This window comes from Maylandia zebra, linkage group LG23 (genome assembly GCF_041146795.1).
Source record: "Maylandia zebra isolate NMK-2024a linkage group LG23, Mzebra_GT3a, whole genome shotgun sequence".
In the NCBI taxonomy this organism is placed as follows: Eukaryota; Metazoa; Chordata; class Actinopteri; order Cichliformes; family Cichlidae; genus Maylandia; species Maylandia zebra.
Window position 1 is genome coordinate 11,908,140 of NC_135188.1, and position 129,459 is coordinate 12,037,598.

At 43.4% G+C, this 129,459-nt stretch overlaps 6 protein-coding genes across 7 annotated transcripts; 4 read left to right on the top strand and 2 right to left on the bottom strand.

Annotated features, from left to right (window-relative positions):
• Window positions 1–6,023: 6,023 nt before the first annotated feature.
• On the top strand, window positions 6,024–46,999 carry notch2 (notch receptor 2). The gene is made up of 35 exons (XM_023155553.3): window positions 6,024–6,575; window positions 17,425–17,506; window positions 29,600–29,874; window positions 30,546–30,753; window positions 30,893–31,026; window positions 31,391–31,513; window positions 31,956–32,189; window positions 32,665–32,820; window positions 32,906–33,091; window positions 33,331–33,444; window positions 33,570–33,683; window positions 33,769–34,002; window positions 35,404–35,514; window positions 35,635–35,827; window positions 36,069–36,214; window positions 36,441–36,554; window positions 36,674–36,793; window positions 36,909–37,061; window positions 37,292–37,520; window positions 37,660–37,861; window positions 38,223–38,376; window positions 38,561–38,745; window positions 38,854–38,986; window positions 39,219–39,470; window positions 39,568–39,680; window positions 40,623–41,143; window positions 41,232–41,564; window positions 41,670–41,812; window positions 41,913–42,120; window positions 42,321–42,405; window positions 42,491–42,644; window positions 42,719–43,032; window positions 43,113–43,260; window positions 43,480–43,577; window positions 43,876–46,999. The coding sequence occupies exons 1-35, from the start codon at window positions 6,503–6,505 to the stop codon at window positions 45,325–45,327; spliced, it is 7,494 nt and encodes a 2,497-aa protein (XP_023011321.2). The 5' UTR covers window positions 6,024–6,502; the 3' UTR covers window positions 45,328–46,999.
• A 1,835-nt stretch (window positions 47,000–48,834) lies between these two features.
• Window positions 48,835–56,781, top strand: slc35a3a (solute carrier family 35 member A3a). 2 transcript variants are annotated; one of them, XM_004552721.6, is made up of 8 exons: window positions 48,835–49,182; window positions 49,279–49,495; window positions 52,361–52,515; window positions 52,602–52,724; window positions 54,563–54,731; window positions 55,243–55,361; window positions 55,504–55,637; window positions 55,728–56,781. In XM_004552721.6, exons 2-8 carry the CDS (start codon window positions 49,306–49,308, stop codon window positions 55,816–55,818), a joined length of 981 nt encoding a protein of 326 aa, XP_004552778.1. In that variant the 5' UTR covers window positions 48,835–49,182; window positions 49,279–49,305; the 3' UTR covers window positions 55,819–56,781. The 2 variants fall into 2 exon arrangements, with proteins under 2 accessions (XP_004552778.1, XP_004552779.1); XM_004552722.5 differs by having other exon boundaries at window positions 48,835–49,166.
• A 3,954-nt stretch (window positions 56,782–60,735) lies between these two features.
• fam78bb (family with sequence similarity 78 member Bb) lies at window positions 60,736–68,776 on the bottom strand. The gene is made up of 2 exons (XM_004552723.3): window positions 67,472–68,776; window positions 60,736–63,867 (listed from the first exon to the last, which is right to left on the bottom strand). Exons 1-2 carry the CDS (start codon window positions 67,735–67,737, stop codon window positions 63,345–63,347), a joined length of 789 nt encoding a protein of 262 aa, XP_004552780.1. The 5' UTR covers window positions 67,738–68,776; the 3' UTR covers window positions 60,736–63,344.
• Window positions 68,777–70,244: 1,468 nt separating this feature from the next.
• rex1bd (required for excision 1-B domain containing) lies at window positions 70,245–74,266 on the top strand. Its single transcript, XM_004552725.4, has 5 exons — window positions 70,245–70,397; window positions 71,220–71,302; window positions 71,453–71,657; window positions 73,622–73,710; window positions 73,888–74,266. Exons 1-5 carry the CDS (start codon window positions 70,395–70,397, stop codon window positions 73,958–73,960), a joined length of 453 nt encoding a protein of 150 aa, XP_004552782.1. The 5' UTR covers window positions 70,245–70,394; the 3' UTR covers window positions 73,961–74,266.
• Window positions 74,267–74,273: 7 nt separating this feature from the next.
• On the bottom strand, window positions 74,274–84,107 carry crlf1b (cytokine receptor-like factor 1b). The gene is made up of 8 exons (XM_004552724.6): window positions 84,012–84,107; window positions 81,562–81,840; window positions 80,481–80,610; window positions 80,148–80,320; window positions 77,804–77,961; window positions 76,780–76,948; window positions 75,515–75,696; window positions 74,274–74,757 (listed from the first exon to the last, which is right to left on the bottom strand). The coding sequence occupies exons 1-8, from the start codon at window positions 84,067–84,069 to the stop codon at window positions 74,734–74,736; spliced, it is 1,173 nt and encodes a 390-aa protein (XP_004552781.2). The 5' UTR covers window positions 84,070–84,107; the 3' UTR covers window positions 74,274–74,733.
• A 1,606-nt stretch (window positions 84,108–85,713) lies between these two features.
• On the top strand, window positions 85,714–95,722 carry tmem59l (transmembrane protein 59-like). The gene is made up of 8 exons (XM_014414244.3): window positions 85,714–86,017; window positions 86,931–87,036; window positions 87,778–87,872; window positions 88,002–88,154; window positions 92,072–92,177; window positions 92,275–92,389; window positions 92,902–93,019; window positions 93,970–95,722. The coding sequence occupies exons 1-8, from the start codon at window positions 85,853–85,855 to the stop codon at window positions 94,126–94,128; spliced, it is 1,017 nt and encodes a 338-aa protein (XP_014269730.1). The 5' UTR covers window positions 85,714–85,852; the 3' UTR covers window positions 94,129–95,722.
• The last annotated feature ends 33,737 nt before the right edge of the window (window positions 95,723–129,459 follow it).

Genomic DNA, 129,459 nt, shown 5'->3' on the forward strand with positions numbered 1-129,459 from the left:
TACCGTATTTACATTGTAATTACACATGGTAGCGCAGTGCTTAGCACTCCTGCCTCACAGCGAGGGAGTCCCGAGCTTGAAGAAGTTTGTGCAGCTTCCTTCCACAATCCAAACACATTCAGTGATCCCACTTCAGATGTTATCCGTCCATACAACGGGCATTTGTTGGCAGAAATCAGCCCCATAGATATGGGCCAGTAGGGGCCTTCTCCACCTACTAATTTGTTCAGAAGGTTGTTATCTTCCATATAGATGGAGAATCACTAACAGGAGGATGGGAAGATTCCAGAATCAATCAGTGGGGTTAGATCAACTGGTGATTCTAAATTCCCCATAGTGAGTGTGAACGGTCGTCTGTGTCTCTGTTTTAGCCCAACGCCAGGCTGATGACCTGTCACGGTGTGTCCCACCTCTCAGCACTTAGTCACAGGCTATATTATGAAATGTTACTGTGACGCTACAGCCTTCATTATTTATTATAAATACATGCACAGAATTTCTCTGAGATCTGTTGAACATTTGTTCAGATATAGTCAGTACATTCAGAGTACACAGAAAGGCTCGTCCTTCACAATTAAAAAGAACTGGGAAATCTGATTTCTCCAGTCAATCAAATAGTAATAGTTTGTAATGAAGTGAAAGCAGAATTCACTCTCATAACGTGCCTGCTAGTCACCTCTAAAGGCCATAATATAAAACATATTCCATCAAACTTCCCACCTCATCCCAGTCTCTTCCCCATCATCCTCTTGCCTCACACTCCCGTCTTAACCAATCAGACCAGAGGGAAGCTGCAGAGAGAGCAGCTGTACAGCAGAGGAGCGGGTCATAAAACGCAGAGGGCCGAAAGAGGAAGTAAAGGGGCCTGATGAGTTATTGCCCTACAAACGTACACACCGGGTCCTGGGAACCGGGAACTTCTCACAGGGGGTCAGCGTGGATCTGCTGGGCCCACTCTCCACTCCGTGTATGCTTTACCACCTTATTGTAGACCAATGACGAGCTCTCACATCTTCCCAACGATAATACTCCACGTCCATTTAGAAAAAGAGCAAACCTGTAAATGAGTCGTAAATTCTCTTTTGAGAGCATAAAATATTTATCCTGAGTGTTAAAACTGCCTTTTAGGTTTATAAAAATGCGGCTTAAACAAAGACGGGAGCGGGGGGTTAAAAAAGAGGAAGCTCAGCCATGTTAAATTTAATGTCAATTAATTATTGTAGCGATTAAAAATGATTTATGATGATGTGCTGTGAGGTACACAGGTATCTCAGTCCCTTCTTGACTCTCATTCATCTCTCGGATATTATTGTCGCATGCATGCAGTCCTGAGCTGTGACTGTGAGAAAGCTTGCTTTTTAGTGGCTTGTGACTTTATGATGCACAGAACACTGGAAGATATTCCACACACACTCAGTTTTGCACTCACTATAACTTTCAGCATGCCACTTCAACTCAAAAATAATATGGTCTGTGCATATTTTGTACACTCAGAGTGGAGAAAATGCCCTACAAACAAAACCCATGTTTCTTGTGAACATATGCTGTCGCAGAGTATGAGTTGGTTACTTCAGCCCGTTAGTTGGATGTTAGATTAGTTTGACTCACACGCACCCCTGGGCCTGGATGACCGGGACATGACGGATGAGGTTTGAGATTTAGGTGCCTGTGTGTCTATGTGTTCCTTCTGACATTACTGTGTGTGTCTGCGTGTCCCTGTGTGCTACGTGTTAATGCATTAGGCGACCTTGGGTGGGAGTTGCTCGGACTCAGTTTGCCCTCCCTGAGACCTCTCTCAGATCAACATATCATCAGCAGCATAACGGGTGCAGTTGTTACAGAGTCTTGGTTGCAGAGGTCCAAACTTTAACTTTTATTTTTGGTTTGTTTCTGACGTTTAAAATACTTTTACATTTATAAAGATTTCACAGTTATGTTACATAAAAGTGATATGGTGATATCATTATTTTGGTTCAATCCCAGTGCTTCAGCGTGAGCTTAATGCAGTGTCACACAGCATTTTTATATTTTTTCCACAGCAGATTACATTCGTTTCAGTTGTACTTCCATCCGTCGCCTTTCTGAAGTGCAAACTGTAGGTGGTGTCAAAATTAACACCAACCTACACAAATACTAACGTTTCAAATATTATTCCAATCTGTGCTTCTTTGTGGCTAAGATGTTAGATCCTTGCAGTTGCTCCGTGATTGCCTGCTTTTGTTTAACTCTTACTGTCTGCAGCTGACAGTAAAACTATATTCATCCCAGAAGCCCCGTTTTAGAAGACTGAGGGCTGTTTGCTTTCCACAAGTGAGAATTCATGTGCATGTGCGGTGTGTCCGGGGATGTATTTAAAATCCTATCAAAGTGCTCTGAATATGTGTCCTACTAGTATTTCTCAAATGCATTGCAAACCCTCGTCTTTGTGAACTTGTTTCGCTGCATTAAAGAAACAGAAAAACTGTCCTTCGTGAGTTGAGTTAAATCAACTCAATAATGCTTACATATAGAGCTAATATGCCAGTTTGTCTCCGCTCTTTGTGACTCGGGGAGTTGGGAAGAATGTACTTCTGGGCAGGCAATATAAACCTTGCAGGGCCCAGATGACACTGCTGGGGCTGTTATTTTCCCACAGTGCAATATAAATAGCCTGCTAGTGTGGGGTGACGGTGGGCACGCTAGGACGCTCACGGGAGGATCCCATCCACACGCAACAGCACATTCCCGTCCACCTGATCCTGCCAGAGCCCCAGGTCAACTTACAAGATGTGTTCTCATACGCGTGCATGCATCCTTCCTCCTCACACCTTTCCTTCATCACCTGTTTCCTCACCTCTCTGCCAGCAAACCCTCTTCCTCTCGTCGGAAACTGAAGTTTCTGCCCACATCACGCTCGGCCACATCGTGACTTCGCACTCTCTGACTCTCCACCTTTGACCGCCGTGGAACGCTGTGACGCACACATTTGATCATACACACTATCTTAGTTTCTCACACAGAGCTGATCACAGAATAGCAGGTCAGCCACTGCCAAACGCTGCACTAGTATAACTTGTTCTTCGAAACCAAAGCTGAAGACTGCTAACAGCTAAGCTGCGTGTGCTCACTAACTGATTCATCAGCTCAATGAGAAAAAATATGAAGCCTCAGCTTTATCTTGATGAGTGGTTTAGTCAGAATAAATCGGTTTTGAGTGATTACGAGTGTTTGTGAAATTACACTTAGTATGTTGAGCTTGTCAAGATGTCCCCATCTTAAAATTTTACAACAAAATGAAGCCAGTAAAAAAACAAAAACAACTTCCACTGGTATGTTTACTTTCTCTAGGCAATCCCATGTCTCACCAAGTAAATGATTACACTGATTCCATGCTGATCTGAGACCCTTTTCGACTTACGTGGGCATTATCTGCCTCTTTGTTGACATTTCGATCATATAACCTCAAGTTCACACAGTAAAATTATTTACAATGTTTAAATATTTTGAAACCCTTCTAACAGATTTATATCTCTCTGTAAATAAGATACCATGTGGAGTCTTATCTTGTTGACCCGACGAGTGGCCAATCTCCATCAAGGAGATCTGAAATCTGAAGGATCGCTCTCATGGCTGACGATTTCATTGTAACCTTTAAGACAATATATCCACAGGTCTTTTATCGTCTGGAGGCACGCATGTCACACACGTAAAGCTGTCTGCAGGCTGTCTCTTTTATGGCAGTCAAAGTGGGTCAGTCAGGTGATAATCAACCTTAAATATACCCCCTCAGCTTCTTGTCCACTAGATCTGCTTATACTGTGAAGATGACATTAGATAAATGATGCTTCCTGTGCAAATGTGCATGTGTCTTAACAAAGACACAGAGGTCACGAGAGCTTCATACCTACGTTCAGGCTCATCTCATCAAAGCCTGCACAAAATGCCAGCTTGTCAACACTCTCAGCGGAGCTTACAGACTGCACTGAGGTTTAAGAGTGCTGTTCTCAATAATGTAATTACACAGTAAGTATGAAGCATATAGAAGCATCCAGAACTGACATGCAGGAACCACTTCAGCTATGCACAACTGTTGATGCAAGCAAATCAGCTGCCACAGCCGAGTAATGAAAAGCGTATCGATGCCTGCCTCTACTAATTATAGAAAGGCATCATATACACACTTCATACTATCTGCCACCATCAAACATAAAGGCAGTGTAACACTCTTCTTGAATAACAGGCACCGATTTGGTTTCACATGGCTGTCACGCTCGGGAAAGATGGCATGTTTATGGTTAAGGGGAGTGGACAAGATCACGCACAGGCTGTCCCTGGAATAATCAGTCATGACTATCTGTCCCCTGTGTGCAGCACAGCTTTACAAGCCGACAGCTGGAGTCACCCTTGACGGATGAGTTTCAAATCGGCGTGAAGAGCCCAAACACTGATGAAAGTGTCTCTCACCAATGTGGCAGGGCCTCGTGGCTCTGAGCCAGGCCAAGGGTAGTTAAAATTCAAAAGACTAATACTCACAAAGTTGGTCCGAAATGTGCTGCATGAAAGCTGAAGCGCTGGCGAAGTAACTACAGTCTTTTGTTGCCTGGTAAACTCTTGATAAACAAGCGACCTGAGGCTGGAGCTGCTGATTAGTTTCAGAAAATGTGGTTTAAAACATCAGGGTGGCTAAGCTTTCTTTCGCTTTTTACTGCTTTCTCTGAAATCATGCCAAACTTGTGTGTTAACGCATTCTTTTCTCAGAGTAATGGCAAGGAGGAACCAATCAGTGTTTTCTGCTTATGAGGCACAGCCCCACCCTTTCTCACTCCATCCTTCCTAAATTACAGAAGCCCACATCTGGGGTGACGTCATTAGGACAACAGAGCTGCAGACAAAGTGAACCTTTCATGTGATTTATATCACTGCTAGCTTTAATGTGACATATGATATTTATAAGAAATTCTGGATTTCACTAATGGCCTTTAGTGACATAATGAAAGAAATGTGAATGCAGAAGAACCAGCAAACGTGAGACGGGGTTTGTCAATAAAAACAGCTTCTGACCAAACGGCGTGTTGTCGTGCCAACACCTGACAGCCAACCACGCATGGAGAGCAAGAGCTTGACATTGGCCGCAGCAACAAAGGCATTGTCAGTACGGACCCCTGAGGAGATCAATTTGCTCTCCTCTGGTTCCAGGCCTTTCAGCAGAGTTGAATAGAGGACAAAGGGCCGCTGGTGGCAGCAGGAGGCTTGGCAATATTTCTCTAATGGGGTGTAAAGACAAACAAATCATTGGGATGAGACACTGCTTTGTTATTGTGATGAGCCTGTGATTTACACCTGGATCATTCCTCCTGATAGGGGATAATGAGTCTGGGATTTCTGTGATCACTAACAGGTTATAAAGCAAGTGTGATGGGCCTGTCTGAGCACGGAGGAGTGATGAAGCTTCCAAGAAAAACAAAGCAACAGTTTGAAATCCCCAAAGCATTTATTGGCTTTCAAATGTTTTCCTTGTGGTAGGTAAACATGTAGGCGCCTGGCTATCTGTGTACCTGTAAAACTTGTAGCTTCTTATGCAGCTCTTTCTGTCCAATGATATTGATTTTAAATGAGCTGTAAAATTAAAATCATTTTAAACAAGCTCGTATATTTCTTTTTAAAAGTCACCTCAAATGTTATGACACACATTATTAAAATGAGGGAGGGTGGCGTGCAACAAAAAGTGTTTTTGGAGCTCACTAGAAGCCACTGTTGATCCACATTCAGTCTTCGATGTTTTACCTTTTAAGTCGACATTTCTGTTCCCCAAAAACACCTGAAAAGCGCGGAGGTGCTAAGCCCGGGCAGAACCGCAACGGTAACGAAGAGCGCTGCTTAAGTGTGGGCGTTCACAGACGTACCTGGAAAAAACGTGCAGCACCCGGGGAGGAGAAAGAAAAGAGAAGAAATCATTGAACGGGTTAATTTTGAGTCATAGCAGACTTCGAGAGAAGTAGAAAAATGAGAAAAAAAAATTCCTCCGCCGCGGCGACGCTGAGAGCGAAAAACATCTAAACCCTCCTCCCGTCTCGTTCCCGAGATAAAACAAATATCAAGCGACACTGTTTTTCTCCCTGTGGTATAAGGAAGCTAAATTTGGATTTAAGCCCCGTGTTTTCAACGTATTTTAGTGTCTTTTTAAAGCTCCGCGATAGACCCTCGCGGCGTCCGGCGGAAGGATACGTGGTGCGCTTCTTCTGCGGTCGTGCCTCGAGTAAGCGCAGAGAGGTGGAGGAGCGAGTCGCTGCCGTGTGCGACAACAGAACTTTAACTTTATGTGAGTTTTAAACGGTTTTAATGAGACAGGTCGTTAAACACGTACAGGGGAAAAAACGTGACATGTTCAGAGTCCGCGGCTGATCTGGAAAGTCTGCTTTTTCCCGCCTGAGCCATCTCCTGCCAAACTTTCTGAGAAGCGACGAACCTCCGGGGAGACAGCTCAGCTTCGGGCTGGCGACCTTATGTGGATTTTACAGAGAAAATGGAGCAGATACCCGTGTTCTCCCCGGGGAAGTCGCTGGCCTTTGTCTTCTGCTTCATCCAGGTCTCTTTAGGTAAGTTTGGCGCTGTGGCGAAACCGTGGTGTGTTTTAGTCACCGGCCGCTTGCCATCACGTTTCGTTGCCTCTGCATCTGCGGACACACTTAGCATCTCTTTACACTAGCTAGTTAGGTGAGGTCAGTTTTAACCTGTTAACTCTTTAAAAAAATAAACAAACAAAAATAAAGTTTTCCTTTGGCTAGCTTTAGATCGGAGGTAAGCTATGGAAGAGGTTTTAATCGAAGTTTGAGGTGACTTGGTGGGGGTTTTCTGGGCTCCTTCGTGGCCTTCTGAGACACACGCTGGGTACCTTTTACTTTGAGTGGACTCTCCTGTGCTCATGGTCGCTGACTTTGTATTCGTTAGATTTAAAATAAAGAGAACGGCTTCACACCTCCATGTGGACCAACTTCTTCCCCTGTGCCTAATTCAGGGCGTTATGGTTTAGTTAATGCGGGTACTACGGCCTAACGCACGGCTGTGTCGCACCGCTGCCCAGATGTTGAGCACCGAGCGCTGGAGAAAGAATTCAAAATGGACACTTTATCTTGTTTAGACTGCTCAATTAACAGAGTTGTGTCAGCACACACTGACGGTAATACGCTTTTCAGCATTTGGGGGTTAAATGTCATGTGAGTGTACAGTGCGGTTGTGTGTAAGAACTGAAAATGTTAATGAAGTTCCCAGGAATGTACGTGCAAAATACATCGATGTACATTTTTCAGTATAAATGGTAATATCAGCATCCCCTACACCTGTCTTTTATTCAGTTTTTCCTAACCAGTAAATTCGTCTTGTTTTTTGGCCACTCGCTTATCTTTAAAAGCAGTTAAAGTCTCTCTTTATTTGGCTTAAAGCAGCAAAATGACTCTGGCTGGAGGTCTACCACAAAAACAGACAGTGATGCCATTTTGGTTGAAACGCAGTTACCGAACTTATTACCTGCTGGTTTGGTCAAAGTGATACCCAGGTAACAACAACATAACAGTATTGGCATCGCCCAGTTTTTTTCAGGTTATATTTAAATGTATTTTACTGTTGTTTTAGAAAACAGTAATGCTTTAAATATAACTGAAATAAGGTTTGTTGACAATGATTTGTGTATGTAAACACAGCTGCATCGTCTGGTTAAGATAAGATGCAGCTCATTGGTGAACATCACAGGGATGTGGCTGGGGTTAGATGGGTTTACCTTCATTCTGAGCTCTTCTGTGGTTATGTTTTGCATCTATAGATGACCCTGATCCTTGACCTTTGGTGTTTCTTTTTTTAATGAATGAAGTTTTGTGATTACTGGAGATTGTTTCTGGGCTTTTACTGTGATGTGTGTGTTCTTTTTTCTTTTTCTTTCTTTGCTTAGTTAGTTTCAGTGGTGGCTCCGAGAGCCATGAAAATACAAAATAACCTGCTGGCCTTTGTACTCTTTTTACATCCTTTACATAAAGAGAGTACAAAGGCGGGGGAATTGATTTCTGTCCCACATGTTTTTCTAACCTTTCAGCCCAGAGCTCCAACACTGCTCTTCTCTCTCACGGTTTTTTATGGATTATAGGTGACTTGTGAACAGTGAAGTTACACAAAAGGAAGACAGACAATGTAAAAGTGCTGCAGGCAGTGCAAGGAGAAGCACAGGAATGTTGTTGGTGTTTGACATTCCTCCCTCCCTCTCTGTTTCTCCCTCCCTCTCTCTCACACGCTGTTTGCACCACAGTCAATCGTCCTAGTTTTTTATCTCGTTTCTTGCTGGTAATGAAGCTGCATAATGTCTGGATGCTGTCTTTGCCGCATCCTTTGATGCGTGTAAGTCAGCTATTCATGTGACAGGATGACACGTTAAAAGATTTTGATCGTCTCGATAGCACGAAGGTGGTTTCAGGTTAGTTAATTCACAATGAAAGCCTGCCAAACGTTTGTGGGTTGAGAGCTTTTAATGAGAAGCGGGAGAGCACGAATCACAGCTCAGTCTGGGGAAAGGCGCAAAGGTTTGACCTTATTCTCGGTCGGGGCCAGAGAGTTCTCATTCTCGAGGAAGCGTAGGTGCCGTTGTTGTGGCACACGACACAGTGTTGCCCCTGTGCTGCGGGCATGTGGATGGTTGCAAATGCTTGCCCAGTGCAAACGGCAGACTGCTACTATGCGTGTGCGTATCTATTTGCGTGTGCGTTTGTATTGTATTGTACATACACGCTGACAAAGAGCAGCGATTGTACCACCCGCGGTTTACTTGCATCTGACCCAAGCTGCCGCCTGGTGTGAAATATGATTTATCTGCAGCAGCCTGTGCCCAGTGCAGGGAAGACAAAGATGTTTATTGACCAGCCCACAGCTTTTCATTATTTGCTAATCTCCTGCCCTACCTACTCACTGTAGTCGTGTTACTAATAAAGTGAATTGAAGCATCCTGTCGGTGACACAATCCAACTTTCTCACACAGTCTCAGTAAGCTAAATTTGCTATCGCTTTATTGTGGTCATATTTCAGATTGCATACAGTTAAGTTAGTCATGTAGCTACACAGCTCTTCCTCGTGTGTTTTGCCGCCACGTTATTTGTTTAATGTAGTAGTAAAAAAAAATTGGATAACCACACACATGTCGGTGGGAACTTCTGAGGGCACTGTCTTCCGCATATATTTGGTTTTGCATTTACATGCACGAATGCAGTGAATGTGGCCTCTCTCTCTAGTTATCTTTCCAAAGAATAGATGTAAATCTATAGACTTGGTGTGGTTATGGTCTTGAAGTTGGTTAGCAGTCAAGATGAAAGTCCTAGTAATGGGCTTGACACCATTGTTCTGCGCACTGCTCAAACCACCAATTCCTACTAAACCAGTTTTGTCTGAGTGACTTTGATCCACGCACATTAAATACACTTCAGGCAAAAACCAGAATGAAGCTTTGTGCACGCCCTACGTGAACCACATGCACCATTACTATAGCAGGCAGAGTTTGTGGCTCTGAAAGTCGAGGGGATTACAAAGCGTTGTGTCTGCACTGTTGAGCAGGTTAGCAAATTAACAGGGAATTATTGCGGCCTGCATTCCTTGGCCAATGTGGCCCCGTAATCCTGGAGACAGGCAGGCAGGGCGCATGGAGTAATGAACCAAGTGGTGCACATCAGACCGGAGGCAGACGGAAACTACACGGAAAAGCTCAGAAAGAAATGCTTTGCCGTAACGGGCCACAGTATTAGTTTCAGTCCTGTGTTTAATATTCAGTTAATCAGAAACTTGTTACTGTGATTGCTTCCAGTGTTCAGTTTGTGAATTCTCCACCAGCACGATTGATAGTCTAGCAGTGCTGTAGCGAGTCATCAACCGCAGGTAACTGTTATCTTTACTCCTATGCACTAATTACATGAAAAAAACAAAACAGTTTTACTTCTGAAATGGGAGACAGCGTTAACCAAAATTCACCTCGAGTTATTGAACACCAATGGAGTGTTTAGGTCACGGTCTGAGCTAAACATGCACTACAGTTTAAAAAAAAAAAACTGACATAAGGAACAGCACCAGCAGAACTGCTCATAACTAATTAAACAGAGCCAGCATCTTTACCACATTACTACACATGGCACGGGTAACTTGTGCGTTAGTGAAGGCACCATTAATGCTGATTGATGTACAGGTTCACCGCACAGCCTGCATCTATTTTCAGGAAAAGCTTTGCGTGTTTCAGCGAGACGGTGCCAAATCACATCCTTCGAGTTTTCCAGGAGCTTTACTCTGTAGTCCAGACCCATCACATATTGAAAACATCTGGTACATCAGGAAACCAAAAGTAACGAAGGATGTCTCAAACAGATGAGCGATTTAAGTATGGGAAACATTTGCTTTCAAACCTTCAGAAATCAGTCTGCTCACTATGCACTCTCTCAACCGGTTGCTGGAATCACATAGTAAGCAGCGTATTTTTAGAAAAATACCTAATTAAACAAAATGCAAATTTTTTCATTTAAAGATGAGCTTTAAAATAACTTATCATATAGTAAATGTATATTTTAAGTTTGCACACAGTGGTAGAAGTAGGGAAGCAAGGTCAGATTGTTTTCCATTAGATTCTGAACGATCGAGGGAAAGTCCCTAAATTTGTCTTGTCTGGATTACTCTCCTTGTTTCTTTCTTTCTCTTTTCCCTTCAAAACACACACACACACACACGCTGAGAAAGCGATCCAGCACTGTATCCTGCTGTCCAGCTGTACAAAAACACCTCGGCCCTGCTCCGTATGCTCAGTTGAGGCTCGTCCAACTTTTCCAGGCAGTAAAAAGCAGCGAGGCAGTTGGTTGGTCAGTGGGATAATTACTGAATCATTTTTTCCCCCTATATCTTGACCTCAGTCAGGATTTTTGTCCTCCATCTTAACCTAATTTTCATCAATTAAAGCAAATGACTACTTTAAATACTTTGTGCTAGTCGGTGGTTCACCCATGCGTTTCTAATGAATGGGTTCATGAAATCTTTTCAGTGATTTAACAGACTGCAGTGAAAGTTTTGGGACAGCTGGTGTGGTCAGAGTTGCATTAAACAATGCTCTGGATGTAGTCCTCAGTAGTTTATTACAGATAGCCTTGCGTTTAATCTCTCCTGATAAAATACTAAAGATCAGCTCCAGACATCCCAGTTAAGCATGTTACTGTGTCTTCCTGTATGACACCACCCTCAGTCTAAAGGGGACCTGGAAGACTTTAGCCTTGAAGGCCGTGCTTGGTCTGTGTGCTCGCTATCGCCACTGTTTGTGTGGGCCAGTAAAGCTTCCCTAAGGGTAACAGTGTTTAGTTTGTGCTTTGTCTCCCACCGCACATGCTGAGCTAAGGGTATTTTATTGCACGTTACCATGACAACTGCTTGGCCTGCTGGATATGGAGGCTTGTACAGCAATTCCAGGAAATGGGGTTACTTCCTCACTCAGCGCGAACAACTTCCTGCCCTCGGCTGTATGGGTATTTGCCCGTACTCTGGGACACTCGTTCGTGTGGTGTCTTTGTCTGCAGTTTCATAATTACTTCCCCATATCAATCCACAGCTATTAGCTCAAACTCCGTCTCGTCTCGTCTCCCTCCCTCTGTCTCACTACCTATTCGTCTTCTTTTTCTTCCTTCTTCTCGTACGAGCTCTTTAGGGACCTTTTATGGTGACTTATAAAGTGAGCACCACTAGCCAGACTCCACTTGGACTGTGGTTTCAGGCTTTTCTTTACATAGATTTTTATTACATTTAAGTCTCAACATTTTTAGCTTTTAGGGCTTTCACATGAAAATATAGGAAGCTTAAAAGAACACATCGGTTTGAGAATTTCCACAAGTGCATTCTGAACTCGACAGCCTGCTGGACATAACCACTGAGAAATGTCTTGTTTAACATGTTTTAGACGTGTGGTATAAGCTGTGCAGAGCATAAAGGTTGATTGTGATTGCTCAGTGTCCTGCTTGTACAGTCTGTCTTACTTTTCTGTCTTTTCCTTATCAGCAGCAGTGTGTCTACAAAGCTCCTCTGTTAGGTTGCCACATAGTGTGTGGTGTGATATGGGGAGAGTGTATCAACCGCACATCACACCAGTGCGAGTGTCACTTTCACCCCTGAACTACATGCTGTCACAGTAATAGACGGGCATTTTGATTTCGACTGCGACTGTCTGCTGTGGGAGTTGCTCAGCTCACTTAAAAAAAAATATCCAAAAGCAGTTGTTTTGGAGAATGTCCTGATGGCATTAATATCTGTATATTAATATATTATTATCTTACATTTCTACTTTTCTAATATATTTGAGACATTGTTCTGTGTTTCAAGCATTTTCACTATTTCCAAATCCAGAAGTGAGATTTCTCTCTTGGAGGCTGTGTTACACATTGTGTGACCACAGCTCGTAGTGGCATTCTCATGTTCAAAAAGTTTGTGACACTTCCACCAGAGTCAAGCCAGAGTCACCAATGCTGGTGATTGCTGCCACTGTAATAAGCGCCGATTGTATCACTGCTCCCTTGGCCACTGTTGTGTTTATGTCTGACTCTTCACCATCGTGACTGGTGTCACCGTGACAGAATGCTGCCAGTGCCTGAAAAAGGCTTCTAACAGACTAATTAGTGTCATCTGAAGGTGACAATAATACTAAAAGACGACTGTGTCAGCAATGATGAGCTTGCCTTTTCTCAGCACCCTAAGTACATTGAAAACTCTAAAAGTGCAGTTTTAAAGGCAAGAGTTTTCTTATTTTAGAACATAGCAGCACACAGATTTACTGGTACAGGGCCAACTTTAAAAAAACCTGACAGCTGACAGAGTTATATTACATCATGACATCAGGTAATTGTGAAATGGGGTTTTTTACATCCTGTTTACCACTATAATCACAGCTGGTTCAATTATGGATGAGCTCCTTTCATGGTTGATAAAAGCCTCTAAAATCCACAAACCTGGCTTTTATCTACCCCGTGAAAGGGCACAAGTAGCTGTTTTTCCCAGGTTAAGTGAATTTGTAGTGGTCCGTGTGTATTTATTAGCCTCTTTTTTGACTGTTACTGATGAAAACCGGATGCCTGGATCAACATGCAAATTTTTTTGCTGCAGCACTGCATGTGCTCAACTAGAGTGTGCACAAAATACCAAGAGATGATAATTGATTTGCAAAAGGCAACAGGTAAATTATGTTATCGTGTTTTTTGAACCAGTGGAAGAATTACTTAGATTTAGCAAAGCTAAACCAGACCAGAATCCATGTCTGTTCAAAGAATTCAATTGAATAAGTTTCAGTTCACAGTAACAACATCCAGAGTGCACGTTACCCTTTTTTGAGACAGCTGGCACTGCTGTTGAGAAATCAGCTTTGTTCTTTAAGCTGAAATGTTTGAAATGGCTAACACCAAAAACTAAATGTTCTCTATGCAACTTATTTCTGTGCAGCCTCCTACAGTTTTGAGTGTGCAATGATGTTAACATGCTAAAAGCATGAGGACAGTCTGAAGAATAATCTTCGCAAAGGCACCTGTACAGAGTCAGCTTCCATCACCAGGGATCACTCACAGCTCTGTTTCAGTCTTATCACACTGCACAGTCTATAAATCTGCTTTTGTACTCACTCATGCTTTGCCGTCTTCTTTAAACACTCACACACACACACACACACACACACACACACACACACACACACACACACACACACACACACACACACACACACACACACACACAAAATCACACAGTTTGAAGATAAGGTAGCAGCAAGTGAGAAAATGAACAAGGGCTTTTGTTCCAAGGATCCAAATAATCACGAGCATTCAGTCAGGTAACTTGTGTGTTCCTTCACAGCTCACCACATCTGGTGGTAGTTTCACTGTTGACTTTGTCGATCGAGTCTTATCAAGGCTCTCATTCCTGGGAAATGTTCCTGTCCATGGATCATTGATAGTAAAGTGTGAGAACGACTAGGTGGAAGGGATACAATGTTACCAGTCTGGATTACAATACACTCATCAGTCATATGAATGTGTGTGAACCAATTGTTTTTATTTTGGAAAAACAGATTGCTAAACTGTTTTCCAACCTTCCCGTCCGGGAATTGGTAACCTGTGTAGTGGGTAATTCAGCTGTGTGTGTGTGTGTGTGTGTGTGTGTGTGTGTGCGCGCTTTTTAAAATGGCGTAATAAGAGGCAGGCTGTCCCAAATCTGGTAAGATCATTGCATCTGGCATTACGACAGCTTGTATGGGAAGCTCGTCAAACCAGTCGGGGGATGAGAGCACAGTTTTCCGGTCTTTGCTCTCATACTTCCATTCTTTCATTCCATCTGCCTTCATACACCTGTCTTCTCAGCTCATCATCCTCTATTCACTCAACTAAAGAACTAACCAGCAAAACACAGTAAAGCTATCTGCTAGAGGACTAGTATCCGGTGTTAGCAAAGTGGAAATCTTTGTAATCATTTCTATAAAAGCAGATAAAACATGACTTAACATGTCTTAACCACATAAGTGTGGATTATTTTCATTGTGTTAATATGTATGCATGATTTTTAACCAGGGCAAGCGCAGACGCTGTGTGTCAACAGAAGTGGTCCCAAAATAGCACGATATAGTCTGTGGTCTGTCATACAGCAACAGCAGTCTGATATCAACTCATACTGAAGTGCAGTGGATGCCTGTGCAAGTGTGCATATCGTGGGTAGCATGTGTGTGTGCATGCCTGCTGGGATTATAAATTTCACTGTGGTTTATGTACGATATCCCCGTGTCTAATGTGCTATGTCCATCAGCCTCACTCTGAAGCATAAGTCTCCTGGACCAGACAGTGAATGCACAACACTTTTCAAATAAGCTGTGTGCAAATTTATCAATAAAATAATCATAGTAAACAGGATTAGCTGTCATTATTGCCCTCGTGGCTTTTTAACTTGAGTGACACTGTGATTAATCTAGACTCAGGAAATAACACCACTGCTGAGCGCACTTCCTGTAATGCAATGACTGTTTTGTGAAGACATTGTTGGCGTTTCTTCTAAATCAGCTGACCTACCCTCAGTTTTGTAAAAAGAGCTCTGTTCTGCAGAGTGGGGATGCATCGTATAACCACCAAACATGTGAGACTATAAATGAAGCAAAGTGCTAAGAAACATTTATACAAGTGCTTCTAATAATTTATGACAGTTCTGCTTAATTAATTACAGATGCTAAACAATGACCTCCTTGATTTAGCTAGCATATCACATTTGCAAATAAAGGCAGAGAACACCACACTTCTGTCTGGCATGATGGGCTGCCGTGGTGTGCATGAAGACCTCCTCAGCCATGTGTCTTTGGCGGCTCGAAGGCTGCACAATGGCTGATGTGTCTGGTTATGAGTGTCTCACTAGTGTGAAGAGAGATGGTCTTTGTTGTCTTCATCAACGCTCATTTTTGTGTGCCTGTGACCACTGCCTGATTTCAGACTGCCTCCGCATAGCTGGAGAGATGAGTTGCAAGCCCCCCGCCTTATGTCTCTGTAGCAGGGCAGGAAGGAAAAAAATTGCAGTTCTGCTTGGAGGGTTTCCCTCACAGGGGAGAGTGTGCATCTGTGGTGGTGTTACCATTTAATGGGGAGAAACCTGAACGAGTTTTAAATACTCACTTTTGAATTTCAAAGAGTGCGAGCGAAGCTGGGGCTCCCCACCTTTGAGGAACATTTGAGTCATTTAACAATGCTACTTCTTTGATGTGTACGAAAATATTTTTCGCTGTCACGTCATTTATTTATTTCTGTATTTAGACACAGTCATAAACAGGAAGTCATGGATGAAATTATGTACAGCAATCCAATCATTGTACCAACACATTTGACAGAGTTATAGCAGTACAGCTAATTGTTAACTTGTTTTTTCTCAAAGTTGTGATAGTTATGGTATTAATGGAAAACTCTTGACACTTTTAGAGTACATCTGGGTCAGCTCCTTAAAAATACCCCCATAGAAGGGGAGTGGACATTCGTCGACGGAGTGGGTTTGCCTCAACCATTAGACGTGGGTGGTTATGGTAAGAGGTGGCGCTGGGACGACCTCAGTGAGTCCTGCCAACGCCCAGTCATGTTTTTGAGTGATTCCTTCCTCAAAAAAAGAGAGAGACATTAAGTCATTAAAAAAATAAACAAAACAAAAAACAAACAAAAAAAAAAAACCCAAAACGCTGCCATGGTGGTAGGTCATTTATTTAGAACGGTAACATTATATTGTGTTGTCAAGATAAAAACTGAAATGTTAGGATGCTTACTGAGTAGTATGCTAATGTTACAGTTACATTATGTTTGTATAAAGGTTTAATGTTAGGCCAAGGTACAAAAGTGATTTCACAGCAGCAGCCGTGCCAGCCTTCTCAAACAAAATGATAACATAAGCAGGATAACACTTTAATGTTTTCACTGTGAAATTACTCAATTTGAATTCTTTGAATGGAACCTCTATGTTGATCCTTGCTTCATTTAATTGGAAGAATTGCCTCCCATGGTCCAAAAAAACCACAGTCACATTGTTTTGCAAACCGGTTATTCCTCGGTCTCCCCCATCCCCTCACATACAAAGTATTTCTGACTCTCTCATCAATGACTCAGAGGAGAGTTATGAGTGCATATGCTGCCTGGAGCGGCGGTCCCCAACCTTTTTTTGTGCCCCGGTTTAATGTCAGGCAATATTTTCACGGACCGGCCTTTAAGGTGTCGCAGATAAATACAACAAAATAAAATGATACGACCAAGACAAAAACTGTGGTATTTTGTAAATATAATAATAATTGCGAATTCACTGTGAAATTGTGTACCCTTATTCACCACGTCCTCCTGAAATGCGCCAACAACATTGAGAGTAACATCCTCCTTTCTGCCCCTTAATGCTCTCTGGATGCTATGGTAACGTGTGAATATTTCTTTCAAAAAAGACACACAACTACAACACAGGAAAAGACTGAGGGGAAACAGAGTTAATGATAAAAAATGTGAAAACCATAAATTTCGCACCCGGGCCTCAACTCTCGCGGCCCGGAACAAAACGACTCACGGACCGGTACCGATCCATGGCCCAGGGGTTGGGGACCACTGACCTAGAGTACCAGTACCATATCTGGGGATATGACTGGGGTTTGGGGGAAACTGAGGATTAGACATGTTTCTCCTTTACCTGGCAAGATTTTAGAACATTTATTTTCAGCCTATACAAAAGTTCGCATTTCACTGAGAAAACTGTTTGATGCTCTTTACTCTTATAATATGAAGATGTTGCACATGCATGATAGATGACAACACAGATTGGTTTATAAGTGGATGGTCTGGCTTAGCATTGGCATTTATTTAGAAAGTGTTGTGGATATGAAGTGCCTTTCTGGTCTTAAAACTCTGCTCTTGTCTCTTGCAGCCCTGCAGTGTGTGGATGATAAGGCACCTTGTGTAAACAACGCTACATGCCTGAAATTCAGCAATGGCACTGAGTACTGCAGGTAAGATCTACTGGCCGGGCCTGCAACCAAACATAGCTACACCTTTAGTTTAAGTCATGCTGCACACACTTTAACAACATTCAACAAAAAGCGTGAGCACAGCAGTAGACATGCCTCATAAGGGGGGACTGTTGGATGTGAAAGCAAAGGCAGGAAAAAAGTGGGTTTTAGATCAACCCCAGCCTATTCATGGGACCATGAGGTTTTGCTCAGACACGACTGGGGGAATAAAAGACCGCTCTGTCTGACAAAGTACTGGGAACAATACCAACACACACATTTCCACCTCCAAGATTTTATTTCTGGGACATTTCAGGGGTTTTGTTACTCTCTCTTGTGTTTCTGTAGAATTGATCGCTCCAGGCTCTGCCAACACATTTTACTGCGCACCTTTTTGTTTTTTTGTTTTTTTTTGATTTGAGTGGGATGTCAAGGTTGGTAACATTTTTATTACAGGAGAATAACGAGGACAAAAAAATTAAACTGAAGCTTGAAACGACCTGTGAATGAGTCTCCTCGTAGCCGTGGTGTAATCAGACCAGAGAAAGGCCCACAACGTAAAGGAGTCCAGTGGGCCGCTTGAGCTAAGCCTTCCACTTTCTGACAGCATAGGGTAGTTTGTAATTAAGACTGTGTAGTCTTTTTAATTGCATTGCCACTCCCAAGCCAAATTCCAAACACACATGCACCATCGCTGGTTCTTGAAGCTGATCATATTTCATTAAATGTGATGAGAATCCTGCTGTGCGTCTGTTCCCAGAGTTTGTGGAATTTAAACACTGCTACTTGTGCAAGAAGAGATGACAACAAAAGCAACATTCCTTAATGTGTTTGACCTTTTTTTCCTGTCTGCTTCACGGACAGATACAAATTATTGCACAGGTGCCAATCTCTGTGTACACTAGTTTGTTAGTGCTTTGTGTTAATGAGAAAAGAGACGCATGCAGAGGGGATGTGAGGAGATATTGCTACATCGAAATATTATCTAACATCTAAAGACAGGCTGTTTTTAGTTTATTTCTCAGATGGAGGAAGAACATCTAGATAGTGGTGATCAGTGGATTTTTACAAACTAGGCTTAGAAAACAAAACCAACCAACTTCAGAACTGTCGTTAATATGCACAGAGGGTAATACGGCTTCATTTAATTTGTCCTTTCTGCTGCCTTTCATTGGCATGTGTATCTTAAATCATTTGCAGCCTTTTAAGGCTTGACCACATCCTTTTAGGTTTTATTTTTATGATACTGTTTATTACTTTACTGCTATTTAACTGTGGTTGCAGGTTATAATATTAGCATTTTTACGTTTCTTCTACAACTTCTACAACTTTATTCACCATTCCTCCTCAGCTAAGTTTCTCCTTTCCTGACCACAGAGTTGGTATTCTTTCCTCTGATTTGAGTGATCCTGACAATAAGATTAAACTGTAGAGAGGAACATTGCCCTGTAGAGACAAAGAGAGAAGTCTCTCAGTTTAGAAAGTCAGCTGACAGAGAACAGGCCTACTGATTAGGTAGTCAGACAGTTTTTCTGCTGTCTGAAGCCAAACATTAACAACACGCACACTTATGTGCACATAAAGGCACACACTTTCCTCTGTCCAGGCTTTCTGGTCGCAATTGTGTTGTATTGTCAGTCAAAAGGCTCATTGTGCAAAAAATCTAATTATGTCCCTATTAGTCTCCTCAGTGTATTAAAGGCAGCTGGTTGTAAGTAAACAGTCACTCTGGCTATTTAGCTTGGACCTGCTTAATTATGTCACATGGATCATGACCGAGGTCAACAGATAATTAATGTGACAGACTCATGCTGGGTGCTGCTGAAGGACTTGAAATATTTGTTTTGGTTTCTTCACTGCATGAAAACATTTTTGGAATATGCATTTCCTGTAGTTTCACAAGCAGCATGGACGAGTAATGGATGGATGTGTGAGTGTGTGGCTCATGAAAAACCCGATCATTTCCTTTCAGCTGTTCTTTTAAGTTCATGCTCTGTGTTAGCTGTGATATTGTAAAATTTCTTATCTGGTTAGTTTCTACAGAAGAGACATAAAGGGTAGCTGTGAACCTGTCTTTAATTGTCATAACTTTATTACTGCTGCGGTAGTACATATAGAGACATTACAAGAGAGAAACACTCAAACAATCCTGAATAGAAATCTGTGTGTGAGTTCCTTAAAGGCAAAGAGGACATTTGGCCTGCACTTGCTCCCAAAGAGCCAATTATAAGCAGAATCCTGATACAAATGACTCAGTCCTGTCTTTGCATGAATACAGTAGAGGTTCAAAAGAGTTTCAATATTGTAGGAGCAGCCATATCTGTTCATTGTTGTAGTAAAGATGTAGGTAATTAAGTGTTATAGTTTTATTTCCCTCACTGTATCCATATTGCAAACCAACTCTACATTTCCTACATCATGATTATAACGTTGTGCACACATTATGTGCAAGTCCTTAGTGGTTTTCATCATGTTATTTATTTATTTATTTCCCATACACTATGGCTTAAAAATACTTCTCTGAATACATGTCAAGAGGTTGTTACGGGAGACTGGCTTCTAGACGTACTTTGGTATAACACGAAACTTTGAAAAACCCTTCTGGTTAAACTGGGCAAACGAAGCTTGATTAATCGTTTTTTACTGCAGAAGGAGAGAAACTATAAACTTCATTCCGTGTTGGGAAGGTTACTTTTAAAATGTATTCCACTACAGATGACAGAATACATTCCCCAAAATGTAACGTATTCCATTACGTTACTCAGTGAGAGTAATGTATTCTGAATACTTTGGATTACTGAATATATTAATATGCTTTTTACAACTACATGAATGTACTATTGCTCTCTGTGATTTATTACTATTATTGAAGGTTACTCACCATACCAATACCAACTAGATTTTAAAATCTTGATGTAAAATGAGTAACAGTAAGGTGGATATTAGGTAAAGTTGCACTTTTTGACGCGATCCCATATAGAAAACTATTCCGCGCGTATATAAAACAGGTCCGCGGCTCCAAACCGTAGTAAAGGGACCTCTGGCTAATACGCCGGGTTCGTGTCGGGCTCGTAGCCGAAAACTAGCTTTACTTTGTTGTCTGGGTCGACTTTGCTAGCGAGAGACAGAGGAAGGCGTTGAAAGGCTGCTCCAACGGAACTTATTGTTTCGGCGGAAAACACAAACACAGTGTACAGTCGAGTCTTAATAGCTTACTTACAACTGGGCTCGTCAGGCTCTCTTTTTGGCTTCAGTGGTTATTATTATATTTACATGCTTCCATCTCGCGTTTCTGGTCAGTGACAACTCGTACTTTTCCACTCACCTTTTTCTCCCTTCCTTGCCATATATAACTGGTATGGCAGTCCATTCTCCCTGCAGCACGGGCTACACTGCCCATGAGGCTACATTCTTTAGGGCTTTGCCTGTAACACTCTGCCTATTGCCTTCATATTAAATACGTTTTTGAATGATAATTTAAAAAAAAATTTCTTCACATCATTTTGCGGGCCACAAGTAGGAGTGACATGGGCCCCTTGATGTGTGTTTTGTTTGGGTTTCCACCAGCGTGGAATTACCGAAAATACAGAGTGCATAGCCTAACATATGAAACAGAAAAAGACCATCGTGTAATCCGCTCATTTCAATAAAGTAACTATATTCTGAATATCACCTATTTAAACGGTAACTGTAACGGAATACAGTTACTCATATTTTGTATTTTAAATACGTAATGCCGGTATTCCATTACTCCCCAACACTAACTTCATTCACCTTATTTGAAAGAGTGAATGTGCATGGAGTGAAACGGTAATACTTGAACCTCCACACTTCCTCTCTGCACGTGCAGTACTTTTTCAGCTTGCTTCATTTCTGCTGAGATCCTGCACATCCTCTTAATTCTGGAAAGTATAGAAATGCTGCAGTCATGGAAATTCCTTCTGTCCAATATTTTTTGCTTTAAAGAAGAAAAAAAAGTGGAGAAAAAATAAAAGAAAGAAAGAAAACTACAGTTTTATTTTTGCTGTACTATAGGAAATACAGTTTAAAATAATGGTAGTTGCTGAACGCAACATCTGAAAAGTCTTAGGATTAAATTTTTATTTTTTTTACCCCCTCTCTCTTTGGATCATGAGTCTTGAACGTGCACATGGCTGTGAGAGTAAGTCAAAGTGGATGGGAGAGGCCCGTTGGCTGGCATGTAGGGCAGGGTGCAAAAAAGCACAGAAGCTGTCTAACCGGTGACACTACAAGCCATCAGCTTGGGTGTGAAAGCCATGAGTAATTCTCTGTGCAGATTCGTGCATGCCAGTGTGCCCGGATAGGCATTTGCAAATGGATGTTACCTGAAAGTATATTTGGTAACAGAACAGAAACCTTGGTCATGTTTGTGGGCCTCAGTGGAGTTATTACCTGAGAGGTTCAAGCAAGATCAAGACGACACAGATCATCATTATTATGGTATTTTACATCCGCAACATAATCCGTGTCTTCCGCTGGGTCATGCTGCAAACTGATGAACTCTCCCTCCTTTTTAGTCTTTTTTTTTCTCTGTTTTTTGTTCTTCCCCCTTTACATTTCAAACCTTTTCTTAAAGGTGAGGGGAGCGTTAGTGTGTTGTGTAGACCTGCTACCTTTTTGATCTGACAGGTAGAATTAGCCCGCGGGGCAGACGGAGGAAGCGAGAGGGCCTAAACAAAAGAGGATGTCTCTTTTCAGGTAATTTGAGGAGTAGTACCTCGGAGCACAACTTCTTACTAATGATGAGAGGGGGGGAAGGGAAGAGTGAAGAGGGGAGTGTAATTTCCCTCTTGCTATGCCTCCTTCATCAAACTGTCACTCATTTATCCCAAGTCCCTACCACTACCTCAGGGATTTACTAGATGGCATTTGGCCTCTTAATCTTTCCATGGCATCAGTGCTGAATATTTTTTTAGACTATTTTCCAGAATTGTTATTGTTGAGCTCTTCACCCACTGGCTTTATTTAGTAATTCCTGCATCATCTCCCATTTGTGTCTGTGGGCTTGGAGAGCTTTATTAATGTTTGCTACCTCACATGAACTTTTTTTTTGGGTAATAGAGACAAAGAGAAAATGTGGGAAATAAGTAATGTTTTAAAACCACTCAGTCCTTTCTGATTCACCCTTACACTCCTCCAAACCACGCTCCTCGATCAGGCGCACACAGATTTTAACTGCGTTAGGCATATGATCCAAACTAAAATCAACAAACCCTCAAGCTGGAGATTGGAACCCACAGCAGTGATTTCCCACTCTCGCTCTCCCAGGACTTATCTCCTTCCCACAGCCGAGCTAACAGCACTGTAGATGTGGTTGAGACTGGAGCCATAGTGATAAGAGTTTCTTTGTGTGTGTGTGTGCTTGTACACGTACTCTGTCTGTGTGTCTCAGAAAAGTCTAGGGCACCTTAAGCCCCGGGCAAGTTCACATGCTGGCACCCATGGAAAGGTCTGAAGTTTAGATTTAATATTTGATAGTCAAGATGAAGCTCAGTGCAGCCCTTGAGTGTGTGCTTAGAGGCCCAAAAATGTCACAAGACGTGCTTCACGGCTTCAACAAAGCATTGTTTTAACTTATCACAGAGTATGAACCACTGTCATCACATTTTCCTTTATTTCGTCTGGTGTGTGAGCAAGTGGGGGGAGTAGATAATCAGATTATGATGTGGGCTTTAAAAAGCTGATAGTCCCATGATTTGGGACGCCGAAATCAAATCAAGAAAGTGTGCAGTCAGTGTGATCAGTGTAAAATATAAACTGCTGCTGCTTGCAAACCGTAAGGAGGTTCAAACCTCTCACTCAGAAAAAGGAAGACTTACAAAGCAGCGGGGAATGTAGCAACCAGACCATAAACCCACATACAGTAGGGTGACAAGTGGCCCTCTGTCGCGCATTCGTGCAATACCGTGAGGTCAAAACTACCTCAGTTTTGTCATAAGGTTACACGTTGTCCATACGCGCAATGTGTTGATCTAGCCGGCGTGACTTTCCTCACTTGTTATTGCGGAAACAAACAGCAGTCAGCAAAGAAAAGCAGCCGTTATCATCTGGCGAAATTCAATCTGACTTTGCTTTTAGTTCAGCGGTCATCAATCACTGACAGACGTTAGTGAAATCCTCTGACTTTTTTTATTCCCGGCCTGTGTCCCAGTGGGAAGTTTGAAGCAGATTTCTGAAATTAAGAAATCACAAATACTGTGCTTTTGTTAGAGAAGCAATTAAGGGATGACTTCATCTGGAAAATGTCCTGGGTTTTTCCTGTGTACAAAAAGTCCCCCCCAAAAAGAGGTTTGGCTTTACCCCAAAGGAAAATCAGCAGGATTGTGATAAAATATTTTTAACCAGTTTGGGGTTTTTTTTATGGGTTTTTTTTTAGGTGAGGTTTCATTTATTTGAGTAAATGTTTGGTTTTTATTTATTATTAAATAACAATAAAATGAAATAATTTGTGTTAAGTAGGGTTGCACAGACTCATTCCCTCAGCTTTAACCTGAAGTTACTTTTCCCCTTCTCATTTCTAAACTGACTGTGTGCAGCGTAGATCTAAATATGGACCTTTTTCAGGCCGGCAGAGCTATTGGCGGAGAATACACTTTAAACGACCGCAGAATCAGGATAATGACAGAACAACATAGAGAGATCGGTAAATGGAGCACTCTGAGACAGAGGGAGTCCTGTTCTGTGTACCGCGGCTGCTCAGATGAGCCTTTTTGGACATGTTTCTAAACACAGCCTGCGATTTTTACCACATGACTCCACCCTGCACCGCACTCCTTTGCTCAGTCCTCGTCGATGTTTTTTGGTCCGTCTGCATGGCCTCCTTCTCCTTCTAGCTCTCTCATTACCTTTGTGTCTTTTACTTCCACCTCGGTGCAGCCTCTTCGTTTAATCCTGCTTCCTCTTTTTAACTTTTACATCTGCCTCACCCCCTCCCCACCCCCGCCCGTGTGGCAAAGACAATTTTGGAGCTATTCATGGTTTCTACTCCCCTCATATTTCAACCTTAATATCTATCTTTAAGCGCATTTTAATTTCCCCTTCAACAACAGGCTCTCTGCTATGTGCAGAGGTTTCTGCTGGAAAGACCTGTCCACACACTGCATTTGCAGAGTGCCAGTGGAAACGAAGTCCTAACAAGACTCATTATCATTCAGTTAGAGGGCAAATGGCCCCTCCAGCATATGTGCTGGAAGCTCACTCAGTATACTACTCATTATACTCCTGGCTGTGTCTGTAGAAGAGCTGTAGAGGCTTCCAGCACAACTTCACCTACTTCCAAGGTACACAGAGCTCCAGCAGCGCTTGCAGCGTATAGAACAACTCTAATGTTTAACCGATGTGTTTCGGCTTGTAACCTTCGTCAAGGTCGTGAATAAAGTTTAAATAAAAACCGTTTGCTGTGCTCTAATCACCAGCAGAGTTCATCAGTTCAGTTTTTACTGTATTGTGATGCATGTTGATACAGGAAAACTGTGATAATGTTATCAGATACACTGGGAAGCTTGGACTGTAGTTTCAGCATTTGGATTCACCTCCCTTCAAAACTGTGATAAAGTTGCAGCTCTAGTCTGAATGTCTGATCTGTGTGCCACAAACACCCTCTGTAAGCGTCTGCATAGCTAGCTTGTCTTTTTTTTAATCCCTCAGCAATCTTGCAGCGCTGCTTCTTTTGTGAGCTGAGGTATTTTTGCACAGAAGCAGCAGCGAGATCAGTAACATGTTCTGTACTTTACTTGTGACATCCATGCGTGCACACACACGAATAAAGTGCAGTGAATAGGCCACCTATACTCTGCCAAAGCAGGGAGTGATCCAGGGATTGAAATGTGAGCTGGTTTATGTGCTCCATTTTTCTCTCTCACACAGCTTCTCTGCGATGGCCGCGGGGGGGGGACCATGATGGAGTTATTAAGTGTAGCTGGGACTATAATAGTGTCTGGAAGAAGAGGGGGTGGTGGGGTTGTATACTTGAAGGTGGAGAGGTAGGAGAAGGGGAATTACCACAAAAGAAAATAGAATTAGAGCCTGGGCGATTTCAGGACATAGGGATTAGGAGCGAAGGAGGTGGGGGATATTACGTGAGTTTGTGAGAAACAGTCCAGCCTTCATTGCTCACTGAAGTCCTCACGGCTACGGAGGTCAGCGTGAGGTAGAGGAGGAGGAGGAGGAAGAATACGAAGAAGAGGAGTGGAGGGAGCGAGAGCGAGCACAGGATGGGGGTGCTAATGTGAACCAGCTGTGGAAACCTGACACCTCGAGAGTGGGTTAGAATGAGATCTGGAGGAGTGAGAAAGACAGGGAAAGAAGGGCTGCAGGAAACTCGGAGGAGTAGGGGGAAAGCTGGAGAAAACAGGAGGGACGGAGGCCTCGTGGAGCAAAACAAAGAATCCATTAATGAGCTGCTGCTGTGTTGTTCATGAAAGCAGAGCTCGCCGTGTTAGTAAAGGTGTCCTAATCCCTAACTATGTTCTGTTGTGCATATGGAAATTTGTCAAAGGCTCACACTGCGGTCTGTGTTTTTAGGGACAGACCCGTTTGTCAGTGCGTTATTATCTTTTTCTCAGCGAGGCACCACTCCCTGTCAATAATGGGAATCATGCACAGCCTTGTCTGTTTGCCTCAGGCTCAAGTGAAACAGCCAAGGGCTAATAATGAGCACTCTGTGGCAGTGAAACCTGAAGGACAGGGTAACATTTCCTGACGCTATAGCATTTGGTTCTATCAACACTGGTTAGATAGCACCAGTTGAATTTAATAGAACTCACCATGCGTCATCCCTGTTTAGGAATTTTCACAAAAAAGGCAAATCACTTGTGTGGGGGTTAAAAAATTTTCAAACAAATATTGCTTGTGTACTGAACTAAGAGCCATTTGAAACCTCCATGATGCTGAAATGTGTGGTGCATTATGTCATATTTAAGCCTGTACGCAATCTACACACAACCCTGTTTGAGTTTGGAGTGGAAGTTGTAGACCAGCCTTTGGCCAGAGCTTTAAACCTGGCAGGGCTGGGAATTACATAGCACTCTATAACTTTGGTATCTCAATATAGAAGCTGTGTGATTCTGGATAAATGAAAGAAAAGCAGAAAAACAGGAAATATTGTTTAATCGCTGGTTGTGTGTGTGGTTCTCTTTGGTAACCAGTTGGCTTTTTCAACCATCTAAAACCATTTTGATTAGCTCCATGATGACAAGTCATGAAGTAGTCATGATTGGCATGTTAATCTGCATACTTAGTGAAAATATTCATATTTGACACATATGTAGTGATGACATGTCACCAAAGACGGTGGTACAATTTTTATTGGCAAATTCACATCATTTTAAAATAAGCTGTTTCCACCATCAGTGTATAAAACAAACCCGTGGTTAACAAAGTTGTTTAAATAAAGCTCAAACTGGGCTACGATTACATTAAAGGAGAAGTGTTGGATTTCCCTGGACCTCGTATCACCCCCAAGTTTTAACAGTAAAGATGTGTAAAAAGTTCAGAGTGAAACATAAACCTGGCATTAATCTGGACACGCTTTTCTTTGTGTGACAGCCCGCTAACGTGATGTATGTCCGAGGGCAGACGGCCGTGTCATTACTTTGGGAGAGGTGGGCGGAGAGGTTGTCTGGGAGAAGAAAGAGCAGTCCTAATTCCCAGGACGGCCGCCTTGTTGTGATATCGCGAGCAGGCCGCGGGGAGGGACGTCTCTTTGTTTGTGTGTTTTTGTGTGTGTTGTTTGAAGGCATGTGTTTTGGAGCGTGTAGGGGTCGCGGTACAAACACACTGATACTGCAGCAGAGACGGACAGGGTGGCCATGCCTAATTTGTCTACTACTACGCTAATCTATTATCTCATCTGCCCAATTAATAAAACATAAAAAAACAGCGTGTGTGCAAACAAAAGACAAAAGGGGAATTTGTTCATCTCTCTCTTTCGGTAATAACCATATGATACTCACAGCTTTATTCTGACGCTGTTGTTCAGCAAATCCACTGAAAGTTTGTCTCAAATCGAGTGAATGTTTTATGTTTTGGGCTCATGAGTGCACAGGTATTTTTGTAATGAAGGTACAGGGTGATTATTAGCACTATGTGGCTCATTGATGTGTTTTTAATAATTCTGGTGGACAGTTCAGGTGTTTATATAATGTGTAGTTTGGGATTAGTTCAGTTAAAAAAAATATATGAGCGTTTTGCTTGATATGTTCAATTTAGTGTATATTTTTAAAATCTGTGTACACAGCGAACTTATTGTGCACTGCATTTGTGAACCGTTTAGTGTTTGAGTGGGAACGTTTTCTCAGATGTTGTTTGTCATCTTTGGATGATTCACATGTTATACCAGCCAGAAGTTTCACAGATGCGATTGATCTGTGAGACTTTATGTGGCATGATTCATGACTCTCCTGTTTTCCCATTCCCATGCTCTCACAACCTAATATCTTCAAGCTGCCTTGGGGTGGAGCAGCCAGCAATAAATAAGTCAGACTGTGATACTAAAGTGCAAGTAATTCCCCTCTACACTGTCATCCGATCTTTATGTTGGTCACAACACAAATCTGTAGTTCTTCCATTTATATATCATCCTTTAAGTTGAAATTGTCGAGGATGTTTAAGTCTTTCTCTTTTTAAAAGAAAAAAACTAGTAACACGTTTCTGCATGTGTGGTGTTGGATACTCGGTGGTGTATCTCTGCTGTCCTTTTTGTGTTACCTGAGCCCCTCTGGGGAGGCAGGATTAGAGGCCTCAGTAAGAGGCAGCGGGTTGCTCTGTTCCCCTCAGTCCCCAGGTGGTGTGTCTGTCACACGCAAGAAGATGACATGAAAAATAGCATACACAGGAAACTGTCTGACTTTTTTTTTCTTCTCAGCAACAGAATAACACTTATGATCAAGTACCGTCACACATGGAGAAGTGCTAAGTGAAAGTGGGTGGGACTGAAAAAAACAGAGGAATAGAAAGTGACGAAGGGAACATTGTCTTTGATAACATGCCTAGCTGACTTATTGCGTAACACTGTAATTTTTTCTCCTCGCTGCTCGGCATGCAGCTGAATCACTTTACTGAAAAAAGGAGAAAACATGAAATCGAAAGAAAGGGGTGGTGAAGAAGAGAGGAAAAAACACACACACACATTTTGCAGACCAAATGTGGTGGTAATTTAAATAAGTCAAGCATTCTTGCCCATACTGTTGCCTGTTTGTCTGTTATGTATCGTTTAGCCCTTTGTCCAGGTAATTGCTAGCACTTTCCACTTGTTGTTTTCAGTTTCTGCCATGCTGCAGTCAACAACTTCCAGATAACTCCACCTCACATCCTTCTGCTTCTGAACTTCTCCTTTGTCATGAATGACCCCACTTTAACCCTTTGACCAAACCCAGCTTCTGCCTTTTTTCTGAGTGGAGTTTATGGGGAAACAGCTCTGGGGCTAGAGCACTTCCTTAAGTTATCTTAGAGTTAGTCTGTCAAGACACAAAAAAAAAACCCATTCAAAATGGCTTTACATGTCTCCTGGGTTAAAGGCATTAAACATGCACGGTGCATACTAAGTTTTAAAAGTCTGAAGCATCTAAAAAGCTATTTTCTCTTTATGTACAGCCACACATTTTGTTAATACTCCTACTAAGGGATGTGGTTTCCCGCATGCTGCTATGTAGATCATTATACAGAAATGGAAAGACAGTGTATTAGACAGTAGTGTTTACTTGTGCTGGTTTATTTGTTTCTTTGATGTGTGTGTGTGTGTGTGTGTGTGTGTGTGTGTGTGTGTGTGTGTGTGTGTGTGTGTGTGTGTGTGTGTGTGTGTGCGCGCGCGCATGCATGCTACATGACTCCTATACAGCTGTTACCCTCAGCGCTCTATCAGTACTCTCAGTAGTAGTCGTCTGATGTGGTGGATTACATCCACCTGAGTGAAACTCGCCCTTTTGTTTGTTTGCGCTGTCAGGTTCACATGCTTATTTGTCTTCTTGTTAAGCTCATCTGTTTGTTGTATTATCTGTATTGAAGGCCGATAAGCTTTTAGTTTTGAGCGTTTAACCTCTTCCATCACTGATTTGTGTTTTGATGTGTGTCCAGGTGTGCTCCCGGCTTTCTGGGGGAGTACTGCCAGCACAGGGATCCCTGTCAACCCGGCTTCTGCCAGAATGGCGGGAATTGCACTGTGACCATGTCACTTGGTGTGCCTGTACCGGGTAGTGCCACCTGTTCCTGCCCTCTTGGTTTTACTGGACCGCACTGCCAAACTACCCAGAACTCCACGTGTTACCCACACAACCCCTGTGAGAACCAAGGTCACTGTACGCTGCTGTCGCTTGACGAGTACAAGTGTGAGTGCCCAGTAGGATGGGCAGGTAAGCTCCCGTTTGATCGTCTCTGCTCTTTCAAGAGCCTGATGCATTTTTAAACAGCCCGTATGACTGTTATAACCAGTTATAACTTTTGGGTCTCTGAAAGATATTAATAATCTCTAATCACGTCACCACCCTCTGAGAGTCATGAGTTTCATAGCTCCGCTGTGCTGAATAGGAAGTGAGATCCAAAGAGCTAAATGTTAGTTGTTCATCCATGCTGCATTCATGAACATCCAACATCATGCTTCGTTTCAAGAAAAACAACAGATTTATTACACATTTCCACTTCAACGCTTCCTTAATTATATTCATTATATCTTTGCTCACACAAATACAGATGTGTTATTATTTTTTCATTATACATTCCACCTGTCACGCTTTGCTGTGAAATATATGATTAGATCTAACTCTCAATTCCTTTTTTCTTTTTACTCCAGAAGTACAAACCAAAATACATGTCAACACAAGTTAGTCCCGACACCCCCAAATCATCTATCAGTGATTTATTTTTATATTCAAGAAATCAAACGATATCAATAAAATTCTGAACCTTAGTTACTAAACATAGAACGTGGAAAGTTTGCACGCTGCTTTTCTTCTGATTTTTAGGCTGCGTTTCTTGATCAGTGACCACTAAATCTCCGCTCTTTGTGCACTTTTGCGTCTTTCAGGAGCACGCTGTGAGTACAAGGACAGCTGTCTCTCTAGTCCATGTGCCAACGATGGAAAGTGCAGCGCTCTCTCCAGCGGCAAATACACGTGTTCCTGTCCTCCTGGTTACAAAGGTCCTAGCTGCCTCAATGACACAGATGAATGTGAAGACACGCCTTCCCTGTGCCAGAACGCAGGCCGGTGTGTCAACACCCACGGCTCCTACAAGTAAGAGCCTAGTTTTTGATACCAAATTCAAAAATGCTCACCGTCAACAGGAAACGCTGATCAAAATGATGTCGCTCTAATTTCTGCTTAAATTTGTGAAAATGATGTTAAGATGTTACCTGCTCTGCCTTTGATGCAGGTGTTTATGCACTCCTGGGTATACGGGTCGACATTGTGAAAGCTCGTACTACCCCTGCTCGCCTTCACCGTGCCTGAACGGAGGCACCTGTCAGCTTAACTTGGACATGACCTACTCATGCCACTGCCTTCCCGGTAGGATTTCAGTTTCCGAAATTTAAAAAAAGAAGAAGCATGAAATAAAATCATTAAAAAAAAATGTGCTACCACAGCTGTTATTTATGTATAAATGAAAGTAGGTTAGTGTTTCTGAATTGTTACACTATGGTGTTTTGGGTGCAAATAGTCTGATGTTGTTGGCTCTGTCATATCTGACACGCAGCACTGTCAGAATGCTACAGTTAGCAGATACATACAACAAATACACACACGTGATGTTTATATAGCACCAGACGTTGTTAGAGGACGGCATACTAGAGCATTATGCTTCACTGTCTTCCCAAATCAACAATTTATTAAAACCACTAATAATCAAATGTATTTATTTCATGTACGTCAGGTTTCAATGGCACTAACTGTGAGAACAACATCGACGACTGCCCCAATCACCAGTGTGCCAATGGAGGAACCTGTATGGATGGGGTCAATACCTACAACTGTCAGTGTCCTCCAGAGTGGACTGGTAAGGCACTTTCATGTGCAGTTATTTATGTGTGACTAACATTTTCCATATGTGCCACTCTTATCTGTGGCTGAAGATGACCTGAAGTCTGGAACGTCACCTCTCCATCCATAGCAGATTGTTTGAACTGTTTAAAAATTTTTTTTTGACATTTTGGCTATGTTTGATTGTTTTCTACACACTTCTGAGGACTGCTAACTCTCCTAACACCTTTGCGTGGCATCCACAGCACTTGTGTTTACAAAGTGAATATGCAGGCAGCAGCTTTCTAGGGCTTGTCTGAGTTTTGTAGCAACGATGGTGCTTTAATGATTCAAAATTACAACATTTGAGTCCCTCTATGAGGAAAAATTATGTATTTTGGTTCTCTGTCAGAAGCTCAGCATGTTGTAACGTGGCAGGCAAAGGATTAACCTGTTCGTTTTAAATCCCCCCCTCACAGGTCAGCACTGCACAGAGGACGTGGATGAGTGCCGGCTGCAGCCAAACACCTGTCAGAACGGAGGTACCTGCAGCAACCTGCCTGGCGGCTACGTCTGTGTATGCGTCAATGGTTGGAGTGGACCTGACTGCTCTGAAAACATTGATGACTGTGCAACAGCTGCATGCAGCCAAGGCTCCACATGCATAGACCGTGTTGCATCCTTCATCTGCGTGTGTCCTCACGGAAAGACAGGTGGGCGTTCATACGAAACCCTGCACAACGTTAACTCTAGTGTAAATAATGGTGCCATGAGTTCGTACTGAAACTATAGATGTCCTTGACCCTTTCTTTGGTACTTCAGAGAAATGCTGCTTTCTGTGGAACACGTCTAACCTTAACTGATGTTTTTCTAAGCACATGATGCCTCTGTTGTTGTTAAAGAATATTTCACACGGAAATGAAACTGAGCTGTTACTCTGTAAAACAGTCTAATTATACCATAGAATATGTTTTTGCATTTTCACCCTGCTGATTAGTCAGCACGGTTTTGGCGTTAGAGCAAGGTAAGCCTCCCCCAAGTAGCAAATTTGCATTGACTTTGTTTTTCTCTGAAACGGGTATATAACCATGTGCAGGAGACTCTCCAGGGACATTTTGTCTCACCATAGTTTGCATTAAAGTCTTTTATTTTTTTCACTCATTCGATTTGATGTAATGTTCCCCTCAGGTCTGCTCTGCCATCTTGATGATGCCTGCATCAGTAATCCCTGCAGAGAGGGCTCTCAGTGTGACACCAATCCCATTACTGGTATGTTCAACTGTAACTGTCCACCTGGATATATTGGGCCCACCTGCAACAACGACAGAGATGAGTGCAGCATAGGTGAGTCTTCTCAGCAAATAAGCTTTAATCTCTGTCAGCCTCTGTTCTCTGCTGTTATTTATATACCTCTGCTGTTTACCAGCAGGCACCAACCCCTGTGAGCACGGTGGGCAGTGTGTGAACACTGATGGTTCCTTCACCTGTAACTGTGTTCGAGGCTACGCGGGCCCACGCTGTGAACAAGACATAAACGAGTGCGCGTCAAACCCTTGCGAGAATGACGGCACTTGTCTGGATCGTATCGGAGAGTACACCTGCATTTGCATGCCTGGTAAATTTCTTGTAATTTTTTAAAATAATGTTATATTTTAACACAGCAAAATGTGAAAATTGACACACGTGAAAATTCTGTTTTATAGTCAGAAACGGGTCATTTTGCATTTAACCACAAAACTTAAAGTAAATAACAGCAGTGTCATCCACTTAAAGTTTGCTTTGTGTCCTTGACCCATGACCTTCAGTGTTTTTGTTGTTGCGAAATTGTATAGTTGTTTCTGTGTACTTGTGCAGGATATGAGGGGAATCATTGTCAGCTCGAGGTGGATGAGTGTATGAGCTCGCCCTGCCTGAACAGAGGCAAATGTCTCGATCAGGTCAGCGGCTTTATCTGCGAGTGCCCAGCAGGTTGGTACACCTTCAGCTGTGTTAGTGCATTCCCCTGACTCATTTCTGCCGACTGAACCTGTTTTTAAAAACTAAATCTATAATGAATCTTATCAATATATTAATTTTGTTTGTTATGTTTCTAGGCTTCAGTGGGGACATGTGTCAAATAGACATAGACGAGTGTTCCAGCACGCCCTGTTTAAATGGAGCCAAATGCATCGACCGACCTAACGGATACGATTGTGAATGTGCTGAAGGTAAACGGAAATTGCAACATGTTTTTGACCCAGAAAGTAGTCGCTGAAAGTCAGTTGAGAGAGTAAGAAATTCCCCTCTACCCAGGCTTCACCGGTCTGCTGTGTGAGGAGAACATCAATGACTGCGAGCCAGATCCATGCCACTACGGTGTGTGTCAGGATGGTATTGCCACCTACACCTGTAAGTGCAATCCTGGATACACCGGCTCCATCTGTAATATCCAGCTCAACGAGTGCCACAGCAACCCTTGTCAGAACCAAGGACGATGCATTGACCTCGTTAACACCTACAGTTGTCGCTGTCTACCTGGAACCACAGGTCAGTACTGAGTGTGCTGCAAAGATTCTCCAGAATCTCATTTAATGGTGCAATGTGATAGAAATTGTGTCATGTGATATGTGGAACAAACACTGTGACGTTATTCATTGAGAAAAGCTTGAGAGAAAATGAAGTGTGATGAAAAGTCATTCTGAAACACGATAGTGTGGTCACCAAAGTACAAAGGAATGTAATCATTAGAACGGTTAAAATAGTTGTTAGTCTCTTAATGGCAGTTGTAGTTGCAGCAGTAGCCGTTCACACTGAACAGTTTTAGTTCTCATTCCTCATACAGCATTTTTAGAAGTATAAATGAGCTCTAACTGTGCTTCTGAGCATTTCTAAATAATCAATTTCACAAATGCTGTTTAAGTCCAACGTCGTGTAATTGAGTCTTCTGGTGACTTGTTTAAATTGAATGAAAAGATCCCGGTCCCTCACATCTAGAGCCTCTCGTGTAGTTTGAAGTCTACAGTACTCTTCAGTGTAGCAGTCACAAGTCTCGGTCAGGCGGTTAAACCAACGTTGCTTTCTGGATTAGTAAGATCTTCATTGTGTTTTTACCACCCCAAGGCTTGGTACTGAAGTCTTGCATTCAGGCTTCATTCTGTCACTTCCCCTCTTCTCAAAGTGTTTATGTTATTTTGTTCTCCTTCGCTCTGTTCACATTTAATCATCATTGCTCTAATGCTAATCACTGATGTCACACTTTAAAGCACTCCTGTGGTCTAGTTTTATTTATATATATATATATATATATATATATATATATATATATATATATGTATGTATATGTGGTCATATTTTCTCACATATTGCTAAATTCCTTTTTTTCTTTGGTCTCTTACCCCCTCTGGTGGTAACTGACATTCTGTCTATCTGCATTTGAATGGAAGGAACAAGGTTTTTGGTACTGACCAGTACAGTATCTGTGAAGAGCAAAATGATTGCATTGTCCAAGTTAGTTTTAAAATTTGTCTGTCCTCTACGTGCAAGCAGTCGGTGACTGTGGTGAAGAAGAGCTTCACGGAAGAGACAGTGTGAGGGGCATATAGAGACCACAAGTAAAAGGACGATAAACAAACTTACCTGATAGCAGTTTAGCTTTTTAAAATCCATATATACTTGTGATCAAAGGCTGCCCCACAGAACATGAAGTCTTCTGGGTGTGCCGGACGTCCCAAAACTGGTCTCAGGCTAAGTCACAACAGCCAGCTGGTTCAAAGATCGTAGATTTTATAACAGCTGCTCATCGACTTTTCCTCTAATGCAACTCCTTACTCGCATTAATCATCAGATTATTTTATTGTGCCACTTTTATATATTCTAGTGAAAGGATAAACTCTTAAACCCGACTGTTGTTACACGACATGAATTTGTCTTTGTGTACTTTCTGCTCAGGTGTGAACTGTGAGATCAATGAGGACGATTGTGCCAGCAACCCCTGCGTTCATGGAAAGTGCCAGGATGGCATCAACAAGTACAAATGTGTTTGCACCCCGGGATATTCAGGTACGTTTTTTCCTCATGAACATGTATAAAAGGCCTCAAAGCTGAGGCAGAATAAAGTGGCCTGAAATCATCACGTGCCCTTTTGATGCTACTAATTACCTTTAACTTGTTCTCTAACAGGATTAAACTGTGAAGACAACATTAATGAGTGCATGTCAAATCCATGTTTGAGCGGGGGAACCTGCCAAGACAAAATCAACGGGTTCCACTGCCTTTGCCCACCCGGCACCCACGGCCCTCTGTGCCTCTCTGGTAAAGACCATTGTGCTCATCAGCCTTGTCAGCACGGTCACTGTGTCGAACAGCAACACGGGTAAGTTATGTCTATACTGGTGTTTTGTGTTTTACATTATTGGGATAAGATACAGTCATTTTTATTATCGTGGGAATTTCATCCAATTAATTTTCTCACTACTGATAATTTGCACTTACTTCAGATAGATATGCAGGCATTGTTTTTTCCAGCTTGTCAGCATTTTTAAATGTAACATCTCTTCACATATATATATGCAGGAGCTAATGCTGTTACTGTGACATCTTTACTTTGTGTGAAGGTACCGCTGTGAGTGTCAGGCTGGCTGGGAAGGACAGCACTGTGAGCTGGAGAAGAATGAGTGTCAGTCAAACCCATGTCTGAATGGTGGCTCCTGTGTGGATCGACACAACGGCTACACCTGTCAGTGCAAACTTGGCTTTGGAGGTAAACGCCACCGCGATCTTTCGTTTTATATAAGAAGTATTTTAAAAATCTCCTCCAGTCCTTTCTGAATTGATGCACAGTGCAGAGGTTCATTTTCGTGCCTGTGTCAAATGCCTGTGCTCAGAGAAATTTCCAGTTTCAGCAGACTCTGTTTCTGTTGAGAAACTTTGCCGATATCAGCGAAACATCAAGTCTGACACGTTATTGTTGACTCCTCTTTGATCAGGTATTAACTGTGAGAAGAACATTGATGAATGTGCATCTGGCCCGTGTCTGAACCAAGGCGTCTGTTTAGATCTAGACAACGGCTACACCTGTCAATGTAGTCTGCCGTTCACAGGTCAGTGATGGCACATTTACTCGCTTGTAATGTCACAATTTTAAGCTGCTGTCTAGATATCACTTTGGAGAATATTTCCATATGCATGTTTTGATTATTACAAATCTCTGTGAAAATAGGTAAACACTGTGAGGTGGAACAAGTTCCCTGTGCCTCCCATCCATGTAAAAGGGGAGGTGTGTGCCATCCAACTCCAGATTACACCTCTTTCACCTGTCGATGTCCTAGCGGTTGGGAAGGTATGTGTTCGTCGGCATGCATTTGTGTGTGTGCTTGATGATGGCTGTCAGCCGTAATATTAGAACTACATTCCAATTGTTTTTGCTTTTTGTGTTTTTGTCCACACTTGCGTAGGTGCGCTTTGCAATGATGATGTAAACGAGTGCAAGAACAACCCTTGCAGAAACAGCGGTTGGTGCATAAACAGCCTGGGGAGCTACATGTGTAACTGTCTGTCTGGCTACAGTGGACACAACTGCCAGATAAACATTGACGACTGCTCACCGAGTGAGTTTAATTTGGTCACTTTATTGTCTTTGGATCCAATATCATCGTAACTTCCACCAGTCTTTTATTTTATTTAATGACGTTTAAAATAAATAACCATCAGCGGTTATTTAATAATAGCTCATAAAAGCCAAAGGTGCTCATACAGTTTGAGCCGTGCTCAGATGTGTGCTTGTTTATTCAGTAACTGGTTTAGTGAGCCTGTTCCTCCTCTCGTCTGTGTTCTGCAGACCCGTGTCTGAATGGAGGCTCTTGTAGGGACGAAGTCGGGAGTTTCGTCTGTGACTGTCGCCCAGGTTTTGAGGGAAAGCGCTGTGACGTTGAGATTAACGAGTGTGCCAGCCATCCCTGCAGAAACGGCGCCTCCTGCGAGGATTACGTCAACAGCTTTGTATGCAAGTGCCGACCCGGCTTTAACGGCATACTGTGTGAAAACAACATCCCCGAGTGTACTGAAAGGTAAGCGCCCTGTCGACACGAGAGATGCTGTCTCCCAATATGTGCGACCTGAGTACGAATACATACATATTTCTGCATCAGTAGATTTTAAAGACTTTCCCCGCCTAAAGCCCTGTTTTCTTTTTCTTCCTCCGTCCAGCTCGTGCCTCAATAACGGGTCTTGCATTGATGACATCGGTAAATTTACCTGCCGTTGTCATCCGGGTTTTTACGGTGAATTCTGCGAGTATGAGAAGAACGAGTGCGACTCTCAGCCCTGCAAGAACGGAGGCACTTGCACTGACGGTCTGGGTACCTACCGCTGCACCTGTCCCATGGCATACAGTGGACAGAACTGCCAGGTAAGTGTGCAGTGTGGGTCTGCATAATTCTGTAATTCCTTTGTAGGTACAAGGAGAGTTGACACATTTTAAAAGGCTAATGGGGTGTTGTCATTACCCCGCTGGGGTGCAGCGTTGACACCAAGTTTGTGAATGTGATAACTTGAGAACGAAGCTACTTATGAGCTTCAAATTGATACCATTGGTGCATCTACTTGGAGGCTGCTTCATTGCTTTCTGTAGAGCCACGACAGGCGGCCTCGTGCACTCAGATCTCTCATATTTGCTGTCTTGTTTTAAACAGTCGATGTCATCGAAGGGGCTGTGAGTTGTGCTGGTTTGTTTTTATGAAATGTTTTCAAAACCTTCTTTTTGTATGCAGAACTATGTGAACCTGTGCAGCCAGGTGCGCTGCCATAATGGTGGCTCCTGCTCACAGACAGCAACTTCCTGGACCTGCCACTGTCAGCCTGGATGGTATGGACGTTACTGTGATGTGCCCAACCAGTCGTGCCAGGATTTTGCCGCCAGGAAAGGTGAGGAAGTATTTTTTTGGCAGAGATATCAAGAGTGATAGTGACCTACTGTTTATATTATTGCAAGGAAAATTTAAAATACTAAATGTAGCCCGAGGATTTTGTTACCTTCCTGCTTACAGTTTAATCACTGTAGTAGGCTGCCTCTGTACACGGTAAACTCATCATATGTGTTTGGCTGCAGGTCTGCAGTTGGAGAATGTATGCAAGAATGCTGGCCGGTGTGAGAATGTGGGAAATGCCCACAAGTGCCACTGCCAGCCAGGATACACAGGCAGCTACTGTGAAGACATGGTCGACGAGTGTCAGTCAAACCCTTGTCGCAACGGTGCTACATGCAAGGACTATCAGGGAACGTATGAATGCATAGTAAGTGCACTCTCAGCTTGATATGTGTGCATGTGTTGGCAGGTTTTATGTTTAGGTTCTATATGCAAACAACTGAGCTAACCTCTGTGTTTTGTTTCATTGTCCCAGTGTAAACCAGGCTACCAGGGGGTGAACTGCGAGTATGATGTGGACGAATGCCACTCAAAGCCCTGTCTAAACGGAGGAACATGCATCAACCTCATCAATCACTTTAAGTGCGCTTGCCCACCTGGAACACACGGTACGTGCACATAATAGGAGATTAGTTTAACAGCTGAGGAAGCTTTAAACTTAAAGTATGGACAGAAAGTGATGCTAATGTTTGAGGATAACCTTTCCTGCTTCTTTAGTTGTTCTTGACGTGGGAAAGGAAATGTTGATTGGATGTTGTACTTTTCAAAAAAAGTTTCTTTTGTTGGATCTAAAAATAAAACTGAGTGCAAATTAAATGCTGTCTGTTCTGTATGTCGTAGGACTCCAGTGTGAATTTAACGTGGATGACTGTGCCCCCAAGCCTGGCTCTCTGGAGCCTCTCTGTAAGAATGGAGGACAATGTGAAGACGGTGTGGGCGGTTACAAGTGCAACTGCCCGGCGGGGTTCACTGGTGACCACTGCGAGGGGGATCTGAACGAATGCAAGTCTCGACCCTGCCACAGTCACGGCAGCCTTGACTGCATCCAGTTGGTCGATAACTACCAGTGCCGCTGTCGCCTTGGTTACACGGGTATTTTCACATTAACCTCTGAAAACAACACAACAGCACCACAAGTAATTTTTGCTGTTTTTTTTAAAAAGGGGACGAAATGTGTTTGTTTCCTCAGGTCGTCATTGTGAATCCATGGTGGATCTCTGTCTGTCCAGTCCGTGCCGCAACGGAGGCGTCTGCTCTATGAACATGAGCTCGGTGCACGGCTACAGCTGTTCTTGTCCTCGTGTAAGTTCTCTTTAAAGCTGGCTGTTTTCTAATGTAAGCGATCTCCTCTTTATCCCTCATACGGCCTTTGCAGCTCTTGTTATTTGCCCGTTGTGCTCATCAGCTTTTAATAACTACTGGTTTCATTCTTATTCCTTAAACACTCCTCCATGAGTTTGTCCTGTAAGTGCTGGTGATAACAGCAAATGGAAAATGGCAGGCAGCCATAAGGCTAGAGTAAGACGAGCCTTCTTTGTTTTTAATAAAGAAATCCAGATATTTCTTTGATTATGCAGAAAGCAGCAGGGAACAGTAAAAGGCAAAGGGGGTTACCTCCATTCAGCTTCTGAAACTGATCCAGTGTAGAAAATGAATAATGGGATGAATTACTCATGATAGTGGTGAGATGCTGTGTTTGTAAAGATGACTCAACTTCATGTTTCACTCTACATGCTCTTCATTTCACACACCAGCAGGAACATAATACAGCCTGTTTTTCCAGAAATGTAACCACAGGCTACAGATCAGTTATTCTACACATATATAAGTATTGCTGTACTTGGATGAGCAGGGTGAGGGATGACACTGTCACATTTCATAAGCTAGTTTGTCTAAAAAAAAAAAAAAAGCCTATAAAAACATATAAATGTTAATGATTGTCTTTGATTATGCTGCCGTGTAGCTACGGCCACGGCAACTGTCACATCTGTGGCGTGTAGCATAACAGCAGGTTGGCTGTTTGTCGTTCTTCTGCCTGAACGTCAGTGCGTGCTTTTTCTCTGCACTAACCTCTTGCTCCCTGTCTGTTCTCATGCTTGCTTCAGAGGGCCACACCATGGCTCAGGTACAGTAGAGTAGCAACAGTCTTGTAGGAGAAACTAAATGCTTGTTGTAAAAGTTTGCCTGATAAAGTAATATCTACTGCCTTACTATCACACCTAAACAGCATGTTGTGTTTTATAGGGCTATACCGGGTTGGACTGTGGGGAAATGCAGGACTGTGCAAAACAAGGATGCCAGAATGGCGGGCAGTGTGTGAAGATAGCGTCCGGCCATCTGTATTGTCAGTGCAGGTCGGGCTTCAGCGGGCCACACTGCGAGGTGAGATGTCCGTTGCCCTGCCAAAATGGAGGAACCTGCGTGAAAGACCAGGCATACCCGTTCCAGTTGAGCTGCCACTGCCCGCTCTACTTTTCCGGACGATACTGCGAGAACAGACAGATTACGCCGACGCCCCGGAGTTGTCCGTACGAAGACTGTGAAAGGCAAGCAGGAGACAACGTTTGTGACGATCTGTGTAACAACCATGAATGTCGGTGGGACGGAGGGGACTGCTCGCTTCAGAGGGAGCCGTGGACAAACTGCAAGGCCTCTGTTCCCTGCTGGGATCTCTTTAAGAACGGGCGCTGCGATAAGGAGTGTGACAACCCCGGCTGCCTCTTTGACAGCTTTGAGTGCCAAATAACCTCAAACTCCTCCTGCAAGTATGTGACTCTCCCCTTGACTCTTCTGTAAACATGTGTTTAAAATCAAATCCTTACCTCTTGTTCTTGATTGTGATTTCTATGTAAGGTACGACCGGTACTGCGCGGACCACTATGGTAATAAAATCTGCGACCCGAGCTGCAATACGGAGGCTTGCAGTTGGGACGGCCTGGACTGTTCTGACATTCCTGCCAATTTTGCGGGCGGCACACTGGTTCTCGTGGTCCGCCTGCAGCCTAAGGAGCTGCTGGGAGACCTGAGGGGCTTCTTGCGCTACCTAGGAGCTCTGCTGCACACCAACGTTCAGGTGAAGCTGAACGAAAACAACGAACCAATGGTTCTGCCGTACTTCGGAGCACCAAAGGGACTGGGACAACATGCCCAGAGAAGCAAGCGGGAGCTGCACAAGGAGGTTATTGGGTAAGGATACGACAGACGCGTAATTTCTTGTCTGTGCATTTCTTTGCCAAATGAATCACAAATTTCTTGCTTACCGGCGACTGAATTTCACTTTTAATTGCACAGCTCCGAGGTGCACCTGGAAATAGATAACCGCAAATGTTCCCAGAGCCCCTCTCACTGTTTTTCAAGCACAGAAGAAGTCGCTTCCTTCATTGCAGCAGCCCACATCAAGGCTGACCTCCCTTACCCTCTAGTGTCTGTTGACAGTAAGTAAATCTGTCATTCAGAAATGAATGGAATATAAGTGCTTTATATCCATTTTCAAACTAAAACCTCTGTATTTACACTTGTCTTTGTACCATTCAGGCATTTCTTCCCCACCTCCACCTCCACCTCCACCACTGATGTTTCTGATTGGAGTGGCAGTGGTTGTTATTCTGCTCATCCTGGTGCTCGGGATGCTAGCAGCCAAAAGGAAACACAAACACGGCGTCCTGTGGCTGCCTGACGGCTTCATGGCTGCTACAAATGACAAGAGGAGAGAGCCTGTTGGACAGGATGATTTTGATATGAAGTGAGTTCACGTACAAATGAACACCGTGTGCGTAAAACAAGGTGGAGAGGTTGAGTGTGCTCAGGTGAAATATATGCTGTAATGCAAGAAGGTTGTTGTTGAAATGACCGCAATGAGCTCTCAGGGGACCATAGAGTATGACACAGATACAAGCAGGATGAGAGTCATTGTCTTCAAAGCTGCTTTTGTTTCTATATCAGGAATTTTAAGACTGATGGAAGCATGATTGATGGAAGTCAGAGTCAGAGATGGCTGGAAGACGAGGCTCCATCCAAGAAACCGAGAGTAAGTGAACAATAAAGACGTTTGGCGCATACGGAAAGGCTTTGGTCATTGTGAGTTTCACTCTGAGATCTGTTGCTTTTTATAGACTGAAGACAAGCCCTTGCTGCCCATCGCTCTGGACGGAGGTGTAGATCGAAGAGAGTGGACCCTGCAGCATCGCAAAGCTGCTGACATCAGCCTCACTCCTCCTCAGGCCGACCTGGACACTGATTGTCTGGACGTTAATGTGAAGGGACCCGGTAGGGGGACAAAAACCTTTAGATTTGATAATTTTTCAAAAATCTGTCTCGCTAATGAATCTTCACTCTTTCAGACGGCTTCACGCCGCTGATGCTGGCATCGCTGCGCAGTGCCGCCCCGGACTGCAGCCTGCATGGAGAAGAGGAGGAAGAGAGCGGAGATGAACCGGGACCGAGCGTCATCTCGGACCTGATCTCTCAGGGCGCGTCTTTGATTGCTCAGACCGATCGTACCGGAGAAACCGCTCTTCACCTGGCTGCCCGCTACGCCAGGGCCGACGCCGCTAAGAGGCTGCTGGACGCCGGAGCAGATCCAAATGCCCACGACAACATGGGGAGGACACCGCTGCACGCTGCTGTGGCGGCTGACGCTCAGGGAGTCTTTCAGGTGAGACGCCTCTGCGATCTGGTGCAGATCAGTGTGACGGCCAGTCGCGTTTTGTTCACTGTGTCTTTGCACCCTTTCAGATTCTAATCCGTAACCGTGCAACGGAGCTGGACGCCAGAATGAATGATGGCACAACTCCACTGATCCTGGCGGCCAGGCTGGCTGTGGAGGGCATGGTGGAAGAGCTGATCCACTGCCACGCTGACATCAACGCTGTGGACGACCACGGTCAGAAAACTAATCCTCTTCTTTGTCTGAAGCTTTTCGTATTTAATGTGTGAATAAATTCATTAAAGGATGTGAGTTTTAATGTAGTCTGTTAGCAGGACAAGCATATCCCAACACAGGGACTTGCTGCGTTTACATTATTAGCTGTAATTTTAGCAGTAATAATAGTTTTCTAGCTAATGCGGCTCTGGTTCTTCTCTCATCTTCCCATCATTTTAGGTAAATCTGCTCTGCACTGGGCAGCTGCAGTCAATAATGTGGAGGCCACACTTGTGCTTTTAAAGAACGGAGCCAATCGTGACATGCAAGACAATAAGGTGAGATGTTTTGTTTTCATGTGCTGATTATAAATCACAACAAACACAAGGACAGTTATGAAATAGAGCTGTAAAGAAAAAATATCAGACTTTATTTGCAGAAACATATTTTCTCCCTAATATCTGTCAAAGATTTCAAAAGCTGCTCCGTGTTTGTTGTGTCGGCTGTGGGACACACCCTGTATGGGTTAAACTGACCGTGTAAACAAACTGTGGATCTGGTCCTGCTTTTCCTGTTTGTTCGTATTAAAATAGGAGCTCCTTACGCTGTGCTTACCGCTCCCTTTGCTTCTTTCAGGAGGAGACCCCGTTGTTTCTTGCAGCCCGGGAAGGCAGCTTCGAGGCGGCACAGGTTCTCCTCGACCACTACTCCAACCGCGACATCACTGATCATCTGGATCGGCTTCCCCGCGATACGGCTCAAGAACGCATGCACCACGACATCGTCCGTCTCCTGGATCAGTACAATCTGGTTCACAGTCCCCACAATGGGCCTAATCACATGGGTGGAGGAGGAAACTCATCTGTTATGTGTGGAGCAAATGGAGCAGGCTACATTGGCATGCGCCCTGGACCACAGGGGAAGAAGAGCAGGAGGGGCGGGGGCACAAAAGTAGGAGGTGTTGGTGGAGGGCCCAAAGAAATGAAAGACATGAAGGCTAAGAGAAGGAAGAAGCCTGCAGGAGGAGATGGGGCAGCTGTAAGTGCTGGGGTGGGAGCAGGAAATGGAGGAGGCACGGCAGCAGGAAGCACCAATGGCGTGAAGGCAGCAGGAGGCCTTCCAGAGAGCTCCGTCACCATGTCGCCCGTCGACTCCTTGGAGTCTCCTCACTCCTACGCAGGCGACGTTTCCACTGCCGTCTCCACCACGGCAAACTCCCCGCCCCTGCTGAGCAGCCCCACCTCCAGACAGATGCTGCCCCCTGTCAGCCACATGTTGGGACAGCAGCAGACCTGGGTGAGCATGAACAAACACGGATACAGCCCCATGTTCAGCCTGGTTCCTCATCAGATTCCGGGATCCCACCCCGGCATGGCCCAGCACCACGGCCAGGGTTGCAGCGTCGGGCTGACCCCCATGAACGTCACCGTGACCAGGGAGCAGCTGCCACCCATCGTCACCTTCCAGATGATGACTCCCGGAGCAGGCCAGACCATGCTGAAGCAGCCTCAGCAGGGGCAGGTGCAAGTCACGCAGTCCCAGGGTCAGAACCAGACTCAGAGTCACTCCCAGCAGGCTCCGGGGCACCTCCACTGCACCCCGGGGATGATATACCAGATCTCTGATCAGATGGCCATGGCTCACGGGCTCCCTCACACCCTGCAGCACCCACACACTGTCGGCCACGGAGGCCACGCAGGGATCGAGGGCCAGTCTCGGGCTCTGCCCTCATACCCGACCATGCAGAGCCCGGTGGATAAATACCCAACGCCTCCATCGCAGCACAGCTACACCACAGCGGGCTCGGAGGGCACCACGCCCAGCCACTCTGCCCACCCGCCCAGCGAGCACCCGTATCTCACCCCCTCGCCGGAATCCCCCGACCCCTGGTCCTCCTCTTCCCCGCACTCCAACTCGGACTGGTCCGACGTCACCACCAGCCCCACCCCTCTGGGGAACTCCCACCACACACTGCCGTCATCACACCACACACACATTCCAGAGCAGGTGCAGCTGCAGCCGCAGTCGCAGCAGATGCCGCAAGCGTCTCAGCAGCCTCAGCTCGGAAACATGCAGGTGTTTGCGTAGGCGGAAGAGGAAGAAAGCAGAAACCGACTGACTTTGGGGCTTCTGTGTACTCATAGTAACACAATCAGTACGTTCTCACGTCTGTCTTTAATCCCTTATTCTTCTATAATAATCAATCACCTCTTATGTTATCTTCTCTTTGTACTTCAGAAGACTGTGTATAGTTTCTTAAACATTTTTGAGTAAAAGTCTTTTGGAGTTTTTCTCTGATCGAGTTCTTCTAAGTCCAGTGAGGCAGCCTTTGCTCTCTGCTGGCTGGATCAAGACTTTTCATGTTTTGGCACCAAACACATAAACTGATCATCGAGGAGCTTCTGACCAGCTGGTGCGGGATTAAAAAAAGACCGGCGAGAAAAGACTGGGCACTTCCTGCATTGAGATCGTCCGTCTCTGTTCAGTGTAATAAACCTGCCAGTACTAACACCTCATTGAAACCATTCACTTTAATACGATGGGTCATATTCAGTGGATATTTTTACTCTCAAAGGAAAACCACGTTTGTTGCATTCGTGCTTTCGCTGGGTTAAAGGGGAGCGCCACTGAGAGGCTGCTGTACGATCAGAAAAAACAACAAGTGCATGTAGCAAACGCACGGCGAGGCCTGCTGGGCGGTGCTGCATGGGTCTGCGCTTGTCATGTGAAAGTTTTCAAAGTATTTCATAGGTTTGATGAAAGTAACATCTGCTAAACATCAAATATCTGCCTGCACACTTCAAAAGGTCAGAAAATGGAGCTCCACCTGCATGCTATCGCTGCAGTCCTCGGGTGGTGTAATGAGAGTGTGCGGTTGTCTCTCTGCAGGTGGTACAGCTGTATTTGAGTAATTAATACTGAAAAGCGTACATTAGTTTGTCACCAGATTCAGTATGTTGTATATGAAAATGTACAGACACTCCGAGCATCTTCTGCTCGTTATATCTGAGCTTAGCATGTCTTTTGTTTTGTTTTTATATGAATACGGTGCACACTTCCTGTATAATTCTGAATCTCGCCGAGGCAAATCGCCACGTCTTTAAAGTGCCTCTGTTATAAATAGCGTCTCTTCCAAAGTTATATAACCATAGCTACAATCATTGCGTCTCCGCACCTCTAACGGTCGTAAATCGTGCGTAGAAGGAGAAAGTCACTTGTCTTCTTTCTTAAGGTCGATGTTGAGCTTTTATGTGGCTGCTGTGTTTAAAACAAAAAAGGACAATCGTTCAGCGTTCAGAAAAATCTCACATACCAAATTTTGTTTTATTCAGCCAAAAATATGAAACCTGTGTCCAAACTTGTCATTTGTTGTTCTTGTTTGAAAAGTCAGACACACAAAAGCTGCACCTTTCTGCAGAGTTGTATTTGTAGACCCAGCCTGAAAACTCCCCAAATCCACGTTTGTACGAATGTAGGGGCGCTCAGGCATCAGATAACTTTTTTTTTGTATGAATCACAGCAGCTCCAGTGCATATGCAAGGTTATGAGGTCATGTCTATATTCTGTATATAAAATGTTTTTTTTAAGTTTACTGTACTCTTCTCTGTTAACCAAATAGCCCGTAATATACCTGCAATATGAAGTAGTTGTTACCGTGTTTGTGTGTTGTAGAACTAAAACTGATCAAATCTGTTGGATTAAAAAAACAAAACAAATGATCGAACGAATGCTTTACTGAAATAAAGCCAAGATCTCCACACACGAGTGCACGTGCTGTCTTGTCCTGGAGCATCTTCGTGTCTCGGCAGGTTTTTACAGGTGTGTCATTTGCAGGTGGATTTTTTTTTTAGGGCCTCCATGTTAGACCTGGTAGATGTAGCATCGTGTTTTTCGCTCTGCCTGGTAAATCTGCCATTTCTGAAGGTTAAACTTGAGTCAGAGGCTTTATTGTTTTGTCCTAATTGATTCAGGCTTCATCTGCATGAATCCTCTTGGTAAGCGGTAAATGGATGCTATTCATATAACACATTTCTGCTCCTACTGAGCACTTAAAGCCACGTGTATACAGTGCTTTTCTTTATGCACACATGGATGCTCTTTAATCCCTCCTCAGACGCACAGTGCAGACGTTGTACTGCCAATAAAGCACAAAGGTTTGAACAGTGCCTGGGATTTGGATAGAGTATTTTCATATAATTCACATGTATTTATGTACTGTTGCATCACTACATAAATACACCAAAGAAGCCAAACTGAGTCATTTCTGTCCTTTAAATCTGCATTTGAAACTACAGCAGTGTCTCTGGGTACTGCTCTGCAGGTCAAAGGCAGGGAAGTGGACATGCAATGCCTACAGATAATTAAGTTATAATACTTTTGCTTTTTACAGTTACACAGATTGATTGAAAACACGATTGCATGTAAATGAGGCATTTGTGAAATGCTCATAAACAGGGCCCCAAACATCAGATAATAAACACAAAATACAGCATTTTGAATTTTATATAACCAGGAAGAACAAAAAGACTTTATGCACAAATCCATGCAACAAGTACAAGATATGAAAATAAAACACAGAAACAATCAAAATGTGTAAGCTGCACTGTCAATAAAGGATGAATACCTTAAACAAAAGAAATATTAACACGGCCTGAAGTTACTGCATCCAAGTCATCTATAATCACCTTACATTCCTGAAGTTTTAGTTGACTGCAGATTATTCGAGGAAGGCGCTGCAAACCTGAATTCAGTGCGAACCTTTGGGACAGATGAGTGAATCCTGGGACTTTGTAACTTCCAACATTTCTCTGCTGAATGCAAACCAAGAATAGGCTTTTAAATAAGAAGATCTCAGTGGTGGTGACATAATCACTGGTGTAAAGACAGATTTAGAGAGCCTGCAGAGGTCTGTGGACGTCTGTAGGTCACAGTAAAACTTGTAAGATATTAAGTGTGTATTTCTTTTCCTCTGTGTTATACGTCTGTCTCTCCGTGTGGCATTTGCATGTCTGTGTGGGTTCTCTGGCTTCCTCAGACCAACTGCATGTCAGTCCAGACGTGCAGTCGGGAGGTTATGTGAAATGCACTCGCTTTCTGCATGTTCCTTTATGGCTTACAGACACACACACTAACTCATACCCTACCACACTTAAACACACAGACACGCACCAAATCTCGTCCAGGAGATACATTACTGTCAGGAGTCTTTTTGCTTCCTACTAATGTAAGAATCCTTCCAAGGAGACAGATTAAATTCTATTACATGCCTCAGTGTGTTTCTATGTATATACTGTAGTTTATTTCATTGGTAGCCTGTCCAGGATGTACCTGGCCTCTCACCCTATGGCAGCTGGGATAGGCTCCAGCCCACCTCCGCGACCCTGAAATGCACTATAAATGGTCAGGCATTGAGAAAAATGTTCCATCTCATTAACTTCAGAAGTTTAAAACCTTTACTGAAAATGCAAATCGTTTAAATGCATAATAATAATAATAATAATAGAGTCAGATATTTTCTGTTTGGAGTTTTCTCCCGTTTATCCTGCCGAGGTGCTGTTCCGTGTCAGCCCAGCAGGAGGCAGAGTCTCACACGAACCCGAAAACGACGAGAACACGAAGAAGAGTTGCTAACGCGGAAGTCGTCCGGGATCTTATCTTCACCTGGCTGGAGTTTTCTTCCCCGTGCAATTTACTCTTTCCTCTGGTGGACGTTTTAAGCGGGATGGCGGGTCGTGATGCATTGGTCGGTGCGAGCGTGCTGAAAAGTTAACGGGCGGTTGATATCCGGTGCGGGTCAATGGACGCCAGGACCTGAGCTGCTGTTTTGACAGCTGTGGTGATCCGCCAGCACCGTGTCCATCTGTCCGTGTGAGGAGCCGCAGAGAGCGGACAGCGCAAGACCGAACTGAGCGTCTGCAAAGTTACTGGTGAGCGGACCGAAAGGTGAGACCAACCGTCGGCATTTCCCACCGCCTCGGAGTAAAACACCTGCTCCTGTTCTTGCACCCCCCGGCTCTGTTCTCCTCTGCTCATCTTCAGTCTCCAGCTGCTCGCCGAAACGTGGCCATGGCTTCTCCCCGGCTCAAGTACCTCTCACTGGGTGTGCTGGTGTTCCAGACCACCTCCCTGGTGCTCACCATGCGTTACTCCCGTACCCTGCAGGCCGAGGGCCCGCGGTACCTGGCCTCATCAGCGGTGGTGGTGGCCGAGGTCATGAAGATCCTCACCTGCGTCCTGCTGGTCTTCAAGGAGCACAGTGAGTCCGTGTACACAGCTCCCGGCACCGGTCCTGTCATGTGTGATAAACTTTAGGCCACAGTGAAGTGTTATAAATGCTCAAACAAGTCCAGCTGGATGTGAGCAGGAACCATCACGGTGCCGTCTGAGGTCTGGCTTCTTTGATCTGTAAAGCACAAATCATGCTGGGCTTGTTGTTTAATCCCAGAACATGAACGATGATTTAAATGTTAAATATGCTTGTGGCTGAGCAGCTCCTGCAGCAGGAAGGCAGTTCAAACTGATCCAGTGATCCAGGACCAGCACTGTGAATGCTTGTGACTAAAGTGATTTTTATCTTATTTCAGCTTCAGTTCTGTGTTTGTTAATAACTTCACCTGTTCAGAGTTTACTGATGTTTTCTTCATCAGAGGTCATTTTTTCCCGATTACCTGAGAGGTTCTGTTTCTGAGGTAATCAGGATGAATTCTGAGAACTTTCACTAAAACTACAGAAAACAGGGATTCGCACGTCCATGTGAGCTTCCTGATTGGATATCATTAGTCCAAAAAAACAAAACAAAAAACAACCCTCTAGCTGGGCTGTCGTGTCTTGTTATTTTATCTTCCACCCGTGGGTCTTCGTTTCCCTGTGCCTTGCTTCGCTCCGGTGCCGTATTTGCTTTGTGTCTGGGTTTTCTGTCGTGACTGCCTCACACGTGCTGTTGATCTTTGTCTCTTTGCAGAGTTTCAAACATCTCGTGTGCACAGATGGTCACGTGATACTCGTTTACAGGCCTCTTATTTCAGACAGAGTCTTTTTAACACGACTGAGACTGAGAGTCCTGCTTTAAATTGGAAATGTGTCAGTGTGCGTGCAGCCTGAGGATTTGCAGTCAGGTTTGGTGGACTGTTCCTGACGTGCTGAAACTACAGTTGGTGGGTTTTCTGGATCAGTGAGGCTCAGAATTCGTTTTTGGCTAATAGCAGTCTTTTTTTCTAAAAACTGAAAAGTACTTCATTCACTGATCAGCAAATACAGATGTTTTTAGACACAGTCTGTTTTCAGAGGCTCGGAAGTAGGGCTGCCACAAACGATTATTTTGATAGTCGACTAGTCACCGATTATTTTTGTGATTAGTCAACTAATCAGATCATGCATCCATTGTACGTAAAAAAAACCAGTTTATTGCACCAGCATGCATCTGCTCGTATATAACTATCACTAGCTTATAGCTTGAAGTGTTTAAGGTATGTGCTAACTAAAAATAAAGACAAGATGGTAATTAAATTTTAATGAAATATGCAGATTGTTTCCCTGGAGTTCAATAAACTCAGCCGATTTACTCAGGAACAAATAAAATACTGAAAAAAGCCAAATAATAACATTAAGTTATCTAAGTGACTTGTATATCATGTTTAACCTGAGTAGCGAAAGACAGCGGTGGGTTTGAAAATGATTTGCCCAGAGTCCGGTGTTCTCACCAGCTCTAGTTAGCCTTGCCCCCGGCTCGCTATCGAGCTGGTGGGTAACAGACGTCTCCGAAAACGTCGGAGCGCTTTTGAAAATATGTGGCGTCTTGATAAACTGAACAGATATTTGAAGTTTACACAGCTACATTCTCGCCTGAAAACACGTTAAACGTTAAAAGAATAATAAGAGTAGTATTAAAACTAACTAGCTACCGCCATTGTTGGAAACTGAGCTGGGCCGCGCTATGAATTCTGGGACACGGCTTCTTCTTCTTCTTCTTCGAGGTTTAACGGCAGCTGGCATCCTTGTACATGTAGTGCTGCCATCTTCTGTTTCAGTCCGTTATTACACTCTTAAATCCTACTATTTATTCCTGCGTCTTTTGGGATCTTACAAAGCTTCAAATGACTCGTCGACTATTAAATTAGTCGTCGACGATTTTGATAGTCGACGTAATCGTGACTAGTCGACTAATCCTGGCAGCCCTACTCAGAAGTAATTGGACGACTGCCTGAAACCGTTTCATTGCCAGGTGAGGCGTGTTCCCTCAAAGTATATCATTGTTGTTTTTGTGATATTTTTTTTTCAGTGACCAGTAAAAGTCTGAGCCACTTAACCGGTTCTGTTATTGAATTATTATCATTAACATTAATTATTAACATGTGCTCAGGAAACAGACGTTCATTAACTTGAACTTGAATGACGGGAAGAGAAAAATATGGAGGAGGAGAAAAACGACTCAGGATCTGAACAAATAGCACATTGTCTGTCAACCGCAGTGGAAGCAGCATTATGACCTGGGCGCGTACGTCCGGGTCTTAGTCACCGGAACCAGCCCACTCACACTTATTGATGATGTGACTGCTGATAGAAGCAGCAGGATGAATTCAGATTCAGCCAAATGCTGCAAAACAAAACTGTCTTAAGAGCCTGAGTATGCTGCAAAAGCAGCCCGAGAGGTTCTCACAGCAAAGAAATGTGATGGTCTTAACCGCCAGGGCAGTCAGCTGATGTCACTGGAGGCAGAAGAAAGTAAAGATAGCTGCCGTGCCGGGCTCACGGAACATCTCAAGGAAGGAGACGCAGGATTTGGTGATGGCTGTGACTTTAAAGCTAAAAGTCGGCACTGCAATTATGTCTTGGTTGTTTTATTTAAAATCCAAGTTCCTGGTTCTGGCTGTAAAGCTGGATTTCTGAGCCTGGACTAACAGGAGCTTGTCAGGCGGTGTGTTTCTTGCGACGGGCCACAGCTTGGGCCAGAGAGACCACTTCTCTTTTTACTTTCTGAATATTAAAAACTGTGACGGGGAATCCTCAAGAGGCACCGAAGCGCTCAGTCATCTTTGCGTACTTTGATTTCACTCTAAAGCTCCAAGCTTGGTTAGAATTTGTAATCTATATGTGTGGTTTGTGTCTTCTTTCCATGCTGCAGGTTACAGCATGCGCGCTCTCAACAGCGTCCTCCGTCAGGAAATCATTCACAAACCCGTAGAAACACTGAAGCTGGCGATCCCCTCAGGGATCTACACACTGCAGAACAACCTGCTGTATGTCGCCCTCTCCAACCTGGACGCAGCCACCTACCAGGTAAGCAGCACGGCAGGTTAATCTGCGGGCCTCATGACCGCCGTGACGACCGGAGGATTGATCGCTTGTTCCTTTGTCTCCATCAGGTGACGTACCAGCTGAAGATCCTGACCACGGCCCTGTTCTCGGTGTCCATGCTGGGCCGCAGGCTGGGCGTGTACCAGTGGCTCTCGCTGCTGATTCTCATGGCTGGCGTGGCCCTCGTGCAGGTGCCGTGCATCTCGAATCACTGTTTCACCATTTCTTGAGACAATCAGCTTTTATTTGCTGTCTTAAAAAAGCTAAATGTGTAGAGATAGTCAGACATAAAACACAGGAATGAAAATGCACCTCTAAGGCTGAAGGAGGCGAGCTCAGAGATGTTTTGAGGCTGACAAAAAGACATTCAGGAAGTAAAATGGATTTGTGTATTCAAATCACAGTAAGCTACTTTACTTATGTTCACTCAGCTCAGAGAGAGACTGGAAAAAAGCAGTGTGTGCACGCAGCTGACACTTTCGTCCCCTTTGTCTGCTGAGCATTTACTCACTGAGTGTGCTGTTTTTTTTGTTTTTTGTTTTATTTGTTCTGATATTTAAAGGCCAAATAAATAATGAGGCTTGTACTAGAAGACTGAGTAAATGTTGGCTGCTGATGAATGATGTGTCAGAGGAGGAATGACTGTTTTCATATCACCTCCTCCTCCTTGGCTAAACAAAGAAAATGGCAATCAGTTGGCTTTACACTTATTCTGAGAAATATTTAGCCGTGAACGGATCTGTTTGTCCAAGGTACGTGCAGGAGTGACCGTGGCTTATCAGCGGCACTCCACGAAGGCTCGCACTCACATCAGATATGATGCTAAAGAGCAACTGTTCTGTTTCCATCTCAGACCCTACAAACACACAGAAAACAGAGTCTGCAGAGAAACCCCGCTTCTGTTTCGCTGCTCGTTTCCAAGCTGGTGCTGTTACTTTTCACCCAGCGAGGTTTGTTGCGGAGCTGATGGTGCTGATGTTGGAGGAATATACCAAACAATAGCTTCACTTTGTCCTGAATCTTTATTTATCCAAAGATGAAAGTGTGAGATTTCTTCCTTTGCACATTCAAAGCTCAGCATCATCTTTTTTGTGCATTAATGCCTGTGTTTTCCTGCTTACTGCAGCACATCACACAAGAAGTCTCGCTCTGCAGCTTTTTCACAACGCAGCAAAGCTGTGACGATGCCGTGTCTGAATATTAGGTACCCGGCATGAGGGATTCAGTGAGACTTCACTGTGAATGATAATCATTACACAAAGTTCCAGTTTACTAAGTACATACGAGTTTCTCTGGAAGGCGCACGTTGTATCCGCTGGATGTTTCATTGGATGTAAAATACACAGCCCAGGTTTGTTTGTTTTCTCTGGACATCATCACGTCGAACCCTGTGACACACTGGATTGTGTAGCACTTATTATTTTTGCAGCATGTACTTTTATTCAGCAGGAGATGTGCAAGAGAAGAGAAGTCTGCTCCACGCAGTTATCATAGACTGTATCTAAATGATGGAGGAGGCCATAGCGGTGTTACGCATTGGCTCCTGTTTGGAAGCTTGGGTGACTGAATGTGGATGAGAGGTGTAAGTCATGAGCCAGGACCCACCTGCTAGTCAAAGTAACTGTGACCTTTAAACGGGTGAACCTGGATAAAGTGTACTTCAGTATTGAACCAATAAAGAAGCTTGTTTCTGCTTCCAAGACGGACGTTTCTCTCTGCAGTCACGTTTAGAGCCAGAGAGCTGGGGGTGAGATTTGGTCTGGTTCTGTCAAATTGGCCTCTGAGCATCTCTGACGCTGGCCTGTCAGTCTTTTAAAAACTAAAACCTAAAAGCTGCTGTGCTACAGGAACTCGAAACACACAAAGCACACTTTGGACTGTTTCGCCACATTTTGAGGTGGATAATCATTCCTTGAAATGTTTGTTGGGTTACGATTTAACTTCCTAATCGTACATGTGGGGAGAAGAAAGCTCGAAAGAGTTTTTTTTCACCTGTTAAAATTTAAGGCTCTCCGGTTTGTGCTTGCAGTGGCCCTCTGACTCTGCCTCCGAGAAGGAGGCCCCGTCTGCTGGCTCCCAGTTCGTCGGCCTCGCCGCAGTGCTGGTGGCGTGCTTCTCCAGCGGCTTCGCTGGTGTCTACTTTGAGAAGATCTTGAAAGAGAGCAAACAGAGCGTGTGGGTCCGCAACATCCAGCTGGGTTGGTATCTATCACCAGGCAAATCAGTTGTGAACTGATATATACAGCCTGTATATGTTCTTGAAACGCAGTCCAGCGCAGTAAAAAGTATGAAAAATAAAGTGGAGGCCAGAAGAACAATGATCTGAGATGCTGTTGCTTAAAAGTGATAAATGGACCAGGAAGCTCCCATGTGTGCAGCGGTTCCTCGGGTCTTTGCTCGGGGAGCCAGCTGGGCTTTTTACCCTCCGATATGTTTCTGTTAGATGAATGTTCCTGTCTAGTTTATTTTTATCCTGGAACGTGTGAGTATGTGCTGAGTCTCCTGCGATTCCCACTGAGCTTACAGCATCTTCACCTGTGTTAAACCTCAGAGCCTCAGCAGCAGGAACAAGAAAGACGATCAAAAACGAGAATTTAATCATTAATTTAGGCCTGATTTTAGTGGAAATATTCTTGATATATTACTTAAATAATAGAAAACAGCAGTGTTGGGAATGTCGCTCTGAAGTGCTCCGTCCCTGCGTTTCAGGGATGTTCGGCCTGGTGTTCGGGCTCCTCGGGATGATGGCCTATGATGGGGAGCGAGTGAGGGAGTCTGGAATGTTTCAGGGATACAACACGGTCACCTGGACTGTTGTAGCACTGCAGGTAACTTTCACTCGCTGTGCTGTCGCGTATATTGTCGAACTTCTGGGCTAACAGACTGTTTAAAGCTGGGGCTCGGACTCCCCGTTGGCCCTACAGGTCATGCCTCTGTCCATCTGTGTCTCCGTGTTTGTTTTCTCTTCAGGCCCTGGGTGGTCTGGTCATAGCAGCGGTCATCAAGTACGCAGACAACATCCTCAAGGGCTTCGCTACGTCACTCTCCATCATCCTGTCAACGCTGATATCGTACTTCTTGCTGCAGGACTTTGACCCAACCAGGTAAAGAAAGCAGTCGCTATTTTTTTCTCTGTTTTTTCCTTTTCGCTTTTCTTTCTTTCAGCTCAATGAGTTTTCTGCTCTTGCCTGCAGTGTTTTCTTCCTCGGGGCCGTTTTAGTCATCGCGGCCACTTTCCTGTACGGCTACGAAGGCAAGCCTTCCCCCAATCCCAGCAGGGCGTAGGACACACGGCTGAAACTACAGCAGCTGCGGGAGGTCGTGAAGACACGAAGGGAAAGGAGGACTGGACTGCCTTTATGTTTTCACATATAGTGTGAAAACATAACGGAGGATGTAAGCAGGTTTGGATCAGAGGAAGGTTTGTTTTGTTTTTTTTTTTAATTTTATAACAACGCTGTGACAAGTCTCACACCAAAAGTGCCTCAGCTGAGAAGGAGAAGCAAGGAGAGACGAAACCAGGAGGGCGTTTTACTTTTCTTCTGTGATTACAACAGCGCACATAATCCAGCTGCCACGCCCGGTGAAGGGAAACTGGACCGACTGATTGTCTTCACCAGGAACTAGTTTGACTGCCTGTTAGTGTTACGGCCACATCAGTCACCCAGTGTAACAAAGGAGCAAAGAACCAGAGGGTGGGCCTTTCTAACTATTCTTCCAAGCCACATTTGCCACGTAGCCCAGTGGCTGCCGCCTTCACCTCGGGGTGTTTAACGCTCTAACAGGTACTCCTGTCCTGTTTAAGCTCAGAGTCAGAATGAGCTTCAGCTCTGAAACTACAACACCAAGCGGAGACGTTACACTGAATATTGGAAATCATGTTAATGTTTGGTGTAAGTATTTGCACTGTTGACATTTAAATCTATAAATTAATTGGCGGTTTAACTTATTCATTAGGCTTAGCTTAGTTTTCAGAACCACTGTTGACGGTTAGCGTGTCCTCTGCCTGTGTAACAGTGTCATTTGGTGATTTTTGTGGCGGAATAATCAGAATGTGGTCCAATGAAACTGAAGCTGGTTACATCATTTACAGAGAAAGTAACGTTTGATTTGATGATTTTTTTTTTTTTTTTTTTTTTCTGAAACTACTTTTTTTTTTTGGGATAAAGCGGGTATAATTAAGAACTTTATTATTTTAATTACCAATATGTGAATCTTTTATAAAAAAAACATGCTTCCTTTGACTTATGTGCATGTGTCATTGTGTGTCTCCTCTTTGATCATTCTTACTTTACCACAACACACGGCATTTACATTTTCTACCCCAACACATAGACTGTATATAAAAGATGGATACCTGCTTTCAAATCTGATGTCATTGGCTGCATGGATGTCCAAATTATTTGGTTCCTGTGACATCGCTGAGGGTTAAAAAAACAAAGTATTTTATCCTCATTTTTTTTCCACAATTTTTTAATTTTTTGGAGCAATTCACATAAATGCATTTTCGCATCACATTTTCACAACTCACTCGGTGAGTCAATCTATTTCCTAACAATAAAAGATGCCCAAAAGTGCACCAAACTGCAGTCGAAAGTACCTCTGAGGTGATCCATTTGTTAATAACAACCACGAGGTTCGTCATGGATCTGCTGCGTAGTTTGGATGACGCGCTATTAGGGCTGCCACGATTAGTCGACTAGTTACGATTACATCGACTCTCAAAATTGTCTGACTAATTTAATAGTCGACGCAATATTTGAAGCTTTTGTAAGATCCTGAAAGACGCAGGAATAAGTAGTAGGATTTAAGAGTGACTGAAACAGAAGATGGCACCAATGCATCTACAAGGATGCCAGCTGCGGTTAAACGGCAAAGAAGAAGCAGTCTCAGGTATGGTAGCCGTGTCCAAATTCAGGGGCCGCATCCTTTGGAGACTGCATTTGTAGGCCAATTACATCACAGCGACGCAATGAAGGCTGTCCAAATTCGATGACAATGACAAATGCGTCCTCCCTTTTCCCCAGATTTACAGTTTTTTCTGAATGCTTAAACCCTAACTGTGATTCCTGTAGCACAATCTCTAAAACTATTCAGACTTATAGCAAAACCACTCACTGAGTTTGCAAAACTAAAAGCACAAAAACTGCTTTGCACTCAGTTTGCAATTTTGTAACACACACTTTGCAAAACTGTAGGCACAATTCACTGCACAACACTCAATTACCAAATTTCCAACACACTCCTAGCAAAAGTATACACATGTATGGCTATCATTAACACTAATTTGCCAACTGTCTGGCACACTTTCACATGTGAAAACTTTTTTAGATAATTAGTTCACTTTGCAATCAGCCTAAGCACTATAATACAGGTAAGCTGTGTGTGCGGAGTACAATGGAGGGAGCAGAAAGAGTGAGAAGTAGAGGAGGCCGAGGAAGAGGACATGGAGGTGAAGAAGTAGGATGAAGAGGACGACAAGGAGGAGCAAGAGGAAGACAAGGAGGGGGGCGAGGGGGGAGAGGAAGGGTAGGAAGAGTAAGAAATAGAATTGCTGATGACATCAGAGCTACAATAGTGGAACATGTAATCAACCGTGGAATGACCCTGAGGGTAGCTGGCCAACGGGTCCAGCCTAACTCGAGCCGCTACACTGTAGCAAGTACCATAAGGACATCTTGAAATGAGAATCGGTTAGTACAGTCACTTCGCACAAAGATTTGTAGCACTGCCATATGCCAATGAGAAACACACCAATACCATAGATGTAAAAATACTGAAATTGTTACTTTACAGAATTGCTAGATGACCAGATGCTGGGGGCAGAGGAAGCATGTTCACTGCAGACCAAGTAACCCATATAGTCATTATGGCGATTGCAAATAATCCTATACTTGGAAATAAACACTTGTGTTTGTTTTGATGTACTTGAAGTTTGGATCCCTCTATGCTTATGGATCTATGACAGAAGTATGAGCTCAAACTGACATAGCCTACCTTGTGCACAGAGAAAGCAAAAGCCAGATGTGTTTTGTATTCATACCATCAGTGTGCAGTTGGCGCATTGTGTGCTTAGTAGATGATGGCTTGTGTGTACTGTTTGATACGGAAACACCATTTTTACGAAGGTGTGAAGAGTTAATCTAGCTGTGTTTGCTTTTGCAAGAGAACTACAATGTTTTGATTATTGGGTGACAGGTTTTCTTATTTGTGTGAAGAGTTTTGCAAAATTAGCCAATAGTTACAAAAAATGTGCTTAAGCAATCAGAAAAAACTGTAAAGGATGGGTCGACCTATCTAGGGATGGGTATCATTTAGGTTTTATCTGAAACCGGTGCCAAACTGGTACTTTTGAAACGGTGCCGGTGCTTAAACAGTGCTCGAACCAGTGCTTAAAGAATGGAGAACACAATCTTTGTCCAAAAACCTCTCATGTTCAGCTGTTTTTTTTGTAAAAAGATAACAATGTTAGCCTTTTCTGCAGCTATAGGGGATTTATGGTATCACTCTTGGCTGGAAGCAGTGCTTAAACAATGGAAAAAACACAAACTTTGTCCAAAAACCTCTCATGTTTAGCTGTTTTCCACTTTTTCTTTGGTCATTTTGGCCAGGGTGAAGGGAGCATCTGCCATCAAACAAGAAGACAGCCACATGTAGCTATGATGATGTTTGCTAGTTCACCTTACATGCATTAATGTAATAACGTGGTTAGCCTACTCAACGTAAATTACACACGAACAACATTAAGCTACTCGCCCAGCGAAGAACGGCTGCTGCTGCATCATCATCCGTCATCATTTCTGCTACACTGGCAGGGCTAGGGGCCAGGACTCTATTCTTCGGGTTTTTGGGGGATGTTGCTAACTCCGGGTCCGATAACAGGCACCACACCCGCAGTAGATGTGTGAGGGCTTGCAGCAAGCTATCAAATACAGCTTTTAAAAAGAACGCTATGCGTCGCCAGGTGTTTCATCAGATTCGAGGTGTTACCTCGTTTGCACAGTATCACCTTAAAGCACTTGTTGCAGGCTGCTGAGTTTGCATCTTTTGCTGTGAAGTACAGCCAGACTTTTGACCGCTTCACCTTGGGCATTTTTAATCTGTAGCTCTGCTCTAAAAGAACGTACGTATCTGGGCTCGCCTACTATCCTTGGTAAGGTAAAATTATTGGCTAGAATCCAAAGTGTATGACATCTCAGGAAAAAAAAGCACCGAAATGTGCGCTGCTTTTCGGTCTGGTTACTACAGTTTATGTCAGAACTGGTGCCATAATGGCACCGGATACTGGTACCCATCCCTAAACCTATCCCAGAATTCTATCCAACCAATTCCAGTTTCTAACAATGACGGCAGCGACTTAATTTTAATATTAGTCTTTCCTGGTCACAAAATAAACTTTTAAGATATTTTCCGGCGAGGATGTAGCTGTGTAAACTTCAAATATCTGCTCAATTTATCAAGACATCACATATTTGCAAAAGTGCTCTGACATTTTCAGAGACGTCTGCTACCCACCAGCTCAATAGATGACCGGGAGGTGAAGGCTCACTAGAGCGTCCGATGGATGCATGATCTGATTAGTCGACTAATCGCACAAATAATCGGTGACTATCAAAATAATCGTTTGTGGCAGCCCTACTTGCTATTGAAAATTGACCCTAAGCTTCATGTTCCCAAATCTTAGTCGGGCTGGAAGTGATTCCCTTATGAAGCATTCAATTTTTCTTTGTCTAGCAAAGATGTGCTCTACACATGTGAACAGCACTAATAAAAAGTCAGAGAGGTTGACAGTGACCACTGATTGCTCGGTAGGAGTTATTGCTTTTTAGAAACTAGAGCAGCTTTTTTCTAACGCAGTTAAAAAGATAAATGCTTTAAGATCCTGACTGATAATTGACCAAATAAAAATCAATTTGTGTTCAATAAGATGTGAAACTATGATCAGAAGTTATAAACCCATCTGGAAAAGAGCTGAAAGGTTGTTTTCCCAGTAGATTTTTATACAAGTATCTTATAATCACTAAAGTCGCCTCCTGCTGGTGGTTACAGAGAACGCAGCTACAGAGCCAGCTCGTCCATCTTTTACCTACAGTCTGTGAATGTACCATGGGGACATTGCAGCCTCTTATACCCATGTAAAAATGTTACACTGTACCTGGGCTGTGGAGCGACAAAGAGGACTAAGTTCACACTTTATTTTTGGCATTTGTTTTAATGAGTTTAAAAACACTGCATGCAAAAGCCAGACAGTCTGAGAGAAAGGACTGTACGTCCTCCACATTAAAACACTGTAAAACACCGTCAGCCTGTCGCTTTCAGACAATCTAACGTCGACCGGCAGGACAAGTAGGAATAACAAGTCAGATTCACACGAAGGGCCGTGCAGCACTCTGCTCCGAGCCCACAGGCACGGCTGTTAACTGTAAAAGACACTTGAGGCCCGGATGCACTTTGACGGCAGACTGTGTGACCCTCACGGTGAAGTAAAAATGTATTTTTAATTAACACGTTATTTTAATCGGGGCATGTGGGGGGGGAAAAGTTCCCCACTATAAAAGCATCAGTTCTCTGCGCAAAGTTTCAGTCCAATAACGATCACCTTCTAAGTTGTCCCATCGGAAGTGCTGCTCGTGATTGTCGGCTTGGCCTCACAAACTGCCCCTGCGTCATAGCTACAATAATCAGGGTGTTAAACTATCTCTTTGTCCACATCGCTGTGCGGTTAGTGTGTGTTAAGTTTTGCAGTAAGCCGGCAGAACAGTTCTTCCTGGTGATCCTGGCTCTGTTGTTGTTCTATATGAGGTGTGTGTGTGTGTATGTGAAGGCTTGTTCGGTTCGCACCAAGAGTAATGAGCAGCATCAGCAAGATAATGTGGTTACATCATCCATCTCTCTTCATCTCTGTCTCATCTGGACCAGTTCAGCAGAAGCCTTTTTTTTTCAGTCCCACTGAGGCCGGATGAGCAGATCTACAGCAAATGCACCGCCTGGAAAATCATCAGAAGCAGCGTAGAGGTTTCTGGTTTGGGGCACTGTTTCACCTCCTTCTAAGGTGCACGGAGGAGAGGAAAAAGCCTGAAGAGATCAAACCTCCTGCAGCACCGACAGTATACAGAGTAACTGTAAGGCTAGACAAGCGCATTTGTGGCTCGCAGCATTCATCGGGGTCATCATAAAACATATTACAGATTAAATGATGCAGATGTGAAATAGAAAGAAATACAAAACGCACAATCTCAGCCAAGTGTGTGATGTTTTACGACCACGATGAAGGCTACGAGCCAAAACACAACAGCCTAACAGTGAACTACGCTGAAGCTGTGAGCTCGTAGGAAAACAGCACATACTGGCTTTCATTTTCAGCCGCGAACCTTCTGACACACACATCACGACAGACCACCAGAGACGCTGCGAAGCAAACACTTCCTCTCACACCGTCACGTGTTTGGATATTTTGCTAACTGCTGAATGGACAATTTTTGAATGGACGAAACTTTTTTCGTCACCCTGAAGATGAACAGTCATACATTTTTTCTAGATGTAAAAAATGCTGTTTGAAGACAAAGAAAAAACCCTGTAACCCTCAGATGAGTGAGATTTAACAGGCGTTAGTTTGATATCCCAAATCTGGATGAGCAAATACGTTGACGACAGCTGAAACGTTGCTGAGCTTCAGCAGATCACCTTCTAACTGCAGGGCTGCACGCTGCCAGGGTTAACTCAGAAGAAACTATGTTTTGGTGTGATCTCAGTCTTACATGAGTGGAACTTGGCATCAGTACGTTCCTCAAATGATAAAACCATGTTTGACTGTAGCAGGCTGTCATCAACACAGGCATCTCTGGCTTTTCAAAAGGCAGGGAGGGAGAAGCTCTGCAGCTCGGACGAACTGGCCACGTGCGATTGCAGGAGGGGGAAATAGTCCTGCTGCAGGGCTTCAGTCATGTCTGTGTGTATGTGACTGAAACCAAAGTGTTATTTCTGCTTTTCCTCTGATATGTCAAAAACAAGGTAGCTCTGTGTTTGCATGTGACAATCTTTGAAACACAAAGAAAAGAAATGACCCTACAATGTTTCGGCTTTACAAACGAGGCCTTGTGTGTGTGTGAGAGAGTGTGTGAGGCAGTCCGGTGTGACACAGCAGCACGCCTGGGCCCGACCCCGGGCTCCATTATAGAAAGCACACAAGCACAAACAGATACACGCGTTTGCACGCTCACGTCATCCCGGTGAGATTCTACTTGTCTGCGTCCACGATGAAGAAGGAACCCCACAGCGACGGCGTCCTCGCTGGACGTGAACGCAACGCAAACTCTAACAACTTTCCTCGCTTAAACTCTTACACAGCACTTAAGCGTACAGAACAGAGCAGGCCACGAGTATGCTGTCTTTAAGGCCGCGAAAACCTTTGTCAATTGTATTTAAGCTCCATCACTTCTTCCAGGGCCTGAGTAGCTACAGCACAGGTATCAGTTACATCCCAGCGCAGATGTTCAAGCTTCAGACGAGTCTTCCCTCTGTTGTGCAGGGCCGGAGTGCATGCCTGCACACCCGGCGGCCCAACAGCACCAGAAGCAGGGACTAACAAACTTTCTAATCATCAAAGGCAGCGGTGGGGAATTAAGGCGGTTGTCCCCTCAAGATTCAAAGCACTGCAACTCTGATGAGGTCATCAGCACGTAATGCAATTCTCAGCCTGCTTATAAATATCATTTTTGTCTGCTTTTGCGTCTCATCTGATTATCCTGTTAGCAGAATTGGCCTGATATGATATGATGTCCAGAAATGGCCAATCAGATGCACGTGGTGTTCTACTTGGGCGGTATGACAACAACCGGAGGGCCTCTCCTCGGCCTCCACATCAGAACCTGGGCATCGTTGGCGTTGGGCCTCCCCATGGCGTTAAGAGGGATGGGCTCCATTCGAGTCAGCACCCGCGGCTGGTCCTGGTGCACCCGGCCCACCAGCCTGGCCCTGGAACCCAGAGGCAGGGACGGGTCCACTGCGATGTCAACCCTCATCCTCCACTTGATGGTGTGGAGCAGGATCTTTTCCCTGGATGTGGTGTTGAGCGCCACCAGCCAGGTGGTGAAACTCTGGTCTCTTTTGATGTTCGTCAGTAAAGGCGTGTTAGATTCGCTGACCGGCACAGCCCAGGTAACGCTGGGGTAAAAATTGTCATTCATGCTGACGATGAAGCGGGACGGCTTGGACGTGGGGCCGACTATGGTGACTGTCTCTGTCGTGTTTCCGTACCAAGGGTAGCTCACGCCATCTGAGTCGCTGATGGCCCGGACCAGGCCTTCACGGAGCTGAGGCAGCTCCCAGCTGGACCTGGAGGAAGACAGAGAACCAAGAGATCTCTGGGTAACTCCAACATTCATTCAAAAGATGTTTCATAGATTTTAACTGACGTTCAAACTTATTAAAAACACAAGTTAAGCCACTGTTGCTGTGTATGACGTGTATAAACATGGCACCAAATCCACCGATGAAAGTAGTCCCCAAAAAGCGCATTTGATCCCTGTTAGCTGCCCCTTAATGGACTCCAGGAACACGTGTAACGTGTCTGTTAGTTTGCTAATGATACCAGCATGACTAGATCCAGTTGTGGTGCTGTGGCGACTGTTTTTCCTACACTGAAAAAAGAAAATGTTGGATTTACTTAATTCAACAGTGAGGACACTGGTTGAACATAGATGTTTTGCTTTGGCAGCAACTTAAACAACAACAACAAGTTAAATCAACACAAGTTATTCATATTCAATACACCTGTGTAGTTTGTGTTTATAAAATGTGATTAAAACATGTTTAGATGAAGTAATTTCAGCTCTTGAAATATTTTTATCCTTCACAATTTTCTCACTTTATTCCAACACTATTCAATAACTTTTTATCCCAATACTATTTGGTTACTTTAAAAACTACACGTTATCTTCATATTACATAATGTACAACAAAGTTTAGAGTCTGGTTAACAGATTTATAACAACTTCCATCCATCCTCTTCACCAGTCTATTGCAGGGCTAACATGGAGAGAATTCTTTTAACCAATTAACGTAACCCCAATAACTGCATGACTTAACTGTGGGAGGAAATAGAGTCCCCACAGAGAATTCACTGCATACTACACTGAAAAAATGAAATTGGGTGGTTGTTACATTTACAAAATTGTAACGTGTAATTTGATACAATCTAGTAAGAATGGTTAGTTGCCTGGACTCAAGAAATGCACAAGATCACACAAGATTTCAAACTGCAGGAAAATCACTGGAGTTTTAAAAGGCAGACAACTACACACACCACATGTATGCTATCACTATTTATTGCGGTTTAAGCTGTCAAGGACAAAAACGTATGGAAAATTCTGCATCAAGCCTTGAAATCATAGCTTTTCCTACTTTTGTTAAGCCTCCGTTGACATCTTGGTGGCGTGGTGGTTAGTGTCACGGCTGCACAGCAGTCGTGTGGTGAATTGAGTAAAGGATCCAAGATGCAGGCACTGACTGGGGTGCGAGTGAATATTTATTTGCAGAGGTGATAAGGGGACAAAAACAGGAGGAGCAGAGCAGGGAGTAAACCAACCTAAACTGGGGAAAACTAAAGAACTCAACTTAAACCAAACACGCACAGGGGGAGGAACAAAATACACAATGAAAGATGGCGGAGAGACGCAGACTAAACACCAGGTTACACAGAATGATGCAGACGGACACGGCATTAAACAGACGACACAACAGAGAGCACAGGAAAACACAGGGCTTAAATACACGGGGAGTAATCAGGGAATGGGCCACAGGAGGGAGACACAGCTGGGAGCAATAAGGCTAACGAGACAGGGGAGAGGTAAAACTGAACACACTGACATGAGACATGAACTTTCAGAATAAAACAGGAAACTAACAGACACAGAGAATCAGACAGGACACTGAACATGACAGGCAGACTCATGAGCAGACACAATAACACCATGGACAGACAGAGGGAACACAGAGAAGTGGGAGCAGGCAGGCAAAGAACAGAAACCTAACAAATGGCAAAATCACAACAGAATACACACTCGGAATGAACAAAAGCATAAGGAAACACAAAACACTGAGTCCTCAGACTCAGGACCATGACAGTTAGTGCTGTTGCCTCACAGTAAGAGCATGGGTTCACTGGTTCAAATCCACAACCTGGCTAGTTTACAGTGAGTTCCATCTGAGTACTCTGGCTTCCTCCCACAGTTAAAAGTCATGTGGTTATTAGAGTTAGGTTAATTGGTGATTCCAAATTACCGTAAAGTGTGAATTTGAGAGAAAATAGTTGTTTGTCTGTATGTGACAGACTGGTGAGCTATCCAGGGTGTACCCTGCCTCTTACCGTATCACTTCTGGGTTATGCCCCAGCCCCCCCTGCAGCCTGGATAAAGATAGGAGGCTGGTAGTGGTTGTAAATTCATTCAATTTTTATGTTAACCAGACTCTAGACTTTGTTGAACATTATGAAATATGAAGACAAATTTTATTATTTAAGTGACCAAGTAGTATTGGGGTAAAAGTTATTGAATAGTGTTGGAATAAAGTGACAAAACTGCGAAGGATTAAAATATTCCAAGAGCTCAACTTAGTTCATTTAAACAAGTTTCACTCACATTTTATCAACACAAACTGCACAGGCTTATTGAATATGAATACATTGTGTTGATTTAACTCAGTTGTTTCTGCCAAAGTAATTGTGTGCAACCACTGTTCACTTAAGGAATTCCAACAGGCTCTTTTTTTTCAGTTTAGCTGGATTCGAACCCAGGACCTTCTTGCTGTGAGACAACGGCGCTAACCACCACACCACCAATCAAGACTTGACAGCTTAAACCACAATAAATAGCAATAACATACACGTGATGTGTGTATGGTTGTTTGCCTCTTATAACTCCAGCGATTTTCCTGTGGTTTGAAATCTTGTGTCATCTTGTGAATTTCGTGAGTCCAGGCAACTAACCACTCTTATTAGATTTGATCAGGTCATCTGAACAAGAACAAATTAAGTTATTGAATTTCATGCAGATCCTACATAATTTAATTATGTTCACCATAGGGACATGAAATTATTTTGTTCAAATTACAAGTTAGACTTTTGTAAATGTAACAACCACCCAATTTGCTTTTTTTGAGTGTATTTGGAGATATTTGTTGTTTTTGCTTTGCTTGTTTTTTGATTGGCTGCGGATTATTTTATATATATATTTTTTATATTTCTACCAAGCTTTTAGTTATGTGATACTGTATTTCATTAAGCCGTTTTGCTTTTTAAAATCTATTTTATTACAGGAAGTTTCTCTTTGTTGGGCCAAATTGTCTAAAAAAAGAAAGAAAGAAAGAAAAGCTATGATGGTTCAGTGTGCCAGTGGATTATCATCATCATCCCTTTGTTGTAATCAACAGCTTTGTCATCTGGAGGCCCCCTACCATCTATTTACCATGCCATGTGACCAATCCGATGACAACCTAAACCCCATCCTCTCACCCGTGCATGCACCACCCACACCCCTGCACCCAGTAGGATTAAACACCCCCTCGCATATGCCCTCCAGACATAACGCGTTTGTGTGTGTGTGAGGTGTGGGTGTGGGGGAGGACATGTCTCCGTGGGCACAATTTGAGTGTGAGAGCAGCAACTGTTGTTTAGCTCCTCTAATAGCAGCTTTTCTATTTAGGTGCCAGAGTCACAGGAACAGAATCTGTCGGTGGGCGTTTGAATGAAGGAGGCTGACGAGCTCCGTTAACCTGCTGCGTGCACAAATGCTCCCCGAGCGCGTGCAGCTCGGGCACGAACGCGTTATAGTTATTAGAGTGCACGGAGGCGCGCCGTCACGCACGCGCTCCCGTTTTCCTGCATCTGAAATCCTGTCACGCGCGTGTAACTGGGACTCAGGTGACAGAGGTGTGAACTCACATGCCGACGTCTCCGTAGGTGTTGTAAAATTCCATATGGGTGCACGCCTGGATCCAGCCCACCACCCAGGTCTCGTTGCGCGGGACTGGAGGCATCACAATCCGCGCAGACGCTTTGAAATAGGGCGTCTTGTACCGAAGCACTATGGGCGAGCTCTCCTCGATGACCGTGGGGCAGTGGTCTATGGTGGCGGACAGGTCGCACACCACGATGCTCTCTCGTTTGATGCGTGACTTGTTACAGGCGATGCTCTGGATGCAACCCATGGCTGTGCGGGTGGAGGTGGCGGTCAGCGGCGGCTAAGTGAGCCTGACAGGCACAGCTGGCCGGGACTCCACCGACACCGCGAGGCTGTGCATCCGATGAGATTATAAGGCAAAGGTGGGTGCTACCACGCTGCAGGCCCGGGAGGGTACCCGGTAACGCAGACACCCGCCCTGCTGATGTGCGAGCACATCTGCCCGCTGCTCTGGGGCTGACCCTGCGCGCTGACCTCCGGAGGATCTGAAGCAGAAACAAGGGAGCAGATAAATCGAGTGTCACGTGAATTTTAGATGCAGGGATGATTGCATCCTCTCCTCTAAACCCCAGCGGTCAGTTTCTCCCGGAGGATGCGATCCATCCGCGCTCCTGCTGCAGTCCCTGCCCGTAACCTTTGATCCTCGCCTTTCTGCCCCGAGCTGTCATGTCACAACAGGCGTCGGGGGACCGGCGGACGCTGGGACACCGGCAGGGGGACCCGAGGATCGGGCGGCGGTGTTTGGCGGTGCTGAACCGTGCATGAGATGCTGCTGCTGATGCTGCTGGTGCTGCTGCCGGTAACCTGAGCGAGGTCGTTAGGGTCCGTCATGCCTGGCCACTCGACCGGAGGGAAGCCCGGTGGAACAAGCCGGGAGTCCGAGCATCAGCGGTGGGGTAACCAGCCTCCTCCCAGCCACCACCCGGAGGGCAATTCCCGATCAAAGCCTCTAGACCCCGGGCATCAAATCCTCGCAGTGCAGAGCGAAAGAGCGCCGAAGGATCAAAATAAGAAAAATAAGAGAAACGGTGTCATAGTAACCGCGCCGCGTGCACCGCGTCGTCCTCCGCTGAAGAAGGCTGCGTGGCTGTGCGTCGCTGTTCAGCCTGCGCGGTGCTGAAGATGCTCAGCCGACCAATGAGCGGCGGAGGGAGACCGCACGGGAGCAGCTCTGCGACCTCTCCCCCCAAAAATACCAAACCCCACAAACACGGAGTCCACGCACGTGCCACTCTGCTCAATTTTTTAGGAGTGACTCCGCCCTGGCAAAGCACCTTCCCGGGGGATTTGTGCCGAAGAACGGCACCTTTAACAGGAAGGGTCGTTTAATTGGTTTGAGAACATCAGGCTTTTCAAAATAAAACTGCCACAGTTTCGGCAAAACGACATCACCTCACGGTGCTCCGGGGTCTGCAGCCTTCCCCTACCTCCACCTCGGCAGGCGGAGGTTTCAGATAAAGTGTTTTACTGGCCTTGCTCACCTTACAGCTACCCAGAAATTACACTACTACTTTACATATAAGTATATATATCTATACACACACAGAATACGTTGTTCCTTTTGCTTTACGTCTTTTAACATTACAGATTTTTTTGTTTATAATAATAAAACATACATGGGACATTTCCATTTATTAATAAACAACTAGTCATAATAATATCAGATGTGGTGCCACAAAAATATATCTCATTTATTGGAGATAAAGAAGCTACTTGTGAATATAAAATGCTGCAAATTGTGCTGTAGATGGAGAAGTGGGTCGATTTAAGTTGATAAAGATGGCTGAATGCAGGATGATGGCTTCTGAAAACAGCTTAAACAAGATGCAGATTCTTATTTATATGCAGTGCTGTGAAAAAAGTATTTGCCCCTTCTTGATTTATTAGTTTACAAATTTCAGACCTACCTGCCCTGTGTGAAAAAACATTACCAGCTTCAGGTAATAACTGCTTGTGCCACCATTGATGTCAGTAGTAACTGACATCAAACATTTAACTGGTATTGGAGGCCATTTTTGCCCAGTGTCTTTCTTATTGTTGAGTCATGACCTCTGACCTTAACAGAGCCAGACGAGGCCTGCAGGTCTTCAGATGTTGTTTTGGTTCTTCTGTGACCTCCTGGGTGAATTTTGGTGGGCTGGCCACTCCTGGGAAGGTTCAGCACTGTCTGCAGTTTCTCCATGTGTGAATAATGGATCTCACTGTGGTTCATTGGAGTCCCAGAGCCTCAGAAATGTCTCTGTAATCCTTTCCAGACTGATAGGCGTCAGTGACTTTGTTTCTCAGCTGTTTGTTTAGATCTTTTAGCCTGCTTCACGTTGTTAGACAGCTTCTATTTAGCGATTTCTTGATTCAACAGGTCTGACAATAATCAGGCCTCGGTGTGACAGTGTAATTAAACTTCGCTTTCCAAAAACGTAGTTAATTACAGTTAATTTAGAAAGGGGCAATTACTTTTTTACTGTATATATCAGGTTGACACCGAATGTTTATAAGATGGCGAAGTTCTATAATTCCAGTACTGTACAGTACAGTGCGAACTTACTAAATTTTGTGAAGAAATTGTATCTGCGTTTGGACATGTGTAATTAGTTGTTTTATCTATTTATTTCTTTTGTTTGTTTTCTTTCTGGTGTGTAATTGACCTCCTGCTTTGTTTATGTGCGTCTTCACTTTTATGTGAGGAGGGGTTCAATAAAAAGAAAGAAAGAAAGTCTCTTTTTTGTGCAACCGACGAGTTCAAGTGCTTTTATTTTGGAAAGCAGCCATTTACAACCGCATGTTCTTCATTTCCGGGTCAGGTTGCTGATTCACATACAGGAGGAAAGCGGCGTGTTGGGCTTATAAAGTGTAAACATGGTGCCATTATAAAAAGCGGAGAGTCATCCCGGGTGTGTTACAGCCATGGTGAGTTTCTTATTTCACAGTTTAACTTCGCAAAAGCCCAACTTTAAAGCTAACACATGTGCTAAGCTAACCAAGCTAATGGTAATTTGGGAACCTCCAGCTAGTGATGCTGAAGCATTCACGCTGCTGAGTCAGTGAAGCAGGACTTTTTCTGTTTAGTTCGCTCCTGTAGAAACCATTAACAGAAAAAAACAGCAACATGACTTCATTCTAAACTGGGTCAGTAATCTTGATCTTTTTTTTCACGTTACATATTAATGAGTATTTAAAACAGCCAAGATATTAGTTAAAATTCAAGCTTTCCATCGGTGTTTGTGAGAAAAACTAAACTTTTGTTATTTGGTATTTATACCATGTTGAGTGGTCACGATTTAATATGTTAGTTACACGAATGTTACCCCTATGAGCAAGCACTTGGTGACAGTGGGAAGGAGAGAACCCCTTTTAACAGGAAGAAACCTCCGGCAGAACCAGGCTCAGGAAGGGGTGGCCATCTGCCATGACCGGACAGGACAGAAGACAAGTTATAGAAGAGAGCCAGACATTAATAATAAATAATGAGTCAATGCAAAGACGTGTATAAATACACAGTAAGTGAAGAAGAAACACTCAGTGCATCATGGGAATCCCCCAGCAGGCTACACCTATTGCTGCATAACTACGGAAGGATTCTGGGTCACCTGATATGTTGCAATGAGAAAGTGTAGCTTCAGATTTGTAATCCAGTCTGAGTTCAGTGTGAGTAAAAATACATCCAGTGAGTGTCCTGCGACCTGATGTTTTAATATATTTTCATTTTGGTGACCTGTCTCGTTTCTCCAGGTGCCTTCAGACTTTAAAGCCCTGATCCAGAGATTTTATCATCTTCAGTCCGAGCGGGTCGAAACCTACCGGCTCTTTGAAGAGTACGTTTGAATCTCGTGATAATGCTGTTAAACACACACAGTCCTGTCTCTAGTGATTACATCATGTACACAAACAAGAGGAATCTGTATTAAATGACTAATTGCCCCCCCTTCCTGTTGTTTTTGTGATGGCTGCTGAATGTTTTCCAGGGGACACGAAGCCTACTTGAGGACAGGGCCCCATTATGACTTTGACCACTACAGGCAGCTGGTCCATGAGATAACGCAGGCGTTCTGCGGCATCTCTAAGGAAGTGCTGGAGATCAAGGGCAGGCTGCACGACGAGTTTGACAGACCAGACCTCTCCGAGCACATTGAGAAATTGCAGAACAAAGAGAAGGAGAAACTTGAACTGGTATGTAAGCACTTTCTGCATGGGTCACTTTTTAGACCGAGGCAAAGTCGAGGGGAATCTAAAATATAATATACGTCTGTGTGGTGATGAGAGATTTCCTTAACGGGCCTTTGGCAAGAAACTATGGATGCCAGTAAACATGATCACAGTAAAGGCAACAAGGCTGTGTTATTCTCTTTGTCAGAAAGCAGCACGTTCCACTCACTTCTGACCATTTGTTAAACATAAATATGTATCCTACTTTAGCGAGCCGCCGACAGCATGCCTTATAGTACCTGCTCTGAACACAAAGACACACGTTGTTCGCACTCGTTCAGAACATCTAAAACGGTTTGTGCTAGAAAGCAAAACTATAAATATATAGATTAAAGGAGATTATAAATGACTGACCAGAAAAGTTGAACAATTGTCAAAGAGGAATTTGTGTTGTTTAATAATGTGGTGTTAAACCGTACCTGACAGATAATGTTTCAGAACTTTTTCCAAAACTGGATGCAATTCTACTGGTTCACCACAAGGAGGCAGAGTTTTTGCTTTAAACGAAAATCATTTCTTAATCGTTCTTCAGCTGAAAGCAGATTTCCCCACCATCATTGTTGAGTGTCAGAAATCATTTGTAGAGCAGCAGTTTGTTATAAATCCTCCAGTTTACATCACCGATGGAGTAAAGCTGTGAGAAAAGCTTCTGGAGGGATATGTTTGAGATTTCATATTTGAGACCTGGATCTTTTGAGGTTGATTTATCATCATTTTTTTCCCCTGTCCACCTCTCACACACATACACTCTCGATGCTAAGAGTTGATTTGAAAAGGAGGAATGATCGGGTCACTGGTGTTTCTCAAGACTTGCTGTGAAGATGCGGAGATGGTCACCACACGGTGGTGCCAGCAGTCGGCCTGTGGACTCATATTTCCATCACCGTCAAAACTGGACACACCTTTTCGACTTACTTTGTATTAAAATTGTATTAAAAGTAAACAGAATCATCTGCTAGGAGTTAAATTGCTTCAAAAAGGCACAGCACCACAAACACAAGTCTAGTTTGCTGGGATGAAATCCAGCAGTGAGCTGCCATCCGTCAGCCTCCACCGGTCATTCAAAGTGACCAGCCTGTAAGCTTTAGTATCACTTTAAATCAACACACTGTTTAAAGATATATGTGGTGATTTTTTTCTTTTTTAGTGTGAAGGGGAAAATTAGCTACAGAAACCAAAAACCTTTCTTTAAAGCAGAATGGAAACATGATTACTGCACAAGCAAGTCCTTCATCCCGAGGTAAAATGCCCAGCACAAAACCCCCTCCATAATAATGTTACCATGGTGATTTAAGTTAGGGGAGTGGCCGTTTTGATTGACAGCTGTGCAGATGCAGCCTGCTGTAGCTGGAAGCTTCACCTCCACCAGTTTGAACTACTGTAACGAACCTCTTGACCTTTTTTAAATCTTTATTATTATTAAAAATGTTGACGTCTAGGCTGGATGTTTGGTTATTAAATGATCGTTTTGTTATACCACTATAAATCATAAGAACTGTGCTTCCTTACCAGCTTACAGCAAAATAAATACCATGATGTGACCTATAACGAAGGAGAAAAGGCTAACTTAATTTTGAATGACACCATACTTAAAATCACTTGCAGGTATTTGTAGATAAATATAATTTTACTGTCATTTCAAATGTGAAACATTGAAGTTCCTTTTAATTACGGGCAGTATTACAGAGTGTTGGACAAATTTGACCACCTCAGTGCTTCCCACATTTTCACAGACTTCGGTACATCTGGTGTTCAGAGATGTTGCTTTGTTCTTTTGTATAAAGGTTTACATTCCTCTATAATTCAGCTCCCTTTCTTCCAGTAATGTTATAAAGCTCCCATTATCTCCGGGTTAATCATCCGCCTTTCCTCCATCCTCTGCTGATGAGTGGTTTGCATAAATCTTATCTGATGTGCCCTCTCAACAGACGGCTAAGCTGCAGCTGGCCAAGCAGCAGGCCCAGGATCAGCCGGAGGACCAGAGCTGTCAAGAACAGATTCAGGAGATCAAGCATAAGTAAGAGCTGCCATTACAGCCCCTCAGTTTATTGTGCTCGCTTCCCATCAGCTCGCTGCTGAGAGGCTCAGTTCTTCTTCTAATTGATCCGATAATCTTTGTAACTGTTCCATATCAAACCAGCACAAATAAAAGTGTGTGTGTGTGTGTGTGTGTGTGTGTTGCTTCGTTGCCCAGGATCATCCAGAACAAAGAGGCTCTGAGTGAGATCATGCAGGACTTCAAGTATGACTCAGAGGAGTGCGACTGACAGCTCGCTCCCAGGAGGTAGCCTCTGTCTCGGACACTATGAGCTGCACTTATCAATCCCCTCCCCCTCCACCCGGCTCCACCCAGCTCGCCGCTGCAGTCTTATTCCTCCCGGAGGGCCTTTAACATCCATCCTGCGTGAGTGTTTGTCTGCAGGCATGCGTTTGTGTTACTTCAGGGCTCAAAGAAAGAACTCTGCTGGCGCTGTAATGAAATGTGTATATAAAATATTCAGAAGGTGTGATCGGTTTGGAGACGCTCTCTTTGTTTGGATTGTATTTTTAAATAAAGATGCTTTACAAGACAAGTTTTGCTCTTAACTAATAACCAGCTGGTGTTTGTACACTTTACATCACACACAGTAAAAATAGATAAAATATTCACTTAAATGTGCAATAAGCTAAACGACATTTGAGCTGATCTGGTGACATGCCGCAAACTTTCACTTCCAGAGACGTGTTTATCTTACATTCTGTTAAACACGAAGCAGTTTGAACTTTTTTCGAGTATAAATTTGCAGTTTTTGAAGGCGTTAATATTTTTTGTTATTGCTAACAGATCTAGCAGACAGACTGAATGAAAGGCTGCTTTGTCTCGGTTATCTCCCACTCGGGCCTTTTAAAATCAAGAGTGTGTGAGCGCACAGCCTCTGCAGCGTCCCTTGGACGGGAGTTGGACCTCTCAACACTGCGGGGACCCTGTGGACCAGTCATCTGTCAAGCTTTCTCGATGTGCGTCTTGAATTAAATGCCACAGTCACGCCGAGTTTCTGTGCTATGAATTATCTTCTTGCAGAATCTGAAAAGACAAAAGCAGATGGTTCTTACTGGGATAATTCAGCTAGGAAAAAAAAAGCCACCTCCACTAATCGTCACATTTCTCCGTGTGACTGCCGCTTTTCTCCTCGTTCTTATTCACCGTGTTGCCTCTCGCTGCCTTTCTCTCGAGGTAATCAATGGGAAGCTGTCACACTTTGCGGACAAAGACATTATTCAGACGACAGCTTGTCCCCTATAAAGAACACAAAAAAAAATCCAGGCACCTCTGAGCTAATCGAGTCAGGCAGACCAAAGGTTTCTTCAAGTTCAAGGACTGAGCGTCAGAGGACGTGAACTCCTCACAGAGACTCACAAACACAGCAGATCTGGAGGCTTTGCGTGCCATTTGGGCCGAGTTATTTCTGTGAAAGGGGAACGCTCGCGCCAAGAGAAAACAAAACACAAAAGGAACACATTACCGAAGGCTGTTAATTACATTTACGTGTTTATTTCTCTTTGTTGTGGCCATCAGATGAAGATGAGAAGTCCACTCATTAAATATGTAATAAAATCAGAGTGCTCGACTGAGAGCGTGTCTACTTTCATGCTTCCACCTCTGGGCCTGTAAAGTCTAAACCGCACATTTTACCCGATCATAAAGTACAGACTGAAACTTCACAGAGCAAGTTCAAGAGAAATCCTTCCCCTTTGTGTTTGCAAAGATGCCGACCATATGATGAAGCAAAGGCAGGGTCAGAAATTCAGCTGGGGCCGCGGACACAGCCGCGCTTACCTACCTGCTTGCGCGTTTTCTGCGATTTCTGCAGCCACACCCTCCACTGATCGTACAGTTTCATCGACATGCCGCCGCAGCCGTAGGCGTGCTTGCGGACCCAGCCGAAGAACTGCTTGAGTTCCCGCCGCAGCGTGGAGTTCTGCTCGCCGCTCTTAGGGTCGCACGAGCCGCTCTGCAGCTGCTCTGGGAGGAGACGGGGCGGGGGGAGACAAAGGAAGTGAGAAGATGCGCAGGTGAAGTGTGAGCACAGGTGTGACTTTTTAAATATCAGAAGAAGTTATGCATTAAAGAAAACGAAGCATGTTCCTGACCCGACTGCTCTGTGAATATTTGGAATGATTCGTATAAGTTTAGAGTTCTTTTCAGGTCTTCATTAGACAATCAAACGGAGCAGGGTTGAATTGAGACGCTGCCTTCGGAAGGGTTGATTCTCACAGGCGGGAAAACTCGTTCAAAACAGTCGTTGCTGCAGACAAAAGCTTCGATTCCTATTTTTTCTCCTCAATCAAAGACATTAAAATACGCTTTCCATCTTTTTGTACCTAATCTGTCTGATTGCGTGATAAAAACAAACAAAGTTACTCTATCGTAGCTCAACACTGCAAAACCGAAAATCCAAACAGAACTTTAGTTTCATTGTGACGCCGTGTGTTTGTGGAAGCGACACTCAGTTTCTGGGCTCCTGTCGTCTGCCACCATCAATTCTTTATTGCAAACAACAGAGCCCGATAACGACTTCCTCCCCCTGACCACATAACCTATGTAACTCATTATCTGCCCCTCCAGCTCCCAAACCTGCTTCCACTCAGGCTTTATAGGCCCTGTGTGCGCCGCTGACAGACATGCCGCTTTTTAACTTGATCAATGTTTGAAGCCGACGACAAAAATCTATCAAACGTCCCCGCGGCTCTCCGCAGTTCCCTCTAATCTTCCGTCTGGAGATCCCTATCAAGGTACGTAGCCTATTGATGTTTGGTTCCTTTTAGGCCACATGCGGTTTGAATCTCCTTGTTCAGGATGTTGGATCGGGAAGGAGGACACATTGTTCTTTTTTTGGCTTTTAATTGGCAATGAAAGGTTGATTATTGGAGAGAACGGAAAGAACGGTCAAGATATGTGGGCATCACAGACGCTTGGGAAGCATTTAAAGGCCATTTAAGCAAAGAGACAGTCAGGGACAGGAAGTACTTTAGTGACAAATGTTTGCTACATCCAGGCTGATAGCTTTTACTTGGAGACGGCGTCTACTGTATTTCAAGTTCCTACCACTGCTGGGCGTGGAGGCGGCGGTCGGATGGCTCCAGTCGCTCCAAATGCCGGCCTTCCTCGAGCCAAAGATGCCCACTGGGTTGCACCTCACCTGGACAAAATAGACGGTCCCAGGCTGGAGGCCTGCGAGGCGGCACGATGTCAGATTGCCGACATCGTCCACCAACTGATGGAGAGGTCAGAAAGAAACAGAGTTTGTAAGGAGACAGTTTTGACAGCTGGTGGAGGAAAAGCAGAAAGGCCATAAATGCCTCAACGCCGGATATCAGTGTCACTGTCAGGGACAGTAATCCACCGTGAATCCATTTCACCTGCTTTGATCTGAATGAAAACGAGGACTTCTGACCTGAAAGTGCTCAGATCCATTCTGCAACGTGACAGTGAGCTTAAACTTAAGGCTAGAGTCATACATGATCAGTCCTGCAGCACATGCTACGAGCCCCGATCTCAAATCCACAGAAGACCTGAGACAAATTCGCCAACTGTACCTGAAAACTGCAGCTGTACCAAGAAGCACGCTGCACACTCCTTCAACAGGAGATAACGATGTGATTTTGGCTCTGCTATTTTCTCCTGACTGCCTCTTATATAAAGTTAATTAATCATTTTTAATTTCACGGTCTTAGCTCTGAACGCCTCCCCACATTATTTTTAGCGTCTGAAACTTTTGTTTGCTCTGCTTTCATCCTGAATCTCCTCTGGATACTGGTGACTTCGTATTCAATAAATATTACGGTGTTTGCTTAATCTTCTCATTCAACAGAGAAACATACAAAGCAGAGAAACAGTAAGGAGCTTTGGTTAGAAAACATCAAAGAGAGTTAAAGGAGGAACATTTTGTGCACTTTTGGATCAAAACCAAGCTTCAACACTTAGAAGCTATAAATCGCTAACGACAGCAAGGAGAAGATTTGTTTTACAGCGAAGCAAGAAGCTTCATGTTCATCATTGCTCACACGTTTCCACAGTAGCTACAGAGAAAGTGCGTGTAGGCGAGTCTGCGGGTTTGTGTGCGGACCACCTTCCAGTCAGCGCTGTCCTCCAGTCGGTAGCGTATCTGATATTTGGCCTGAAACAGGATGTCCTTGAGCTCGGGGGGGATGGCCCAGCGGGCCGTCAGCTGGTCCTCGAGCTCGCCGACACGATTGACCTGCACGTTGGCGGGAGGGTCTGTGGTCACTGCACACACAAGGGACATCTATTAAAGGGTTTGCATGCAGCAGGTGTAAAGTCCAACAAGGCAGGGATGACCAGTAAGAGATGAAATGAATGAAACTACTCGGAGGCTGCTTCTTAAATCATTAACACTCTTACGTGCAGCTTTAGAGTATTTACTATATTTGGCCTCATCCTTGGTCTGCTTTACCACACGATCAAAGCAAGAGCTGAAGCTTCACAGGGAATTTCCACGGTACAGATGAACTAAATAAATAGCTGTCATGTGGAAGGAAAAGCAGTGCAAATAAATATTTAATGGGGACCAAATATTGTCCAACTTTATATTTATATCTTTGAACTCCATTACAGCAAGCTTGTGTTCATACTAATCGTAATTTATCTGATACCAGGACCTGGTGCAGCACCTCACGTCATCCTCTCTCTGAGACGTACCTCGCCATTCCAGCCAGCCTTCTTCCGATTGGCTGATTGTCAGAAACAGCAGGTTTCAATATCATTTGCCTTTATTTTTTCTGTAGTAATAACCCCAAATGAAAGAAGCCATTCTTGCACTGGAGAAAACAACAGCTTACGACCACAGCTTAAATAAAATGACTGTGATGGCGTGCAAGATATAGTCTGCTCAAAGTGGCATTTACATGAAAAACTGTGTTAACATGGAGCAACTCAGATTCATTTTTATTTCCAAATCACATCAGTCGCCTCAAGACAATCAGATGAACCCCTGTGAGGAAAGACTTGGAGACAGTGGGAAGGAAAAACTCCCTTTTAGCAGGAAGAAACCTCCAGCAGAACCAGGCTCAGGGAGGGGCGACCATCGAGAGACTGATTGGGTTGAGGGGAAAAATACTGGACAAAACCCACACTGTGGAAGAGACGGAGATTACTAATAGGTAATAATTTTTTTAACTGACGGCGTATAGATGCCGCTTTCAATTTAATCAGAGAAAATCATACCAAAAATAATCGCCTAAATTTGCTGCCGTCTACAGACAGAAATTCCCATCTGAGATCCGAGAAATTCAGAAATTCCTCCACATTATAAATGTGGTTTCTGCAGGACAGTGATCTTTTGCAGCTTTGCTTTCAAACAGGAAAATAACCAGAACACAACCAGCTGGTGACCAGTTGAGTGGACTCCCTACTTCAAAGGGTCGTGCTCATTATTCATTCACTGTGACGTGCTGGCATCTGTCTCCAGTTAGAAGCTACACAGCACTTATCTGCAAACCTGCACACGTCTGTCAGAAAGAAGACAACCTGCAACTGGTTGCTGCAACCTGAGATTTTTACTAATCACAGGTAGGTTTCCATATTTTGTTTTGTTTTTACTGTAGTGCGAATGACTCATTAATGTGTACCCTGGTATGATTTTTTTGGACCAGCTGATTACAAAAATGTGTGTGATTAGGACAATTTCAAAGTGATACCACGTTCAGAGGTTTCCTAATTTATCATTTTAATAGTTAAATGCTATTAAAATGCTAAATTAAAAACCTGGTGCTGTTCATTTAGTGTGTGCGCTTCAGTTTAGGTCAGTCTGTAGTTCCTGCCAGAGCACGTCGTTCCCTCAGTCAGTCAGAAATAAAACAAAGTGGCTCGAGTGCTTTGAAGGGGAGGAAGATGAAGGCAAAGAGGATGGCAGCACGAGAGGGAACACTCGTTAAAAATGCTTCCCATTTGTAACCTTCCGCTTAAGACATCGCTCACTGTGTGTCGGCTGACGTGTCTCTTTGTTCGGCTCAAGATGAAGAGGGAAACGGAGCCGGCAGAACTCATTGTTTCTGGTATTCTGGCAGCGCAACGCATCACACACGGCGGCGCTCCTCCTTCGCCTCCAGCCCACTCACAGCCTCCACGCTTTCTGTTCCTCAGCGTCCAATGAGGATTCACAGAGAGAGGATGCCGAGTTCCAAAACACAAAGGCTGCTTTATGAAATGCGACAGTTTACCGGAGGCCTGTGCAAGCAGATGAGGGCTACACTAATCATAACGCCACAATTTCAATTCCAGGAACATGTGAAGCCGTCACGTGAGGGGCATCTGCTAAGGTTAACTTTTACAACATGACAGTTTTGTCTTAGAGCCACACGCTGGAGCTCTGCAGACAAACGTAAAAGGAGAGGGGGAAGCGTAAAGCTGAGCTGAAACCCTCTGTTAACTTTAGATAGACGTCTCTCACTCACCTACATCGAGGATGTCCAGGGTGGTGATGTCAGAGGTAGCAGAGCCCAGCTGATTGGTTGCTTCCACCCAGATCTCGTACGGAGTGAAGAGGGCGATGTTGCGGGGGATGTAGCAGGAGTAACGCTCGTTTCCCGTGCTGTAATTTTCACACTCCTTCTCTTTACCGTGCCATCTGGACGCAAGAACAGAGACTGAATCTGGTGTTTGCCGCCACAGAGGCAGACGGTGTTTTTAGGCGTTTGCATCCTCGGAGTGAACTCTCCAGTCTAGCTGAGGGCGGCGGGATGAGATAATCACCTGTAAGCTGTGACAGCAGGTCTGGAGGCACTCACCTCAGTTTGTACTTGAGGGTGTATTTGGTCGGGACGTGAGTCTCGCCCTGACCACCCAGGCTCCAGCGGCAGCTCAAGTCCTTCGTGTTTCGGGACCAACAAGTTAGATTGACGGGCTTCTCGGGAGGCACTGGAGACAAAACGGAGCAGAAAACAGAAGAAGAAGAAGACTGGTGTCAACCTATTACAATAAATAAAATAAAAACAAACACTAATGTCGCCTTAAAGATACTGCATGAAAAAAAGCACAGACAGATATAAAGATTATAATCAAGAAGGAACAAAGAGTAAGAGAGCGTTAATCACACACACAGTGAGTGTGAGCCACCTGATGCTTCATGTGGTTTTAATCGAGGTTTCTTAAAAAATGAATTTTGTCCAGAAAAAGTTCAGCTGGAAATCATTTAACTTTGAAATCAACTCAACTAATCTTAAAACGTTCAGATCAGAAATCTCTGAGAAAGTTACAGATTCACCACATCGAACGTCAGACTTTACTCGAGTACTGACACCTCCCTTCCTAACCTTAACTGAAACTTTTCCACAAACATAAGCAAGTTTCATGTCAGAGTGAAGGTTTATTACAACCTGAAACCCTTTGCTTTGTTTTTGGACCATCTCCTAATCTTCCCTCTCAGTATTAAATAGGCTTCGTTCCCATAAAATCATCTATTATGGAAAATATATGACTATACTTTCATAATGTAAATATTGTGTATGTGTATGAGTATAATAATTTCTGCCTTCATCAGCACATTAATGCAACAATGAGAATTATATTAACCTGTAGTATCACTTTAATAAAAATAACTATGATTAATGTGATTCTTATTATAACTTGCACAAATGAAGATTTCTGATTAGGCAGACCGTATAATAACAGCTGAATTCTTTGAATTTTGCCCCCTACAGGACGACACAGGAGTTACATCTCCTGGTTCATGTCGCCTGTTAGTGAGTTTATTCTGCAGTGATTGCAGTTCTGCAAAATTAATACTGAGCTAATAAAGCTGATCATGTAATTATGAAGTGTGCTCATTTATAATGTCATCTGCAGAGTCAGTGTTCACCCTCCACTTACTGCCCACGTAAAGGCAGGATCCAGCCAGGACGCGTCCGTCCGCTCCGTGGCACACCAGGTTGTCTCCGGACCGCTGCTGGGATCCACTGAGGCCGTGAAGGGTGACGCTGAGGACGCTGGGGGACACCACACTGTAGGCGCTGCTGGACACGCGCGCTCCGTTCAGCGTCCAGTATAAAGTGCTGGCGTGCACGCCGAGCTCAGGGCTCAGCGTGCACGTGGCCGTTAGACTGGAGCCAATCAGCAGAAAGGGATCCTGGGGGGAGATCACCGCCACATCTGGGTGTTGGAGACACATGGACACAAAACAACCTCTTAAGCCAAAACCAGTATGAAGGCTTCATGTGATAATCAAGTCCTGTCATAATCAAGTTCTCAAAGTTTAATTAGTATTATGCTCTATTGTATTGTGCATCTGCACCTTATTGTTGTCAATGTCTACGCATGGGACAGTGTGAAACGTAATTTCAATTCCTTTGTATGGCAAGTACATTTGAAGAAATTGACGAATAAAAGTATTCTATTCTATTCTATTCTATTCTATTCTATTCTCTAATTACTGAATGTGACAGAATAAATACCCAGAATCTAAAGTTGTTTAAGATTATCTACAAAACCAGAAGATCCTCACATCCAGGCCTGACCAATAAAATAATATAATACATCATCTATTGACGGTTTTTAGAACAGTCCCTCTCTCTTCCCCCGTCTACACATGAATGTGGAATAATTTAACCAAAACGTTCCTCGGAGGTGAAAAATCCTGTAAACTTGCTAATGTTCTCTTTCCTAACAGGACTACATTTAGATTTGAGGTTTGTAGCTTCCCCCCAGTCATCGTTTAACCATAATTAACTGCGCTTTCTTCAGCAGCATCCCCAACACAGCGCTCGGCGGCTGTTTGTCTGAGTGTTTCTCAAACCGACAGCAGAGCCCGAGGTGAAACCACAGCACTTATAACAAGAAATCATTAGAGGCAAAATTTTTTGGCCAGCCGTGGGAAAACGTGTGTGTGCGCGAGTGTGTATTCATATCTTTGTGGGGACCAAAAATGGGACGTTTACTATACTTGTGCGGAGCAAAATCCCGGTCCCCACGAGTTTGAAGGCATTTTGAGACTCAAAATGTGGTTTTGGTGACTGGGTTACAATTGGGCTACGTTAGGATTAGGGTAAGGGTTATGGTTAGGGCTAGGCATTCATTTTCCATGGTTAGGGTTAGGGTATGCATACGTCAATGAGATGTCCCCACAAGATATGAACAACCGACGTGTGTGTGTGTGTGTGTGTGTGTGTGTGTGTGTGTGTGTGTGTGGGAAGCAGCAGCCTCTCGGCACATATTTATGACCCAGTAATGAAGCGGATTTATGGAGCCCCGCTAGGATCAGTCAGAGAGGTCACCCCGGTTTACTGGTGAAACCCTTGAATGCTTTTCCATACCGCGACCGTCTGAGGCGTGAGGTTTGCTCCTGTGATTGATGCCCATGAGAAGCCCTCCTCTCTGTGTTTGAATGGCACCACCGGGCTCCTTATTCACAGATATTTGAGTTAATATGTAGAGTTTTATGAGCCATGCTGCAGGTGGGCGGCGGATAAGCTTTCTAACATATGTTTCACTTCAGTGTTTTAATCTGTAATGTAAAGAGAAAATGTTTGAGGAACAGCACAGCAGTTCTCATCTTCGGCCCTCGGTGAGAGGGAATTAAACACAGTGCTAATTATGAGCGCAGTAAACAATATATCTGTGATAATATGAAAAATGAATACTGTTCTAACTGCACACCTCAGTTTTCTGTTATATGCAGGCACAACATCCCATAGTTCATCCCTTGGGTTAGATGCCTTTTCATGCTCGCATGATTCAGTGGTCAGTGTTAACAAACAAACAAAACCCATTCCTCTGAAAATGGTCAGGTCTGACGACAGGACCGAACATGAGCGAAAAGGCAGCCAATCTCCAAAGAAACACTTTCAAAGACCTTCAGAAAGCTGGAGAACTGTTGCTCAAGAGCACTCGAGGAATGTCTGGCTTCTTGGAGGCAAAATATAAAAATGTTTTAAAGGGAAATTAGGAGTGGCTCAAGACTTTTGCACAGTGCTGTATACAGTTATCTGGCATCAGTTTTGCCATAAAGCAAGTACAAAGTCATAGGTAAGATTTCCTCTATGATCTTCTTCTTATTACCTCACTGACTGTCAGGTATCAGACAGACACATTTACTGCATTAATACATTTTAAATAACGTTATTTTGCAGATAGTTCTGAGTTAGTTTAATCCTTATAATCGCTATGATTAAGAATAAGAATTTTTACAGGTGAGGAACAAACTTGTTCACGCAGTTGAACATGAACTTGTTCTCTTGCTTCGAGCGCTGCTCTGCACTCTCCTTTAGACAGGATCGAGGTGACGTAGCTTTACCTGAAGTTACCGAAAGTTCGGTGTTACTCACGTGTCGTGGAGAACAACACGCGTGGAACCAGGAGGATCACCAACACGATGGGAATCATGCTTCTCTCTGCTGCTGTCCGCTCGCAGCTCCAGGAGCTGAAGCTGGAGGAAGAACTGCGCAGCTGCACTCCGTGAGAGAGGATCCCTCCTCTGACTGCAACCCTCACGCCCCGCCCCCCACAGACACACACACACTTGCACACTTTCCCTGCTGCCATCGTTCCGATGCAGAGAGATGCTTCAGGTGAGGCGGTGACAACTGTCAGGTTTGAAAATCTCACCTTTCCTGACATCACCACGCCTATTACAATATGTCATTTCCTGTCAGTGTTAGGCGAGGCTTTATCCTCACCAGTTAGTGATGGAAGTTAAAGTCATGTGATACTAAATGATTTTAAAAAAGAAATATTCTTATGTAAAGAAACGAAACCAGTCATCAGTCCAAGTATCGAGCTCCCTGTTCTCTCACAGCATATTTTTTAACACAACCCCACTGAATGCAAAAGCTGTGTTGTTTGTTTTGTTTTTACACCTGTAAAACAACTTATTTTAAGTTATTACAGTTTATTAGCTCTAATGCAGGAGAACAGGTAATACTGTATTTTGTGTTTTTAATAATATTTGGGCTGCAGTCTTTCACCACATGGATGTAATGCTCTCACCTCTGAGTGAATCTGATCCTGAAGAGTGGGAGGCATACAGTTGTAAACTCGCCTAATCCAGATGTTATTTCACAAAACACATTTTAAAACATCTGCACCAAAGATATTTTTACCGATGTAAAAATGGATTTAAAACATCGCCCCTGCATTCACACAGAATTGGCACTAATGAGATGACGGGAAGAACAATGCAGAATAAAAAGTGCATCACGTGTTCTTCCAAACACAAGAGGAAAAACTGTGAAAGCTCATCTGCAGGTGAGGCTCTGCTTAAGTTTTTACACAGAAAATGGAGCGCTGCTCAGGTCGATGTCCTCAAGATCACAGCATCAGCATCAGAGGGTCCAGAGAGTGATTAGAAATATTAAGAATAAAAAATGACACTCGCCCACAGATATCCACCCAAAGCAGAAACGAGTAATGGACAGTCAGAGACAGAGGAGGAGCCAAAACACTCTGTTTCATTAAGAGCTTACACACAGTTAGCCCAGACACTCTCAGATACTGTCAGTTACTCACAAATACTCACGGATACTCTCAGAAACTTAAAGACACTTAAAGATGCTGTCAGATACTCACACATACTCACAAATACTCACGGATACTCTTAGAAACTTACAGATGCTGTCAGATACTCACAAATACTGTCAGAAACATATGGATACTCTCAGGTACAAATGCTCACAAATACTCTCAGTTATATGTTATATTATATTGTATTATATTATACTATGTTACATTATATTATGTTATAATACGTTACATTATGTTATATTATTTTATGTTATGTTGTGTTATGTTATGCTACATATACTCTATACATATACTTCTATAACTAGCATCGGTTAAACTTTTTCATGATCCCCCTTTTTCAGGTAACCCAGCAGTAAACCGTTCTTCTAACAGGCGTGACCGTGAGTTGCGTGTTGTGTCTCTGTGAGGTCTCAGGTGTGGGTCAGGTCTTCCTCTCCGCTGCTCGTTTATGCACTGCAGCAAAGGCTGCTCTGCGGATCGAGTAGGCTGTTTGACGGCGCGTGCGTGATGATGATGATGCGCGTGACGCCACGGGCAGAGGCAGATCAGCGGAGCGGCAGACGGGACCCGGGCTGAGGCAGCAGCAGCATCCGCAGCAGCAGTGGCGCCACAAAGCGACTCTCCGCGGCTCTCTCCGGGATCTGGCATGCTTCGGCTCGGCGGCAGGATGTGCGCGCTCTCGGCCCTGCTCTCCGTGCTCCTCGCTGGACTTGCTGCAGCGTCCTCCGATCTGTTTGACGACCAGCTGGGCGACATCAATTACTGCAAGAAGCAGTGCGCGCTCACCATCAGAAACAAAAGCCCCGCTAAAGTAAGTTGTCCCCGGCAGGCTCCATCCCGCTGCGGCGCGCAGCGCAGACTAACGGGGGAGCCAGAGCTCACGATAACCCGCAGTGAACGTGTTTAGGTCCGCGCGAGGGCCTCAGGGACGCTTCGGCGCACTTAGGCCGAAAATGGATGCAGCTGATTTCTGTGTGCATCTTAAAGGCCAGTCGAGACGTGAACTGCGTCAGTGACCCACTCGGATCCGCTGTTTGTAGACAGGTTTACGCAGACAAGGCCAGACGGAGGGCGGCAGGCTGAGACCGTGAGGTTTGTGAGTTTCCGTGGATTACAGATTTTATATCTCGGGTGTTTGTCTCCCCCCTCCCCCCCTTCTCCTCCTCTGCTGCCTTCAGGTGTGGTTCAGACACCCTGCAGGGCGGCAAAGGGTAGAGCTGCAAACACCCGGTTTGAAATCTGCGATCCAAAGCTCTGCGTCCATCATTCACCTTCGCGCTTTGGGATAAACAGCCTTTCCCCTCCCTCCGAATCAGCGCGGAAACGCAGTAAAGATGATGAAAAGCTCAAGGCTGTAATAAACTGGCCAAAAACCTTTTTTGTCTCGTCTATTCCCAGCGAGGCCACCAGAGGACGCTGTTTCTTTATTTGCATCAAAAGTGTGGTGAGAGGAGGATGCAGCAATGTGCATCCTCCTCTCACCACATCAGTATCCTGCAAAATTTTCATGGAGCTCGCTTATTACCATCAGCTTTCTCTGGCAGCATCTAAACGCGTCTTATAAACTGTTTATGTCAGGCCATAATATTACAGCTGCACCGTGTCATTACGAATGCCATGACCCATCTATGTCACAGCTCCTAACAAGGTTATCTGGAGTTTATCCAAGACTATAGGAGACATCTCTAATTTTGAACCCCCCCTTCTGTCTGTTTGACTGCTAGGACTCCATAATGAACGCCTGTCACCGTGGCTGTCGCCTCTACTCCATCTGCCAGTTTGTCAATGGCAATGCTGGCTTTAATACCAGCAGGGAGGAGTGTCAGGGAGGTGAGTCAGTGTGTCAAGCTGTCCATTGGGCTGTTAGCTTGACTATCTATCTATCTATCTATCTATCTATCTATCTATCTATCTATCTATCTATTTATCTATCTATCTATCTATCTATCTATCTATCTATCTATCTATCTATCTATCTATCTATCTATCTATCTATCTATCTATTTATCTATCTATTTATCTATCTATTTATCTATCTATTTATCTATCTATCTATCTATCTATCTATCTATCTATCTATCTATCTATCTATCTATCTATCTATCCATACGAAGCACAATGGCTCTTTTATCTCGAATTTGGTGTTTTTGTAGTCGTTGGAAAAGACAGGACTGGATTTGAAAATAAAATCTGGAGAGCAACATCAAAGCTCTGGTAAACACTGCGGTGTTTCCTGAAAGCTGGCAGGCTCGTTTTTGTCAGGGTGGGGGGTTTCAGGCTGTTCTCCCTGTTTGAACTGCGGTATTGAAAATCAATGATGTGATTTGCTGTCCAGACAGCAGATACCCCGGTTCCTCCTGCTTCAGTAACAGCATTGTGGAGCAAGTCGTCTCGGTTGTGTCCGTTCTTTCTGCCCTCACCTGTTTTATTTCTTCTCTGCTGACTTCCCTTTTGTGCTCATTCTTTCTTTTCTCGCTCCTTCATCTGCGCTGTCAACCTGCTTTTGCTCTTTTCCTTTTTTATATATTCTGTCATACTTCACTACTGCGCCCTCTCTCTCTCTCTCTACAGCATGCCAGGAGGCATATATTAAGCTGCTGGAGCAGGAGGCCTGCAGCACCGGCTGTGCCAGCCAGCCTTCCGAACCCGAGATCAAGAGAAGGAAGGTGAGAAAGAGCACTTTGTGCTCAAAGGGTGCACCCAGACACACACAACTTATAGGTGTCGGTTTAAACTTGGCACAAGTGTGTACACAGGAGACCACCCTCACTGCCATCCTGCTCTTTCTCCTGCAGCTGAAGGCCATGACTCTCCGCCCAAAGCCGCCCTCTGTGATGGAGGCCGTGTCCAGCTGGTGCAATGACATTGTCAGCTCCGCCCAGAGTTTCATTTCCTCCACCTGGACCTTCTACCTGCAGGCTGACGACGGCAAGGTTGTGGTTTTCCAGGTAGGACCAGCTGGCACTGGGAGACAGGGAACACCATAGAGCAGGGATGTCAAACTCATTTTACACTGTGGGCCACATACAGCTTTGATATGTTAGCCGAACCAGTGAAACTCCAATTTCTGTCAGTGTAAACAAGTTTAACTCCACAGTGAGATACCTTAATGTAAGACAGAGAAGCAATTTCATCAGAAATGCTGACGACTCTTAGGGCTTAAACTGTAAAGACGTAAATGTGTTTAATATGTAATTTAATTACCTCGGTGCATTGTGAGTGGCCACAGGGGGAGCTCTTCATCAGCAGGAGAAGCTGTAAACTTGTGAAAACACCAAAATTTATGTCCTTCACATAAATTCACAAAGCCAACCAATTAGGCCAGATTGATGTCTTCTCTGGGTCGATTCAGGCCCCCGGACCTAATGTTGGACACCCCTTCCATAAGCTGTATATAAAAGAATGATGTAAGGAGATAACTGCGGGTTGGATCTGACTGCAGTAGCAATGCAGGAAAATGTTCACTGAGGTCATTGATCCCACGGCAGCCACACGCGTCATCACTGGCTGGCTGTTAGGAACGTTTGTTTTACTTTTCAGTTATGCCCTGAATGTGTCACCTGTAAATAAAAACAGCAGTGTGAGCATTTACGCCGCTTTTCTTACCCCGCATTCAAAATTAAGACAAACCACCAAAAAGATGGAATCCTGTTTTTTGCTTCGGTCAGATCTTCAGTCTGTTCTACAAATTTCCCACCACGTGACTGGAAAGACAGAATATTTTAATTTGCATGTACACAGTATCTGCACAGTATATTCAGGATATATTCGTTCATGCAGGGTCTGTTGCCTACCGGTGTTGGAAAAATATAAAATGACTACTTACTGCGATTTTACGCCTCATATGTTTTTAATTGGAGGTTAAGGCAAGCCAGCGAGCCCTTATAGATTACTGGATGAGCTCATCTCTGCTTCCTTCCCGTTAGAACTGTGAAATGTATCCTCTGGTATACACTGTGTACAGCCTGGGCCACAGCTCATTTTAGAGTCAGTGCATCTGTGAAGGTTGAGTGAACAAGGGCACACAGCGGGGTGGAGGAAAGGTGGCTGAATTCAGAGAGCTGGGTGGGTTTTTTTTCCCCATCACTGCACTTTAATTGTTTATAAATTTCCTTTTAAATGATGTCACTTCCCCTCGCTGCCATGCATATTTGATGACCAGCTGTTGAGCTCACCTCACGATGGAAACTCACTGCAAGATTAAACAGAACAGACTACGCCGAAGAACAGTGAAAAAGTGAAAGTGCTTCTTCCGCTGTGGTGCTGATGCAGACTTTTCTGCATTGACAGCTGAGGTCATGTGTGTCTGGTGACCTTGGCTGACTTGGAAAAAACCTCTCCATTATCCATCGCCGTGCGTCTTTAGATGCAGAGTGGAAAAAAGATTCAGCATTTGTCGCGTTTTCTGTTTTTGAAAAGAGTAAATTCAGATGTTAGTGTATCTTTTTTTGTTAAAGCCAACACAGTAAACCACCTCTACATTAAAGCTAAAATAAGATTGGGTCTGTTTAACCACCGACTGCCCAGACAGATCCTCCAAAATCAAAAACCATCTCTCCCAAGTGTTTTCCCGTTTGTATAAGTGACTTCAATGGCAGTTAAAGCTACATAATTAAAGGCTTCTGTGGGAAATGATAGTATTTATGCACTCTAACGCATACACAAAGGCTTCTGTGTAACACAGAGCTGTCTGTTATGCTGAAATTCATTATTAGGTATAAAAATGTGTGTCTACGCTGGGCTGTAATTCTCAACCTCATATATGGCGATGGAGCAAGCGCAGAATATGAAATTACCGACATTTCTTTTGGACTCGGTGATGGATGTTTGCTCTTTATGGCAGCGACACGCAGACTGGAGCAGCAGGGGGAAACCAGCAGGCTCCGAGAGGCAGTGAGAAAACTATCAGGCCTGTGTTTAGTGGGCAGCTGGCGAACCGCCACCAACTCGACAGATTGACTCCCCGAGTGTTGAAACAACAGAAAAAGTCGGGCTAAGGATCGGGACAGCAGAGAGGAGGGGGGAATAAACCACTGTTGCCTGAAATAAAAATGACATGGCTGTCCATTACAGGCTGACTGTATACAGAGAGCTTTGCCTGACACCATGCTGCGAGGATAATAATATGAGCAAGCATCATAAAAACAAGCAGGCGGCTCACAGGAACCAGACAGTATACGATTCTTAGTTATTCCTACTGAAGGGAAAAACAAACTTGTAATTTTAAAGAAAGACTTGCAAAGCAGACCTCTTTATCCCTTCTCAACACCACCTTGTTGTTTTGACAGTTCAGCCCTCGATGAGGTGGCGGGAGAAGAGCGTTTGAAACAAAATGGATCGATTAAGCGCCTCTTCCAGCTGAGCCGTGGTTTTTGTTAACAAACAAATTGAACTCTGTGTGCGGTGAATAAATACTGACATAAACACGGACACAAGCGACACGTGTGCTGGATGCAGAGCTGCTGCAGGGAGCAAGGGTGTGGATGACAATCACAGTTTAACTTGGATCCCTTCTTGATGTTGATTGATCAGGACTGTGAGATGGAATGGGGGAGGTGTACATGTTTTTTTCCTTCAAAAGGGTAGCACAATAGTCCCCCCCGTATGCATATGTTAGTGCATGTTTCCTGCATAGGCACGGTGAAATACTCTTGGCCACAGAACAGGAAGGCTCGAAATCTGAGGTACACCCTGGACAGGGGACGATAAACATCCACACACGCTCTCAGATCCACAGCTACGACCAGTTTATCTGACAAACACGTCGTGGAGGACACCCCCACAAGCGAAGCGAGAACATGCGCGGAAGAGGGAGTGTTTGCCCGGGGCACCAAACAGGCTAGGACCGCCACTGAAAATGAGTGAGAATAAACTCAGTTTCCAGAGTGACTTGCAGCGCGTCAGCAGTCCTTTGCTGCTCTGGTCATGTGACTGAAATCACTCACTAAGTTAGCAGATCACTCATTTCCAAAACAAAGTAAAGAATAAAGTGAAAATGATCCTCGATTATAGTGTCCGACACAGCAAGAGGTTTCAGATCCCGTCGAGTGTCCGAATGGATGAATAATGGGGAAGAAGACACTCCACGGGGATGTGTTGTGCTGTTAGTAGGCCTGTGAGAGTGTGCTGTTGCTGAGGCCAGCAATAGTATCGTTACAACTGACTACAGCCGCTGTTTAGAGTGGAGGGAGGGTCAGCAGTAGGGAGGCAAAATCCTCTTTTAATGAGTTCTCCAGGGGAACCGAAAACATCGCGCACGTAATGAAACACACAACAGTGCAAATGGCAACAGCAGGCTCTATGTGGGTTTAAAAAGATGTTTTTCAGAGATGGTGTCCCACTAAAAGGAGCTTTAGTGAACTTATTTCAGTGTCTGAGAGAAAAGGAAACTGAGCATGCTTGAAAAAACGAATTCTAATGACGGCGTTGGTTTCACACGACGTTAAATGCTGAAGTACGAATAAATGAACTTTTACTGAACAGAGGAGAAAGATTCAGAGTCCGGAAAGACTCTGTCGTTATACTGAGAAACTCACGGGGAGCGTTTGTAGACTGTACCCTCACAGACGGCTCTTAAAGGGCTGAAATGTCCTTGAATACAAGTTTGAATCATCCTTCCAGCTCCAGGGCTGTCTGTGGGTAAGAATCTCAAATCTTTGTATGAAGGAGAGAAAAGAGAAGCAGGTGTTTTGTGTCCAAAGTCAGAATTTCCGCAAAGATTAACTGAATGTTAAAGGTTTTCACTATAATCGTGACCTTAAGGTGACGTAGGATCACCTGGATGCCTTCTGTGGGGTTTCTATGTGTTTGCTCTGACTTTTCTCATCGCTTAGGAGCTCCTCTGATGCTGTTTTCCTCTCCTCAGAGCCAGCCAGAGATGGAGTACTCTCTGCCCGAGCTGCAGGCTCCTCGATCCAGCGTGGCAGACAAACCCTGGCCTCAGGTCCACTCTCACACCCAGAGGCCCCACGGTTAGACCAAAATGCTCCGCACATCCATGCTTCTGCAATATCCCACCATTTGTTGTTTCAGCTAGAACTGATGTCCACTTTTTTAACTGTGTGTCAGGTGCGAGGGGACACGGGGAGAAGGGAACTCCCAAAGCTGCAGCGAAAGGGAAACACGCCGTCCAGCACCCGGAGGACCTCGCATCTGAGCACGACTTCCTCGGCTGCATGTCCAGGTGACACTGTGGAAAATCACCAATTAAATGATTTAAGCAGGGCGTTTATCATAAATTTAAATTGCTTTTACACAAGCGTTCCTTGGAGCCTGCATGAAAATGAACCTAAAGACACTTGAAACCTGTTTGATGAAGCTAATCTAGCACAGCTAACAGAGCTGCAGTATCGCGCAGTGTTTGGCAGTGGACACATTTAACTCCCCGACCTTACACTGACGTCCTAACTGACAAAGACAGCTGAACAGATGAAGTTCATCCTGTTTGCAAAACTCATAAAACGCCATTTAAAACCACAGAGAATCAAATAAAGTGATTCTTTCACTAAACGAGTTTCAACATGCAGAAAAATACCTCTCTGATTCTTTGACTTTGAACTTTAATTGCATTAACGAGATGCTATTTAAGTCTATGCAACATCTGCGGCGCATTTATGTATAATTTGGCGATCTTCTCGGTCTTTCTGGCCCACCTCATTCTAACGCCCTCCCCTGCTCCCCCGCTTCCTTCTGCAGACGTTCTGGCCTTCCACGGTGGATTTTAGCTGCTTGTCTCTTCCTGTCTATCATGGTCATGCTGTGGCTCAGCTGTGCCAGCCTCGTTACCGCACCGGAGCAGCACATCAAGACACAGGTACACATTTGGAAAAGAAATGAATCAACATTAAATCTTGAATTCTGCTCTGCCTGGGTGGGCAGTGCACCTGTGTTTTCTAATCTCGGAGCTCCTTAAGGACACCTTTAAAGTAACACAAACCAAACAACAGCCCACTTCTGTCTGAGTCTGGATTTCATTCCAGGAAGGCGGCATAAACATTGCTTTGATATCTGATTCTTATCAGCATTTCCCATCCACAGCAGCTAGCATGTCTTCTCCCGGTCTTCCCTTTCTGCTCATCCAATCCATTAGTCGTTAGTGAGGCGCACTTCATCTGCAGCCTGTCACAGCCTTAAAACATGCTACCAGGCTGGATCATCACAAGCATGTTTTGTGCACTCCGGTGTCTCACTTTGCTTTGTTACTGAACATATCTCAGCCACACATACAAGTTTTATTTGATTTATTTATCTGTTGATAGTTTACACAAGTTGTAATTATGAGTAAATAAAAGCTGCTGTGTATGCAAACATGCTGTGAATGCACTGGAGGACGTACGTCGTGACGAGTTCTTCAGTCTTCTCAGAAAGCTTTAAAGAAAAGGGAATGTTTCAAACATTAGATAATCGCAGCATTACCAACTTAGACTTTGAAGAATTTTTTATATATTTGACTCTGATAAACTGGGAATACACAGATGTGTGTTTGTCAGGTCTCACATTTTTGTCCTGGATCCTCAAAACGCCTGCGGTAAAAATCCATGAAAAACAAAGCAAAACAGGATACAGGTAGAAATCTCCTCTTTCCATCGCTGAAGCTGTCGGCTACTGTCAAACCTCAGACGTGTGCCTTCTCTTCCCTTTAGAAAAAGGAGCTTTTAAATCACAGCAGTACACAAACGCTTTCCTAGAACTGTCAGTTTATCCACGCCATATGGTATTATGTGCCTTTAAAAAAAAAAAAAAAAATTCTTTGTATCTTTTTAGCTGAGTATCAACGGAGATAAAGAGTTTCTGGAAAACGCCCACAAGGTCAACCCGTACCACCTGAGTCCCGTCATCGCCGTCACCGTAAAGCAATCGGAGGAGAGCCAGGAAGCTGGGCCGCTGCCGGTGAAGGTCGACTTGAACAAAACGTGCGTTTAGGATGGAGAGCGGCTGTCTCGCTTCAGCGGGTGACTAAACTCTGAGGCTCGTCGGAGAAGAGGGGTGGGGTGAAAGAAACACATTACGATGCTTACTCCATCAGCAGAATTTTAAAGAAACATATTCTTAAGAGCATGGCACCCTCCATCTTTTAAAGTGATCTCACACAAACATCTAGCTCGTGTCAGTCAGTTGGGTTTTTTTCTGTGTCAGCTCCACCTGTCATGCATTTCATTACTTTGTACAATCCAGGTTTCGTCAAGCGAGGTCGTTCCCTAATGGTTAGCCCGCTCATTGCTTATTGATGAGTCTCGTCTCCGAGCCACGCGCGAGACAAGCAGAGAGGACAGACCGCAGCCGAGAGCGCTCGTGTCATTCGTCAAGTGTGGACAAGAAGACAAACGCGGAGCTTCATCTTAGATTCAATTTCCCTCGTTCTCAGAGAGTTTGGATTAATTAGTGGCTTGCTCACAGCAAAGAGGGAGAAACAGCTCTGAGAGGAAAGGAAGATGAATGAAAGGTGAGCGAAACACTCTGAGAGTAATCCCTCGCAGTTTATGATCCGTTTACTCAGTCAGCACCGTGATCTGTGCAGAAATGGCCTCGGAATTGAGATTCGCGTCTCGGCAGCGTGAAACGGTTCTCAGGTGAGTGACCCTCGCCGGGTTCAGAGGTACAAAAACAGCACGTCGGCGTCTCTCGTCGCCTCAGTCCCGTGTGTTTTCTGGATCTTTGTCTTTTCACACAGCTCGAATTAAATCTTAAACCGGACGCCGTCTTTAAAAATGAGCAAAAATCGACCTTAATTTATTTTCTCCTCGTTATATTCCGAGTCATCAAAGTGAGTTACCCGTTAGTGTTTTTGCAGTACCATGTACAGTTCAGTCATCATGCAAATGTAATTAGTCTGTATGTAAACTACTGTAACATCAGCTAGAGAGAGACACACACACAAAGACAGATCACACCTGTTGCTATATTATTAATAATGCTATTGTTATTATTATGATGATAATTATTCTGTTATTGCTCTTCTATCACTTCAAGACTTCATAGCTGTTATATGTGCTTTCTAATAGCTGACTATTTTGTATGTCCTAGGAGCACATACTGATGGATTCCCTCTGTAACAGTGTGTAATGCAAAGCTTTTAACACAGACCTTTGTTATTGAGCACAGTCGCAGTCTTAGAAAAGATTTTCTGTTTTCCTCTCAGTGCTTTAGATGTCCTGTAGCGCTCTCTTTTAATCCAGGCTATGTAGACAAAAAAGCGTGCATGCAAGTGATTCTTTGATAGTTTATCTTAACCGCTCGCCACTACGGCACAACTCTACTGTAGACTTGTGATTTTTTTGTGTTCATATTACTGTAAACCTTGAATAGAATGCGTAATAACGAATGACAATATCCTCATGATATACAGGAAGGACTCTTAATAATAATTTTTTAAAAAGCCATCCGATCGATATCTGTGCCGGAGGTATGCCGCAAGGAACGTGAAGATGGATTTCAAACTGTATTGTTTCCTTTTTACTGGTCTGTTAATTTTCAATGAAACGATACAACATGATGAAATAAAGTGTTTTCATGGTAAGCGTGATTTTTTTCATTCCTATAGAAAACCTCAGACAAAGCGCGCACTCGTGCGTGCTTGTGTCAGCGTGTGTGTGAAGCTCGTAAAGACAGAAATAATATCAGGCTTAACGGTAGCATGGAGAGCAGAAGATTAATGGCAAATGGTCCGGTACTTATATAACGCTACACTGAAATCACATTCATACAGTGCTTTATTCTAAGCCTTTAAGCACTTTCTAACCGTGACGCCGCACACGCAGTCCAGTGGGTGCTCTGGGGACCATTAGGGCTTCAACGTGCAGACTGGAGGAGCCGGGGATCGAACCACCAACCGTCCAACCTCCTCTAACTTCCGAGCCACAGCCGGACACACTACACAGATTATTTCAGAAGCACCCAAACAGTAAATGAACACATGAACGTCACTCACATGTGTCGCTGCTGAACATGTCCCCCAGCCTGAACAGAGCGGGTCCCATGGTGCGGGCGAAAAGGTCATCAGGCTGAAATGTTGTTATTCACTTTTATACGGCCAAGACAGGCAGCCCACCTGAATTCATTATTCAGTCACACTAATAACATTTTTAAATAAGCTTTAAAATGCTTAAAGCTTATTTAGCTTATAAGCTAAATTAATCTAGTAAATAATTTGTTTTCAGTTTCCAACAAACAGGAAAATTAATTGACTAATCATTTTGCTATTTTGTCATTAGTTTGTTTAATATCAAATAATTATTTTTGAAATGTATATATTTTTAATAGTGTATAATATCATAAGAGTCGATAACAACTATGTTAAATTATGACTTTTAACTTTTCGTGTATTATTTATTTTTATGTTAGAGTTGTTTTATAATATATATTTTTACTGATCAGTGAGCCCATTCTCAGCCCCAGTGTGTAAAAACCACACTCACCATACAGCAGTCATTATTTCCACCTGCCTAATATTGCTGCCTCCACTAGTCTCCAGCTGTGGTGCTGTGGTGTCAGCTGTGAGGTGAAGCCTCCGTGGATCCAACTTGTTTGTCCAGCACATCCCACAGATGCTCGACTGGACTGAATGTGAAGGATGTCAACACCTCAAAGTCGATTTTGTGCTCCTCAATCAATCCGGAACCATTTTTGCTTTCAGTGCATTATCCTGCCAAAAGAGACCACAGCCATCGGGGAGCACCGTTTCCATGAAAGTTTGAGCGATAGCAGCTCATCTACCAGGTAGGACCACCCGGGCCGGCCTTCGCTCCAGTGAGCCTTGGCCGCCCATGACCCTGTCTCTGGGTCGCCGCTGTTCTTTCCTTGGACCTTTTAATAGACACTGACCGCTGCAGACCGAGAACACCCCACAAGACACCATACTGTCAAACGCACTCACACTCGCCTATTTTCCCTGCTTCGAACATCAGCTCTGAAGACAAAATGTTCACTTGCTCCCTGATGTGCCCCGCCCACTCACAGATGAAGAGATAATCCATGTTATCCACTTTACCCGTCACCGGTCGTAATGTTATTCTGCTAATAAAAGTGACAACAATGAACCAGGACACCCCACCTGGCTCATACTCACTCACACAACTTCTCTTAAATAAACATTCATTTCAGCTCTATAATAGCCTTCGAAACGATGTTTACACCATTAACCTTTTTATTAATCATCTGCAACACTTTATGAAAATATGTTGCAATTTTAAGCCACCAGACACTGTTCATTCATAGTTTTTATAATCAGTCATTTCCTTATTTGCTGTTAAAGAATACAAAGTTGGACTACTTTATTAATTATTGTCATTGTAAAGCATCCTATGTAGATAGATAGATAGATAGATAGATAGATAGATAGATAGATAGATAGATAGATAGATAGATAGATAGATAGATAGATAGATAGATAGATAGATAGATAGATAGATAGATAGATAGATAGATAGATAGATAGATAGAATTTCCACTGACAGGCTCTCTTCATTGTGTAATAACTATTTCAGTCCACTTGGTGGCAGCAGAGGTTTGGTGGGAGGGTGATTATAGGACTTTCTGCTATTTTTAAAATCCTGAATCCTGCTCAAGCTCATTCATCTAAACGTGAGTGGGATTATTTTTAAGATTCTTAATGCTACAGAGAAAAGAGGTTGTATTTAGTTCTTTTCACATCAGACACTCTTCCTTAGAGAATACTCCTGTATGTGAAGACAACTCTATATAACTGTGCCATTACGAGAGGACTCCCAGGGGTAACCGAGTATTTCAAAATAAAGCTACTGGGACAAAGTGCTGAGAGAAGAAAGGATGCATCTACCTGCATTCACCTGCAGGAGACAAACACATGCAATGAAGTTCTTCAGCTCAGTCAGAAGAGAAGAGAAGAGAAGAGAAGAGAAGAGGACATTTTCTTATGTGTCTCTGTCACAGCATCAAAAACAGACGAGATACATTGAATTCATAATCAAACACCACAAAACAAGGGCAACACAACAGAGCTTCCAGTGCATGTGTCCAATTAGCATAACATGCTGGATGGCTGTGTGAAAGACAGACAGACGGAAGGAAATATCAAAACATGCCTCAGCTGTGACACATAATCAAAGGGAAGAAGCTTCTCTACACGAGGGTGTGATATTACACCACCCAGTGATGTTTTGGCAGGATACAGTTTGAAGTGGGTGGTGGTGCTGCTGTCACTGGTCACCATGCATGGTGTGTCTGTGAAGGCAGCGCTCTCTATTAACACTGCCGTGCTTGTGTGTGCCAACAAGTGACGACAGGTAAAACAGGCCCGTAAGTGAAGGGAATCAGAGTGAGTTAAGATGAAGACAAAGGCAGGGGCCGGGAAGGTGAGGATGGAATATTCTGGGAGTATTCTTTTGTTTTGTCATATGAGCTCAACTCCTCAAGGTGCAAGGTGCAAATCTGTGTCTTTAACTTCACACTCAGCCATCCAGGAGACGGATTAAAGCTCAGATCTGTCGGCCATACATTCAGACACTTTAGGTAAAGAGAGAAAAATTGCCTGCTGTAGCACCACTCCAGGAACTTGACCGAGCTGGCCTTCGCTCTGTGTGCACTGAATGATTTGGCAGCGGTGGGATCTCACTGATAACAAACTGGAGAGAGTGGGGGAGAGAGGTTTTCTGTGAGTGAGACTATCAGGTCTGGTTAAAAATACATTTTTTATTTATTTTTCTGTCTGTTGACGAAAAATAAAGTAACGGATTGTTCTTTTCACACAGACGCGCTGACTCATTTAATGCAAATGGGCACTGCTGTCTCACTCTCGCTCTGCACGCCACAATCAGGCCTTCCGTGTGGACGCAGGGAAAGATAAACTGAGACCTTATGGTCCTTGCTGCCTCGGGCTCGGACAACACACGTCGCACGAGCTGACATTTATGACCTGACGAGAGCTCTGTCTGTACTTTGAACACAGCGTGTGGACGACCATTTAGTAACTGAGGGTCTCGGCGCTGCTTCCCTGCAGCATCAGGGACCAGGAGGTATTTGGCTCAAAGCACATGGATGTCATTGAATTTGAATTTGAATTTGAATTTCATACATCAAGGCTGAGGTCAAGGAAACTGAATCTGCTCTCTCTATACGATGATCTGAGCGCAGCTTCAGAGCTGCCTCTTTGCTCTCACAGATGCTTCTGGTGGAGTCGGTCAATGAAAAAAAAAGGCTTAATGTAAATGTAATTTGTTATTTGTGTGTGTGCAAGTCTTCCGCTTTGCCCCACAGCACAACAAAGAGAACAGCAACTGTGAATCCAAAGCTCCAAATTATTCTCTGTTTCCTCTCTGATCACCAAGTCATTGTCATCAGCGTGTCATTCAGCCTTGGGGCGCATCTGAGACCCCGACAGTCAGGTGTCCCTCAGCTAAGCGCCCTTAGGGGGCGCTATGGAACCAGGTTTGAGCGCTGGTGGCCCCATTATTACAATTTAATGGTTTATGTGAGTGAAGAGGTAATGTTCCTCTCTCGCTCTCCCTCCCAGCAGAAAGCTGTGTGCTGCTCTTATCTGGCCAGACCTGCTGCAGGAACCAACCTGCAGTGCATTAAACAAGCCACCACACACACACACACACACACAAACACACACAAACACGGGGTCTACACAGAGCCGCGTGTGTGTGAGAGACTGTGAAAATGAACAGAATAATGAGAGAGGAGCGACAGCCAGAGACAGTTAAGGGAAGGAGAAGGAGAGTTCATCAGGGGGATTGATTGGATGCTCCATTGTCGTGTATATTTGTGAATAATTTATCTCAAATATTACACTCAGAGAAAATGATGAACATGTAATGTGTTCACGCGCTCGCACGGAAGTGACCTGGAGATGAGAAGTTAAATAAAGCTGCGCTAATAGCGCGAGTAATGGTATTAATAGGCAAATGGGTGCAAATAGGCTTTTTAAAATATTAATATTATACATGACACAGCTGAAACTTACGCCTTTGCAGGTGGGTTTATTTGGCACCCACGCAAAAGGGTCCACGTTTTCCCCAGCCACGCAATATTCTGACTACTTGGGGGTGGACGCATTTTAAAATTAAAGTCTTGAATGGAGCTATGGTGTGTGTGTGTGTGTGTGTGTGTGTGTGTGTGTGTGTGTGTGTGTGTGTGTGTGTGTGTGTGTGTGTGTGTGATGAAACCTGTCAGCTCTGCAGCCGTCTGAGTCACACCAACTGTGTGTGACAAGTGTCAGGGTGGATGTGATTGTGTGTCAGATAAGCTCCGACATGCTGGAAACTTTTGTGTTTTTGTGGAGGGGGTGAAAAATCCCCCCCACACGCATACATACATACACACACACATCCACGCGGACTAACTTTATTTCACCACATCTGTCACAAAGCTCGCCTGCGCCTAAAACAAAGATTCAATCAGAGCTTTAACAGCGCGTCAGATCTGAATTCCGAGCACCCCCCACCCCCCGGTCGTTCACAGCCGAAGCAGCCGTGCACGTACACATGGGGAGACAGACATGTACATACAGCACGGATGCTACCCGGACTATTAAACTCCAAGCTGCCCGACACGCCACTCTCTCCAAACTAAGCGCGCAGGCATGAGAGGCGGTTTCAAGCTGCCCTCTCTGTGAATTGATTCTACTATGAGCCTGCCCGCACTCTGCTCTCAGCGGCAGGGGAGGGGGGGAAGCCGCGAAGAACGTTAGCCCCTGGCCGGGTTAAAACCTTGCGTGATCCTTAAAATATCACAACGCGTATTTTGACACGTGTCCGTGACATTTGTTTTTTCGCAAAAAGCACAAAAACAGCTTTTTAAAGAGTGAGCTGGACGAGTCTCTACGCGCGCGCCACCCCCGCGCTGCCAGATGGAATCGTCCACAATTTATTCCAGGGAAAGACTGACAGTTTTTTGGGTCATGAAGCAGCTGTTCAAGTCAGCGGCCTGTCCCCCCTCCGCTGGAATAAGAAATTAGATCATTTTAAAGTAAATAACTAAAGCCTCTGGCCGATAAGGTGGAATTATAGAATGGTGTGCAGGCTCAATTTAATGTAGAGAGAGAGCCCCCACCCCAAAACAGTTGAATCCAATAAATACGACCCCTCCCCTCCTCCATGAAATGATTTAACACATTGGTGCTAGAGTTACACCAACTTATTATCAACACAGGGGATGGATGGGGGCCCGTATCATAAGCAACTTACTGAAGAATTACATTTGCGGGGCAGTTCTGTGGGGCTCGGCTTTATAATAACTGCTGGTTTGAGGTAGAGGGAATGATGTGATGTAAATAATGACATGAAATTAATGTTTGGCGTTTGAATGAAATTTTAGGCTCCCGAAGGTCAAATTAGATCATGTTGAATGCAATCCTGATTAGTTTTGATTCCTAATTGTCAAAACTGATTGCCAGTGTCACTGATGATAATACCGTCTTAACGAGCTCCATTTGCCTCAATTATCACTCCACTTAGAGTTTGACAATAATGTAATGTATGGGAGAGATGCATTATAATAATTATGGTCTTTGTAGTTTACCTGAATATAGACTCGTGAAGTTGTTTTTGCTCCACTCTGCCTTTTTATATATATCTTTACGCACCATTAAAACATTTGCTGAACATAATGCCTGTTTGCCACCTTTAAGTCACTTATCGTTTTGACCTTTCAGAGCAGGTACGATGTAAGAGTTACCGTGTAATTAATTCTTCTCCCTTTAAAACAAATGCCATCTAACACCTTGATTCTATTAGTTGAACATATTCCAGGTTTTAAAGAGCTGTGCTGAGAGGCACTTGGTTAAGTAACATCCCAAGTATTGTGCCAACATAATTAAGTTTCATGAACCACATGCTGTATCAGATTAGCCCATAGATTCGTGTCATTTTGGTATGGAAGAAAGTATATTACGTGTAGCTCGTTATCAGTACAGAGGAGCTAATTCTTAATGCTGCCATCAAGTCTGCCATGCTGAAACGTCATTTAGGAACTATTTTGTTTGTAAAGAGAGGCCGAATGTGATTAATTGTACAGAAAACTAAATTTTCATCAGAATAAACTCCTCCTGGTGTGTATTACTTTGAAATTTGTGATTAAATTTCCTTCACTGTCCATCAGTACATCATTTCTTTATATGTAGGGTGGCATATAAAGGAGCCTGACTTCCTTGTGAATTTTTGAAGTGGTCTTTGAAACTCTTTAAAAATCTTTCTTTGGATACTGGCTGCTTTTCACTCATTTTCAGTCCCAACCTTGCCAACAATAACAGTTTGACAGACATAAAACTGTTATTCTCAAAGAGCTATTATCTGAAAACTTTGCGTATCTCAGGATGGTGTGCATTGTGTCCTTCAAAACAGGGATGAAATTGGGCAAGATGAGGACAGAAGAAGACGTACAAAACTATCTACAGCAGAATCTGAAAATCCTATTCATAAGAAATGGGAAAAATCCAGCAAAGACCCGAAAGAGGTCCTGATCTGGACTTCCAGCTGATCCATCTACTGTTCACTAAAGCCTGATCAGAAATGACTTTAGTTGAGGGGTGGCTGTCAAGAAGCCACGCTTATGGAAAGTTTTGTTCATAACATCATCAGTATGTACGAGGTCATGAGAGAGTTACAGCAGTGAGAGTCTAGAGTCATCTGTAAGACACGGTGTAGGTGCTGTCATGGTTTGGACTGCATTTCAGTCAGTGGTGTTGGAGATCTTATTAAAACTAATGGATTTATGAACACAGAAATCCCCCATCAGATTTTATCCACCATGGAGTACCACCTGAAGACCATCTGATTGGCAGCAGCTTCATTTTTCAGTATGACAATGATCCCAAACATACTGCCAGTGGAGTAAAATTATACCTGCATAGGAAAACACAATGGAACACCATCAGTCATGGATCTGCCTCCCCAGAGCCCGGACCTCAGCATTACTGAAGCAGTGTGGGAACATCCTGACAGAGAACAAAACAAAAGACAGAAACATCTAAAGATGAAGATTTCACTGTCCTTTAAAAAGCCTGGAGAGCTATTCCTGAATATCCTCACAGAGATGACAGAGAGCTGCTCAGAGCTCAGATGGAAGGATGAAGGTGGACACACGAAACATCGACTTTCAAACTTGGTAGAATTGTATAAACTTTGTTTTTACCTTATTTCCCATATATGTTTGCACACGTATTCATAAATCTTTACACTTATTTTCCATTTTCCTAGCAAAATGTAAAGAAATTAGGGGTGACTTAACACTTTTACACAGTATTCATACAAAACAACAATAACACTAAGGACACTAATTATACGGTCTTTATGTAATAAATGAACAGATCGTAATCTGACCATGTGACATGTCCATGTGACCAGATGTAAACTGCTTTCTGTTAAATATAAAACTCCAAAATCATGGACACAAGTTCTCACTTTGTGTATCCGGACCAAGGCTTGTAGAATAGTCTTTCATACAGTGTTACCCGAGTTTAATTGCCTAAAGATAAATATAAAGAAGTCTGAACGCTTTCAAAGAGATATTATATGAGATCTTCTTTTTTTAATCCATTTCTTTTATCAACTGATCCATTTCATCTTCTCTCGTCATCCACCTGATCCATTTGTCTCTCTATCTACACTTCTCCCTCCCTCCACAGACTTTCCATCTGTTGGCCTTCCTCCATCTCTTCTTCCACCCCCTCCCTTCTCCTGTCTGCCCAGAGTCACCAGTCATCCACCAGCATGCGTTCCTCCTCTGGTCATAATTGAGATCATATGTTGAAGCCAGCGCTGAAACCCAACACGGGACGTCCACATCAAATAAAACCTGCTGTCAGCAGCAGGGCCTGGCTCTGCCAAGCGGGGTGAAACCGTATCTGTGTCGGCCTCACCAACACACCGTAAAATGGGAGCCCAGAAGACCAACAGACATATAGACAGACGGACCACACCTCCCTGGGAGACATTCCTTTCTCCCTCCATCAAAACTACACTTTCTGTAATATTGGTTGGTGCGTTCTCAAATGTCAGAGTGAGGTTTGCAGGCCTTTTCACCTGCAAAAGCTTGTAACTGTCAATCACTGCCAAAAGAGTGAGACGCACACCGATCTGGATGGGATGCGATTTGGATCCGCAGGCCAAGAAGCGTGTCGGCTACTGTCTCTGCAGTTTGGTCATGCTTTTGGCATTCTCATTTGTCATCTGATTGCATTACCGTCCTGCACAAAGAGCTTCTTATCCAAGTGTACTTAGCTGACTTTTGAAATTTACTCATCTTTTCTTCAAGTTGGTGCCAAAGCATGAGCATAGCCATACCACTTAGGTATTTTAATATCACCTTGATTTGTTCATGACGATTGATTTTCAGCTTCATGGACGCTGATTCGAAAAAAAAAAGGCAGGGCAGACTTTTAGTGTAACCTATCTATTCTCCCAAGTGAGTGTTCACAATTACAGTATATACATTTAAAACCTCTCAGCAGCTCAAGGCCAGGGGCATTTCTCGCCATATTTGGGATGGCATTCAGCTGAATTCCAGTTGAGGTTGAACTTGTTTACGTCTCTGCAAATCGGGCTCAGTATCACTTCCATCAATTCTGAATACCTGATCCACACTTTCAGATGACAATAGCTCCCGAGAGACTACATTTGCTTCACTGGACATACATAATTGTATGCGATGGACTTATTCTCAGTAACCAAGGATTTTAAAGGTCTTCTCCTTGTGGTGTTGCATGCACACGGTTTGTGGCCTACCACCCACTGTATAAGGCAGGGGCAGCAGCATTTCCATTTCTCAGCAGATACGACGGAGATTGAATTGCCCTTCTAGTCCCCGTGTCTGAGCAGTGGAGATAGCGATCCAGAGTAAGAGCTGGAAGACGGATGGAGCATCGGCAATGATGGTACTGCTGCCGGTGTCCTGTTGTTCGTCAAGTAGTTGAGAGATCAGATGCTATCGGGGTAGGAGGTGTCTGCTCTGCAGCCTGAGCGCTGCACACGGCAGCCAGTTTACGTAAAGGATAAACAGTGACCCTGGGGTTGTAATCCACTAGAAGGCTGAGCAGGAGCTGTGTGGATTATTGGAGACTAACTGCAGCCTCTCCACTTGTTTTACACCTCAAGAGGATCCTAATTGAGCTAAATCTCATTATTTATGGCTGGCTATGGAGACAGTAATCAGTGTGGCTGGTGTGTCTTTAAACAGATCAGTCAGACGCTGGATCTGTGCATACATACAGGTTCAGTTTCCAGGTTGCTCTCAGGGGAGGACTGAGCAGTGGGAGGGAAAATGTTCTGCGGTCATTAGAGGCTCCAGTGCGCTCTTCATCACTTTGTTGAACACGTTTGAAAGCGAGCGAGACATCTAGAGACAATATGATGGCGCTTTTGCTGCAGGCTAAGCACACCTGGCAAAAAAAATGAACGTCACTGTCACTCCTAAATGACAAATTTAATATTTTCATAAAACAACATTTAACAAGATATTTTCCGACTTTATGTCTTCTGATTTAATGAATCTGACTGATGGAGATCCAGAATATTCATTGCAAGCAGCTACCTAGACCAGCAATTTCCCGTATTATTAAAAGGCAGGGATCGTTGATTTGAAGATATGAAGATATGAAGTTTCATTGCTGGCTGATATGAGAATTATGAATGGTGACAGAGGGCAAGAGCTGACCCTGTGTGGAGCCACGGTACTCAGGACTTTGCGGCTCCACTGATAGACAATGGGGAAAAGAACCTCCGAGAGCAGTTCACGTAAATGTCACGCTTCTTGGACTGCTAATAAAAAAAGAACAGGACTCACGATAAAAGCTGCATTAGAGGAGCAAAAGAAAGAGAAATTAAGCAAGCAAGAAGGAAAAAGGAGGAGGAGGAGAGACCAGTATGTTAATATATTTCAGACAAAAGGAAAAAGATATCAGATGAAATGACGACGCAGAGATTTTGCAAAGATTTTGAGATGGCTGGAGCGAGGTGGTGTGGAGCTGAGCGAAAGAGAGAAAGATGAACGAGAGAGGGGTTTGGGAGTTTAGAAACCTCTCAGCCATATGCATTTCTGTGTCTGCAATATACATGCAAATGGTGGCATGCATGAGTGATATGAAAGCAATGAGCATAGCTAGTTTTTCAGCCGCATTACCCTGAATGATGCCAGGCTCCTGCCTACCTCACACACAGAGCTCACGGGGCTGCAGATGATGCTGGACATTTAAGTCTTTAATTTAGCAATTTTCCTCTATCGGTCTTCTCCCGAGGCACAAAAATGAAACTCCCCAACAATCTTCGATCTTTGCAAACCCCAATTTGTATTCATGACTGCTAAAGCTGAAGTCGTAGCTTGTGTTTCAAGAGTTTTTAACTTTCAATTAGATTTTTTTTTTTTAATTTTTTTTATAAATGACAGTTTCGGAAGAAAGATAGAACAGCAGAAGGACAGACATCTCCCTGTAGGAAGAAGAATCTGGCTTTGATTTTGGCACATGCACAGCACATACAGTTACAAAGGAAATCGAGCATAGAAAAGCCAGGAAGACATAAAGCTCCGAGGAAGGAGCTCCGTGTTTGGCTGCCGGATGAAGGGAGTCCTGTCTGCAGCAGAATTTATTGGTGCATGTGGATTCTTGAGAGGATATCATACTGTCGATTTTACATGAAAGAACTCGATAGCCAGCAACAGTTCTGCATACAACATGTGGGTGGGTTTGTGCTCAAGTCTGTCAGAGGACCAGATTTCATATCATTAATATGAGACAGAATGTTTTTTGGAACGTGTTAGAGGGTCGAGGCTTGCTTTTAGGCCTGAATAATGCATTTTCTTATATACGTCCTCACAAATAGAGGCATGTATGTACACTTTGGCAGATGTAACGATCCAAAGTTTTGGCATGACCCATATATGCAAACCACTAGTCTTCACACATAATCCATCAAGTATAAAATCCACCCTGTCCCATATGAAGAAGAATTTATGGTCAAGCAGAAGTAATGTGTTCGGAGTCTACTATCTGCCGTCTACTTGCAAGAGTGTTTGGGGTCGATGGAGGCAGTGTATAAAGGATGTGGTCCATAAGGCAACGGCGAAGAAGAGCAAAACTCTAACATACAAAGATCTGAAGTGAATCTTCATGGTTAAAAACCACGAGAAATGTCCACTGCATCCACTGTCTGTCCACCGTCGCTCTCGTCCTTATTCTGGACCAGTTGTCAACCAATCAGCACTGGGCAGATGTCAGTTGCAGTTGGGATTTTGATGCATTGGGTGAAAATCCCTCTTTGCTCATTGTCTGAACACAAATGTGTACGCAGACACATTTGCAGGCTTAAATTATACTTAAATCATCACTGGTGAACAGTCCAACTCTACTCAACTGTTTGCCAAAGTCCCGTCAATGAGGGGACAAAAACACATACTGCTGGGTTAGGGTTATCCCCAATAATGGAGGGTAAATGCCCAGTGTAGGGTTTGTAATGTAGACAGTCCAGTGCATCACTTTGGTCAAAACTAATATCTCTACAAATGTTTAATGGAAATTGGTCAATCTAGAGACATTTTTGGTCCTTCAGGAGAGAAATCCTTCTGCTATCATAAGGCCAATATGATGTTTTCCAAAGCATTGCATTAAATTATAGTAGAGATGTACATGATGCCTATAATCCAAATAATTATTGGTCATACTGACTTTTGATCTAACGAAACTGCTAGGTCAAATTTTCGATTTTTCCATTTAACCTTGGTTAATCACTTAATGTCTGCAAAGCTTATAAACCTCTGCTGTACTTTGTTCACAGTGATAATTATTTAGCAACACGTTTAAACTGATGCAGTGTTCAGTATTTAGCTCAACAGACCGTCTCGCAGGTCTGCTTTTATATCAGTACACGTATTCCACAGCGATGTAAAGGAGAGAGCGATGCAAAGGTCTGCTTGGCTTTCTAAATTTTGTCTTTGCTACACTTGAATGAATTTGCCCAGGCACTAAACTACAAAGGCATTGACTAATGATGTTTACATCCACAAGCGAGTATCATCTCATCCTTAGTCTCAATGCAGGAGTCATGGTAAAGCGTTTCTGTATGATCGAGTTGGTATTTGCAGGGTGAAGGTTTACCTATGCATGCATGCTTATTCAGTCTTTTCTGCGGCTCCCCGAAGAACCAACAAGCACTGACAGCACAAGCAAGAGCAGCCCATAGGCTTGTTTGTGACACTGCCCCCTAGTGACAATAAACAGCCACACGATCTACAGTTTGCACAGCCATGTTTATTTCTGTCACTGAATGTTTTTGTTCCTGTCTGTAAGTCAGCTTACTATCTCAAAGATTCTGATGTACTGACCTGGAAGTAGGCTTAGGGTTAGGACTAGGGCTGGTTTCTAGAATCGATTCTATTCCAATTCACAAGGTCCCGATTCGATTCGATCCACGATTACATTCAATTTGAATCAGGAAAATGTTGCCTCAGACAGTCAGAAATATTATAATTCTGATCATTTATCAGTACATGTCCATATTTTTATAGCTTTAAAAAGAAAGCTGACACTTGTGAGACTTTATCAAAGGTGTAAGCATCCCAGCAGGTGCCTTTGTGTCAAAGTAACTGGGGATAAAAGACAGAACAACACGAAGGAGATTTTCCTGGCCTGGCTTTTTATAGCAGATAACCGCCTTAAAAATATACTGCAGTAGAACAAAAACTGAAGAAAACCATGAATCAACATATAAACATTACCTGATGCTGCTGAAGTGAAGCAGAGCAAAGTTACAGGGGTTTTATTAGAGACACAGCTAAGCATGTTGCAATTTTGCATAATTTTATAAAGTTTAAATTTCTTCAGTATTGAACAGCAGAAATTAGGCTTTCTTGTCGGAAGTCAGTTAAATTTAAAAAAAGACAGCGGCCAACAGCACCAAACAACTGGTGGGTAATAAGCAAGCGAATAATGCAGAAAACAGAGATTTTTAGACGGGAAACTGTTCTTGAAGTACACGGAGAGAGAGCTGTGCATGAAGTGTGATTTTATCGTGGTGGAAAGTAAGAGGTGGTGGAAAGTAAGAGGGAATTCATTACGATGTTTATGTGAAGCGAAATGTGAAGCATAGTTTGCATCTTCTTTTGCTGCTGTTTCAATCAATTTTGGTTGGAGAGAGACAAACTCTGCAGCTTCAGAATCCAGTGCAAGAAAAGACGTAAACACAAAGCGCGGACCCCCCACGCATCAGAATCTGTGAGCCGTCGGCTTTCAGCCCAGACGGCGTGTCCGTGTACGTGCTGTCGGGTGAGAAAGCCGACATCTCACTGATTCTGGTGTGTCAGGGGGTCCGCGCTTTGTGTTCACGTCTTTGTGCAGAATCTGTGTACCTGCTTACTGTTTTAGCTGTTTGGAGTTTGTCGAAATTTCTGGAGGTTTACCCTGAGATTCTGGCCTTTCGAGAAAAATAAATGTATTTTTGAAAATCGATTCAGGATTTTAATGAATTGATGTTATTATATTCAAGCTAGAATAGATTTTAATCGGAAAATCGATAATCAAAACCTACCCCTAGTTAGGACCAGTGTTGGTCAAGTTACTTGAAAAAAGTAATCAGTAACTAATTACTGATTACTCCCCCCAAAAAGTAATCCCGTTACTTTACTGATTACTTATTTTCAAAAGTAATTAATTACTTAGTTACTTAGTTACTTTTTAAAAACACGATTTACAACCTGAAGAGGTGATAAAGCGATAGATCTTTCAGCCCAATTCTACTTTTTCTACATAATCCATCATACAAAATGTAATCAAATGGAAAAGTCTCTTTTTTTTAAACTTGTTTTATCAGTTTTAATCTTTTAACTTTATGCATCAAGCAAAAATGTAATTATATGCAACATTCTCTGACTTGAATAAATTAGTTTAACATTTAAACCTATTTTCTGCACATTCCAGCACATAAAATAAAATATTTTTTGTGTTTACACTCACTCTTTCAAATAGATGCAAGTAAAACACAGGAGAAAATAAATAAAGTCAAAGACTCAGTGGTCCTGTTGCTCTATTTTCACCTGTAAAGCAGGAGTGGGGTAGGCGGAGGTTTACCCTGGTGCAGGTGTGCCGCGGTCAGTTGAAGAATCCGCGAGTTTCTCTGTGAGTTTCCCATTACGTCATGGCGCACTCGGTGCTTGCTCAGAAGTTTAGGGGTTTTTTTCGCTGTAAAAAGAAGTTTTCTTCCCACGCATGATGGACACTAATGTTTTTGTCACTTTTTATGGAATCAAACTCAAAGTAAGGTCAGTACTTCCATGCTTTAAATGCTGCACGCTCATACTCTCTCCCACAATGGATATATGATCCACTGTTGATCTGCACACAACTGTTGTCACTAACGGCGCACTCGCTTACGTCACTGTCGTGAAACATTCTCGCAAAAATCACGGTTTTAGTAACGCAGTGTTCCTACGGGAAAGTAACGGTAATCTAATTACCGTTTTTGCAATAGTAATCCCTTACTTTACTCGTTACTTGAAAAAAGTAATCGGATTACAGTAACGCGTTACTGCCCATCTCTGGCCGTCACATTACATATGTACCAGTGAGATTTGCTTCTTTGTGGATGAATTTGCAGTGAGGCAAATCTGGCAAATGTTCAAAGTGGTGAGCAAAGAGTGTTCCTTGTTGTCATAAGGATGCACAGCAGCACACATAACTATTCAGATCGTCTCCCCTTTAAGTTCCTCCTTAGTCACCTCCGAAAGCACAAATGTTGACGTAAGGAAAAATTTACGCCCTCCTATGCGTTCAGGGGTGGAAACTGTGGACTCCTAAGCTGAAAAACTGATGAAAACTGTTTGGAAAAGAAGCTGAAATTTGCTCTTCAACATAAAGTCTGGTAAAATCTTAGAGTGATCAGACTATATTTGAGGTAGAGATTCTGAAATAGGGATGCTGTCTGGAGATGCCTGTGAAGATGACCTTGAAGGTGAGGATGGGAATATTTAAGTCAGACACGGCTCTGGATGTTTATGGAGATGATCGCACCTCACAAGTGTTCAAGGAATTAGCAAGCTAAACATACGGCAGCGATCAATGAAACAAAAGGGCCACTTTTAACAAACAGAAATGTGAATTATGGAAAAAGGGCTATCCTGCATTTACAGGTGCAATGTGTGACAGTGTATGAAAGCTGTTAGCATCACACCTGGAGTGTGTGTGAGCTTCATAAATACACAGGAGTTTTAGAGAGCGGAGAAAGAGGAGCCCGTTTAAATGTCTGGAGCTGTAAAAGGATTAATATACATGTCACACAGGGCACAGGTGTGTGTGTCTGTGTGTGTGCATGTTGTCTCTGCAGGATGTATGGGGAGTCCTGCTGATTTTATCATTTTGAGCAAACATCTTACTGGCATACATTTTTTTATTGTGTGCATTTGTACATGAAGCAGTGTATCCGGCCACAGAGAGATTTATTATTCCTCGTGTAGTTCTCGTGCACGTGCGCGCACGTGCGCGCGCAGGTCGTTGTGCGAAGAACTGGCAGAAGCCTCCTCGCTCCTCTTCTCTCCTGCAGTAATCAGTAAAAGTGGAGCCCTGGCCTTCTCTACCTCTCCCTGCCTGTGGTTTGTTCACATACCGTCTCAGCAGAGCGGGTAGGAATGTGTGTGTGTGTGTGTGTGAGGGGGTGTAAGAGTAAGCATTTCTGTGTGTTCCTGTGTGTAGTTGTGTGAGTGTGTGTGCACCTAAACTTCCAGACTGTGTGCATCTCGCTCTTTGTGCTCACATCTGTGTGTTTGTGTGTGTGTGTGTGTGTGTGCAGGGAGGGAGAGATTTGGTGTTTGTGTGTAAGAACAAGGGGTGGGGGTTGAAGAGGCCCTGTAAGGGAGAAGACAGAAAACCTGATGGTAGTTAGATGGCCTTTTCCCTGCAGTAAACAGCATGATATACATAGATTTAAACCAGGCTTTTTAAAGTGCTTTTTCATCATATAAGCATGATAAACATTTTAATTTTTAAACTGTGCCGACGATAGCTTGGCCAGACTTTAATTGTGCGAAGGATAATATTCAATCTCAAAAAACGGTGACAAATTTAATGCAAATCTGAATTTTCCATCGGGGTGCAGGCTTCATGGGCAATCTGCTGTCTCAGATGAAATGCTGTCTGTTGTATTTTTGTTAAACGGGAAGCAAAAAAGACACGCAAGCCTGTGAGTACTGGTGTTTCACAGTCACATGCAGCCAGAGGAGGCTGGAGGAAGGCATTAAAACACCATTGTTTATGCCTTTTCTCAGACAGTAAGCGGACTCGGTGAGCCTCTCAACTATTTCCCAGAAACTGCTTCGCGCGCTCGCAGTAACACGCATCCATGCCGACGCACACGTGAATTTGTGTCGGAGTCTGTCATGCCGCACGTGTGATGGACATGCAGACAAAACCGTCTCTCTGTTTTTGTTACACGGACACACAAACACGCGCGCACGCGCACACACGCCTACTATCAAGTTCAGTAATGAACTGCCGCTCTCAAATGAGGCACAACGCAGGGTTTATATTACACCGGCTTGGCATGATCCCTCAGCTGATATAATCACAACGTGATGAGGGGTTGTGATGACACATGAACAGAGAACATTTGGTGCCTCTCCAAAATATGACACTATTATAATAACCCACATAACATGCCGCTATGATGACTTTGCAATCATGGCATTATCATATTTACAGAGTTTCAGTAGCATGCTTTCCAGTTTACTCCAGTCTTGTTCTACAACCTAATTACTAACAGGAGAGGCTGTGTGGCCTGTAGTCTGTGATGTTATCTAGAAACACTTTTTGAAGCTGGTCCATCACCTGCTTCTTGGCCAACTGTGACTGGAAGCCAGGGTGATTTTCCAGAGATGTAACGGCTTTCTGTCCTCCAAGACTGATGAACTGTGGTGAGATCAGCAAATTTGGGTGTAAGTGCTCAAACAAACAGATTCTCTTCCTTTTTAACTCTGTAAAAGCTGACGGATCATTCGTATTGCACACTACTGACCCCTGATAGTGAGAAGAGGGGCTCTTTAACTAAAACTGCTCAAAAGTGTGGAAACATCTCACCAGTTTGTACCTTGTTTGACGCGTGGAGTCTATAGTATTATATTTACAATTTTTATTAAGACAGCTGAGTGTTGGCAGCAGGGTTAAGTTAACACATTGAAGTTAAAATTCAAAGAAATTAAGTTATCACAGACATTTTATTAATAGTTTTAGAAGTTGTGATCCTATTTTCACTTATAATAATAAACAATATGTACAATAATCACAACATGTGACAAGTTACTCTGTAATAAAGTCAGAGAGTGACTAACTATGGCTGAACATCGACAGCGCGTGCTCACACAATGGAAAATGACCTTCACATCTTTATATTGTTTGTACTGACTTTACTGGTTAATGATTGCTAGATGCTCAGGTGTTCAGGTGAGTCAGCCTCAGGTGCTGCTGTGTGCATCTGAATGAAAGTGTTTGTGATTCACCCTGACCTTCACACTTGCACCCAGTGCCACACTCACACTAACAAAGTAAAAACCACAGTACAAAAGGCTCCCATCTTTCTGTCTCTCGCCTTTCTTTGAGCTCATCCTAAGCCACCGCCCAGTCTAATTCCAGCTTGCGTCTCAGAGCGCGGAAAAAAGGAAAACATCGAGTCATAAACACGCCAGATTAGGTCAGAGTTGGTTTCATAACCACTTCATGACCTCTTACTCTCCCTCTTATATGTTTTTCTTTCCCTTTCTGCCGCTCTTCCTCTTTTCTCTTTCCCGTCCTTCTCATTGCTCGCTCTTTCCTTCCTGCAGCCTCTCCTTCTCATCTCTCAGCTCTCCACTTTCTGCAGACCAATCTGTCTTCTATTTGGCTTTGCTCTCTTTTCCAATCTTCCCTATCCCCGGCTCGCTTTTTATGTGCTCTATCTTCACACTCTTTGGCCCACTTTATAAGGTCCCGCTGTACCTCTAAACTTCACAAGTCCCTCACTCCTTGTATTTTCCTTTTGCTTTTTTTCTCCTTTTCTCGGTCTTTTCTTTTTCTTTTTTTATCCTCCTGCTCACACAGAGTTTCTTTTTCTTTTTCTCTGCAGCCATCTTAGTAACCAGCTCTCAGCAACCTGATGTCTCAACACGACAGAAACATGTTTTATTACAGCACGTGCAGCAAATCTATAGATCTGAAATGAAATGCACCCGAAGAGTTATTTTTCCTGTAAATCAAACACGTTCATAGTTTTTGGGTGTTTTATGTTCTTTGTTGTTTTAAACTTTGATTTTAATTTGTTCCGTTTCTAAAACTACTCACAAATCTAACAGATGTCTGTCTGTGTTTTTTCACAGCTCGCAGAGATGCAGCTTTCACGTTCTTTAGAAATGTATTTTTCTGACAAAGACTAGTTTTTAATCAATACTACAAAAGAACCTTAACAGGCCCTCCATCAGTTTTACATATGAAGATCTATAAACTCGTAATGAGAAGTACTGCACAGCCTGTGAAAAACCATTATAATGTCTTCTGATAAAATAACCCTGATAATGTCTCAGCTTCAGTTTAGATGTTACGTATTCCTGGCAGAAAACTATGTTTCAAATGAAGTTTGAAAAATGACATTGCAAGATGGGTCTAATGAAAGTTATAAAGTAGGAAATCGGACAATCTGGTCTTAAAATATGTTAAGGCCAGATTATTCTGTTAAAGAACTACACTGCGCGTTATTTGTCTGGCCATATTTGGCAGTTTGGTGTGAAAACCTGACTGTCACACCTGAGAGAAGAAGGTCGCGCCGCTATCCGAACCTTCACACCTAGCGTGCACTTACCACTGGGAATGCTCCATCTGGGTTAGGTTCTAGTCACCAGTCACCTCCAGTCATTCATCACTTAGGTAGAACTACAGACATTTGTTTCAAAAATACTCTGGTAGAAGAACTAATTTGACTTAATTACTCAAGTTAAAGTGAAAAAAGTAGAGGCTCTGCAATGTTTAAAAAGTAAAAAGTGGTGCTTTGGAAGACGTTTCAATCAGCTCATAAAGCTCACTTATATAATGTATTAATATAATATTAATACAAGGGAATGCAAACTTCATTTCAACTTCCAATTTTTAACTCTAATGTGTGTACTCAGCTTGAGCTTCTGTTATGTAGAACACAAACAGAGAAAAGACAAAGGAATTAAAAAGCTAAACTCTGTTTGCTGTTGCCTGCACTGTCGTCGGGTGAGTTTTCCTCCACAGCTAAAGAGATCAAATGAATAAAGTCAGAGGTTAAAGTTGAGTTTGGTAGCAGGGGAAACTATGAGATCGGTTGCAGTTACATTACAATAGAAAAGTTACGATAATTCCTGTTGTGATTTTGTGTATAAGTTGTGATCAGCTGACCTGTGCTGCTGCTCTTTGTGGACTTCATCGTGTGAATTCAACAAGTTATCAGATGTTACATGAGCCATCGTGGCAGATTGTCCACTTGTAGACAGCATAAAGCTGGTTTAACCTCCTAAGACTCGAACTCTTCCAAGGCATGCATTTTTAATTTCTCTTTGATATTTGGGCATATTCGGACCCAATGAATGTAAAAACAAAGAATTACCAGATTTATTTATTTTTTACCTGATTTTTGTTTCTAAGAAAAATGAGAGCCACATATGAGGATATTCGTTTAAAATTTCGATAGAAGAGCAGCAGTATAATGTCCTTGTAAGTGGATATCAGTCCCTTGTAGAGCAAAATTGATTATTTTAGAATAAATAACCCAAACTGTGATGTCCACATATGTGGACGCCAGGTCCTAGGAGATTAAAGGTGGAATTCAGTAAGTAAATGTAATCAGCGTGATCACCTTACTTGTGATTTGGTTTAGATTACATTTAGTTTGCTACCCTGATGTAGCCGATCACTGACCATGAACACCACAGCTGCTCTGCACCACCGAACCGCTGCAAACCTCAGAGCAGTACTGCAAACTAAGTCTGCAGCAAACCAAGACTTCTTTATCCAACTTATCATTAACACAAAGTTGCTGTACTTGAATTTATTTTTATTTTGTATTTTTTTTGCAGGATGTTTCATAATATGAAAAAAGAACATATAGATTCAACGTGTTAAAAAGATTAAGCTTTAAATTTCCGGTATATCTATTCCTTTGAAAATAACCTCTCCTTCCTCCCTCGTCTCTCTGTTTTACAACTTTCGCATCTCATAGTGAAGTTAGCTTCATTCTGGTAAATAAGGCAGTAGCTAGCAGACAGATTATGATAAAATGCACACAAACAGTTTGCTGATGTTTGATGAGCTGTTAGAAATTTTGCATTTGAAATTACCTTCTGTAGCATTAGCTAGATGCTTAAGTACCATGAAAACAACTTATTTACATCTGCACCCTCTGGCCTGCTTTAACCCCTGAGCATGGTGCTAAGAATGATGTGTACATTTTTGCCTCTTTCGTATTTGCCTTATCAGCCTTTGCTTTGAAATGCTTAGAAAAACCTATGGTGGCTGTTAAAAAGTCCCATGCTAGAGCCACTGTTTGGTTTGGCTGTTCCAGGCTACTGTAGAAACAGGACAGCACACCATGATGGAAGAGATCCACTCCTTCTGAAGATACAAAGGCCTCTTTCTAAGGTAACAAAGACAAAAATTAGTCATACTTTCAAACAATCATACACTAATGAAAACCTAATAATGGAGGAAAAAAATCTTTATGTGGGTGTGGACGGCGGATTACTGGCTCTGGAAAGTTACAGAAACAGTTGATGTTGGAAAGTGTCGGGGGAGGAGGTTCTGAATAAGTTTGACCATCCAGCGTACACGTTTGATGAAGCACTCGCTGCCTTTTCAATTTCATCTGTTTCTCATAAGTCCCTCGACTTTCTGCCAGTCTACTTACTTAATACTTAAGTATTCTTTTAATGGTTACCTTTATTTTGTATTCTTGTGATCCCTCTCAGCCCAACTCAAACACTGCATTACTCCTGGAAAAACATAGTTGTAAAATTAGGCTCTGACATTTGGTTTTAAGATAAGTCGATCCTTTAATAAGCTCTAAACATGATTTGTGATTAGATTTTTGAAAACATTTATGAAGAAATTTCTTTTCTCGTTATTTTCTTTCAGTCCTTCCAGAGTCTAAAACAACAGTTCATCCCAGAGCAATCCAACTCAAATTAATGAGATTCTCTTTGTTTATTTTCCAAGAAATGTAAAAACAAGTCCAATCAAACATTTTGTAATACCAGGCGCTCAGTGAACCAGCTCGACTGTACTGATAACACCCACCCAGTTTCCCTGTGAGCGAATGAGAGATAGAACCACAGGAATAAAACCATATAGCCTCGGTACACCAGACTGAAGAGTCAACTTATCTAAACCTGGGCTAAAAGGATAACAGGTAAAATCAGACTGCCCTTCGTACCAAATGAGCATCATTTAACCACCACAGCCTACCCGAGTGTTGTTGCTGACAGCCATCCTTTCGTGATGGCTGCTTCCAGCAGGAAACGCTGAATGTCAGTACAGACCTGAGTTTGTTTCCAGCACCTTGTTGAATCTGGGCCATGAAGAACTGAGGCAGTTCTGAAGGCAAAAGCCGTTACTAACAAGGGGTAACTGATGAAGTGGCTGCTGAGCATATAGAGAAGCATGTATGCAGTGTGTATGATGAATTATTACGAACATATGTGAAATTTCACAATTTCAACAGTGTGACTACACTGGCATATATCTTCCTGCTGGGAAAAACGTGTTGCACAACTTTTATATGTATGTTTGGTAACACAGAAACTCTTGCTTTAGGAATGGATCTTGAATGATTTATAGACCATAAAATTAATTGATCACAGCTTTTCAGAAACACGTAATGTAACTCAACTGAAAACAAACAGCATGGCCACTGGGCACGTTTGTGGCCAAATATTCTGTAATCTGTTGTGGTAATTTAATTAGCTAAGAAAGAATGTGATTAATCAAATCAATTAGATTGCACTATGAAACATAAATCATGTTTCCCCAGCCTCATTATCAACCTCAGGGTGGATGTGTTAGTGTGTGTGTGAGAGAGAGCATGAGCGTGTGTGAGTCTACATGCAAATATGTGTATGTGTGTCTCAATGTGGCAATGTGTCCAAGTGTGACAGTGAGAAAATGTGGATCTATCCTTCAGCAGAAACCATTTTATCTACTGAGGGTAGCAGACTGTGTGTGTGTGTGTGTGTGTGTGTGTGTGTGTGTGTGTGTGTGTGTGTGTGTGTGTACAGCTAGTGTACACAAGAGAGTAGTTGGAGAGGAGAAAGAGGGGGATAAGCATTTGCAGGCTGCAATTATGGATAATTTTCCAACAGCAGCAAAATTAAAGCCCCCAAAACAAAACAAAGAGGGCAAATTTAGTCCCTGGACGAGTCTGTCACTGATGCACACGACACAGAGACACCGAGAGAAAGAGCGTTGGTATACATACAAAGCTTCCAGCAACATCTGTAATACAAATATCGACAAGTGATGTCTGTCATGTTGATGAGTCAGTTTGGATCAAGCACCGATTGCAGGAAGCCCGGAAGAGGAGGAGTGTTACCCGACCGCTGTCCTGCCAAATAATGCTCTGTGCCGTTAATCTGACCTCACGCATCCGGATTTCATGCAAAACATTTTCATTTTGGCTTGAACCACATGTCTATACACCAAACATAAATTGAATAAATTCATTCATTTCTTTATTTGGAAACAAACCACAGACAAATACCCAGCTGGAAACTATAAATTCTTTGAGCCTGCTACAAAAAAAGCAGATAATATAAGCTCCTGCTGGAAATGAGTAGAAATCTGCTCTTTAAATATGACCTTGTTCACTCCATTAGTCTACATGCAGGTTTGAAACGCGGATGTTTAAATAAACAAATCAAGCAAAAATAATTCAATAAAATACATAAAATTATTCTTATTTAACATGCTGGTGCATGCTCGTGCTACGCTATTGTTTGCACTGTGATTTTAGTCATTGTTAGGTGGTTGCTAGGCAACATGATGACATCACCAAAAAGCGAAAGTTTGTGATTATTTGATTGAAATTTAATTAATTGATTTAAATTAAAACGATATGATGCTTTTATAAGGTATGGGAGTGTAAACTCTATAGATGGATGGACGGATAAGTACCTGTGCTACAGCTGGCAGTCGACGTGTGTAATTGGCCAGAAAGAAGCATACACCAAAAACCTCTGGTTGCTAGGGAAAAGTGTTCACTCCCCAGCTGGTTGGTAAGCATTTACTGGAGGTTGTTGGCTATCACAAAGAGGGGGGTGCACCAAAAACCTCCTTGCCGTTGCCTTTTTTTTTTGCTAGCTGATTGCTGTGGTCACCTGTAGTTTCCATGGAAGATCCTGACTTCATTTCAGTTTTAGTCATATAGCACCAAATCAGGTAAAGAAACCAAGAATCTGAGGACTCCCTGTAAGCAAGCACTTGGTGACAGTGGAAAGGAAAAACTCCTTTTTAACAGGAAGAAATCTCTGGTAGAACTAGGCTCAGGGAGGTGCAACCAGCTGAGAGATCTGTTGGGGGTGAGGGCAGAAAGACCAGACAAGGACAGCAGAAACTGCACCTTCGGATAGGTGCAACTTCTAGTTTGAAGGCGAACATTTTAATGCTTCGTTTATCCCTCACAAGTCATTGGCGAGTGTTCGCTGGCCAGTCTCTAGACCTACGTGACTGCAGCTGAGGAGGACTTCAGAGTCAGACCATCATCATGTTCTGCAGGTTTATCACTACTGCTAGTGAAACCTTTCACAGATCCACTGTTACCATAAAAAACCATTAATGATCTCTTATTATTTTATTCACAAAGTTTATGTCTGGACAAACGTGGGTTTAAAGTGAAATGTGGCAGAATTGGAATTAGCGGTGCATCAATTTTCTGTAGGTAAATAGTTTGTCTTCCAGATGTAGATTAACTCAGTATGAAGTTCTCACAAGCGAGCTCTGAGAAAGACGAGTAATAGAGGGTGAAGCCAGCTAGGTGTGACTCATCCTGTTCTGAAAATCACCAGAGCTGACATTATAAGCTGGTATGCATATCAATGAGAACCGAGCCACTAAGACAACTCCCAGTGATATGAATATTTCTCACAACATGTATACCTTTCTATTCATTTGATTTTCACACTTCCTTGGTGGGGAACACATCAGCGTTTTACACAAACTCTGAACAGGTAGAATGTGAAATGTTGTCTTACAGCAGTATTTTCACAGAAACATTGCTTTAATGCCTTTTGTGTCTCACAGAGAAAGGTGATAGCCGAGAGCAGCCAAGGTGCATAACAGGGCTTAATTAACTTAGCCTCCCAGTGTCCTTTCCTTTCCTTTCCCTTCCCTCTCTAGGTGACTTTTATGGTTGCTGTTGTTTCCAGTGACACCAGAAGGACCATCATTAAAAACCAGCCAACATGTAGCCTTCAGCTCGGTAATCACATCAAAAGGAAACAGTATAACAACCTCTGTGTAATCCTCCATTAGCATGGCCCCACCCCTCAAATCGTAACACCCCTACCTTTCCTCACCAAAGCACCAGTAATTAGCTTAGCACTAACGAGTTGCCAGAGGGAGCAATAGTTCATCTCAGCTGCTTCAACGCGTGTAACAATCTGAAAACATTTCTTGAACAATGGCATAAATCTGTGTCTGCTCCTCCATCCTCAGTAATGACAGCTGTAAGAAACCAACATTTTTAACTGACAAAAGCAAACATCATCTCAGTCTCTTATCAACATAAATGGAAGGGCAATGGTGAACTCTTTTTTTTTTTTTTTTAAATTACTAGTTTTTTTTGTGTTTTTTTGGTTTTTACAGAAAACAAAATTTTGAGGATCACTGTGGGGAAAGAAATTCTGGTAATTTTCAGAAATCTTCTTTGTTAAGAATTAGATGTATACCACCAGGAGCTCGGTGGAAGCCTTTTTCAGACATAATATCACCATAAATCTATTAAAATGATGACATCTGAGTCACTTTGACATTAATGTTCCTCTCAGCTTCATCCAGGCGTACCAATAACAGTGACGCTATGGGTGTGTGATTGGGCAGTACATCAAGCAATGCAGTGTATGAGGTCAGAGGCGCTGTGAGTTTCAGAAAAAAATCAAAATCAAAATCTGTCTTGTTCTTCCTGCTTAGAGAATTCTCTAACCTAACAAACCAGTAGGCAAAGTGATGGAGGCTTTGTCCCTCTGTGGTAGGTATTTATTTACCATATATGAAGGAAAGGTATGACAGAAGTATAAATTAACTCATCTGTTTTTGAAGAAAGCATCTGCAGTGATATCTGCTGCAGTTTTTATGCTGCGTTATCTTGATGCATGCTAAGTCATCCAGGTAAGTAAATCCCAAAAGGTTGATTCTGTTCATCTGGATGTAGCGTTTTCAGTGCTAATGCTGGGATGCACTCAAATCGGCATCATCTACCCCAGGCAGCAGGAAGTAGAGCAATAGGGGCCGTAAACTCCCAGGTAGCTGTGCCTAAAACGTCTGCCCTGTTTAGACCCTGGCAGTGAGCCTCAATCGTCGGGATGACGATTTAAACCCCAGGGATAGATTGTAAATGCTGAAAACGTTACGTCCAGATTAACAGAATCAACCTTTTGGGGTTTTGATGAGTTGTTGCAGAATCAACACACACACACACACACACACACACACACACACACACACACACACACACACACACACACACACACACGACTCACATACAGTCGCAGACATTGTGGAGCTGTACAAAGAACAGGTTGGACTTGTAAACCATCCCAGGTGAAGCAAATAGAACTGATTTCCACTTTACATCTAATGAGAATGATTTACTGTTCCTAAAAAACTCGACGGGCCTTCACTAAAACGTTAGTCACGAGTGTTAATTGCATGTTTGCAGCAGTACCCACTGAGCCGCGAGCATGCATGAATAGGGCAAAGTGGGAGTTTACCCGGTCGTACAGCGCGCTGAGTAATATTTTCATAAGAATTAAAAGAATCGTCATGGTAACGTGATTTATTGTCAAAGGGGTTCAAGTGAAGGGAATAAAAGGAAGGTTTCTCAGCTTGCACATGTGTAGTTATGAGTTTCTGTACTGTATTTACGGGTCCAGCTCATTCCCGTCTGACTGAAAGCCATAATTAATTTATTATGTGCACATTCTCCTAAATATTCCAAAAGTATAAACAATGCATTTATTCTGAAACTTACTGACTTGAAGTAGTTGAATTTTTTCTTGTGAGTGATGTAGCCTAAAGAACAGTGCCATGAAATAATTGAATACTTTGGCAAGATTATGAAAGTTAAGTAATGGGATTGCCAGAAAAATCTTAGCGGTCTATTTATTTACTGTTCATATAATCCCATATCAGAAGTGTGGGGGTAATATTTTTTAATTCAAATGGCAGATGTAGAAATCTGCATGATCTATGGAACTGTATGAATTTCATAAGAAATTATTAAAATGGTTTGCTATTTGAATGCTAATAAAGCATCTGTTTTAGTGCCAAAATGTTATCCTGTGTCAGTGAAAAGTGATTTAAGATCATGTCGCAGGAAGATGATCTGTGTGACGTTCTTAAAGTTCGGTCACTTTCCACAACAGGTGGACATAAAGAGCAAGGATGCAGTCGATTAACAACCCAGCTAACCACAGGAACACACACAATCATAAGGTGAATGAAAATGTTGGTTTATTCAACAGTTTATTAAATTTTACCTCCACTTTTCACCACCAACATCGATCTTTGTGCAGAGTTAAACTGGGATTGTTTCAAACCTGTTTGATTGCTTCTGTTCGTGATGACTCATACGCTCTTCTGTAATAATGTGTCGAGCCCCGGCAAATCGCTTTTGTCATTAATCCTGGTAAGTCAGGGGTTTTCATGCACACGATACTTTCTCTGTATTGTCAAATGTTCAAATTTGTGGTCCAGCACGCATAACAAAGGTGTAAAACAGCTGATCTTCCTTTGATACAGACAGGCAGTCAATGCAACCACGTTCACTGATGATGCTTTGCAGCAGAGTCCCTGCAGATAAAATCACAAATGAGCAGAAAAGCAAAGCTTGATCAGAATTGATCTCTGGAGACACGTTTGAGATGGATCCAGACAGAATCTAGATATATCTAAACACGAGGTATTAGACCTGAACGCAGCCATTGTTGAGTCACGTTCAGCAGTGCCTTTCATGCTAAACACCCAACTCTTCTGCTCTGGTTGCCAGAAAAGATACTCTTCTTCCCCTCACAGAAGCTTTTTCACATGAACTTCTGGGTAAAAATCCTGATTGTCTTTTCCAGTTAAAGGGAAAATTTAGGCAAAATCCAAATAGATTTAAGTCTATCCATGCAGCTTCTTCCACTTACACAGTTTGGGGTAATGGGGAGGCTAGAGCGTATCCCAGCCGTTATAGGGAGTATAGTGGAGCATAGTCAGGTCACCGGTGTGTCACATGGCTAAGACAGAGAGACAGAGAACCATTCACACCCACGGTTGATTCAGAATCGCCTTTAGGAGGAAGCTGGAGTTCCTAAAGAAATACCAGGGATAACATGCAAAACTCCATACAGAAAAGGCCCAGACAGCAGATTTAAGCCCAGGACCTCCTCGCTTTGATGCCGCAGTGCTAATCGCTCCAACAATGAGCCACCTGAATAGATCTGTAATGAAGAATAAAGAGAAAAAAAGATGTTGTGTTTTCACAACTAGATGCCTCAGAAGCAACCCTTTGAATGGAGAAAGGTCAACCATTACCAAAATTCTGTTTCAAATTCACCATCTCTTTACCAAGGCTTCCAGCTTTGTACTTACACAGATCATCAAGGAAAGCAACAAAGTAACAAATGACATGTTATAAAAATGTTGGACGTGTTTAAGATCGTTTTAAACGTGTGCTTTTTGTTTATACCCCAAAAAGGAATTAACCCTTGACCTTGCTGTGCTGAAAGAGGTAATGGCAGGCTGGTGGAGGTTTTACTGTCACCTTGGCTGTGCGTGCAAACCTAACCTTTTACCCTGCAGGTGTTCACACTATGATTTACTACTTTGGCAACATTCAGTAGGAGGATCACCTTCCTATATACGGATAAATCTCTCTCTTCCAGTCTTCCTCTCGCTTTCCATCTCTTTCACTCTGCCGCTGAACCCAGCTGATCTGTTCAATCACCCAGGAGCACTGAGGCAGGACCCTGTAAAGGTGATTCACTCCATTTCAGCCTTCTATACACCATTTCTCCCTCTGTGATTCCCCTCGGCCAGCCATTGTCGACCTAACAGTGCCGCATGACATTCAAAGAGCGAAGATGAAAGGGTAGTTTTTAGCATGGCTAATCTAATTTTATCCAGTCTTTAATTAACAAAAAATCTTCGCTCATAGGTAATCCAATCTATTTTCCTCTTTTATGCAACTGTCACTTAAACTAGTTTATTTTGGTTTGCTTTCTGAGAGACTTTGCTGTAACTTTTATGACATGTTGAAATATTTGACAGCTTAAACAGCTGTAGAGTGCTAACAGGCTCACTGTGCCTTGTTTGCAACCATCGACTGACATCGCATTATTGATGAGGAGGGAGAGCCCAGTGGCTTCGAAAGTTTTGTATATGTCATTATCACACATCTATGAGGTTGCTGATAGGTGATTAAGGATTAGCCCAAAAAAAAAGTAGGGCAAGGCGCCTTGCTTCAAACCAAACTTTTGATTTTGAGAAAAAGAAACTGAAAGACACCGTCTTTGTCCGAAGAAACATGGTAAACAATTACCCTATGTTCCCCATTGTTTCAGCCGCTGACCCGTGAAGCCTGGGAAATGACTGATGTCTGATTGTATTGTGTTATGGCCCCCTCATCTCCCTTCAGTGTGGCCAAGACATGTAGGGGAACTGGGCAATTATTTCTGATTTATCTACTTGGACAAATCCTGGCATACTGAGCAGGGCTCCAGAGTTTAGTTGAGGTTTGTGTCCTCATTATTGATACTTTCCATACTGTTGGCTAACTTCAAGCCTTGCCAAGAGGTCCGGTTTAGAATTGGGGTCTATAGTGCATGACTGATTTCGAGAAGCATGATTTTAAGTCATGTAAATTAGTTCGTGGGTGAGCAGGTCATTAAAGGAGAAGAAGCCGGACTGATTTTGCCTTAAAATTAAACATAACTGTCAATCCTAGAAGGGATAAGGAAGCATAACACTGTGAAATATCGAGTTATTGACCAGCCATTAAATGTGTGATTCGATGAGATTTAATATTAGATCTTATGCAGGACTTTACTTCCTTTTTAAAATATAAAGACATCTCCTGCTTGTGCTGCTGTCTCTTACGGCTTTCTGCATCTCTTCGGACTGTTTATTATTTCATTACCACTGATAATGATGCATGTGGTATATGCATTAAATGAGTATGTAAACCCAGGATTTACACCACACTCATGTAGTATATGTAACAGTGTTATCTAAGGAGCTCGGTAAGAAAAGCGTCTGGACATCTTTAGGTTTCTTGAAGACGTTTTATCCGAGAAGCTTCTTCAGTTCTAAGAGCAGCTGGTGGAGAATCCCAGATTTTAAGCTCTGTGGGAGTGTTACTCAATTAGAGTAACGTAACGGAATACTTTGGATTACTTAATGTATTATCATGCTTTTTGCAACTACATGAATGTACTATTGCTGTGTAATTTATTACTATTACTGAAGGTTATTCGCTATACCAATACCAACTAAATTTTTAAATCTTAATATAAAAGTAGTAACAGAGTAACAGTAGGGTGGACATTAGGTAAGGCTGCACTTTTTGCAGCGATCTCGTGTGGAAAACTATTCTGCGCGTATAGGTCCGTTGCTCCGAATATTTACATGCTTCCATCTCCCGTTTCTGGTTGGTGACAACTCGTACTTTCCGACTTTCCTTTTTCGCCCTCCCTCTCGCTCACAGACACATAACGGGTATGGCAGTCCATTCTCCCTGCAACACGGACTACATACATTCGTTAGGGCTGTGTCTGTAACACTCTGCCTATTGCCTTCATATTAAATAATTTTTTGAATATTTGAAAAAAAAATTTCTTCATGTCATTATGCGGGCCGCAAGTAGAGGTGACATGGGCCTCGAGACTGAGACACAGGCATTTGAGCCTCTTAATGCGTGTTTTGTTTGGGTTTCCACTGGCGTGGAATTACCAAAAATACAGAGGGCATAGCCTAACATATGAAACAGGAAAAGACCGCTGTGTAATCCATTTATTTCAACAAAGTAACTGTATTCTGAATACCACCCTTTTAAACGGTAACTGTAACGGAATATAGTTACTCATATTTTGCATTTTAAATACGTATCCTCTTTCAAACCATCTCTATCGGGTTTTGTTCTACGACCTCTATGACCTGGATGACTGAGAACCTTCACAGACTTATGTGCGCAGTGTTTTGCACACATAAATTGTCAACATTATTCTTTTTTGGGTCACTTGATGCATGTACAGTAGCTCAGCTGAGCTTGGACTGCACTGAATATACCTTACCTGCCATAACACCACCCGCTCGATGCTGTATTGCGTGGGTCCCCTCGTTCCTCTGAGATAGTTTTGATCCATCAGGACATGGATGGAGAAGATGTTCTGGTGCTTTTTTTGTTGGACTGGGCTTTGTTGCAGCACATTCTGTGGCTATTCAGCTGAACTCGGAGTGTTTTCACACCTGTATTGTTTAGTCAGGTCGAAATTAAACCGTTTCCCCCTTGGTGCACTTTGTTTGTGCTGATGTGAACACAATAACCACACTCAGGTGCACCCCACAACAAAAGCAGCCAGACCATTTGGAGGAGGTGGTCTCATTTATGGTGACAATGCGATCCAACCATGATCCGACTGATCTACCAGGCATATGATGCAAATTTGAGCCATACATCTTCCCATAGCCTGATAGACAACTGTAGATACAAACAGTGATAACTAGCTGTAAAACAAATGTAAAATTCTCCATATTATCCACTAGTCCAGGGGGCACCTTCCTGTATCTGACCAAGAAGTGGACAAGCTCTCATGTTTGCAGTGAAGCTTTTGGTTTACTGGAAACCGTAGAAAAAAGCTGCAAGTATTCAAACTTATCAACTGATTAAACGAACTGTAAGTGCGAAAACACCCTTTTGATCTTGGAAGGCTCTTTGTTTGTCTTGCTGGAGGCATTCCTGAACCCTTTTTGCAGTGTGGTGGGAAGATTATGCTGCTGGGGGAAGCCACTGGGAATTCCCTTTGTCTGCAACAGCATTTAGGAGGGTTGCACATGTTGAATTAACATCACTATGAATTCCAGGTTTCCCAGCTGAATTCTGCACTGTAAACTGCATGACCAGTGTCTTTCACCAGGCCTTTTAAAGTTTGTATTGTAAAACAGTGATCACCCAACTCTGTGAACCATTTCTCATTACTCACCTTAAACCGTATTCCTGCTTCTTTTTCCCGCTATTCCTGAACTCAGCCAACCGCCCAACCCAACACTAAACTGGCACTGCTCAACACTTACAGCATGTGTCATATTCACTGTACACGGAGCAGCCTATTCAGTTAATTCCCAAGCAAGCATCTAGTCATCCAGCCAGTGAGGCCGGCAGCCAGGGAGGAAGCATTTTTCAGTGGTGTACCATGTTGCCTTGGCCAATCGCTGGTAAACGTATCTCGTAGCTATGACTGCATCTCTGTCCTAGCCAGCACTGTGGCTCTGATATGCCTCTTTGTTCCAACTAAATCCTCATTAGTCATGCCAAACTGACACACACGTACACACTGACTGTTCTAACCTTTCCAGCATCCCACCTCATACGATTCAGTTACTATAGAACAATGACACGATCGCTATGTGGCACGAAACAAACCAATCTCCTATACGCTTGTGCTGAGAGCTCAGTGTAGAGTGAAGTCTTTACATGCAGAGGAAAATGTTTTCCTTATATGAACCTTATTCACGACAACATTAAAATCAAACATTAGCCGTATGCAGCATTTTAAGTCGAGATTATCCGTCAAAGCATCAGAAACGCACAAGAAACTTGTACCAAAAGACAACCTAAAGAGTTTCGTTTTCCATTTAACATCACACTTCATAGTTAGCACCCTGCTGATCATTCAACAGTGTTACTTGATTACTCTCCATGCAGACAGCAGAAATGCTAAACTTGAAACTTCAAAACGAACATTTTATGAATCAGGAAAAGCTAGCTGGTGAACACTTGTCCCCCATATCAACATAACCCGCTGACATCTAGCTAAATGCTAGCATGCTTTACAAAACAAATACCTAGCATATGAGCTTAAACTAACTTACACAACAAAGTAAAGCAGATAGAGACAAACAGACCATGATTTAGGAAAATTAATGAAAAAAAAGTCAATAATAATAATTATTTAAAAGGGTTTTAGGAGATGATTTGATGTTGCTGGTGAGGGGCAGATGTACTGACTGACATCCTTAGAGAAACTGTCAGGACCAAACACGTGAACCTCAGTTTTACTGGCAGTGGGCACGTGCGTCTTAGGCTACATCCACACTAGTGTGTGTTCGTTTGAAAACTCAATCGTTTTCTCTCCGTTTTGGCCTCCCATCCACACTTAGACGGCATTTTCCCCGAAGGAAAACGCAACATTTCGAAAACGCTCTCGAAAACGAATACATTTGAAGACGGTGTTTTTGCATCGCAGTGTGGACAGTGAAAACGGAGACTTTCGAAAAAGATGATGCATGTTAGTCATATGATGCAGTCATGTGACCAATTAAACTAAGATAGCGGAGGGGATTATACAGCAGCTATGTTGTTTGTTTGTTTGTTCTCAATTTTGACAGCCCTATTAAAGATTAATATCAGTCTGTACATGCTCCAGATAGCTTTTCTTCAAATTCTTTAATTTTCACTCGCTTTTGCAACTTTGTACTTTTGTGTTACTCGCAACAACAACTCCCCTCATTGTTGGTCCTTTTAAAAAACGCGGTGCTTTTCCTCGACATTTTGCCGACGTTTCAAAGCGAAAGTAAATAAGCAGCAGGCAGAAATGAGGCAGGCCGAATCTTCTTGCATTTCACGCATGCGCAGTACTGGAACGTAAGCGTTTTCGGCTGTTTCAGTGTGGACACACAACTCTGTGAAAACGACTGAAAACGCTTGTGTGGACGCGGAGCGTTTTCAGATGAAAACGCCATTCTCACATGTGTTTTTTCACAGCTGTACATCTCTTTTACCTCATCTTCAAGGTGTACTTACAGGACTTTTATTTGGCTGCCACTCAAAAAGCGGACCTCGCTATTTT

Bases quoted from the DNA above. Each gene is read 5' to 3' on its own strand.
- notch2 (XM_023155553.3), top strand. From the start codon at position 6,503: ATGGAGCAGATACCCGTGTTCTCCCCGGGGAAGTCGCTGGCCTTTGTC. The intron at 29,875-30,545 runs GTAAGCTCCCGT...TGCGTCTTTCAG, and splicing joins GTGCCCAGTAGGATGGGCAG to GAGCACGCTGTGAGTACAAG. The intron at 42,645-42,718 runs GTAGGGGGACAA...TCACTCTTTCAG, and splicing joins CGTTAATGTGAAGGGACCCG to ACGGCTTCACGCCGCTGATG.
- slc35a3a (XM_004552721.6), top strand. From the start codon at position 49,306: ATGGCTTCTCCCCGGCTCAAGTACCTCTCACTGGGTGTGCTGGTGTTC. The intron at 52,516-52,601 runs GTAAGCAGCACG...TGTCTCCATCAG, and splicing joins TGGACGCAGCCACCTACCAG to GTGACGTACCAGCTGAAGAT. The intron at 55,362-55,503 runs GTAACTTTCACT...TTTTCTCTTCAG, and splicing joins GGACTGTTGTAGCACTGCAG to GCCCTGGGTGGTCTGGTCAT.
- fam78bb (XM_004552723.3), bottom strand. From the start codon at position 67,737: ATGGGTTGCATCCAGAGCATCGCCTGTAACAAGTCACGCATCAAACGA. The intron at 63,868-67,471 runs GTGAGTTCACAC...GTCTTCCTCCAG, and splicing joins ACCTACGGAGACGTCGGCAT to GTCCAGCTGGGAGCTGCCTC.
- rex1bd (XM_004552725.4), top strand. The intron at 71,658-73,621 runs GTATGTAAGCAC...CCCTCTCAACAG, and splicing joins AGAAGGAGAAACTTGAACTG to ACGGCTAAGCTGCAGCTGGC. The intron at 73,711-73,887 runs GTAAGAGCTGCC...TTCGTTGCCCAG, and splicing joins ATTCAGGAGATCAAGCATAA to GATCATCCAGAACAAAGAGG.
- crlf1b (XM_004552724.6), bottom strand. From the start codon at position 84,069: ATGATTCCCATCGTGTTGGTGATCCTCCTGGTTCCACGCGTGTTGTTC. The intron at 81,841-84,011 runs GTGAGTAACACC...TCCAACACCCAG, and splicing joins CGTGTTGTTCTCCACGACAC to ATGTGGCGGTGATCTCCCCC. The intron at 75,697-76,779 runs GTAGGAACTTGA...GTCTCCTCCCAG, and splicing joins CGCCTCCACGCCCAGCAGTG to AGCAGCTGCAGAGCGGCTCG.
- tmem59l (XM_014414244.3), top strand. From the start codon at position 85,853: ATGCTTCGGCTCGGCGGCAGGATGTGCGCGCTCTCGGCCCTGCTCTCC. The intron at 86,018-86,930 runs GTAAGTTGTCCC...TTTGACTGCTAG, and splicing joins GAAACAAAAGCCCCGCTAAA to GACTCCATAATGAACGCCTG. The intron at 87,873-88,001 runs GTGAGAAAGAGC...TTTCTCCTGCAG, and splicing joins CCGAGATCAAGAGAAGGAAG to CTGAAGGCCATGACTCTCCG.